This window comes from Vanessa cardui, chromosome 23 (genome assembly GCF_905220365.1).
Source record: "Vanessa cardui chromosome 23, ilVanCard2.1, whole genome shotgun sequence".
In the NCBI taxonomy this organism is placed as follows: Eukaryota; Metazoa; Arthropoda; class Insecta; order Lepidoptera; family Nymphalidae; genus Vanessa; species Vanessa cardui.
The window spans coordinates 5,371,293-5,515,471 of NC_061145.1; the positions used below are offsets into that span (position 1 = coordinate 5,371,293).

Consider the following 144,179-nt stretch of genomic DNA (forward strand, 5'->3'; position numbering starts at 1 on the left):
AGCGTAATTGTCTATGGGTAATGGTGACCACTGACCATCAGGGGGTATGGGCCCCGCCATATGATGGTAAGTGGTCCGCCATCCTATTCCATAAAATAAAAAATAAAATAAAAAAGGCTTCTTACCAGATTTTTTACAAGACGAATACTAACAAAGCATTATACAGCAAAGCTCACTTACCCGCTAACTTTGACATCCCAATGGGATGTTTATTCGAGTGTTTACGTGCTCTCCAAGATATGTATATGTCACAATTAGATTACAAAATTCGTTAGATTACAAACTGACGCGACAAATTGTAATCTGTCGAAATATTGATATATATTGATATTGTATATGTATGTATACTACACAAGTGATAACAAAAGAATCCAAATCAACCATTGAAGATCTAAAAGTACTAAATTGAATGCTATAAGTGTGCCATCAAGTATAAATTTCTTTATGACAAAGTCGAGGGAACAATTCATCGTTTTTATGAGCTGAATCTTCAAAGATAAATCCTAATAACAATAGTCTTTATCTCAATATTCTTTTAAAGTCAATGAACTGGACATCGACCAATAAACAATGGAAAAGACAATTTCAAAGGAATAATTAATTTGAGTGGAATGAAATATGAAATAGGCACAGATTATATTAACAACGACATTTACAGCAATTAAAAATATTGTCAATGAAAATTGAGCAAAAAATATAATCAATATTTACATATTTTATTTACTTATTTTGTCTGTGTGGTGTACAATAAAGTATATATTAAAGTAATTTTTCAAATTCAAATATATTGAGATATATATCAATAAAACAAATAGTATCGATTTTTAAAATAAAAAATGTTGTATACTGAGAAAATTGATAAATATTAATAGACAATAACGATTTATTTTCGAAGCGTAACTTCTTGCCAGTATGTATTTTATTGATCAGTTGAATTGCATAAAAGTTGACATACTGCAGCTTTATCTAGGTAGCGTAGCAATAATTATCTTTGAATAAATATAGGTGCCAATTATATGTACCAACATTCATCTTGGTTAATCTATTAATGTCAAAAAGTTCTAATATGTTTTAAGACGGATGTAAATGCATTTAATAAAATTTGTGATAATTTTTATGTATATTATTGCAAATTTACAATTAGAGCCCAAAGACTATCATCAGTTATATAATACTAGTTGTCGCCCGCGGTTTCGCCCGTTTTTAGGGGTTGGTTGTCATATGTTGGGCAAAAAAAGTAGGCAACGTACTTTCTTGAAGCTCAAGTTTGCTTGGTGGCCAAGCGATCCTGTGATGAACAAAGGGATCGCAATTTTTTGTGGACATTTCAACGCACTCATTTCTAGCAAGTTCTACATACCATAGTTACTTAGAGACATCCCTAAATTTGTTTTTCAATCGATATAAATAAGTGGGCTTAATGTCACTACGATTCATCTTTAGAAACAATTTAAATGTCATACATTCATGTTCACATAAAATGTCATATATAGTTAGTTATACGTTAGGATTCATTCAAGGCATCTAGAATGTTATATCATTTCGAATGAATGAATTTATTAAAGTTGACAATGAACAAAATCCATTTTATATCAGACATTATGTAATATCCACTTTATTCTTGCACACAATACAAATTCCCAATAAATTTCAAGTTTACGATTCTTTATTTGATATTCTCATACGTCAATGAAGATTGGAAACGCTTTTGACAATAAAACAAAAGAAGGATAGAAATTTAAAATAATAAGAGCATGTTTGTACGGTATTATTTATTATTACCCTCTATAATTACTGATTGGAATCTGAGGTCTTTTCTGTATCTTCTCAATTTCATCACGGCTAAAAATTGAACACACATTTTAGACGTACATAATAATATTGATCGCGAAAGTATCACCATCAAAGCCAAACATTTAAAATCAGAACTCATGGCTTTTAAAATTCAAAACTGAAAATGTAGAATTAAAATACAAACATATTAAGCACAAATTGAAGTGAAAAAGAATATCAATTGCTCTTTTTAAGTGCTTAGATTTCTAGTTTTCCAGGAACATTTTCGTTCCATGAAATATCAAGTATAACGAAAGGCCGCTTGACATAATCTATAGTAAAGGAAATATTTTAATATACAAATATACATATTTGTACGATTAAGGTCTGATCGGAAATCGGGCGTTATCAATAACTTCCTTTGACAGAATATTTCCTTTCCTTTCCTCAAAGGAAAACCGCTGTGATCGCGATTTTCGTTTATATACTTCTATGAATGCATTTAATCTATACATTTTTACTCTATTCGATGTCATGAAACTGTCACTCAAGAGCAGATTACATGCTTACCCGCCGTATTCGTCGATATGTACATGTCGCTCTATAATTTTGAAACCCCTCTCAATGGCAGGTTTATCACATATGGAACTTCTCCTTAAATAACTTCATGGAAAAAAAAGTAACGAGTTATAATAAATATTAAAATACTTTATGCAAACTTGTCAAAAAAAACTGACACTTTCTTCTTGATTTAAAGTAGTATAAGAACAATAAAGGATTTTTCTAAATCGGAACATAAATAACGGAATTCTAAGTAGACAAACATAAAAATACAGCCGAATTCATAACTTCCTTTTTTTAAGTAACGCAGTTTTATTAATGTACTCAAGAAAAATATTTTCGAATTGGAATCTTTGAAAAAAAGTCGGGTCGAATCCACTTTAGCGCCGTTTTTATTATGCTCAATTAGTATTTATAATTAATATTTTGAGATGATGTAGGAAATCATTATTTCAAAACCAGCATGTGTTGGAAGAAAGCCTTATTTTAATTTGTCATATATGGATGGATATCCCAGGCATTTTATCCAAGAATGGAATATTTACGGACCGATACATTTTTTTACTATTTACTTACTTAATTCCCTTACTTTTTCTCATTAAGAACGCAATTAATAAACATCTTGTTGCGAGCGGTGCTCGTGAAGAGATAAGGGCCTATGCACTCTGACTGGCTATTCACTCGGAACACTGAAGCCACGCCGATGACGTACTCCTCGCCTTCCACCCAACTTATGAGAGGACCGCCGTGGTCGTTCTAAAAATTTTTTTAATATTAATTAAAGAAAATAAATTAAATACACATAGACAATAATTTATCACGTGCAAAATGATATAGCCCAGTGGTTATAATGCTAAATTGAAACCAGATTAAAAAAATATTGGTTAACAAAGTTAAATGTTGAAAAAGAATAACTACTAGGTTTCTTGCCGGTTTTTCTCGGTAGAAACGGTAGTAGTTTCACTTAATATAGCTATTAAATAACGATTTAAAAGTGCTTGTAAAAGTATATTTTGATTTTGATTTTAGTCGTCTACTCCACTGATTTTTAATTTCATTAATTAATATCATCATTATGTTGACGGATAAGTTTAAATTACATATTGAGTATTATTTTCCTTAAAAGGATTGGAGGCTAGATCAACCATTATAAATATACAAACTTTTTTATATATTATAATGGAACAAAAAGGCTAACACCCGATAGCGTTGTATTAATTAACAATTAGTTAAATATATGTGGTGATTACACATTTTGTTTTATTGTTTGAAACAATATTGAGGTACTTCAAAATAAATTAACCTGGCATATTCCTTGTCTACGAGTTGCATTAAACACTCTGAACCGAGAAGTTATATTGTCTTGATCTTGAAGCATTTTTGTCTCGTCAGTTTCAACGGTTTTCTGAAAAAAGAAATAATTAGTTACCCACGACTAAATTCGAAACTCGTAATGTGGCCAAAAGATACATTTATTTTCTAAAGCAATGTCCTCAATTCTTCAATTATCACAAATGAATGATCCAATCTGTAGTCTGTTCATCATTCTTATATAATCTGTTTTCTGAGATTAATAAAACCTTATTCAATCTATTATTTATCATAATATATTTTATTTACCAGTTCAGTTATTTTTGTAATAACTATAATTTCCTTCTGACCGAAGATTGAGTATATCAGAAAATCCCAAGTATACCTAAGCCTTAAGATAAGGGGACTTTATACACTTGGCTTGTAAACATAGATTTTTATAAATAACATTTGTTAAAATTGAATACTTTTGTAAGTGATGATGTCTACCTGACTGTCTTTAGTTATTTCTCTCTCCTAATGATCAGAGTGCGTGATACATCTGACACGTTCGGAAAGATTATAAGTATAAAATCAAAGACTTTACGTGCTTTGCAAGATACGGGAATTGTATACAAAATCTAAATCAAAATAGTATCTTTACAAAAGATGGCCTCGTGGAATAGTAGCGAGAATTAATCAAATTGCATTACCGTATATTTATTTATGAAGCACGAAAACATAAAAACAGAAAAGGCCTGAAGTAAACAAAACGTCGGTGCATAGATTCTATGGTGAGCTTGTTACTGGTTTTCTGACCGTACATGCACGAAAAAGTTTATTTTATTGAACTAGCAACAATAAACTAGCGAACAAAATGTTCAACTTTTTTAAAATATTAGCTATAGGTTTAAATAAAGCAAGCAGTCGCAAAATTACATACTATGCTGTACTTATGTACCTATATGATATATGTTTTTTTTTAACATTAAATATCTTTATTAACATAAGAGTAGAAAGCATTAAATGCTTAAATATGTACAAATATGAATTAAAAATAGTTACTGTATAAATCTTAACCGCGTGGGATGGTGGCAAGAATGCTAGCAGCATTTCCACTTTCATTCCTCTGGGCAAAAAACGAACCAGCCCTACGATACGTATATATATATATATTTGCATGGTTATATTTATGTTCTAGGTGAAGGTACTCAGTGTCATAGGGATTTCTATTTAACTCAATGAACGCTCACACTTGATTAGGTCCGCACAGCGTTTGGAGATAATACCCCTACTAAGGTGAACCCAAAACGAAGGTTATAATTTCAGATTCTGTTTATGTATGTATATTTGTTCCCGTTTCTCTATGTAACCTACCTTTCATAATTTGAAAGAGGTTGACAATACGGTACATAAGTTGTCTGCTGAATAAATCATTACATAGTATAAAACAAAGTTAGTCCATATATATATATGCTTAGTTCTTTTAAATCACGCAATAGATTTTGGTGCGGTTTTTTTTCATATGTAGAGTGATTCGAGAGGAAGGTTTTTGTATATAATAAATGAACAATATAGTAAAGAAACAAGAAAAAAACTTTAGTATATTTAGTATCAGCATTGCACCTGTGCGAAGTCGGGGCTGATCGCTAGTAATAATTAATTGACTAAATTTACAACTCTATAGCTTTTTATTGTTCCGCCTTAGATTTGTCTTTGTAGTCTTATCAAATGGCAACTAAATCAACGCGTCAATTGAAATAATGTGCACTCATCTTTATAATTGGAAAATATATGAGATAATCTATCACATAAAACAATTTGTAGCTAAATCCCGTTCGAAAGAGAAAACAATAATCACAATGTGTAATCGTGAGCTTGGAGATAATTAAATGTCCTCCCAAATGAGGGTCTGAGGGTATATTTTAATTATCTAATGATAACGATTTTGTTGAACATTTGTAATCAAAAATGAAAACAATATAAAACCTCTTTATCTAAAACTTCTTGTTCATTAACCTTCTTGGAGGTCATGATAAAGTATAGTATAGCGAAGTAATTACTAAGTTTCATTACAGTGGAACGTCATTCAAAGTATAGTTAATTAAACAGTCTTGTGACAAGATTATTCAAAAGTTAGTTAAAATCTTTAATGAAGGATATTTTGATTTTCTCTTAATAATATATTGAAAAATTATCAAAATCCACAAAAGCAATATTTTGGTGAGTAGTAAGTTACAATTTATGTAAAACATATGAAGTTATGTCTTATTAAATCCATGGTGGACTGGAGAGGTAGTTAACCCAAAAGTTATTTGCCCAAAGAATCTAATTTTTCCGATAATACGATGAAATGCTGCTAGCTTCTGCCACTACTCCATGATCATAAAATTTTCAGTAGCTATTCTAAATTCTGATAAATACTTCCTTAGTATAAACAATCTATACGTATAATAAAATTGGAGTGTCTGTTTGTAATATTAAAATAGCCCTTTTTTACTCAATGCATCGTATACATATACCGAAATAACATTTTTATACAATTTGTCTCTATCTGTTTGTTCCCGCTAATCTATGAAACTACTGGTCCGATTCTAACGGGACTCTTACGGGTAGGTAACTGATATAATAAGGAGTAACTTAGGCTACAACAATATTTTTTTTGTTAAATTCAAACGCGTACAAGGTCGCGAGCTGTATAAGAAAAGATAATACTTGACACTTTAAGCAAAAAAACCACTTACATCTGTAATTTCAATTGTATCGTTTGAACTATTAATATTTTTTCTTCTGTTTTTCTTAACAAGACCTTTCTCATTGATATCGCTTGGCTTATAAGTACATATCATGTAATTATCTATAAGATCACTCAGGTTAGGATTATCGAAGTAACTCTTGCATTCCTCCTTCGAAAATATTTTAGTCGCAGCGTAACGAAGTGTATTCTGATTGTAGTCCGTTTTATCCTCGATCTGGAAATTCAATAAAAACTTATAACATATTTCTATCGAACCAAAATAGTCCCTGTGGACTCGATCACGGGCAAGCATCTGAGAAATTGTATGTACTTGATTTGTTACTTCTTTTCTTGATAGTTCATCTCGACCTCGTATGGAAATTTGCGAGTTTTGGACCAAATTCTGCCAAACATGTGAATACTACCACCAACCCGCTACCAGAGTGAAAATGATCTATAAATCACTTCGTCAAGGCGCCTTTGTCCAGTAAGTAAATTTACTTTATAATATATATGTATTTATTTGAGCCGAGATGGTCTAGTGGTTAGCGTGTATCTTATCCGATGATTGTTCAAACCCAGGCGCCATTGAATTTTCATGTGCATAATTTATGTTTATAATTCATCTCGTGGTCGGCGATGAAAACATCTTAAAGAAATCTGCATGTGGCTAATTGCTACGGAATTTTGTCACATGTGTATCCGCCGACCTGCATTGGATCAGCGCTGTGAAATATGTTCCAAGCCTTCTCCTCAAAGAGCAAAGATGGCCCAGTGGTTAGAACGCGTGCATCTTAACCGATGATTGCGGGTTCAAACCCAGGCAAGCACCGCTGATTCATGTGCTTAATTTGTCTTTATAATTCATCTCGTGCTCAGCGGTGAAGGAAAACATCGTGAGGAAACCTGCATGTGACAAATTTCATACAAATTCTGCCACATGTGTATTCCACCAACCCGCATTGGAACAGCGTGGTGGAATATGTTCCAAACCTTCTCCTTAAAGGGAGAGGAGGCCTTTAGCCTAGCAGTGGGAATTTACAGGCTGTTACTTTACTTTACTTCTCCTCAAAGGGATAAGAGGCCTTAGTCCATTTACAGACTGTTAATATAAAAATTTGATGTAATATATTTATAGGGAATTGATTTTGTGAGAACTCGATTTTCGGGATCAGACATTTGTATGCATTTATAGAGAGCAAACTTGTAGGTAGTTCCCTTAACACCAGCAAGCACGTTTCCAATCGAATCTTCTGGAACGAATCGAAATTCCAATCTGATGATAATGCTTGGTAAAATTTATTGGCAAATATTTTAAATTTGGAATTTTAAAAATCTTGAAAAGAAATACAGCTTATTTGCATTGTACTTCTCTTTATTACATATCTTCTAAGATAAGTTAATATTTTGATAAGTAAAGGTAAAATAATTTAAGTTTTCTTCATATACCTAATTGTATCGTTATATCATCAATACGCTAATTAGGGAATCCAAAACGGAACGTCCCTTTTGCCTAAAATAACAAAAACCTCTTTATTCTTGATATCAAATAAAATCCTTTTATAAAACCTATATAAGCTATTGAATACACTTTGAAAATAAAATAAATTATGTCTCAAACCATTCCAAAAGGGTACAATATTGTCTTGTGATTCAATATTCATCCCGTTTTTTGAATATTTTATATAAATATAGATTCTATTTTTATTTGTGACGTCACAATGCATTTTTCTAAAATGAAAACACTAATAAAAAGTTATTACATAGAACCGCTCGTTAAAAACATCCCTACTTAGTTCTGAAAGCAATTTATGTTGGAGCCTGATTTCATCGAAATTGATGATAATATAATACTTCGTCTAAAATGCTCGTTAAGCTACTTTCCCAGTAATATGATATTATGTCTATTTTAAAAAAAATCGTATAGTTTTAAAGAAATATATGAATGCTTAGATCCAAATTCCTCCGTGGTTGAGTGGTGTGTACACCGGTTTTGATGGGTACGCCACTCTGAGGTCCCGGGTTCGATTCCCAGCCGAGTCGATGTAGATTACCATTAGTTTTCTATGTTGTCTCGGGTCTGGGTGTTTGTGATACCGTCGTTACTTCTGATTTCCATAACACAAGTGCTTCAGCTACTTACATTGGGATCAGAGTGTAATGTATGTGATGTAGTCTCATATATATTTATTTATTTACCTTTAAGGACATCCAGCTAGTATCGTAGTGGAAGACGTAATGAAATATTTACCAACCAATGATATCTTCTATTAACAAATAATAATATAATAATTATGTTTTTTTATTGGTATACAGTAATTACAGTATGATACATACATCAAAGAGTCCCTCTACATTAAACTAGGAGACTCCATATCTTAAGGGCCAGTGACAACCCAATCAGTGCTTACATTTATTAGACTTCTTATTAAGTCTAAATTGTATGTCCAATATATTAAAATAAAGATATAATAAAAAAAATATCAAGCTTATGTGGTAAGAAACCTCTTGTACACATACGTATGTGTTTGTTTGTGTGTGTGTGCGGGCATGCGTGCTGAATTCAGCAATGAATCTTATGAAATGGCTATTCCAAAGTGCTCCTAAGAACTTATTCGAAAAACCTTTTAAATATGCATTTTAGGATTTCAACACACAATCATTATATTTTATAAAGTGATTACCTCTCGCCAATTAATTAAGTGACCCCAACCCAACACAATGGCTTTTTCTCCAGCTGCCTCGTACTTGATATCTAAGTTGACACTAACTCTCTTTGGCATGTACGCACAATACTGTATGTACGTTCTGTCCCTGAATTTGTACTTCTGGTCGACTTTAACCAGAGCTATGTCGAGTTTAGACCATTCTTCCAGTTGATCGTAAACTAGCCCATAAGCTGGAATTAAATGACAAATTAAGTACCAGTAAATTACAATGTCTAACAACTTTAATTATTTGTTTAATTAAATTTTCTTCTGAAGTTCATCTGTTACATCTTTAGTATCGAATATGATTAAGAGGTACACTAACCTCGCCTTATTTATAAAGTTATTTCAGAGTATAAAATATGGCTAGCATTCAATATAATTGGTCAATAATGACCTTGAATGTTTTGGGTTTTAATGGCATCTTTAGCTGAAAGGAAAAGTCAGGGCAGGTGTGCCATATATTATATGGAAAGACAAATATCATTAAGACAGAAAATGAGTGGAAGACCAAAAAACTAAAGATATAACTAGTGTTAGAGGTGGAGAAGAAAAAATACACAACGTCCCCAAAAATTGGCAAGCGTATAAAGTGATGAAATAATTATGATGTACCTTCAGGTAAGCAAGTATAAACAATTCTCCTCTTCATATTTTTTGTACATTCATTGATTTCTAGTTCGGAATCCTTTACATATTTGTCATAACCGGCTACCGCGTACATATTCTGTACATCTTCGACGCACGCCGCAGACGTTAGGATATACCAACTACTTACGATTGCCCCTCCACACAGCCAGGAATCGTAGTTTCGAGGAGAGGTTTTTTCTCGTGTTAAATATACCTGTAATTTTTTTACATCGATATTTAACAGGACATAGCTTTTGCTGTGGCCCGAAGGAGGTTATTTCTTACCAAAATACTACCTTCGATTATTATAATTTGGAATGTTAGATCTACACTGTTGGAATTCGAGAAAATTAAATAGATGTGTGCCTGTATAACTGTTCTCTTCTTTCGGTCTCTTTGGGAAAGTTTAAAACTTTCCCAAAGAGACCGACTTTATTGATGGATTTGTTCAGCAAAATTTACTTCATACGAGTCTTACAAAACCGAAGACGAAAACACAAAACTGTTTTCAGCGATGGAAGAGGTTATATCCTACTCTTATTCTTTATTAAATTCTGCCACATGTGAATTCCACCAACCCGCATTGGAACAGCGTGGTGGAATATGTTCCAAAAACCCTCTCCTTTATGGAAGAGGAGGCCTTATCTCAGCAGTGGGAAATTTACAGGCTGTTACTTTACTTTACTTTACTTTATACTTTATTAGAACCACCGGCTTTGTATATATTCTTATTGTCAAGCATCTTAAACTTTGGGATTTGATGTACTAATCTAGACGAGTACTAAAGAATTTTCAATTAGCTATCTCTAGGTCAGGCTAAAAGATATCGAGATGAAACCCCCCCTGTGACTGTGAATATGTGTTGAAAGAAATTTTTACTCACATTTGTCAACTCAGAAGAAAAATCTAAGAATTAGAATTTCTGAGCAATATGACACGATATTTTTGTTCCTCTATTCGACTGTCTTACTTTTTTCCCCCTATATTTCTTATGATTAGGGCACAATACTTAAAATAAAAAATAGTTATACAAATAACAGGTTCTATTCTCTGGAATTATATGAGTGAAACAAATAATTACACGTTTATAAACTCACCATATATCTTTTTTCTGAATTAAGTTGCCGACCTTCTATAATTCTACGTTCGCAAATGGAAACTGAAAATTACAAAAAACAAAACGTAAATAACCTAAAAAGACTATGGGCAAATTTTAAAACTTTCGAGTTAATTTACATTTATTTGTAACATTGATATGTGAACACGCAAAAAACACTAGCATAAATATTGGTACCATAAGAAACTATAAAAATCTTTATATAATCGTTACACCATCAAATACTCTACGTTCACCGACTCACAATAATACAATAATAGTAAGTACAATAAGTATTGCTTTTAAACTGGTTTGAGCATAGCTCTAACACGAAGTAAACGACTTATTTATATATCTTTAATATTCTTCATTCATTATATATATTGTTTAAATCATTTATTAAACACCGGCATGTAAAAGGTAACATTCACAAATAAGAAATACACAAAATCTCTAATCCACCACATATACCCAAGCAAAATACCGCATAAACCGTTTCGGCCAAATAGGAAAAGCTCACAAACACTTTCTCAATTATATAACTAAGGATGTTTAATAGAAAAGTAACTGAATCACAAAATTATACTAACGACGTAGAACGGTTAAAACAAAAACGTGACTCAATTCGAGATATAACATCACGCTCGTGTCGTTTCTGATGAAAAATTAGCATTACTGCAATCTCTGCTTTAGGCTTGACCGCATCTAAAAATTACATTTTTAATTTGATTACCTACTGCCTTTGCGCGTTATTTTGCTTGCTCGGTGCTTAAAACTTGGACTGAATAGCTGATGAGCAACTTTTAACATTCTAGAGACTCATTTTTAAATAATGCTAACGATTAATCTATATAATAATCGTTAATAACATTATACAATTACTCACTGGGATACAATACACGTAAGGCAGGAGTTCATTATAGAATTAAAATTTGCACTGAGAAAGGACAATCTTTAGCACTTCAACTGTATAATACAAAAATAATCGCACAATAAATCAGTGATGTAAAATACGATGAATATCCCTTTTTTTTGCAAATTGTCTCAAGCTGGAAATTTTATGGAAAATTCTTCGTCAAAAATATAAAATTGGTGATGCAAGTATGTATGGTGATCCGTTATTTTTAATCGTAAACATGGTAATGGATATTTATGCTTCTGTTTAGAAGCGACTAATTTTGTTGTTGTGGCTGTGAATTGGGGATGAAAAATTGTGTAGTTCACCTTACTACCACACATTTTTTTATCCCACATTGGTAATAATCTTCATAGATATTAAAAGTCTAAGTTTTAAAAATATACTTAGTTGTAATGAATCACCTAAAATGATAGTCAGCTTGGACATTTTTCGTTACACAGATAATGTGCGCTGATCGACGTAAAATATTGATGTGGGCTATTTAGGTACAATGCAAACATTATATGATTTTGAATACATATAAGAGATTTAATGGATTTTCTTCCTTCGTGTGTTCATCACTAAAATCATTTTGTTTTTTATTTCGTTAACCCTGCCCATTTTTTATTAATTGCCCAGTAAAGCGACTAAGAGCTAATATTAAACATTTTTAATGAATATTAATACAATATTTGTTTCATTCACTATAGGTTGAATAAACGTACTTTGAAACACCCTTTAAAAGGTCAATACGTTTCACGCTCTCTTCACAATACTGTGAATGAACTCGCCATGTGTATGCATAAATTATATATATACTTATATGTTAGTTTGTTGAAGATATTAGGTTATCGACATTAAGGTGGGATGAAGATTACATAGGATTTATTATTAAGTAATAGCTATTTCAAAGGCAGCAGTAGGTATGTACCTACCTTATTATGCGTTTCCCCCGCATGAAGTTGGGGGTGTGTGGGGTTTGCTGGTGCCCAGGAAGCCGAGTGTGACCCGGAACATCGAAATACCCACTAAGAACCCTCTCCGTCTTTTCAGTGGGCGTCACAGGATCGCTTTCGCATGCTAATGTAAATGGTATGTACTTAACTACGATAGTGACGTTTTTATAAATTTGAACTAGCAAATGGGCCACCTCACGATAAGTGATCACACCCCAATAGACAATAACGCTGTAAGAAACATTCCTGACATCGCCAATGTGCCACTAACCTTAGGAACTAAGATGTTTGTTCCTGATGCCTATAGTTACGCTGACTCACTCACCCTTCAAAGCACGAAAGCTATTGATTACACTGATTGACACTATTGCTGTGTGGCGGTAGAATATCTGATGGGTGAGTGGTGACTTACCCAGGCGGGGTAGCATAAAGCTACAAGTAAAATTACGTCTTTTTAAAATCAAAATCTGTGTTATTTTGAACCTTTGAACACGTTATAAATTTACAGAGACAATTATGAAATTTACATAATAAATGAATTAATTAAAGTAAGTAAGAGGTACTTACCGCCCTCACTCCTACTTTTTCATTTGTTAGGTACTTAAGACTACTTACAGATTTTAATTTGTGATTTTAAGTTCCCTCTCATCGTCGGTAATGATTCATTAGCGTCCATTAATGGAAATTATTTAAGTTAAGTACTTATAACAGCCGACATGGCGCAGCATTGAGAAACGTAAAATTGTAACCGATGATTGGGGGTTAGAATCCTAAAAGCACCACCGTATTTTCATGGACTTAATTCATCTGAACCGATATGGTCGAGTGATTAGAACGCGTAATCTTAACCGGTGAATAAAGAAAAAAAAAAAGAAATTCAAACCCATGTGAATCCACTAACCAACATTGGAGCAGCATGGTGGAATATGCCCAACAGTGGGAAATTTACAGGTTGTTTTTATTTATTTATTAATTTGACTTTCGTGTTGAATGAAGGAAAAACCAAAGAAAGTGATACATGTAGAAGCTTTTTCTTCGAGACTTTCTTGCGTACTTGTACGCAAGAAAGTCTCGAAGAAGACTTTAGACATTGACCTTGAGACATTTGGGTGGTGCTCCTGCATTAATCCTTTATCATATATATATATTCCATCGACCTTGATATCTCCCAGTACATAAAATCCTGATAATGATCCTGAAATCGTGCTCATTGTTTTATTAAGGTTTATAACGAGGCAGTTTTGCTTATACAAAATGCTTCATTAATCCTGATTTATTTTTCTCTAGGGACTAATGTTGGATTTATAACATTCTGTGTACCTATCGTTAAGGTTGTCCTTTAGGCCAATCTTTTTAAGCAAGTGGCCATGTTTCTATGTACAATCGGGGCAAGAAAAGATCACCTTAAGATCTATTTTCGTGTGCTCAATATGAGCGACAATCTGCTTTACCGATCGAGAATATTACACTGACAGACATATTTTGACAATTCAGTTGAAAATATCATATCTAATTTGATTTTGGAATGATTAATTACGCCATTAAAAATATTTGATGTCGATATAAAATTAGACGTAGTCCAAAGATGTTCCACTATTATTAACCAAGTTATCATACTATGTAAGTTTAATTTCATATGCAGTTGTCAATTTTGTGCCTTAGTTTCAAAAGGTACTAAGAGTTAGAGACTTAATAAAGGAATGAATTTGAAAACTGACGAAGGTTTTCTTACCCTGACTGTACTGGCCCATAGACAAACATCCTCTATCCTTTTCTACCCTTCCTTGTACCCCTGACGTAGTTGTTAAAGCAAATAAGCAGTATCATTTGTGTTTTTATAAAATTAATCTATACTAATACATATTATAAATGTGAAAGTAACTCTGTCTGTCTGTCTGTCGCTCTTTCACTACCAAACCGCTGAACCGAATTTGATGAAATTTGGTATGAAGCAAACTTGACCTCCAAGGAAGAACATGGGTTACTTTTTTGAATAACATATGACAACCAACCACTAAAACATGAACAAAGCCGAGGGTGACAACTACTTAAAAAAAGTAAATAAAACTTCAAATTATCTAATAATAAATCCGACATTTATTTTACACGATTAAAATATAATAACAGTATCATTATATCACTTACACATGTGGTCTCGAGAACACCGAATCAGCGTCTTATATAACATACAAAAGGCTTTGGGTTAGCCAGTGGAATCGGTATTCAACTATGGTTAGTTACAAATTTATTAACACACAAACCTTTACAAAATGTACATACAATTTTAATATTACGCTTATTTCCTATTTACTAACACCGTTGGATATAAAAAGTTATGGAATATTTTTTTTAATTTTAATTATTATTATCTTATCTATATTCAAAACAGATATCATAGACATCAGACTATTTAAGAACGATTGCAATAGATATCTCATTGTATTTTGCCTCGATTAGTCAATAGTTTTTATCTATGGCATATTTCAAAGTTAGAAAATATAAAGATCGTTTAAACATACTTTAAAAAAAAACAGACCATAGAGCACGCTGTTACATGCCTCATGATCTTATTTTAAATTCTTAAAAATATTTTATCTATTTGAACGCGTCTACTTAATAATATATTGATTTCAGTTTTGATATCTTTCTGTGTACACTAATAACTTAACAGGTATCATATAATATTTTTAATTTAAAATCCTGTATTTACCATAAGGCATATATAGCCTCATATAAAAAATGAAATTAACAAATCCAACAGAAAACATCAGTTTACTTAAAGAACTCTTTATTTAGTAATCATGCAAAAACAATTTTTTTTCTATAATATTTATTTCATAGACAAATAGTGTTTTTTACGATGAGTGTTAATTTTTCATTTAATAAGTCCTCGCAGTAAACTAATGAAATTGTCTATGGGTGGGTATTTATAATAAAGGATTGCCAGATTTTAACAAACTTTTATTTAATTAATTTATATTTGGGACAAATCTTGGAACCAACTTAATAATCAATTTAGCTGACTTTCAAATATTTTAGTGCTGGCAACAATACAGTTACAACAGAATCGTTTTGTGTGGATCAAATAAAAGCTTGCCATTATTATAATTATTTAATCAATCTTATAACATTTTTAGAAGCCAATTTTAAATTCAGAATTTAAATCATTACAATTGATTCTAACATAGCAATATCGATCGAAATTCTATCGATTTAAAAATAACATAAATAAAATATATGCTTTAGTATAAAAGGTATATATATTTTTAATTATTTTTTTTATTACATTCGCTGAAATATCTGACGTGCTATCGAAATACTAGAGAGCTCATCAAAACTGAAAACTTATTCAAAATTTGTTTAATTAAAACATCAGTCAATATGGAAAATATACTTTTAACAATACAACAGCTAGGTCAATACGGTTAGTAGAAGATTATGGAATAAATTTCCAATATCACAAATTAATTAACATTTGGAAAATATAGTTGATAATGGAAGATATATGAGCGCATTTTACTTATCAAATAAAACACAGTATGCGTTTGGTTTTATCAAATATCGTGTCTTTTGTTAACAAAATTATCATAAAATATGGCAAAATGATAACTATCGAACGAATATTAAAACATTTTTTTTCTTTGATTTTGGGTTTTTTATTTTTATTTTGTGTAAAAATATTGAAAATGCTTTGCGAAAACAAGCCTTGTCACAGTGAATTAAGACTAATTTTCCTATATTTTGTTTTTACAGCAACTTAACAGTATTTTATTTTATTAAGAAATGATTGCATTAAAAATAGCTTTATTTAATATTAATTTATTTAGTTTATAAAAATCTTTTTATTGATATATTTAACATAACGAAGTTTTCTTTTTAAAAAAATCGATACAACTTCGTACAAAAATAAGGAATAATCATTTTCACTTAAATTTATTAAGTAAACTTTTTATTTAATTGTCTTTTTAATTTTATTTCTAGCAAATATTTCTCTTATTAAGTTTAATAGTAATTTAGCTCACAAAAGATATTAAATCCATATTTTTTCAACTGTCAACAAAGCTCATCTTCATACAATAAACTTTTTCACCGATAGGTAGCCTGCCTCCGTCTGTCGTGGGCGGTGCTCTGGAAACATTCGTCGCAGACTCGTACCGGTTTCATTTGTCCGTACCGCGGTAGGGGTATAGAGTTCGAACTACAAGATGCGCAGAACACTTTACCTGAAATATTAGTAGTTGAAGTTTTATTTTATTAAAACAATAAAAAAAAAATTTCATACTCTGCATTTTAATGGGGAGTACATTGTAATTAAACATTCTTCAAACCAATTTTTATAAGTGATTTTATTTAAATTTAAAAACAAAATATAATTTTTCTTAAGCTGTGAAATATTAAATACAATCACAAATTTTATTTTGATCATACTTATAAAAAAAAAAACCATTACTCTTTACTAATTTAGAACAAGGGAGTCACTTTCAATGATGAGCTAACAACGCAGGATATATATAAAACAAACTGTCATATCCACTACCCGAACGTCCAGAGTAAGATAAAAAATTACAATTACTCATTAGATCTGGGATTCGAACCCAAAAGTTGAACTCCAACAGCAATATATGTCATTACACCGTTCAGAGTCGAGATGGCCCAGTGGTTAGAACGCGTGCATCTTAACCGATGATTGCGGGTTCAAGCCCAGGCAAGCACCGCTGATTCATGTGCTTAATTTTTCTTTATAATTCATCTCGTGCTCAGCGGTGAAGGAAAACATCGTGAGGAAACCTGCATGTGACAAATTTCATAGAAATTCTGCCACGCGTGCATTCCACCAACCCGCATTGGAACAGCGTGGTGGAATATGTTCCAAACCTTCTCCTCAAAGGGAGAGGCCTTTAGCCCAACAGTGTGAATTTACAGGCTGTTGCTTGCTTGCTTGCAGTACACCGATTCGGAGCTCTGCAGCCTTATAGGCTAGTGGTATGTGGTAAGTGGTCCTCACCGCAGTTCCGGCAGTGGTGGCGGCGGCGGAAGGCTGTGAAGTGCGCGAGGCAGCGCATGCAGGCGGGCGCCGCGATGTCGGGCACCCACTCCGGCGCGCGCTCCACGCCGCGCGCGCCCGCCGCGCGCCTGGGGGGGGGACATATATTATTACTAAACAAGCCGCGCGCCTGGGGGGGGGGGGAGCCAATCATTATTTGTAAAACAAACGAACCGACTCGAAGAATTATAGATAGATAAAGATAAAATATCTTTCAAGGAATCACTGCTAATTCATATTTTATTTTTATTTAACCCTTAAACTATTTTCACTTTTGTAATCTACCTAAATTCCTTCCTTCCTTTATTTTTTTAAATGGTTACATTTAAGTTGTATTATTTACACATAAATATATTACACTATATATTACTGGTAATAATAATTAATTTACTGGTTAAATTAAGAAACATGACCTAAGAATACTTAAGCCATGAAAAGCAGATTTTTTGGTTTCTGTACAATTAAGAGTTAATTTATCAGTCTGCATAGCCATAAGAAACAAGAATACGAATTTTACATATTTTTAAAATCGATTTAAATTAATTAATTAGCAAAGGTTAACGTATTCACTTATAACTAAGTTTCAGTTTTCACTTACGTGTAAGTGAGATCTCCTGTCGACACAGACGCCTGCAGGTTGCTGCTGTTATCGACAGACTTCCGTCTCGCCTCCGTCGTCGTCTGCGGTTGTTCATTGATCGTTGTCGCGTTCATCGTGTTCCTCCGGGCGAGTCGCGAATTCGATTCGGATGCAGTCGAATCGGAATTACTATCGGCGTACACTTCTTCAGCTGAATACACGCTGTCGAAGGAACTACCTGTAATAAACATACAATATATTACTAACATTCCAAAAAAAATGTACATACTAGCGCCCCACCCCGGCTTCGCACAGGTGCAATACTGATACTACATATACTACAAACTTCTAAAACTATCAGTGTTTCTTTACTAAATTGTCCATGTATTCTATATAAAAACCCTCTTGTCGAATCACTCTATCAATTAAAAAAAACGCAATAAAATCCGTTGCGTAGTTTTAAAGTTTAAAGCATACTTAGGGATATAGGGACAGAGAAAGCGACTTCGTCTTATACTATGTAGTGAAGAATCTTGTGACATGTACTATTGGAAATGGACGGTGGTGATCATTGAACATTTGATGTCCGCATTACCTTTGAAAGAAAATGTAATTTGTTTATAAATTGGAGAGAATACATAGAGAGAATAGAGCTGAAATAGCCCAGTGTTTAGAGCGCTTACTCTTTAAGCGATGATTGCGGGTTTAAACCCAGGCAAGCACCACTGAACTTTCATGCGCTTAATTTGTATTTAAAATTCATCTCTTACTCGGCGCTGAAGACATAGTGACGAAACCTGCATGTGTCTAATGTGTTCTGTCATATGTGAATCCACCAACCCGCAATAGATCCGTGTGTTGGAATACGCTCCTAATGTTCTCCTCAAAGGTAAAGGAGGTCTTAGCCCAACAGTGAGAAATTTACAGGCTACTACTATGTACTACTATTTATTTATTTATTTATTTATTTATTAGATCACCAACAAAATACACACTAAAAAAAATTCCAAATACATGAATAAAAAATAAGACTAGTGGTATCTTACTTATAGGTGATAACAGCATGCACAAAATTAAAGTTAAGCGACAACAAATAGAAGGTAAAAAAAGCTAATTAAAGACTATTTACATAACAACAATAAATTAAAATAAAGATAACATAAGTAAACTATCTAAACTTAATATTTTATTTTTAAATTTTTTTATATTACCGAAAATATCTAAATCTTTGTCTCCGCTTATTGAGTTATAGGCTCTCATAATTCTATTGAGAGGGGAGTAATGACCCAAATTAGATTTATTATTTACAAGATCTCACCGTTCTGTATGATTTGGTCCTCGGTGGGCTGATATTCTATCGTCTCCTCCGCCTTTGTCTCCGGCATTTCAATGGTCTGGTTCAATAGGAACACGGCCTTGAGTATGTTTCGGAGATCGGCTGCGAAGTTCGTCTGAAGCTGGTCCGCCACTCCCGCGATGCAGACGAACAAGCGGTGGATGAGATCTTGGCTCGATCTGGTGAAAATAGTAAACAATAGTATCCATTTAATAAAAAACTTATATTGAGTTATAGCAATGTCGAGGCAGACTATCTCACCTTCTTCAGTTATCTTAAATGATACAAATCATTAAGGCACACTAAAGATTTTTATTATTATATTATTTTTTTATATGGTTTAGGTAGGCTGGGCTAATGGGCCGTCTGATGGTTTATGGTAACCACGGGTCAAAGACATTAGCGCTAAAATAAATATGAACCATTTAACACATCATCAATACGCCACCAATCATGACAATTAAGATGTTACGTCCCAACTTGTAGTTATACTGGCTCACTCACCCTTCAAACCGGAACATAACAATACTAAACATGGCGGTACAATATATGATGAGTGAATGATACTCAGATGGGTTTGCACAAAATCCTGCCACCAAGAATGATGAATGATGACGTCACAAGAATACAAGTGAAACAGTAGGACCTACTTGAACTTCTGCCTTGCGTGCTGGCGAAATCCTACAACCAAGAACGATGACGTCACAAGAATACAAGTGAAACAGTAGGACCTACTTGAACTTCTGCCTTGCGTGCTGGCGAAATCCTACAACCAAGAATGATGACGTCAGAAGAATACAAGTAAGACAGTATAGGACCTACTTGAACTTCTGCCTTGCGTGCTGGCGAAATCCTACAACCAAGAATGATGACGTCAGAAGAATACAAGTAAGACAGTGGGACCTACTTGAACTTCTGCCTTGCGTGCTGGCGCGCTGCCAGCTCCTGCGCCTGAAGCGCCAGCGCGATTTGCTCGTCGTCCGCGCACTCGGTGGGGGCGCTGGAACAAACGGACAGACATATATTCAATTTATACCCCAATCATTGACTATTGTTATCGGTGATAGAGCTCGGCTATGTAGATGTCAGAAGCACAATGGTTTATAGCCTTGCGATGTTGAAACCTAGCTTTTGAGGGTTTAGAACATATTCCACGATATTAAAGTTATAAATTTCGGGATATTTACCATGTTTTTTTATTTTTATTCACGAGACTGTCTGAAGTCTCAAGACATTCGTAGACAATGTCGAAATATCGAGCTCCACCGAACAAAAAGAGTAATAAAAATAACCATGTTAATTTAAAATCTTATATATTCCACGATACTTCTTCAATGCGGGTTGGTGAATACAAATTAGTCACATGCAGGTTTCCTCACAATGTATTCGATTTTTGAAGACATTACATAAAAACCTTGGGATTATTTTATATTCTATATTAACTACGTATAAAATGTCGAATGTATTAATTATATAATTTAGTTTTCATATTTAAAAAGTTTGAAACTCACCTTTCATCGACAAAATGGTCTAAATTTAATCTCAGCGGAGTATTCTGACTTTGCGTCGAGCGATTATTCAGTATCACGTTCCGCGGCGACCACATTTTTTTCTTCTTTTTACTCTTAACATCCGATTTCCTACTTTTCCTCCGCGACGGAGCGCTCTGACTACAATTTGGAACGTCAGAAGTTTTATTGTCTTCAACTAGCGAACTAATTTTCTTATCCGACTCTCTATGTCTTCTTAACTCTGTAATAACATCCTCTATCGTCCTGAATTCCTCCTGGGGATCATTCGCGCCCCAATTTTGTAAGCTACTATTTACATTCGTCGCTTCATTCAAACCATCGTCGCTTAACCTATCAATATTTACACTTTCTATACGAGACGACCCGGCTTCGTTCTTCTGAGTATCATCTTCAACGTAATTAATATTTACAACGTCTTCTCTTACATCTGAAAAGGAACTTTCTAGAGTGTTGCTCTCTTTCTCCTCTATACTCTCTTCGACTGGACTCTTTAGTACCCTGTTCTGTTGCATGAAGTGGTTCTCTTTTATGTCCTTATTCTGGTCTGTGTCTGGCGATCTGTCTAGGCTAGTATTCTCTGTACTGACGCCGGAATCGACAGGCGATTCGTGATCGCTTTCGTATCCGAGCATGAACTTAACTCTCTCCTCATTATCGGTGGACATTTTCTCAGGATAACTCGTGTTTTCCGTTTCATTGTTTTCATTTTCATAATTAGGCTTATATTCCTGATTGTATTCTTCGTCTAGTAATATAACGCTGAGACTGACGCTAGCGATTGCCATGTCTATATTTACAAGGTCTGCGTCCATACTCGGCATTATCAGCGGAGCGTCTGAGCTTAATATTACACGATTTAAATTATTCTCTTCCTCTTGATTGAAAACTGCTGAATTATTATGTGATAGTGACGCTAGAACGACCGGTTCCTGGCTGATCGCGTTTGGTATCAAGTAACCATGACTAGTAGAGGGCAAACAGCTCATTTGGTCATTTCTTGGTCCCGAGTAGCTAAAATCTTCCGAACTATCCGTCGATATCAGTTTAGGCACATCATTGGTCGAGAACGAATGCGTTTGATGATCTAATATATCTACATCACTAACTATTGACGATAATCGATCCGCTATTTCTGTAACTTGTTCGTTTAGTGATGTGACGAGTTCCTGATCTGGTATTTGTCGATTCGATGATGACGATTCGCCTGACGTCGAAGCAGAGACCGCGTTTATTACTAGTGGGTCGAACATCATGAGGCCGTTTGTCGATAGATTTCTCAGTGACGACATATCTGTCTCAGCCCTACTTGTCTTTCTTGCTTTATCGAACTCCCTGCTTTCGTTTGTTTGGAATGTGTCTGTACTAGTGGTGTCTATCGACTGTCTCTCGATTTGTCCATCGGTATCGATCTCTGATTCTCTCTCGGACTCATCGTCTCCAGTTAGACGCTTGAGACCATCTATGATTGGTGTCATCACTTCGATATTGCCTGGGAGATAATCTGCGTCCGTTATCGTCGGTTCGCTTGAGCTGAAACAATGAATACCAAAATTAAGCAAAATAGACAAATCGTGAAATCAAAGAAGTTTAAATAATTCCATAGACAAGATTTTTGTATTCAATAGAGTGATATTTCGATCTACTTAATCAATTTCTTAACATATTATTTAATATATCATATTTGCCAACTGAGCCACATTTGCTTCATGCTCTAAACAGTTAAACAACAATACTTTCATCATAAGCACGTAATACCACAAAAAATTAATAACAAATGAACTTTAATAAAGCTAGTTTCTTTACTTTAAGTTGACAAATCAGTAATTCTTTGGATAAGAAAAATTACGATAAATTACTTTATATTTATAAGTATAATGTACTATTTTACCTTTGTCGTGAATATAAGTCTCTACACGACTCGTGGTCCTCGTAAAACTTCGATACAAACTCGCCTATGTCCGGGTAACAGGAATCTTCAGGTGACGCTTGCGCTATTTAAAAAAATATATTTTCATAAATACATAACTAAAATACTTGAAATTAATAAGTATTTATTTTAAGCATTAATAATGGACAACGAAAATACTAAACTTAACTGTGAAAGAATAAAATTAGTAAAATACTAAGAAATTATATTAAACTAACGAAACACCCCGGCTTCGCACGGGTACTTGATATGTATCATTATATTAAGTCCAAATGACACCTATATTACTGTTAAATTTCATCCTAATCCAGTGAGTAGTGTTTTAGTGAAAGAGTAACAAACATACATTCATCCATCCTCACAAACTTTCGCATTTATTATATTTGTAGAATTAAGTATAGTACGACACAACTAAGATTTAGCATCGGCAAATTCATTAAAACCGATTACTGTTGATTTATACAACCAATGGAAATAGCTCCCTATCGCGACATTCGACGCTTTTCGTCGCTATGGATTTTCAACTCAGTTTAATCCGAAAAAGTGAGTGTATCTAAATCGAACTGTCAAATTGACGAATATATTAACGTTGAATATATTAAGGACATTTTTAATTTTGCCGTCTCATAAATTTAAATCGTTTATAAAAAAAAATACATTGGTAAAAAAGGCGTATTATTCGATACAAGATTTTGTAGATGATAAAAAAGCGTCGAATTAATACCTGCTGACTTCCAGGCAGGATATATTAATTTAAATAATTGTATTGACTAACATGACTGTATTTTTTTTTAAATGTTGAAAAAGAGTAACTACTGAGTTTCTTGCCGGTTCTTCTCGGTAAAATCTACTTTCCGAACCGGTGGTAGCTTCACTTAATTGTTAAAAGACGATTCAAAAGCGCTTGTAAAAGCCCACTTGAATAAAGTATATTTTGATTTTTGATTTTGATTGATAGTATTTACATAAAAAATAAATATTTTTAATTTGGGATAGCGTACTTAATTCGAATGTGGTCGGTTTTACGAATTTTGCAAATGCTACATCTAAGTTGTGTCGTACTATAACTTTACATGGTATGAGACATACAAAGTACGTTAAGTTTTTCCAAATGATTCCAAATGTTTCCAACTTACCAGATGAAAATTCCAAATTCGCCAAATTCGATATGTCCTCGTTGGAACAGAGTAATTTCTCCAACGCCATCAATTCTCTCCTGTCCAACGTCCAGAGCAGAGATTTGATCTTGTGCAGAAGGTGACGAAACGGTCGGAACATGTCGGACATTTCTTCTGAAAATTAAACAACTTTATCATTAAAAAAAAAACACGGATTATATAATTTACGTATAATGGAACGCATTAATAATAAAGGAATATAGTAAAGAAAAAAAGCTAGTATAAAGTACTAAATGATGCACCTTTTTATTAATGCATCAATAAAAATTTAAATTTTGAAAAAGAGTAACTACTGAGTTTCTTTCCGATTCTTCCCAGTAGAATCCGTATTGTACATCTGTAATCTGTATGTAGCTTCACTTGATATAGTTTGGTAAAAGACGATTGTAAAAGCCTACTTGAATAAAGTATATACTGATTTTCATTTTGATACTGCTATCACAATAATTATTACTTATTCACGTATCAACAAAGTGTTAATTACTACTACCAACATCGATATCGGACATTGTATTCCCTTTACTTGGTTCACTATAATGTTCAGTTCGCTCCATCTGCTTTTTTTTATATAATTGAAGTTTTTACCAACAAATGTGCTGCGTTTCCTTCTTTCACATTACAATTCAATCATGATAGAAAGAGATAAAGTGTTTAAGCTTATATAGCAATAAAAATCACCTGGTTGTTTGTCTATACTCAAGGGTCCGGTAGAGTATATAAGCAGGCCGCTAACAATCGCTAGTCGAGGCACAGCGAACATAAGGGCTGGGTCGTACGAATCCACCTGGAAAATTCATATTAAACATTACACACGACATACCATTCATAGTTTTCGACTGATCGACTTAACTGAGAAGGCAATATAGTGCACGAAAGGGACAAAAAATACAATACTACCGAAATGTATGTATGTATGTAATGTATAGTAAAGTATCACGCACACACGCACGTTCTTTCTGAGAGTACTGTATCAGAAAACTTAAGGTGAGTAATTATGTATGTTTGCTAATATAATAAGTATGACTGCAGGCAAAAAGTCGATGACACTTTAAATTCCTTTATAAGAAGTAGTCCTTATTCCTTATAGTGTCACCATTTTTAAGGGAATTTTCATTCCCTAAAAGACGGCGCAACAGATAGCTTACTTCCTCAACTACTTACAACTAACTATTTATTTACATGAAATAATCCCTTTTGTACATGTTTGATGTCCATGATAACCATGTCTATGATGGCGAAAACACATTTATTTCATAAATTATAACTTTCACAGCAATATTATATGATCACATATCGATAGTAACAATCATTTCATTATAAGATTTTAAATTAACATGGTTATTTTTATTATTAAAGTTATTAATATCGTGATATTTACAATAGTAGTGGTGACCGGTGTTCACGTAGGAAACGTACAAGAAAGGAGGTAGTTCGATACGGACAACTCTAACATTATCAGCGTCTACCCACAAACTTCAGTCTCGTGAACAAGACATTCGTAGACAATGTCGAAATATCTAGCTCCACCGAACAAAGATAAAAAACATGGTAAATATCCCGAAATTTATAACTTTAATAATCATTCGACGACCTTCGTGGTCGAGTGGTGTGTACACCGGTTTTCATGGGAACGCCACTCCTGGGTCCTGGGTTCGATTCCCGGCTGAGTCGATGTAGATTATCATTAGTTTTCTATGTTGCCTTGGGTCTGGGTGTTTGTGGTACCGTCGTTACTTCTGATTTTCCATAACACAAGTGCTTTAGCTGCTTATATTGGGATCAGAGTAATGTATGTGATGTTGTCTCATATATATATTCCTTCGTATATAGGATTTAATTTATTCAGAACGTTTGATATTAATAGGCAGACCTGTTCTTGTGTGAGGAGATTGAGTTTCAACGCACGACGAAGACTTTCGGAGAAGAGAACGCATATCAGCTGCTGAGCTTCGAACTCGTGTGGCGTCTTCACGTTCACCATGGCACTGACGTAACACAGTTCGAACTCGGCGAACAGTCTGGAATTATAAAAGGCCAACCATTAATTGAATAGTCACAGGTATATTTATGAATAACGAAACAAACAATAACAATCTCCACTAGATTCAGGGTTTCTGGAAGAGATCTCTTGTTAGAGATAAGTTATCCCTTTGTACACATTTTTCATTTATATAATTTTCTGTATACTCTGTTGGTACATAAATAAATAAAAAGCAAAGTAAATTTCCCACTGCTGGACTGAGGCTTCCTCTCCCTTTCGAAGACAACATACGGAACATATTCAGTGGCAGAATTTCTATGAAATTGGACACATAATAGTTTCCTCACGATAAAATCAATCATCGGTTATGATGGACGCGTTCTAACCACTGGGCCATCTCGGCTCTTTACCCTGGTTTACCTACAAAACGTATAAATCTTTCGCCTTTTAAATGAAACATATTTTCAATGGTCGGAATCTAGGACTTTTTTTGCAAAGAGTATGAAACAAATGAGTTTTTTGTCGGTTCTTCTCGGCATTCCGAAACGGTGGTAGCTTCACTTAATGTAATTTTAATAAATGACGATTCAAAAATGCTTGTCAAATCCTATAATGAAATCTCGTCTGGGAACCCAAACTAGATAGGATTCCTGAACATGCTAACCACTTTACCAATAAGGTATTTACGTCAAACGAGATTATATTATCGAACTTATTATGTGATATGGTAATAGGCTGAAACCTTACTAATATAATATTAAGTCTGAAACTGAAATGGTATATTCATATTGATTTCAAAGCAATAAACCGTGCAATAAATTTCTTTTCATTCTTTCTTTGCTTAGATCTTTAAAATGACGAAACAGATTTTGACGCGGTTTTTTTTAATGGATAGAGAGATTCGAGAGGCAGTTTTTTCTATATAATACATACACGATATAGTAAAGAAACACTTATAAGTTTACAAGTTTCTAATGCGATGTCGTAAATAAACAATTTCTGTAGTATATTTAGTATCAGTATTGCACCTGTGCGAAGCTGGGGCGGGTCACCAGTATTTATATATGCTAAATTAACTATGTAAATTTAGTTAAAACAGCTCAACATTCCATATGTAACACCCTTATAACTTGGAAAAATATTAAACATTATTCAGGTTTTAGATAACATATGAACATGGTAATGATAAAAAAATCATTAAATTCAATCTGTATTCTGTACTTTTATTACTAATAAAAAACAAAACACTGTAATATCAGTCCATTTACTGAGAAAATATTCGCGATAAACTGTATTCATTAATATTAACAGTGTAACGAGTTAAAATTAGTGTAGTAAGTTACCAACAGATTATATGTCTTTTTATTGTTAGAATCTAAATAGAACACCGGTATTATGGTTAAACATAGTTATGTAACATCATAGATTTATAAAACAAAAGAAACACTGGAGCTTACTCGAAATGTTCTATTTTTAAAAGCCAAAAACTAATATATTTGGTCAAAGCAAACACAGTCAACCCCAGTTTATAACAAACGTATACAATTGCATATATATGCTTATATTTTTCCTCTGTGACCTATTCCGATCTATTGCGAATTGATTCGATGAAAAAATTTAGATCAATAAATCGGACATCATATATTTTTAATTATATATAGCAGGTTTAAGCATATTTCACCTTACTACCTTCAAATCATAGCTATATTACCGCCTGGCCACGGGAAATTCGCAGATTAGGCGGTTAGGGATATCTCATTCAATATATTCGTAAAGAAAAAAAAATGGGAGACGCGCGTTAGAAGGCTCTCATTGAAGTCTCTTGGTGATAGTCGTCTTGCACCATCTTTGAGACGTCCAAATTGTCTGAACCCTTGTTCTTACGAACTGTGACTTTGGATTGACTTGAACGTATTACTATTTCGTAATCGGTTTGCTATATTTGATTAAGGGGACTACATGAGCTAAATGCAAGTTTTAAAATGCCAAAAAGTATATAATCCAATGCAATAAACCAAATGAAAAAAATATATGTTAATCTTCAGGATAGATGCTAGTTATTAATTGTGTTGAAAACATGATGTAATTAATTTGGTACGATAGAAAAAAATCGCAAAGTTACCTCTAAAAAAGTCTTTTTTTGTTTTTTAACTACACTTATATACCTTTAATAATTTTGGTCTTTTGTCAGATTATTCTACAAACAATATACTAAAAATTTATTATCATAATTATTTAGTAAAATCAATAGATTTTTTTTAAATCAGATTTTCTTATTTTCGACCAAAATGCGTAAGCATGTGTGCGTGAGCGCCTCGTACAGACACTGCCGACCGAGGCCTGTTGCTATACAGACGTGTCGCTCTTTTCACCGCATCGTTGCGAATAAAATCTCGTAGATTTTATTTTTGTGTAATTTTAATTGTAAATTAATTGTTGAATATTATTCTTTTATGTAAATAAATATATTAAGTTAAAATAGTCTAGTTGTAGTTAGCCATTTATTTTTTTGTTAAGTTATTTTTATAAAGTTTAATTTTGTAAACATGGGAAATAAAGGACAATCTGTGAAGAAAACTAAAAAAAAGGTTCATATAAATTAAAAAGCCGAACATATGAAAGATAATATGAAAAGGTAAGAGTATTTAATTAGTAAACATATATATATATATATATATATATATATATATATATATATATATATATATATATATTATAAATAATGATTATTGGAAACATTTATTAAAAACAATGCAATTAGTTCGCATAGAATCAGATTTTTCGACAGATTTCTTACAGTCACCATGGAGTATTTGGTCAATGCAAGCAAGTCCATGAAGAATGTGCGGGTTCGATCCTCGCACTCTGAACTAACTAACTAATTTTATTATTTTTAAAGGACTATATTTAAAAGTATATATATTTTATAATTATTAAAATTTAATTCCTAACAACTATGCATTTATTTTTTCAGAATTAAGAAAATCGAAAAAAAATAACACGGAAGCTATTTCTATTACTTATTATGTTTAATTTTATCAATTTTGTTTATAATAGGAAATATAGTTATGTATGGATGAAATTTAATAATAAAAAAATAAATAAATACAAATTAGCACATCACATGAATATTTAGTGGTGCTTGCCTGGGTTTGAACCCGCAATAAGATGCGCGCGTTCTACCCACTGGGTCATCTTGAAATATGTAATTGTTGTGAACCAAAGAACTAAAATATTTAGAAGTGTCATATACGTAATTCAATATTTTTTAAAGATTGGAAATAGTATCAATTGAAAAATTTTAGCTCGTAGCTTCAGTGAAAGTGGGTGAAATATTGATTGCAAGTATCCAAGATATTTTAATAACGAACGACGACGAACGAATAATTAAAAAAAATATTTTAATAAAAAAATTGAAACGAAATTTATTTGCTTTTTTGTTAAACCAAAAATAAATAAAAATATTTGAATTTAATTGAATCAGTTTTATTTCAAATATCAGTCAAAAACAATACAAATAATTCTAATATCCAAACTATTTTTATGAGATTTATGACTAAACCCACTGTGATTGACCGAGTTAACCAATAATTCTACTAAACCGACTTGACGATATTATTTTTATAGTAACTTTTTGATGCTGACTTTTTTAAATAATTTTTTTTCTTTGTGTACCGATATTAGTAAAACGAACAAACTCTACGCTTTTTGTCAATGTACAAATTACGAACAGTTCTAATTTTATTTAATAAATCGCTTAACAAACTTACAAAATTTAAAAATAGGTACGATTTAATATTTAGTATTACAACTAATTGAATTGATACAGTAAAAATTAAAGAAAAAAATGTTTAAATTAACTATTTTTTGTACATAAAATAATAATAGTTTAAGTTTAATTAATTCAGTTTAATTTTATCATAATTTTTTAAATGACACAAAGAAACAATTCTGTTGTCCTGTCTATTTTTATGAAATCTATGATTGATAGAATTGATAGAATTGACTTCGCTTCGCTTTCGCTCGGCGCGGCGCGCGGCGGTTCGGCGCCATCTATTGGAATATTCAGGCGTAATCTCGCCGCCTCGCTAAGCGTAGTGCGCGCGGGGACATGCCGTTTTTGTCGTTAGTGTAAGTGTGTGCGCGTGATTCTCAAGGGCAATTAGCTCCTGTAGTCCCCTTAAAATCATTACGGTAACTATTACGCTACAGCCGGCAATCCGACAAACGTTTTGCAGGGCAGTGTCGGACGATCGAAATTGTCGGATTATAGAGTACCCTACTGCCAACGAGTAAGACCCTCATAGTCTGGATTTTTTCACAAAAGATTACCTTGTAATCCGACAAATTACTATCCAATCATAATATTCTATAATTTGTTATACTTTGAAGTATACATAAGTGGTAGTTATAACACATAGTCAAATTCAAACTAAGCTATCACAATCGAAACAATAAACGCACATCATGCGTTATCTTCATAATCGAAGATTGTCAAAATATTTAATATAAGATTTACTGTAATAATAAAATATTCAAAATCCGATTACAAGGGATGCCGGATTAGCCAGGAGCCCGAATACCGGTAGACCGCTGTAGTTTATAGAATGACGTCGACAAAATTGAGAGTTCGTGTTTTAAAACATATCCCATAAAAATGGTTCACCTGTCAAATATCCTCAGGCTTTCGTGCAGCATGTCGTCGTGGTCTTGAAGAGCGAGGCCCCGCGGTCGCAGGCACTGTTCACGAAGCAGGGATCTGACCGTCTCCAGGCTGCGTGTCAACGCTTTGGCCAGAGGTCTCATCGCCGCTGATTCTTCCTCGCGGCTCATTATGGAAGAACCGGCCGCTAGGCACTGGAAAATTAAGCCACTAGTTTTATTTTTCTTTATATATATATTAAACCTCCTTTGTATACCTGTAACGTATTTTATCATTGAACATAAGTAAGCCTATTATTATGTACTTTACCTTGTAGCAATATATTTTTTCTCTAAAACGATATGTCATCGTATTAAAGATTTTTTATTCTTACAACCTATATAATCGTATTTAACATTTTTAGAGTTAGTAACCATATATATAGACAACTTCTAGCTGCCTAGCCTGCTTTTCAAACGTTTCGGATAATTAATAATATTGTCAGTTTATTATAAAATTATCAATAACACCCTTACAATAGGGTCAAATACATAACAAAGTCTGCAATTTTAGAGTTAAGGTAGACAAAGATTTAAATGATTAACAGGCCATATATGTCCCACAACTGGAAAAATAGTGTCTGCTGCATTTATCCAAAATCTGTATGAATTTCTGCCACACGAAACTTGAACCAGAACCTTAATAAGTAATTACAAAAACACCAAACAAACTGCAGCAAACTCGGATCTCGTGATCCTCGGTTATCATTCTACAGTCAACGGCTACGGAACCATCCGGCTCTTAATAGCTTATAAAACTGACTTGTATATTGAATATAGAATAAACTAATGGTACAAATAACTACAAACCTCTGCACCGAACCACAATTGTCCAGCCAAATTATCTTGAAGCACGTCTTCCGGGAACTTGACTCGGAAACCCCTCGCGACCCTCTCGTCGCCCAGCACTTGGTCCATGATCTGACTTGTGATGTTGAGCACTCTGTCCTGGAGACAAATAGATAGAATTAGTAAACACTACGAAGGTTTATAAAACATATCATTTTTCATGGATCTTTCTTGATGAAGACAATGGAATAGTAAACAAAATAATTGATCCTGAACGTATAAATATTACATTCCATTTTCAAAGATCATGTTTATTTGTATAGTTTTACTTGTAATATATCATAATATTTGTTATTTCTTTGTCTGAAATTCCTTTACATCTATTTAGGACAATCTTATTCATTTAATTTAAAGAATATTTGTAATTTCTCAGATAAGCCACTTGTGAAATTTGTTCAGCTACCATAAATTTTGTGTAAATTGACATTCTGATGGAATAAAAGACGAGCGAATAAAAATAACATCAAACAGCAATAAACCTTGACTAATTATGCAAAGTTTATATCGTTCCGTCTATGCAAGTGATGATAATTACTTGTTGTGCTATTAGAGGCGGGGTTACATTTCACAATGGACATGGAAAATGTTACCCAGTTGCGCTATAGTTAGTCACTGATGCAGGACAGTTCAAAATTGCTCAAGCGTACTATTCTGATGACATAATCATTTGTTGGCGACAACATAACATAATCTAACATCATGGCTTAGAGACTGTTATATAAATTAAATATTGAATTAAGTGTTATAGTCATAATCAGAATTATAAGTTACTATGCCTTCGCTTGCTTGAGGATTATTTTATTCATCCACTTTCCGAACATCATGCTTTATTTAGTATCATATACCTCATTTTTATACCATTGGCTCCATGGGATGTCACCAACACATATCATTAAATCTATCATATATTTTTAAATGTATTAATTCGGTTTTTATATGTAGATTTTTTATTTATATAATCTATTGTGCATTGAATTGTTAAACCCTAGACTCAGTCAACAAGCAAAAAATTGTGTACATTGGATTCTTGGGTATGTAAAAAAATTATCAATACATAACAAATACACTTCCAAGGTTGTTAAAAAATACAAAAATATATATGAATATATACGTGTAATATATTGTATTTTTCAAAATATTAAACATTTCTCAATCTTAAACTAAACCCTCGTATTATAATACAATTTAAGGCCAACACAATGTTATATAACACCGAATCGTAAAATAAACTGTAAATTCGTTACTACGACGATAAGAAATGTACATACGTTGTTTGATGCATTACAAATTAAAATTACAATTTATTATTAAAAATATATTATTATTTCGAAAAAAATCAGTACGGTAAGTTAAAACGTGTTACAAAAAATAATAGGGAAGGTTTGGTTTTGGTATTGGGTAGGTTAAAATTTCTCAAGCGAACTATTCTGCTATACTCCCTCCATAATGAAGTTTGTATCTTATTTTTGCATCATTCTGAATATACATGTGTGGCTTAAAGAATGAGTATTGACTCCCAATACAACAATTTTTTAACATACCTTGTCTTTAACAAAAAAAAATCTCCACACACACTGACAAAAACTGTTTTGAATTAAAAAATCTATTAATATTGAAAATAATGTATCATTTATTTATATAATATCAAATCTGATTTTTATTAGCCATGCATTAAGGTCGAAAATCGCGCAACAGGAAACAACTAGGTAAACTTATAATACCTAGTTGAAAGTGTAATAAAAGGTTATCTTGTGTTACAAAATAATATATTCAGATACAATCACACTATATGATAGCGACATTGTAATGATATAATAATACCCACACCACACGTGTGGACAATGCACTCTCCGAGATAAACCTTATTTAACAACTGCATATTGTATGTCATTAGCTCATTTGTATGTTACGTAACGATATGCATGTCTGAACAATATCGGTTGTCTATTCGCAATTCTGTACATTCTAATTTCAAAATTTAATACACATTATATATATAACAAAAAGTATATACTATTAACTGGAGGAACTGCGGTCAGTCAGGTCGAGTCAGTTTGTGTTTATATTATAATCTCGACCTCGACGTTGTAGGAAATATTCGTGAATGAAACTAGCATTTTACTAGCAAGGATAAACATGTAGAAGGTAATTGTTTTCGAACAAGGAGGTGTAATAAGTTCTAAACCTCCTCAAAAAGCGAAATGCTTTGGTCCAGCACAGCCCATTATCAGAACGAAAACATAGAATGTCGGTTTTGAAAACAGAATACGTAGGTGATTATTTTTTTTAAGTATTCTATTTTCAAAATCGACATTTTATGCTTAATTTTTAATGCAATAAATTACTTTCAATGCAAAGAGGTTTTAGTACTGGTTAAAAAATTCAAGTGCGTTCAGCTTAGCACACGTGACGGAAATGAAACCTGCATCAGTACATAATTACTTTATTATATAACGTTAAACTCAAAGTGAACCTCGAAGTTTTATTCTATTCACGCATAAAGTTTCACTTAAAAAAAAACCGGCCAAGTGCGAGTCGGAACCGCGCACCGAGGGTTCCGTACCACCATACATTCATAACTATGGTATTTTTATTGCAAAATGAAATTCATAACATTACAATGGGGAAATATGACGTTTTTGCGTTGACTTAGAATTTTTTTTTTCACGGATTAAAGGCAATTAGATCTAAGTATTTGATATGAATTTCAACTTGATAGCTGTACGCGTTCATGAGGAAAAAAGTAATAAGTTTATATTTATTAAAAAATATATATTTTGTAATGTAACTAAAAATTTAAGGTTTTTGGAATTTTTCCTTTATGTGTGCTATAAAACGTTGCTTCATGCCAAATTTCAAGATTCTGGGTCGACTGGAAGTACCCTTTAGGTTTTGATTCCCTTGCGAGTACTTGCGAGTTTCAAAATATGCAGCTTAAATTGCTGTTTCTTTTGATTGCGTTGACATAGAAGTTTGATTTTGTTACAGCTTAAAGGTATTATAGACCTGAGTATTTGGTATGAATTTCAATTCAATACCTCTACGCGTTTATGAGGAAATGGGTAGTAAGTTTAAAATTATTAAAAAAATATATATTATGTGATGTAACTAAAAATTTATGGTTTTCGTAATTTTTCCTTTATCTATGCTATAAGACGTTGCTTCGTACCAAATTTCAAGATTCTGAGTTCACGGGAAGCACCCTGTAGGTTTTGATTCCCTTGCAAGTGTCGAAAATTTGCGGCATAAACGGCTGTATCTTTTGATTGCGTTGGCTTAGAAGCTTGATTTTTTTCACAGCTTCAAGGGACAGTAGACTTGAGTAATTGATATAAATTTCAGCTTCATACCTCCACGCGTTCCTGAGAAAAAGGGTCTTGACAGACGGACGGACGGACGGACAGACGGACAACAAAGTGATCCTATAAGGGTTCCGTTTTTTCCTTTTGAGGTACGGAACCCTAAAAATGGAGCAGTAAAGTTATTTCAGGTAATTAAAGCAGGGCCATCGAGCCGCACGGAATACGTAAATCTTACTAAGTAGGTTACATATGAAAATAATCACTGTATAATGAATATGTATGATCTTTATTGAAAAAGATAAAGAGATTTTATTTTGAGGTTTTATTTCCTGCAAAACCACCAAGTTGTTTGTTGTGATTGAACAACAATGTATTCAATTCTGACAACAAAATCAATTTAATGACTGTAATATATCAAGAATGTGTACCATATTTTTATAATATAATATACTTGGTGGTAGGGCTTTGTGCAAGCCCGTCTGGGTAGGTACCAACCACTCATCAGTTATACTACCGCCAAATAACAGTACTCAGTATTGTTGTGTTCCGGTTTGAAAGGTGAGTGAGCCAGTGTAATTACAGGCACAAGGGACATAACATCTTGGTTCCCAAGGTTGGTGGAACATTGACGATGTAAGGAAAAGTTAATATTTCTTACAGCGTTATTTTCTATGGGTGATGGTGGCCACTTACCTTCAGTGTCAGGTGGCCTATATGCTGGTCCGCCAACTTATACCATAAAAAAAAATTACTCGAAATTGAAAAGAAACCTCGAGCACAATTAATGTACAGGTTAAAGAGCTACTACTTTATAACGCGCCAACGTGGAAGGTGGTTAAAAGACGGTATTTCTAACGATGACTGCGGATTCAAACCCGAAAACGACTAAGCTTATGTGCATTTGTTTAATTTCTGTTCCTAATTCAACTGTATTTGGGGGGTAAAAAACTACGATATATGTAACCAAACCCTTATTGTAACAACGCGGGGTAATAGGCTCCAAAATTTCAAGTTTTAGCCTAAGAGTGTAAACAGCCTATTCTATGTTATATATTGGCAAATATTACTTTTAAGCAATAAGACCACCTATTTGTACAGCTCTTTAAAGATTGCATACTTTGTAAAATCGTTTTTTCTTTTAGTTAATGTACCAACAGTTAAGTATTTTATTATCACCATAATTCGCTTACCCTCGTCCTGTTTATTTAAGGTCGTCACATACTGGCAAGGGAAAGCCTTTGCCATATCTTTTTCGACCTTATTACCTTCTCAACATCCATACATAACACTCATAAAGATATGGTTTACGCTATAATATAAGTACAGTATGGCACTATATAAGTAAATCTTTTCTGTTCAAAATTTACATATGATGTAAAATATCGTAAGGATAGCGTTTCGAATGAACCAATCGATGAAATCAAAAAAAAAAAAAATTAGTATCCTAGGGAAGTTTATCTTATATAATAACTAGTAGTCGCCCGCAGCTTCGTTTGCGTTTTAGGGTGTTGGTTATCATGTGATAGATAAAAAAGCAGCCTATGTATTCTTGGATTTCAAGTTTGTTGCAGACCAAATTTCATCAAATTCGGTTTAGCTGTTTGTTCGCAAAAGAGCGACAAAGAGACAGAGTCGCTTTCACATTTATCATATTAATATAGATATATATAATCGTATATGTGTATTGAAGCCTGCGTAATAGATGCGTATACACGATATTTGAGCACGGATTAGCACAGAGTCAAACCAAATCCATTTAATCTAATTACATAAAAACCTTACCAATAAACAAACTTAGGTCATTTAATTTCCTTTAGAATAAAACAGTCTAGAAAATCATCAAGTATGTACTGTCAGATAAATTATATAACCCAAAACAAAGTAAGTGGTCATATATCAAATGAAAATGATAATAATTTAAAATAGGAACAGCAGTATTAAGTAGGTAATGTGATTGAGGATGTAAACGAGCAATTCGCTTTTAAAGTATTGTTTTCCAGTACATTGGTAAATTAAGCAGGTGTGCTTTCTTCTTTACTGTAACATAAAACAGTTCAATGTCTGTCTTTATTATGATTGACAGTAGAGGTCCTCGCACACGAGGGTGTTTTTTTTTATATAAATGAGACAGCTATGTGCAGTGTGCTTAATACTATAATCTGTCAATTCTATCGAGGTATATTCTGTGGAACTGAGTGTTAATTATTATACACACAAAAAATTGGAGTGTCTGTTTCTAATATTGAAATAACCGCTTTTTTACTAAATGCTATATACATTCGGTAACTAAGTTGCATGTTAAATATACCAAAATATCAATTTTTACATTTTTTGTCTATCTTTCTCTTTGAAACGGTTGGACCGATATTGAAGGGACTTTCACTGGCAGATAGATCATGCAAAAAGGAGTAACATAGGTTACTTTAATTAATTTTATTTTAAAATTAGAATTTATAGTAATCATATCCAAATAATGCCCAGTACACGCGCAGCTCTCGCTCTGTCGCTTAATATCACAAAAGTTGCCTAATACAGGATTAATAAGTTATAATAAAATCTGGCAACTGAAGTTTTTATTAAATTCAAACAGGACGAAGTCGCGGGTAGATCTAGTAAAAAATAAAAACATACGGTATGCCTTAGGCTTACCGTTGCGACATCAACAATAATCATATCAAGGAATGAAAGGGGAGAGCAAACCAAAAGTCATAGGGACGGTATTTCAATAAACTATTAATAATAAATAATTAAATGTCAAAAGTACACGTTAACACTATTGACATAGCAAATGAGTCAGCAACAAGTCAGCGGTGCATGTGTTGCAATTAATACAAGCGAGCGATTAAACATACATATACATACATACACTATGTGCACACCTGCGCGAAGAAGAGAAGCGAAAGCGATAACGATATGTATTCCCTTTACATAATCCAACAACAACAACAACAGCAGCCTGCAAATTTCCCACTGCATGGCTAAAGCCTCCTCTCCCCTTGAGGAGAAGGTTTGGAACATGTAACGCGCTATTCCAAAGCGGGTTGGTGGAATACACATGTGGCAGAATTTCTATGAAATTCGACACATGCAGGTTTCCTCACGATGTTTGTTATGTTTAATATATTTTCGTTTCATCGGTGTACTCGATACTTAAGATAGTAATAAATGATTATTACTACGAGTCGCTTTTAATTAAACTATTAATACGCATTAAAACAAATGTAAATCTACACTTATTTACTGCACGTCTTGACGTCTTACAGGTATCTTGAGAATTAATTGTTTGTCCTTTTACAAATCTAATGTAGCTCATATCGAAATTTCAATGAATTTTTACTCGGTGATAGGGCTTTGTGCAAGTCCGTTTGGGTAGGTACCACCCACTCATCAATTATTCTACCGCCAAACGACAGTACTCAGTATTGTTGTGTTCTGGTTTGAAGGGTTCGAAATTTCAATTTTCAATGAATTTTTACTTGGTGGTAGGGCTTTGTGCAAGCCCGTCTGGGTAGGTACCACCCACTCATCAATTATTCTACCGCCAAACGACAGTACTCAGTATTGTTGTGTTCTGGTTTGAAGGGTTCGAAATTTCAATTTTCAATGAATTTTTACTTGGTGGTAGGGCTTTGTGCAAGCCCGTCTGGGTAGGTACCACCCACTCATCAATTATTCTACCGCCAAACGACAGTACTCAGTATTGTTGTGTTCTGGTTTGAAGGGTTCGAAATTTCAATTTTCAATGAATTTTTACTTGGTGGTAGGGCTTTGTGCAAGCCCGTCTGGGTAGGTACCACCCACTCATCAATTATTCTACCGCCAAACAACAGTACTCAGTATTGTTGTGTTCCGGTTTGAAGGGTGATTGAGCCAGTGTAACTACAGGCACAAGGGACATAACATCTTAGTTCCCAAGGTTCGTGGCACATTGACGTTGTAAGGAATAGTTGATATTTCTTACAGCTCCATTGTCTATGGGTGATGGTGACCACTTACCATCTGGTGGCCCATATGCTCGTCCGCCAACCTATACCATAAAAAAAACTGAACAAGCTGCTTAGGGGTTCAGTGACAGCATGGAAAACCAAAAATAAAATTAGTATTTCAATTAATGACATACTTTGAAAATTTACGAACCCGAACGTTTACGACTCCATCCGATTTATTTTCGTAATCCGAAAAGGTTAAAAATATATATAACTTTTTATTTTTACGAAGATGGTCGCATGTTTTATTACAAAACAAATTTTAAAAATAAAATTTACATATAAGACAACATCTTTTGGCATAAAATATATTGCTTGCTTTCAACGTGTATCATTCATACGATTTAGTTGAAACCTTGGCAATAAAATTATACAGTAAATAACTTGAAATAAACACTTCGAAAGAAAGAGATAAAAATATTATTCACAATACGATTAAACAAAAGATACATACAAAAATATAAAACACCTTCATGTTTTATCTCTTTCTAAGCGTTCAATTTTATCATAGTACTAATTAATTAGCACGTCTAGACCATAACCTAATATATCGCCGATTCGTCCTTGCTCTAGTTACAAAATTAATAAACGTTTATAATCAATACCTATGAGTATATCTGGAATATTATATTTCAGTAGACATGAAATAAAATGCTTATTTCAATGACAAAAGGAGTTAATAATTCATATTTATTTTATGAAAGAAGTATATTTATCAGTAAGGAAATAACAATTAAATATCTAGACTAATCAAAAGCACTACACTTTTTCTCAGAGAAGCAGTACAGATAAAACTATAAAACAAAGGAACAAATATACTGAAACGGCTTTAAACGGCCTGTATTGTAAAAAATTTTACTCGACATAAATATAGGCTTCATAGCAGATCGCAATTCCTATACAAAAAAGCGTCTTAGAGTATATATTTTTATTTTTGTTTTCCTTTGAGCCTATCCATTACTATTAATAAAATAATAAGTTAATATATATACCGTAATTTAAATTGACCACGCTGCCTTATCGGAATTGTTAAGTGTATTTTGAAGTATTTAACTTATTTTTAATTATTATAATTATTAATTATTCTTAACAAAAATATTTATAACTAATAATACTAATATAATTGGCATTAGCTTAATCCCTCCATATGTAGATAATAATTACCATAGATCATTTCACGCGACCAATGACGTAACGTCATTTCAAGGTCAAAGTTGTTTATTTATCTTCACTCCTGCCGTTGGACTTTAGAATAAGTAGTCAGTAAGTACTCATTTAAGGAAGCCGACCGAGCAAATTGAGCACTTGATGATCAACTTAATAACATGTTGTCATAAGTAAAGTCAAATAAGTTTAAACAGAACTAAGTATGAAAGGCCTTCTTAAAGTGTTTAACAGGCTGGGCTATATAATATTAAACGACCTCCGTAGTCGAGTAGACTACACCGGTATGCCACTTCGAGATCTCGGGTACAATTCCCGGCCGAGTCCATGCAGAAAAAGTTCATTAGTTTTCTATGTCGTCTTGGGTCTGGGTGTTTGTGGTGCCGTCGTTACTTCTGTTTTTTTTTCCATAACACAAGTGCTTTACCTACTTACATTAGGATTAATGTATGTGATGTTATCCAATATTTATATGTATATTAATTATATTAACTATGTTCAAAAGAAAAAAAACCAATATACAACCTTTTTTTATTTAAGACTGTATTGAAGCCGGATCACCTTACCATTCAATTAAAACTGTACATTATATTAGTAACATCAACTCGGTACAGAAGCATATCGTCAATATAAACCTTTTGAAAAAACCTTACGTACCATCGGTATGCAATTGGCATAATTAAAACCACTTCCAGCTCTCCGAGAATTAATTAGTCTACAAGCCATATATTGCTAGGCATAATGACCACCTCTTAACTTTTACATCATAATACTGCAACATTTCAGTACGGATACTAGTTATATATTTATCCAGCGACATTTTGGTAACCATCATTGTATTGCATTTCATGGAACACACTCAAGTATATAGTATATTCACCGTCATAATCTGATGGGACGGGAAATCCTACACGACAGAAGGCTTTAGGAGCTTTCCAATGTATTGGAGTAAAAACATAACCAATTCCCAGATTTCGAGCCATTAACCGAAAATAGTTCTAAATTCGAATTTATCTTAAAAAGAAAAAATAATGGCGGTTTAATTCCTTATCGAACACTTTTGTTTTTTTTTTTTATTTTACTTTACTTATCTAACCAGTTATATGAATAAAGATATCTCCTATATATACAATATTGATTCAAAAAAATTCAAACTTAGGTAGGTAGGCACCTAGTTCTCGATATCACGCACTTGTATAAAAGAGAACTGATACAAAAACATTCCATATAGTAAGTAAACAGAGGGACAAATCCTGTTATTTAATTAATATCTAGAAAGGCGACGGTATTAGATATCAAAGCCAATATAACTGGACTTGGGTTGAAAGTAGAACGGTGAGAATTAAATGAATTCCATTGCCGACACAATATATTAATGCCTACTATATATTTATTTATACAATCATTATTATTTATCATATTTAGTAACGTTTAACTTTCCAATTGTTCGAATGCGGATTGATGAATAAACAATTTACACGTGACAGTTTCTCATCTAAGACGTAATCCAAGGTTTTTGTACGAGAATTTTTTTTTTATGGTATAGGTAGGCGGACGAGCATATAGGCCACCTGATGGTAAGTGGTCACCATGACCCATAGACAATGACGCTTTAAGAAATATTAACTATTCTTTACATCGTCAATGTGCCAACCAACCAACCTTGGGAACTAAGATGTTATGTCCCTTGTGCCTGTACCTGCACTGGCTCACTCACCCTTCAAACCGGAACACAAAAATACTGAGTACTGTTATTTGGCGGAAGAATAACTGATGAGTGTGTGGTACCTACCCAGTCGGGCTAGCACAAAGCCCTACCACCATGTATATAAAATTTCAAGAGTTTATCTAGATTAGAATCCCCAACCATTGCTCGGATTATACTAACTCAATGCAAGCAATAGTTAGCCTAAAGCGAAAATTAGCAAAATAACTAAGTATCATCGTAATGACTTGAAATAAAACTTTCAACAAAACAATCGCTTGAAAATTTGAAAGCGATCCTGATTGGTAAAGTAACGGAAACAATAAAACCGTTTACGGTTCATTAAATTTTTAGGTTATCCGTCAGCATCAAGTGTAAGAATTAGTACTATTCTAATCGAACAATTCATCGACTATTCTATTGACTAATAACTAATCGAGAATTTATCGACTGTGACTTCGTTAAAAAATCCTATTGATTCTGGAAATAACTTCAACTACTACTTATATAAAAAACCTTACATATAATTAAATTTCAATGTTGGCATTGAAATTTAATTATATGTAAGGTTTCGAATCCAATCTAATAAAAAAAACTTTTAAACTTGGAATGATGGAAACAAATAAAACGACTCCTCATGTACAATTACAAACAATTCCCTACGAACTTTCTTTGCAATATAAAAAGAATAACACCAATTGACCCCTCATCATCTCGGTGGACCTTTAACTGTCAGGTCAGCTTGGAATTGTCGACCACTTCTGACAATATAATCACATGTCTGCATCCTTCGCCAATTTAGAGATCGCCGCTGGAAATACATCGTTACACCCTCTACGTATTATATTAAGGAGGATACTCATCGAGAGAATTTTGCATGTAATGTGTAACTCTCTATACATGTACTAAGTGTATTACGTCATGATTACGTCACGTTAATACGTCAACGAACATTGCAGTGTGCAGTTGTAATGTTACAAATTCGAATATAGCCGTCATCAGTGAGCTGTGAGGCCAGTTCGTATCCCTAGCAATGTAACACATTACATGCTCCATAATAAGACATATTATTTATATAATAAAGTCTAATAAAATCTCTCATGACATTCGTATAAGCAAAACAAACTCTAAAAACTTTCCATAAAATGAGTATAATAACAAATCAGGTAAACTGTAGATGGGAACACTGATTTTCAATTGCCTCCGAGCTCAAATCAACGTAATAAACACTCGTAAGCATATCGTATTATGTAACGCTCGGAGTATTCCCCACCAGACGCGTACCACTGTTATGCTCATCGATACAGTCTAGTAGTACCTACTCTGATTAAGAAGTACTTTTAAAGTCAATAGACATCGCAAAAGGTTAGATTTTTTGTATATTCAAAGCATTTTCAACGACAATGTAATATTATCTCGTACTAACAAAAACTGTAGGCAAAGCAATTTGTTTAGTCAAAAGTACTTTCAACGAAATTTATAGGTCGTAACTAGTTTTGACCGGAATTCAGTACCGACTGTCACACTTACTTCGTCATAGAACATCTATTTGTTTACATTACACGCAAAGAGTAGGTGATTATCCTCCTTAAGTATGCGCATACAGCAACAGATGATAGTTGTATGCGTCCGATAAATCAGAAATCAATTAGTTTTATGGTCGTATGAAGCCAATTCAAGTTATCTATTCATATACCTAATAACATTTTAATAGGGTCATGTATTTCTATTAAATATCATTATATGAGATTAATGATAGTGATACTATCAATAGGACTGCTTCGTTGGTGGAATAGCTAGATATAAGGTCGTAGATACAAAGATCTGAGATTCTTAGTGTAAAACCATGGCGGGATTTTTTTTCGGGAGTCTTGAAATTATCAGATTATACAATCTTAAAACTTCAAATCAATCTCAAAACTTATTTTGACGACGTGTCCCATCGAATGACGAGTGTGGGACACACACAATTGTGCGAAGAGCTATGTCCCGAGAAGCTGGCTATTAACTCTTGAGTTCATTCTCTATCTGGTTATGAACAAAATAGATCCAGAGAACATCAATCACAACCACAAAATGTAAATTTTAGGCTAAAAACATTTTCTGTCAGTCTGTACACGAATGTCATTGGAGTTATGGGAACCATGTTGTGAGGAAGATCTTGAGCATGAACATGGATGGATATAGAGGAGAACGACCAAAAAAAAACGATTGAAGGATTTGTGTGAAAGACGATATAGCTGTAAAGAAATTTACTTGAGAGGTGAAATTAGACAAGAAGTATGGAAGAAGACATGCTGTACTGACCCCAAATAAAATTGAGAATAAGGGCAGCTTTGCTTCGTATAGACTTTTACCAATACTTTCGGGTCGTCATTCCACTTTATCTATATTAAATTGAGTGACTCTTCGAAATTCCAAGTAAGTGCTACCTGAATATTATTTTATTTTTAAATTATTTTCCTCATGACGTCATACCGACTATAGTATTTGTTGGTATAGGTAGACCTTAATCCGTCAATACTTCGCCTACTACGGAATTTAAGATCTTATTACGACGGTGATTTCTTATAATTCCAAAATACAGAGTACTATGAACGACTAAGCTATTCGGCAAATCGAATTATTGTATTTTGTATTTTCTGTTAAGAAATCATTTTGTTTCAGCAAGTTTATAATATTGTAAGTTCTTTCCAATGAAGCCAATCAACTGTGGTTCAAACCCGCTGAATTTTCATTTGCTTAATTTGTGTTCATTTCAACCTTGATAATGAAGAATACCAATAATGTGTCTAATTTCAATGAAATTTTGACATATCTATGTAATTATTCGTGGTGAATTAAACTTTTAACCTTCAACCTCAAAGGGAGTAGAGGATTTAGCCCAGCTGTGGGAAATATATAGTTTGCTACTTTTATAATCATCGTTTCGTCCTTCAAATCACCCATGGGGGTGACAACCATTATCTCTTTGTGAGTGTCCCATTGTCACTTTGTAAGAAGCATCCAAAATTATTTTAAAATCGTTGTTCATGTTACTGATTTAGTTAGGTAGTTTGATCACCTTCGCCAATAGTATAACGTAAGAAATATTTACCATTAACCAGCTGAAGCTGCGGCTTGAAACCCCTCGATTGTCGAATTAAGAATAGTATCTTATATTATTGCCGAGACTAAATTATATTCGCGTTTCTATTAGTAGTATACATTATATCACCAATGCGCCAAAAATCTCGGGAACTAAGATGTTAGTTAGTTGATGAGGTGGTAGTCACTCAGAACGAAAAAGCCCTCGTCCTCGTCAAATTTAAAAGACATTAAAATTTACCTAATTTCCTTCATTACTTTGCTCAGTTCTATATAGTTGTATCAAAAGTATAACACCTCGCCTCATTGCCTCCACTGGTGACAGGAGGGCTGGTTCGTTTTTTGCCCAGAGGATCGGAATTGCGATTCAACGGGGAAATGCTGCTAGCATTCTTGCCACCATTCCACGCGGTCAAGATTTATACAGTAACTAGTTTTAGTTCATATTTGTATATATATATTTAAGCATTTAATGTTGTTAATTCTTATGTCTCTGAATAAATATTCGTAGTTAGAATATAGTTGTATACACATTTCAAAGTTAATAAGACTTTACTGCAACTACGTTAAAGAGATGCCTTCTAAACAAAAAAAAAAGTATCAATGTCCCTTTATTTAAATAATTACTAATAATCCTATGTACAACTTCTTTTAAACTTTTCACGCGTGTTAGGACCATAATAGCCCGGAGGTCAGGGTCGATCAGGCGACTTTTTACATCGCTAGGCGACCCGTAAACCATGGCGCTATTGCCTTCGCCCTTCCACATACCAATATCTAAATACCCTCTCCACTCATTCAATACTATTTGTACATTGAACAATAAAAATAGGCGATGCTTTATACTTATCATATAGTTTATCTTAAGGTACGACGAATATAAGTCACGTTTATTTATATCTAAAAAAACATTTCTGTGAATAACTTATCCGAACGGTATTATTGTAATGACGTTTCTAAGCATTTATAATAATATGAAGCAATATTTATAAAACTATTTAGTTTATCCATCTTTATATATGTATTTAAATCATTCATACGTGTTTATATAACTGGACTCTTAAACGAATATTTTTTTCTGTGTATTTGATTAGGTCCCTGGGTGTTTTGTATTAGATACAGTAGAGGGCGCTGCAATCGAAAACTAAATGAAATTTTCACCCGGAAAAATTTAGCTAGTATTTGGGGAGTAAGTTGTACTGGTGTTTTTGGTAGCCTAGTTATACCTTAAATTATTCATTTAGGATATATATGTATTTGTATAAATCTATATTGATATTTTAAATGTGACAGTAACTCTGTCTGCCCGTCTGTCTCTCTTTCACGATTGCGCGAAACCTAAAACTCGAGTAAAGCTGACTAATAGTATAAAATAAATACCTATTTATTAGTCTCATTGGCACACAACCGAAAAATAACACATATATCAGCTTTTTAATATAGAACATAAAATGTGGCACAGACTGCTTCAATATCCATTGTCAAGAAGGCGACTGATAATAACAATACAAGTAAACACAAAAAAAAAATCGTGACGAATAATAATTTATTTACGACCTGTCAATATTTTTCTTTTTAATTTACTAATCTCTTTTGTATTTCTAGGTCAAGAGAATACACCGAAGCTAAAAGCGAGCACAAAAGGTTTCCATGAAAAATATTTACCTTCTACATATCAATTCAATATTTTGTAATATTGTAAATTTCAAAGTAACTCTGTTTATATGTCGCGCTTTCACGACTTAACCGATGAACCAAACTTGATGAAATTTAGTGTGAAGCAAGCTTGAACTTTAAGGAAGGACATAGCTACGTTTTTTGCCTAACCCTAAGTGGGTTGCTTGTCACGTGTCAACGCGAGCGAAAGCGCGGGCGACAACTAGTTTTCTATAAATGTCCTACTCTTGGGCTTTTAGCCTAATAGTGGGACATATTATTGGCATCGACGTGAGAAAAATTTCAAGTGTGGCCAACACGGCCTTTCATTTTTCTGTACATAGCATTTCAGGCCTTTGTTCAGAAATTTTAAAATCAAAATCATGAATGTTACTGAGGCGATAGAGACCTAGAAGGTAAAGTGCCCTAATGATGATATCCTTAAGTTACAAAACAAAAACTTTGGGATTCGTCATTGGTTCACGCTACACTACAGAGTTTGACACAAAACTTAACAAGTGCTCAAGACCGTACAAGGCTTCTAGCGTTATCATCTAAAGAGTCAAATCACTGGTTAAATTAATTACACTCTAAAAATCTTGGGACACTTTAAGATAATGAATGTTTTCGCATATCGATTGGTCTCCGACTGGGAACACCGCTATGTACTGAGCACAGAAGCCCGTGTGGAAAGGAGGTGGACTTTTTCGGTTTACATGGTCTCTATTGCCCAAGGAGTTCAGGCAGGCTTTCCCGCCACGGATCTCTTAATGACATAATAAAAAGGGCTCTTGCCACCATCGACGTTCCTGCTCTTACTGAGCCTCGTCGAATTAATCGTGATGATGGTAAGAGACCTGATGGATTAACATTGGTTCCCTGGGAACAAGGACGAGCCCTTGTGAGGGATGCTACATGCGTTGACACGTTGGCCCCATCTCATATATACAAATTGCAGCATTTAATGTTATTAATTCTTATGTTAAGACATGTGTAAATGTTTATTTGAAACGTGCTGTTATTCTCACTGTAATTAAATTCACCGATTAGCAATATGAAACAAACAGTAGCGCCAGCCTGGATTAAACACCAAAGTCTTCGGTTAGGATTTCACGTATGCTATAACCACTGGACCACATAAAATTCGATTATAAACAAGCATAAAATTGTCTGGTATAGTACCATAAATTTCAATTTATATTTTACATATCATTTAAAACAATTTAAAGAAACATTCTAACGCAAACCGAGAATTAACATCAAATTAATACAAAGTAGCGAATAGTCTGCAAATTTTAAAAGGCCACAAGTTATTTATTTCTTTATTCCATTACAATTCATATGTTTCCACTATTTACGTAAAGTATTTGCAAATTGATACGATCAGCAATACGATAATCGTCAGCCAATCAGATCAAGATTGCTGTCTTTCAAACAAATGATTCTTAATAGAACAACGATCATTTTGAATTATATACAGATAAAAATCTCAAGATTACTTTAACTCTAATTGTTAGTACCGGTCCAACCATTTTTAATACATTTTATTTAAATGCGTAATTCATTTTCAGACTCATTTAAACTCTAATAACGAACTGACTCATTTTAAACTCACATTATGTTTTAAGGTTTTATAGGATTATTATGCCAATACTAACACACTATTGCTCACACACAAAATCAAACACATGCTTACACACAAACTTATTAACGCTACATTTTTTATTCAAATAGAAACAAAAATATTCACATTTGTGACTAAGAACGTAGCACGATAGTACTTTTTGATACATCATTATTGTGAATAAGTAGCTAGCAGCCACCAAACCTGACCTGGTATCCGTAAAATATTGTATCACACATTGCTATTTTATATTATTAAGATGATTATTAATGATATTATTATGCAATCAATATCGATTCAAAAGGATCAATCATTCCGTATGTACATACTGCACTTAGGCCCAACAAGACGCACATGAGTCATTAAGAAAAAGTTTTAATTATTTTTTATATTTTAAAACAATACATAGGTGACAATCACAAATATCATACTAACAAGGCAAACAGAATATGAAACGCGTATCATACTATATTGTGTCATAAAAGCTCATTTCGAACAAGCTACTAGGGACCAAACTTGTGTATAAATATATCTATTGTCGTGAAACAGCTAACTCTAAGCTTAAACCACGAGTGGACGCACACATAGATAATTAAGACATAGATAGATAAGTCGCGAGTGGTGTACTCTGAAGAACCCAACAAGCCGTGAGGATAAATTTATTTGAAATTTTGTACGTTACCGTACCGTTGTATGTACCGTGTGCATACATATGTATACATATGCATTTAGTAAAAACAGACACCCCAATTTTATTATTTATGTATAGATATAATCATTAAGAACTGTTACTAATACATAATATAGTAGTGGGATTTGCAAATCGCATAAAATATAGAATATTAAGATTTACCTTTACTTCTTGATTGGAATAGGATTCAGGTGATGGTGATCTCACTGAGAGATGTTTCAAACTATTATTGAAAGTAGTAACCAATTGTTTATTGTTAACGATAATATCGAAGACCTATTGACCTACATTTATGAATTAATTTTTCCAGTCGGAATTTTCCCAATGGAGATTTTATAACTTATTTTATTTTTAATTATTGTGTATTTAGGTCAAATGTGTAGGTACTAAGTTTGTAAAATTATATCGCCTTATATGTAAACGAGAAAATTATGATAGCTGCCTATTCCAACTTCGTACGGGTAAAACTTATACAGAGCTACCAAATCATAAAACATTTGTTTGTGGATACTTCTAACTGATATTATGAACGATCTGAACTGAATATAATTGGGCACAGCGATAGATTTTAGTTTGGATAATCACAAAGGTTATTACTAGAGAGGTCTTGAGCATGGATGTGACCAAAGAAACGATGGATGGATTGTGAGAAAGACGATATGATTAGAAAGTTACTTTTGAGATGACGTTCGACGAATATGGAAGAAGACATGCTGCGCCGACCCCAAGTAAAATCAGGATAAGGGTGGATGACAGCACAAGGGTTACTCTTCATACACGCTGACTTATAGAAACGCGAAAACTAGTACGTTATAAAATAAACATGCGTCCTAAATTTCATCTTTCTTGACTCATTGGTTGTGTTTGTACAGTCGGAGTAAGAAAACCTTCATCAGTTTTCAAATAAATTCCTTTATCAAGTCTTAAACTCTTAGTACCTTTTGAATCGAAACATCGAATCATTGCGTTGCAATATGTCATTCTCGATCGGTAAAGCAGATTATCGCTCATACTGAGCACACGAAAATATATCTTAAAGTGACGAACCTTTCCTTACCCCAACTGTACTTTGATAGCCAGTCAAGACAGTCAATGTTTTTTCTGAGTTCCTAATTTGTATAATCGATAATAATAGTAATAATCGATCGTGTAAGTCGAAATCACATTTTCAATTATTTTGCTAATACTTCTTGTCATTCAAAAAAATCTAAGTTAAGTCAAAGTAGTAAAAAACTTCGAATTTGTTCAACAAAAACTATAAATATGACCTAATTACTTTAACAGTCAAAGTTTAAACAATGTTATCGGAACACCTACAATCTTAAATTACGTAACCATAAGAACATTATATAGGTTTATTGGGCTTTATACTTATTATTTATGGAACTAAACCACTCAGAATTTCGTTAATCATGAACACAATGAACAATTCACATGACGTGTGAATATTTAGGTATTTAATCGTAACACAGAGAGCTCGTTTACATTATTCCGACACCGACGATCGTATCGTATCAATAATAAAACGGTCGCACTAATTCTACCGATACAGCTGACATTTTATTTTTTTAATGGCTTTTTTTGGGCCAAGAGGGCACAGATTATTTCGCCAATGTCACGTGCGATGGAGAAGACACGATGGAGATTGAACGGTGCAGTCGAGATTAGAGGCACCATAGTAGTGGACTATCTGTTAACCCATAACGCTGACATTGTAATATTATATTTTGAGGTTGACAGGTGCACTTGTCAACGTCAAAATATAATATTACATTAAAAAAACACATATCCTGTAATCTTGACCGTACCGATCAATCTCTATCGTGTCTTCTCCGTCGCAGGTGACATTGGCGAATAATATAGTCTATCTTTGCCCTTTTGGGGCAAATAAAATCCAAAGAAATAGAAAACACAGAGTAACTACAGGCACAAGGGACATAACATCTTAGTTTCCCAGATTGGTGGCACATTAGAGAATGGTTAATAAATATTTCTTTTGGCAACCATTGTCTACGAGAGATGGCGACCATTTACCCTTTAAAACGGGGTAATATATATTAACTTGATTTATGTATGTAAACACAACATGTTTGAACATAGCCAACAGCCGGTAAGCGACAAAATAGTCGATCCGACTGAATGTAAACCGGCTTTTACAAAAATGTTTAACAAAACCGACACACGTTACATATGGGTCAATATGTTACCTTGACCGATTTCTTTTCGGCAAGTTAACCTTGTCTTACTCATCTGTGGTCGTTTACAAATATTATAACATGGCAGAATATATAAAATAATTTAAGGATTGTTCTAAATATAGTTGACAAGTACAAGTGAGAGAAGATAATTCTCATGAGCAGAGTTTAGGAGTGAGCTTCAAACCTTTTCCTTGACCAGCAATACTTGGGACGTTAATAGGCTGTTTTACTTTACTCTTTACTTTCATAAATGACGTAGAGTATATGATTTCACAAAATGACCATACGATTTATAAAAAGATTTTTTTTTCACCTTTCTACGTTCTAGCAGCAATAATAGGTATTTGAGTACTCCGATTGAAAGGGTAAGTAAGCCAGTGTAACTAATTGGTGGCGCATTGATGATGTCTATATATACCTTGATGGCTACTTAGCATTAGGTGGATCATTCGGCAGTACGCCTACCATAAAAAACGAAAAGTGTTTGCCGATTCGATGATTGTTTTTGTGTATACTATAGTGATATAGAAGGTATAGAATCCTTGGATGGTTTAGCTTGAACCTTGACGAATAAGGGATAGGCTAGTTTGTACATACGTCTAAGTTGTTGCGTTTTCATTATTATTATTTTTTTCTATTTACGGTCTCTTTTATTTGACTAAAGAACTCGAACCAAAGAGAAGACATTTAATCACAACTATTTCCTTCCAACATAACACTTAACGATCAGACATATAGAACATAAATATAATATACATTAAAATAATTTCAAAAGAGCCAAAGCCGCATCGACCACATGTTTTATATATTTCAATAAAACCACACATAGATATGATACGATATTACTATCATATGTCACGTGTGTACAGAGTTATCATATCACATAGTCGATGACCAACTTATCGCATCGACACCAAACGACACTATATCTTAATTGATTTCATAGTTCTGTTTCGATAATCATGTATATTGTTGTAAGAGGCGGTAATTATACAGGTCGTTATTACAAGAGATACAGGCAAGCTATGGTTTTCTGGTGACATGTTCAGTATTTGATTGGATTTAAATTACAATGACTTTTATATACCTACATGGTGTATATAAAAGCCGTTATAACTTCAACAGACACAAAATTTGGCTTTCGTTTTTTTTTCTGTCATTAGATAGATTATATAGGATATTTCATTTCTTATAAACCAGTTTGCAAACGCTCCCTGCGCCCGACTGAAATTAGGACGTTCAGTCTCGCACTGAAAACGCGTATTCAGAATTTGCGAAACACACCCAATGTGGCATTTATTAACTATTGTAAACCGTTCTACAGTAGTTGCAAAACTATTATTTACTTATATTCCAAATAATATTCTTTAACGTCACAATTCTGAATCACGCTATCAACATTTTCTACGACAATTGCTATATATATAAAATCTCCTGCTACATTCAAACCCCCTTATATCCGAGGCGAGCAAGTATAGTCCCTTGGAGTTACCCTTTCCGATCCGTAGGCGTCTTAAGCACGTCCTACACGATCCCGTCGACAGACTCACTGCCGACAACACTACCCAGATAGGTACAGACAACACACACCGACCCCGCCGGCGGGGTCGAGGTCCCTATTTACCGACACGTCGGCGCCTAGGCGTACGACGTTGAATGCACACGTCATTCCTCCCTGGAGTCGACGACGGCGTCCTAAGCCGAGGTCCGGCCTCATAGGAGGCACCCTTAGGGTGCGCGTATTCTGAGCCCTTCAGTGGGCTCCCATCACTAGGCCTGAAGCATATAGCTCGCCTACCCCACCCGGTGACTCTGTAGAGGCCAATAGGGCCAAAAGCAATACACATTTCGAAAAAAAAAAAAAAATCTTATAAGTACACTTGTCCTCTGACAAGTTTTGCCGCACATACATTATATGTTTACACAAACAATTAGTGATCATAATTATTATCTATTCCGGAACATAATATCGTCAAGTATGTTTGGTTTTATTTGCATGACTACAGATAGCTGCTATCTGCGAACGACTCTTCCTCATGATTTAGGAAGGTTAAATACTCATAGATGATGCATTGTGATAACCACACTTGGATTTACTCAAGTACTACTTAATCCTGCGGTTTTTCCGCGTTAAGTATTAGAATATTCATAAAACTTAGAAAAACTGAGTTACTATCGCATTGATACAAACATGCTTATGTGTTAAATAAGAATGGAAACAGGTTAGTGAATAAATTCAATGCGAAATAATTTTATAAAATTACAGAAAAAAACAAAACTAAAACTTAAAGTGGAACTTAAAATTTTTACGTGGAATTAATTCCTTAAATTAAGATAACTGCATAATAAGAGTGCATCATAAAAATTATATTCAATTAATTACAATAACTAGAAAGTTGGGTATTATGTATAAACTTGAAATCTCGCTTAAAAAACTAAAACTACCCGCCATGTTGGATATAAAATGACGACACACAGTTAACCATGTTAACCACCGTTTATACAAAATTTCAGCTCTCGATAGGATTTCACACGTACCTACATACTCACTAGTATGTAATGTATATTTATATCATGTCGCTTAAAAAATACAATAACAAACCTGCGCGTGCCGTAACTGATTGACGAGAGTGGAACATCTCTCGGGGTCTTTGCGACCGTCGAAAGAATCCAACTCGGCAGCTATCATGTTGAGCGCGTCATCGGCGAAGAAAAACTGCGCTAGAAGTGAACGGTCGTCCCTCTGTAACAAGTGAAAATAAAATAAATTAACTTTAAAAGAAATCATAAAAACTTAATAGAATTTAAACTGAATTTTTTTTAATAGTATTTTTCTATGGGAAATAATTTCAGGCCTTTTATCGTTTGTAATAGGTAGCGAATAGGATTTCAGGACCACAGCCAAAGTGTCACTAGTCCAATTGTCCCGACTTTACTAGATAGCTTACACATAATACTTTTCCGTTGTAACGACTGACTTCGCTTGACGGACATGTTCTGAAAGCACCATAATTTCAGTCTAGAGGAAATAAAGAAAACGGTGTATGCGGAACAGATAACAAGATCCTTATGGTTCTACGCTACCCATATAGCGTATATTTATTTATCAGTAAGCCCAAACAATACCGTAACTATAAACAATAGCACATCATAAATTAATTCCAAACCAAATAAGTTATAATTCATATTTTTATCCTACATTTTTATGGGTGATTGAGTATAACTTATGGCACAAACTTTATTTCTAAGTTGCCAATAATTATGAATGAATGATTGAAAAAGATGTATGATTAATGTCACTTGGAAAGACCTGAGTAACCCCTTAGCTTTTGTTCTATATTAAAAAAAAAAGAAACAAGAAGTAGCTAAATCGAACAATGGATAAATAAAACAATCATTCATTTGCTATAATTTCAATAAACGGAAATTTTCCAATCGTAAAAAAGAACAAGCGAATAAGAAACAATATTTAGTTCATAATATTTCCTACACAATTTACTGAACTTTATTAACAACATATTGAATGTTAACAATATAATGTTCGTCTACAAAAGAAAAAAATATAATTCACACACGTCGCACTGCCTAAGCCGGAGGATCTGACTAGACGAAATTTTACAGGAATTCCTTATAAAAAGAACACTAAGTGTTCCTTCCACTTCCACTTCTAAGAAAGGATTTTCCAAAATGCATGCCCTAAGGGTGTTAAATGGGATATGATACTGATGGGATACCTGTCGGGAGCGATTTAGATGTCTCAAATATTGAATTTTATCCAAAAATAACAATTTTACATACTGACTGTATGTAAAATTTGTTATTCTCTCGACCGGATATCGCATCGGTTACATGACTATCAATTTTAAATAAAATATTACTATTGCAAAAGGACACAAAATACTAAAACTTCACGAACAATCACCAAATATGGTAAAAGTAAAAGGTATATTTGTATCAGCGCACACAAAAGAAAACTGGTTTGAAACGTGAAGTAATATGAAAGTATTTCATATTATAGTTTTTGTAAACAACACCAGCTTTGTAATTAGCCTTGCTTTTGACAAATAGAGCGGAGTGCCGGTTCGATTTTAAGTTCACGGCCTTTGAAATAAAAACTGACTAAATCAACAAAAAGGTTCTATAATTGATATGTAAAATAAATTGAAAAAAGGTAATCGCGTAAAAAGTTTTTATGGTATTAAAAAAAAAACACTAAAAGTAAATATTAGCCCAATAGCATTCGATTCGATACGATCATTAACACAGTTAAATAAGTTTTCCAAGTATCTCGTTTATTTTATCATCTTTGACATTGTGTATAACGGCTTTACTTATTTCAATGACTATGTTTTTAAACTGATAAGCCTTCCTTGTGATGATAATATTCTGATTAGCATTATTACGTTAATTATATTGTTGTATGTAATACATACATAATACTGATGTATGAATTTTATATTAATTAAGTGTGATCATATTATTTCAACATCGCCCGATACAATTTATTTATAGACTGATTGGTGTGACATATTGGTATCGCAGATACTATAACGGCTAAAAACCAAAGCCGCAGTTGCAGCTAGTCTTTAAAGATCTTATCTTTACATAGTATAAAACAAAGTCGCTCACCGCTGTCTGTTTATATGTATGCTTAGATTTTTAAAATTACGCAACGGATTTTGATGCGTTTTTTATAAATATTGTAAAGAAACTCTTTTAATTTTAGAAGTTTCTTACGTGATGTTATAAATAAACAAATTCTGTAGTAAGTATATTTTATATTATTATTGCACCTCTGCGAAGCCAGGGCGGGTCACTAGTATTAGTATAGATTTTACCCCAGTCTCCTACACGACAACACTGTGACCAAATATTATTCAACTTGTTCTATGTTAGCTTTAGCGAAGCGAGAACGATTAGCTGGAATTTAATATCAAAGTCCCAGCGAGATAATACACATAGATCGGTCCCCGATACATTGGCAGCGAGCCAACTCATCTCGAAGCCTGAATCGTATCGGAAAATGTGTTCAAGCCTCGAAAATATACATCAGATAAAAAACCGCTACATACTTTACTTACATATAAATCAAAACTATAGAAAAAATAAATCGATTATAGTTTATTTACCAAGATTAATTATTATTAAACACATATACGTATTAGTCACTAAAAGTATTTAATTGCAAACAAATTATAGATTTCATTTAAAAGCCTATCATCGAATTCAACTTATTAACACGATCCCCAAAAACCAGTTCCCAAAAAGAAAAAAAAATAATCATGTTATACAACAACTAAAAGTAAATATTTTAATATTACGTCCAGCACAAAAACATGACATATTTAATACGCGAATAACATGACGTCATTAGAGAATGTTTTTTTATAAAAAAGGGATTTAAAATCCTTTTAAAGAAATCGTAAAAACGTAAACAGACAAAGTTGAAAGGTATTTATTTCACTGTCGCCGATAACGTGACTCGTATAGCTGGAGAAAGTTGCATGAAAACACGAGTTGAAAGATTTAAAGAGAACTTAAAACCGAAAATATATTACGCAGTTTTATTAATGTTCTCTTTAAGATAATGAAACTAAACTACAAAAAATATATTATTTTGAACCTAATATATTAAATAAATAAATATTGAACAACATCACTTCCATTACTCTCATCCCAATGTAAATAGCTAAAGCACTTATGTTATGAAAAGTCAGAAGTAACGGCGGTACCACAACCCAAGACAACGTAGTAAACTAATATCTTTTTCTACATCGACTCGGCCGGGAATCGACCCCGGGACCTCGGAGTGGCGTACCAATGAAAACCGGCGTACACACACACTACTCGACCACGGAGGGCCCAATATATTGAATGAAATGTTTTAATAGCAAATATAAATAAATAGAAATAATAGTTTATATTGGGTTACCGTCAAATATTTTTTGCAGTTTAAAAATATTTTAAAATAAAAAATGTACTATTGATTAAATAAAGAACAGATAACATTAGACAAAATGTGCTTCACATCTTACGAGGAAAATATTCTGGGATTCCCCGAGAACAATATGAGATACATTGAATATTTTAAAGCTAATATTTTAATATATATATTTCAATAGTTGTCGAACGCGGCTTCGCTCGCATTTTAGAAATTCGATGTCAGTTATTTAAAAAAGGAACCCATGTAATTTCTTAGTTGACTAAAGATTTTGCTTCATACAAAATTTGAACGAGTTCATTCAGACAAACAGACAAACAGCCAAAAAAATTTCTCTCATTTATAACATGAATATAATTAGTTTATTTAAATTTTATTACATTATAGTCTTATTAGTTTTAAAAGTCCATAATATCATAAAAAATATAAACAATAGAGCCTTATTTGAAAACTTTAAATAAATAATATGTTTCCTAGTCTCAGCTGACAATATCAAATATTAAGTGAGAAGAAGTTTCAGTGTCTGTCATTATAGAGGACAAATATCTGAACAATACGAAGGTCAATTCCCTCAATGTCTTCAAAAATGGCATAATAATCCGATTCGATCAACATATTTTTTTTTTTAAAATACTAATAGAGCTGAGATGGCCCAGTGAGCTGAGATGGCCCAGTGGTTAGAAAGCGTGCATCTTAACCGATGATTGCGGGTTCAAACCTGACTAGGTTACCACTATATAGGCACCACTATATATATGTGCTTTATTTGTGTTTATAATTAATCTCGTGCTCGGCGGTGAAGGAAAACATCGTGAGGTAACCTGCACGAAATTCTGCCACATGTGCATTCCACCAAACCGCGTTGGAACAGCGTCGTGGAATATGTTCCAAACCCTATCCTTAATGGAAGAGGAAGCCTTATCTTAGTTATTGGAAATGTACAGGCTGTTACTTTACTTTAGTTTACTTTAATACTAATAATATCCGAATATTTTACATCATGATCCATTTCACAGATGATGATATTACCCGTAAACCATTGCGCTATAAACTCTTCTATATGACACATTTTGTTATGTTGATACAAATCATGGGATCGCAGAAATATTAACCAACCGGGCCGTTACCGAGATTACCCTGTTAGAAAAACCCAGTAGAGCAACGACTTCCAATATTAAACCAATGTTTATATTATATTCAAGTAGCTTATATATGTATATAAACCTAAAAATATTTTGCTTATGATAGCCCCGTATACGAATCGTAATTCCTAAGTTATGTTTTTGTTATTGTTACAAGGTCTGTTACGAGTTAATGCGTCAGCTTACTTGATTACGTCATATTTAAGTTTATACTCTAAAGTGGAATGACTTTTATATCAACGTAATATGAGAGAATATAAACGGTCCAAGCGTTTATAATATTAAGTATACAATAAAACCGACTCTTATGGATACAATCTAAATGAATATAAAAGTTCTAAATTCTATTATCCTGTTCAAAATCCATATACCAGAAAGAGCAAAATTCAAAGCATAATATATTTCTAGTAAGATACAAATTAGATGTAGCATCGGAAAATGCAATGGAATGAAAATAAAACCGATTGGTGCCGATTTACACAACCAATAGAAATAGCTCCCTATCGCGCCATTCGACGCTATTCGTCGCTATAGATTCACACGTCAGAGAAAGCAAGTGCATGTACATCGATGCGTCAAATTGACGATTATATTAGGTCATATGATATTACAAGTTATTACGTTTGTGCAAAAATCATATTCGCGTGAGAAATAAACATTGATAATTTGGGATAGCGTACTTAATTCGGATGTGATCGGTTTTACGAATTTTGCCGATGCAACATCTAAGTTGTGTCGTACTATACATAATTCGTTATGTAAAATATACTTAGCACTTGAATTGTTAATATGCAAAACGGAATCAAAATATATATCATATCGATTGCGATTAAGAAGATGTGAGTTTGGATGTTTTAGAATTGGGCAAGCTGAAAAGCGGCGATGAACATTGTTTTATATGTATTTGTATGCAATAGGTATACGAGAACAGACCTTCCGTCAAACTTAAGTAGCGAAGTTCAAAGGGAAGGTTCCAATCGAGCACGTAAGCGTCTTAACTAACCGGGCGTTGAAGCACCTATTCACCAGAAAAAAACAAATGAAGAACAGTTGGCAACAAGTCGATCTATCTCCCTACTCATTTTCTTAATAATTTGTCGTTTTTCCGCTGAGTGATTTTCAACAGATGGAACTAAAACATGAAAGACAGTGAGTGCTTCAACATTTTATCCTGATACTAGATGTACGTGTTAATATAATTACTATACAATAATTATACATTGTAAACATTATAATAACAATTCAAAAACAGAGCAGTCATACCCGTATTAGTTGGCGTTATTAGTCATCAAACAATTGCCGGGCGTAATTATCTCTTATTACAAATACGATAAAGGTGATTTTAATTATATACCATTAGAAGTAACGCCTCAAATTGACCTCGACATTGCGTACTCAGATAGAATCCAATACTTCTAAATCAGATGTTATCACGAAACATGAATCATATCATTAACAGAGTTTATATTCGGGCATTGCTAGCAGCTAGACAATAGTGCAAAATAGAACCAAAATCTAAAGCTTAACGATATCGCTATCTCTTTCTTACCCCACACAAAAGAACATTGAGGAAAGAGTCTTAATTTAGTAGTACCAAAAAGTTTTTAATGACATAAACAGTAAAAGTACTTTGTCTAATTAAAAAACGTAAATATCAACGTGCTTTGTAGAGTGCCGAAATGAAGCATAAACTTTCATGACAATAATTTATTATTTCGTTTTCATCTAGCGAAGTTTGCAAGAAACAAATAGTATTGACAATTTTTTAATTGCGTCAATATTTCAAACGAAATAATTTACCGGTGGTTAATTTGATCACATTTCATTCATAGGTTATGTTATTACAACTAAATGACCAAAAAAGCAACTACTAACTTTCTCGCCTATTTTTCTCGATGTAATCTACTAAAGGGAATTTATACTAACCATCGATAAAATCAGCATATTTTGATAGGATTAACAATATAATTATTACATTCCGGACTTAACCTGTAAATAATAATTAAAATAGTAGCTGCACAAATCAAAGCTCCTAGTAACGGTAGCTGGAATACCAGCTCCATTTAATTTTAATTCCAACTTGCTACTATAAAAATGAACCAGCTCTCCTCTCAGTAGAGGCAATAATACGAGATGTTAAACAACTTAATTCTATACCACTGCATTTTACTATGTATCTACCGTTAAACGACAATTTATCATTACACATGTGTACTATTTAAACAAGAGTAAACAAGAACGCTGCAAAGTACTTTTATAATTACTAGCTTTACGCAAAAGTAACGCCAATTTTGTGATAAGTTTTAAAATTACACATACAGCTATAAATAATGTTATACATGTACAGTCACAGTAAGAAAGCCTTCGCCAGTTTTCAAATTCATTCATTTATCATGTCTTAAATTCTTAGTACCTTTTGAATCTAAACATCCAATCATTGCGACGCAACATGTCATTCTCGATCGGTAAAGCAGGTTATCGCTCAAACTGAGCACACGAAAATAGATCTTAAGGTGACGAACCTTTTCTTACCCCGACTGTACATAATATAACGTTTTCAATGTAGAGGTTTGCCATTTTAATGAAAGTAATTGTTGACATAGAATTCAAATAAGCTCTCTATAAATAAGAGGAGAAATTATATTCACATCGAAAAATAATTCAAGTTAATAATTCACTACGTTTATTACGTTCATAGCTCTTATGATCCTGAAACTAAAATATAATAGATATCAAAAGGTATTCAATTTGAAACGTATACGAAAATTAAAAGGTATTAAGAACACTTTACAATATAAGCATTACTACATTATTGACCTCTCGTAATCGATTAAACAACTATACATAAATTAATGTTTCCAGTAAAGGATATCTTCATTTATGTATTTATACGAGGCTAGAAAAGTCGTAAGTACCAAATATACAGACTAAACATTTATATTATAATAAAAAATTAGTATGGTTAACATGATCGCTCCATACCTATATCATATTTCGCTAACTTTCGTAAAAAAAACAGTCCATGCTATGGCTTCAGCGTACAATGACCTCATAATTAAGGGCTACGTCTCCATGACGGTTCAAGGTGCTCCAGGCACGAACATAATGATGTAAATAAGGTCAAAACACTCGTTTTGTTATACAAAAAAAAGAAAAAAATATTCGTTGCTTTATAGCCATATTTAATTCCATCTAGCGAAACGCTCACTCCCTATAAATTGTATTATTTTGTTTTAATTTCAGAGAAGGTGGTTCTATCTTGATCATTTACCAATTACCTTCTTTTATCATTTACCTATTACCTCATTTATATGTGAAACCGAAGAAATTTAGAAGACCTGATATATAAAGTTCTATTTTAGTTTGAGTTAAATAATTTGATCGTGATAGAATATATTTTAACTACAAATTATTATATAAAAATATTTTCAAATAATGTATGCTAATATTATAAATGCAAAAGTATCTCGGTCTGTTTCTTTTTTATGGGCAAACCACTGAACCGATTTTGATGAAATTTCATATTAAAGGTGCTTGAACTTCACGCTGGCACAGCCTACTGCCTAACACCTGATGACAAATGCCTACAAAGCGAACGAAACCGCGGGCGAAAGCTAGGCCTTAATAATATCCTGTCTCACTACACGACTCTCATAGCGGTTTATAATAATATATAACCGTCATTAATTGTTCGGAAAATTATTAACATAACGTAAACCAAAGACCGTAAAAGCGGCAAACATTCTTACTAAAATACCAAGCGCGCATGACTTTATAAAATAACTCTAAAATGTTGATTTTGTTGTACACTAATAATATACAGAGTATGCTTTTGAACAAAATATTTTCTCTGTACAAACTAGATTAGTTAGAAAGAGAATAGTTGTTACTCATTGTACAGTATATTCTACCGCCAAATAGCAATTTCTTGTGTTATTTGTAAGCAAGTATAGGTATAGACACAAGGAGTATGAGATTTATTTTCTCACGGTTTATGGCGAATTGACGACTTAAAAGTAAGGTATTATTATTATTACTCAGTGGTACCAACCCATGAGATGGCCCAGTGGTTAGAAAGCGTTCATCTTAACCGATGATTGCGGGTTCAAACCCAGGCAAGCACCACGATATATATGTGCTTAATTTGTGTTTATAATTCATCTCGTGCTTGGCGGTGAAGGAAAACATTATGAGGAAAACTGCATGTGTCTAATTTCATTGAAATTCTGCCACATGTGCATTTCACCAACCCGCATTGGAACAGCGTGGTGGAATATGTTCCAAACCCTCTCCGTAATCTGAGAGGAGGCCATTACCCCAGGAGTGGGAAATTTACAGGCTGTTACTATACTTTTACTTTACTACCAACCCATGAAATGGCTAGCTCATTTGCCCGCGTGCCAACATATATCATAACAATGATATATATGGAAAGGTTGTTGATAACAACATAGATTATTTTCAAATAACAATCATGTACTGTATCTTCTGATAACAGAGGATATAAATAGGATTTTCATTGTATCTACGTACATTGTAATTTAGATTTTATATTTGATTTATTAATTATTATTAGATTTTAAGATATTCCTTTAAATTTTTTGCAATTTATTCGCTATTGATTTCATTTGCATTTTTCATACATATCTGTTTCTAGTACTAAAGAAGTACGATTGTTTTGTCAACGTTTTACTAAGTTTAATTGATACTGTCAGCAATTTGCGTCAATACATATTATTTGTGAAGGGAAACAAGGAGAGCTGTTTTTGGTACTTATTTGTATAAAAGGGTTACACAAAATAAATAATTATTATATTTTATATACAAAGATACATAACCGCGTTCTCCTATTACTTATAATACCTAAATATGTTCTCGTGTGTTCGATTGAGACAGTTTATAGTTCACATTTCATCATGTTATCTAACACGACAACGAGAATCAAATAATTTAACGTCAGTGATTGATTGCTCAAACAAATGCTACTTATGTAAACTGTATGTTAGTAACATTCAAAGCAATATGTTGCAGTTGTTTAAGCTTATTTATTTGGCATTAAATGCCGTTAAAATACAAGCATACTATTTGTAGTTAGCAAATAAACAACATTGATAGAGAATTCACATATCGTTTGAACGAGTTCATGAATAAAAAATATGACATTCATTTCGGATTCATGAAATATTCGGCGAAATTTAAACGTCGAATAACAGTGGACAAGTATTTACACATAATCATCTATTATTAGAAAAAATATTTACATATCTATATATGACAAGAAGTACATATTACGTACAGTCGGAGTAGGAAAACTTTTGTCACTTTTCAAATTCATTCCTTTATCAAGTCTTAAACTTTTAATACTTTTTGAAAGTAAACTGATAACTGTATATAAAATTAAACTTACACAGTATGATAACTCGGTTCAAAATAGTGTAACATATTTGACTCCTTCAATTTTTAAATCACATGAAATCTTTTTAATTGCGTAATTAGTCATTCCGTATTGAAATTAGATGTGATATCTTCTACTGAATTGTCAAAAAATGTCTGTCAGTGTCATATATGCTTGATCGGTAAAGCAGATTATCGTTCATACTGAGCACACGAACATAGATCTTAAGGTGACGAACCTTTTCTTACCACGACTGTACATTCAATTAATTAAACAACAAGTATCAAAATAATAAAATAGCATTTCAAATGACTGTAAGAACTAAATACACCAGCTGTACACACAAACTAAATAACATCGAGTTTTTATAGATCTCGGTCACCCTCTGCTATTAGACTAATGGACCAACTCAATCAGCGATACACAGTGCGACACAAACGTTTTGTGTACATGTGGTCAATTCACAAAGAGCACACGGGAGCGTCACGTGCACAGATGGAATACACTTTATAAACACACAATGCATAATAATCGTGTGACAATTTATTCGACGACATTCAAGGCGCGATGCACAACGCTATCTCCACAGACTACGAAATGCTTGGAATATTTATTAGCACTGAGATACCATTGTTAACTAAAAACAAAATAAAATAATTTATCGTACGAAACCTTAAAAATAATCTTTTATTCAATTCATGCTATAAAGTTAAAGATTTAAAATGTCCCACAGTTGAGGTAAAAATTAAGAATTCTTCTTCCTTTGCAGTAGAAGGTATGGACCTAAATCCACCACGTTGGCAAAAAACACGTGGCAGAATTTCACTGAAACAATACACAAACCGGTTTCCTCACGATATTTTCCTTCACTATCAAGTATGAGATGAATTATTAACACAAATAAAGCACATGAAAGTTCATTCTTGCTTGCTTGGTAACCCAAGGAATCAGCGGTTAAGATCGTGCATCTCTTAAAAATATTAAAGTCAAAAATAAACAATCTAACATATAATGTCAATGTTTCATTGGTTCAATTTCAATACTCGTAACATCCAAAAATACCAACTTCTTTACAAACTCTCATCCCAAATTTGATGTCCTCAGATATCTGTCACTAAACACATGAAACATAGTAGTACATTCTTCGTATATACATACATATGTATACAGACAAGTAACACCTTTAGTAAGTACCTGTACTAGCACAGTAACTACTGGCAGATAGATATTATATTTCTTAATAATAAACTTAAAACGTACTCTTGTAGGTAATACAGACTTACAGAAAATAAAATTAACTAATGAGCCAATTTTAATTACTATAATAATACTGCACATTGATTATAATTACTGGTAAAACTGGTTTCTTAGCCTGCACTACTACACGTTTTTACGTATATACTGAAATGTTATACTTAATTATTTAAAAAGAATTAAATAGAACATTTTATATACCAAAGCCGCAATCGTGTCCAAACCTTTGTAGAATTGTAAGCATTCCTATGCATTAAAACTACTCTACTACTAACAAGCTAAAATCATTATTATTCAATAGTATGATTACTAAGTACTTGAGTATGATTATATATTCCGATATAAATAAATTACGTTATATATTGCTCAGTGAAACATAGTATTACATTCTTAGGTATTGGCACGGACTTAAGACATTTTTATAGTACATATACCTGCGTAAAATCACAAGATTGGACACCGAATTGAGTTTTTTATCAGTGAATTTTGAGTGCATTTATATCATATCTATTATTTTCGTATTCAGATTTTTATATGTCACAGGTACACGGCAATGATTTGATATACGTATAGATCGTTTAATCAAAACATGTATAATGTTAATTTAATTTAACTGATATTACTTTGTATTTATAAATGCTGAAAAAGAGTCACTGCTGATTTTCTTGCCGGTTTTTCTCAGTAGATTCTGGCATTCCGAACCGGTGGTAGTTTCAATTAATATAGTTAATTAAATGTCGATTTTAAAGTGCTTGTAAAAGCCTACTTAAATAAAGTATATTTTGATTTTGCCTCCACGACTTCATACCGTCGGGTAGTATAGGTGCTAATTTTCAAATTATTTGTTTTGAACAAATATAAATAAAAGTATAATCGTAAATATTTTTACGTAATTATTACTATTATTCAATAATCATTACAAGCATTTTTTTAATCGTGTTCGTATTATTATCTTTATATAAGATCTATTTACAATTTTTACACAATACTCAATTTTCCAATGCTTCTGGAAAGAATACAGCTCATCTATTCATCACCGTTAAGGCTTGTCACGATGTCGTTGGCCTTTGCGGCAGATTCATTTGTTTGAAGTTTTCGATCACAAACCATCTGACATGCAACACATCTATCTAGCCCAGTTCCACGTTAACAGTACTATTTTCAGCGTAAATTATAATATTAATACAATATTACTTATATCCTACCTACTAATCAATCTAATATAATTGTACAATAAATAATTTTAAAAAAAATTTATGACAAAGGTAAAAAATACTATTCCAAAAATTCATGAGTATTCCTTTGTGTTTGTGGTCACGCGTTAACTAATAATTGTATTCCAAGAAAACATTGTAAGGTACTGGTGTGTATTCACACTTTATTCAATATTTAGGAACATTTTCAACTAGAGCAATAGAATAATTTAACTCTCGTGATAAGATAATAACATGGTATTTTAAGTATAATGATACATTGAGTCATCGCTATATATAAATAAAAAAGCGACATTTGCGCAGTTGTAAAAAGTAATACCAACGTTAAAAAAACGTATGGTTACTTAATATTTTTTACTCTGTCCACACCATTAACTTTGACCTTTAGAGACAATTTAAATCTACCTTTAAGGATTTCTTTTCGATTCGAATTTGATGAAATCGTAAGTGTTTACGTATTATGTTATTACGCGTTGGAGAAACTCGTTCAGTGTCGACATCATTATTTGTTCTCAAGATAAAGCGAAATAAACATTTACACACACATGTACACATTACACACACTGGAACTCCAAATTTAAGAATTATAAAGTTTATGCTACTTAATTAAAAAGCTACTACAAATTTGATTAATGCACATATTTATATGTGTCAGACATGTCTATTTTTATTAAATAGCATTATATCGAACTAATCAACAGACGAGACTGATATTTGGCAGTGTAATACAATCAACAATGAGTAATTGATTCTATTGTTATTCAGCAGCACTATACTATGTTTTTAACTGTTGTTCGTAGGTCTAGTGGCTAGCTTATAACACTGCAGAGCCTTAGGTCCCGAGTTCAAACCTCGAGTCGAGCCATTCAAAAGTTAATTGATATTACTTATACATAGTATAGTGGTGTCGTTTTGATTTTTACTATTAAGTATCTTTTACAGAATACAGGCATGGTTTTGATAGATAAATCAAAATAAATATTAAGGATATAGGTTTTTTATACCTTAAAGCGTCTATCTACCTAAAACAATGTACAAGTCACAGACAAAAATGAGTCTAATTTTTTATAAATTCCTTATAAACTCTATATTTAAAACTCAAATTTAAGTAAAACGCTTACATTACACTTGACCTTGTGATAATAGTTTCACAAGTATATTCAATAGTATAGTTTCATTATACTTGAATGGATATTTGTCCGTTTCGATTTTATATTAAATTCACGACTTTGGTCACGGAAGTCAGAAACTAGCCAACTGCGTAAGATATACAATATATACATATATATAGTTCTGTAGTTATATACATATAGTGCAAACGCAGGTGAACTCTCCAAAGTCATAATCCATATGACGACAATCCAACACGGCCGCAGATATAATTTTAATTGGTAGTACCACCCACTCAAAACACATTCTACCGCATACAGCACCATTTATGAATGAGTGTTTGGAAGGGTGAATGAGCCATACAGACATAACATCTTAGTTCCCAATGCTGGTGGCGTATTGGCGATATTAGAAATTATTAATATTCTTTACTGCTGTCAAAGTTACGAGCGGTGGTAACCAATTACTATCAAGTTGTCAATTTTGTTCGTCAGCCTGTCCATACAATATAAACGTATTAACATGCTTCCTGAATCACGAGATTGTAAACAAAACCGAATTCCAAACTTTTATGAATATTTAAATGACTTAATAATTTTACATATAATGTTTGAAGTCGTATATCATTGAGACGATTACTAATACATACAATTGTATTAGTGAAATTGTAATACATATGACTTTTGCAACACCCCTGCGACAGCTATACAGTCCAAATACGTGACGATATGATCTTCAATCTGTGCTAATTATTATGTAAGTCTAATCCAATAGTCTTTTGTTTACGAACCAATATTTAATATAAAATTTATACGCTATCTATATTTAATACGATACAAATAAAATACTGTGAATATACTTATCGTAATATACAGTGAGGAGAAAGATCGACACTGTAAGTACAGATCAAATTTCCAACTAATTGGAGAACCTTCTAATTGATTCTGTTATCCAGGCGATATAAGCTTATAAAACTTTTATTGACTAGTCAACAAAAATATATGTCTTTTTTTTGTCAATACCATCTTTACACATTTTGGTTTTAATTTTCAGTTCGAAGCTCTCTCTTTCTCTCGTGTATGTCTGTAGCTCGTGTGACGTAACACACCAACATTAAAATGACTCCAATAAGCCAAAGCTACACTTGTACTAACTCCAATTACAACAAGCATCGCAATAATTTCATTCACCAACGCATATGTAGGGCCGTAGCTTTCTAGTACTACGTCAGAGTTACGTTTCCTTGAATGCAGCACAATCGTGACCATATCGCTTTCAATTCAACATTGATTACGAGACTCGAACACAATACAACTACAGTAATCATAAACATTAACTTTAAATGTCAGAAATAAGACAACTGTTGAGATTGTTGACAGTGCTAAGAACACTTGAATCGTAACCAAAGGTTGTGGGTTCGAACTGGGTAATCACCACAGAAAACAACTGCATCAACAAGCGCCGGATAAATGAAATATTCTACAACACGTATATCTACGAAAGCATATTGGAGAAGCGTGTTTTATATTTATAACCTTATCCACAAAATACAAGAAAACCTTAGCCCAGCAATTATTTCAAGTTAATAATTTATCATTCAATGATAATTCCAATGTAAGAACATCCGACCATGTTCTTAATTATTTAAAAGTTGTATTTAATCATCAACGAATATATAATTACTATTATCTTACGTCGCTTGGCGAAGGAAGTAATAACCCTAAGTACTTCATTCATCCGGATTTGCACACGCGTAATTACGACATTCTGCTTCCCGCAAGATTATCGCCAATTCAAATTTTATTAATTGAATTATGAACAAATGATGGGCTGAGATGGCCCAGTGGTTAGAACGCGTGCATCTTAACCGATGATTTCGGGTTTAAACCCAGACAAGCATCACTATACACAGTGCAACCTCGATGTAACAAATCGGATGGGAACAAGTAAATATACGTTATATCAAGTAATTCGCAGAACTGAGGTTTGTGATGTTGAGTTATAGAGAAAAAAATAGTTTTATTCACCAATAACCAATAGTTTTATTACCAATAGTTTTATTACGTACTCATCTTGATATAACGAACATATATGCATTTTCTATTTAAAAAAAACAATCAGATAGGTGACAAAATATTTTTCTTTCTTAATCAAAATTAAATGCAGTAAAATCCGTAAAAGGAACATATCTTGGTAATAACTTTATATTAAGGTTATGGATTGACAATATTCGTTAATTAGAGGCCTTTTCTTCATAGTTGAAAATTCGTTATAAAGAGATTATTCGCAGAAAATGTTCGTAATGTAAAGGTATATTTTAGATTAACTCTTATGGACAACTCAAGGGGATTATGAAAAATTTGATAAATCGAGGAAGTCGTTACATTGAGGTATGTTATATTAAGGTTGCACTGTATATGAGCTTGATTTGTGTTTATAATTCATCTCGTGTTTGACGGTGAAGGAAAACATCGTGAGGAAACCTGCATGTGTCTAATATCATAGAAATTATGCCACATTCGCCGCATTCCACCAACACGCGTTGGAACAGCGTTGTGAATATGTTTCAAACCCTGTCTTTAATAGGAATGGAGGCCTTCACCCAGCAGTAGGAAATTTACGGGCTGTTACTTTACTTTACTTTTTTACTTTAACAAATAAATCTTAAATGGGCAACAAATATATTAGCCTTAAGCAGTTACTAAAGAAAAGAAACGCTAGCTAGCTGCGTTTTCTACGTCTTAATAAGTAATTATTAGTTAAATAGTAGTAGTTTGTCAAGATTAATCGCTTGTAAATTATAAGTAAGTAGTAGGTAGTAACTAAGTAGTCTGAGATCAATTACAAAAATTATTTAACGAGATTGCTGAAACAAAAAAAACACTCCTATATACAAATGTAATAACGCTACTACTTTATTCGTATTTACCTAAAAATAGAATAGTTTCAACCCACACGAAATTATATTAGACAAGGTCTTTATACCAAGTATGACGTAATGAATACATCACAGACAGACATAATATTATCTAATACATGCTATAAAACTGTAATGCGACCTTGTCTGTACTTTATTCATACTTTCATATCAATCTATAGGGCATTTTCAGTACAAAAATCATTCAATCGTGTTTGTATATTTGATTGTCAAAATAACTTTTTTAAAAAACGAACATGTAATAATTTGAAACGTTTGTTTTATGGCCAACGATAAACATGCACACGATTTGAGTCGGACTCACGCACTTCAGAGATTTCATTAAAGGTTAAAAAAATATAATTAATTATTTACAGATTATACATATTTGTTTATGATAAAGCTTAATGGACGAGCAAATAGGCCAACTCGTGGTAAGTAGCCGCCACGAACATGGACAATGGCGCAGTAAGAAATAATAACTATTTCTTACATGGCCAACGCACAACCAACCTTGGAAACTCAGATGTTATGTACCTTGTGCCTGTACTGGCAGTGATATTGAAGATTTTTTTAAAATAAATATATAAATAAATATTGGACAACATCACCTACATTACTCTAGTACCCAATGTAAGAAGATTAAGCACTTGTGTTGTGGAAAATCAGAACAAACGACGGTACCACAAACACCCAGACCCAAGACAACATAAGAAAACTAATGAATTTTCTACATCGACTCGGCCTAAAATCGAACCCGGGACCTCAGAGTAGCGTTCCTGTGATAACCGGTGTACACACTACTCGACCACGGAGATCGTCTTATGAATTTCTTACGAGTTAGGCTACATTTTAAACGTCATAACAATCAACGTATTCAAACCAACATATCTATTTACAAACCAATTAATCAAAGACATAAATAACATCGATTTATAATTGTCAATAACGACAATAAAGTATTTGCGTAATTTTAATCGCAGACGTATTTGTATCTTAAGCCCGTCCGCACTTATTTCACTTTTGATCCTAAAAACTGCTTCTGCTTGTTACTAACTTCACTTCAGCCAACTGCCATTGCTACTATACTAACATGTTCCATTAGAAATGTACACAACCAGTGCCGTATAAAGAACGACCTTACCATGTTCATATCACTGACAGACAACATAAATACGTAATACATACAACGTAGTGCCTAAACCGGTGTGTATAACGAGTTGAAATTTTGCACAAGAATTCCTTATAGAACATTTGTAAACATTTTTTTATTATTATTAATATTAGTTAATCAGCTAAGAACGTAGATTTCGGTTCAAAGTATTTATAGAAAGTCGTCATTTATGAAAGTAAGGATAAATACAAATTCAAACTCAAAATGCTTTATTCAATATAGAAGTATTACACTTTCTTATTGATGGTCAATTGAAACAGTACCACCGGTTCGGAAAAGAGAATACCCTGACCTGAGAAGAACAGGCGAAAGAAACTCAGCGTTTTTTTTTGCCTCATGTATTATATAAACAATACAGATGTCTAAAGCATTTTTGAAAATTCATTAAGAGGATGAAAATTAGGACGAAAATCTTAATGGAGGTTCGTATTTTTTATAGATTCATTGAGATTCCGAATAACGTTTCCGTATGCATAGTAACCAATAAGTAAGCTAACCGCAGTGAGACAATCTGTTTAGCAATTATTATACTTGATTTATAAATAACAAGACTTGTATTCGCATTACTCATAAATAACAATTTTGATACGGTTATTATATCTTCCATTACATAGAGATAAGAACGCGAAAACAATGAAATATATTTTATATGCACCATATTTACCTTACCGGAATTAGAATAGATGTTATCTTGGTACAGTGGAAATTATAATCAAAGTTGTTTCTATTTATAAACTAACTAGCGACCCGACCCGGCTTCACACGGGTGCAATGCTGATACTTAATATAGTAGAGAATGTTTGACTAACTAACAGTGTTTCTTTACTATGTTATCTACGAATTATATAAAATAAACCTTCTTCTCGAATCACTCTATGTGTTAAAAAAAAACCTTATCTATTAAGCATAATACGTAGGGACAGATAGCGGTAAGCGACTTTGTTTTATACTGTGTAATTCATTAATTGTAGAAGCAATACATTGAAGGAAACAAATGATTTTTATTAACTTACCCTCCAGTTAAAGATATTTAGAAACATATATACTAAAATGTTATTAAATAATTTCACCTTTTATAACCTATGAGAGAAACTTTTTAAAACCTAAAAAGTACAGTACTGTAAGTAAACTCAGAACGTCATCGCATTTAATTAATACATTATTACCGTGACATAAACTGAGAGTATCGTTGGTTTATACGTGGTTTGCGGCACTGTACTTAGGCAGGAGTCCTACACACAACCAAACAACAACATACAGAAATACCTCTTTACTGCTAATCTGGAGAATTGGAGGAAACAAACGATTTTTATTAACCTACCCTCCAGTTAAAGATATTTAGAAACATATATACTAAAATGTTATTAAATAATTTCACCTTTTATAACCTATGAGAGAAACTTTTTAAAACCTAAAAAGTACAGTACTGTAAGTAAACTCAGAACGTCATCGCATTTAATTAATATATTATTACCGTGACATAAACTGAGAGTATCGTTGGTTTATACGTGGTTTGCGGCACTGTACTTAGGCAGGAGTCCTAGACACAACCAACCAACAACATACAGAAATACCTCTTTACTGCTAATCTGGAGAATTTGAATGTTGGAATAGAGATATATAATGTATAACTATTCTGTCCTTTTATATATCTTAAAAACGAATTCACCTCGATTATATTCTAGATAGGTTACGGAAATTAAATTGACGTTGTATTTACGACTATCAGCTGTCTCAAACGACATTTGCTAAATAATTAGCTCATTTGGCACAACTATGAAATAATTCAAATTAAGGAATAATATGATTTCTATTTATATATGTATAGAAAGTCAAAGACAACAGCCAGACAGACGATAAGGATTGCAGAGAAATCACTTTTATATTACCGATTGCAAATTATTGTTTTATGTACCTAATCGATATCTATGTTCGATTATCGATTTTTCTGTTAACGAATAAACAATTCGATGACTTGTAAGTCTACCTTTATTATTATAGAATACAATGCACTATTCAATATATATTTTCGATACGTTAATATTCGAGCAATTATATTATTATAATTAAATGGAAATCCTACAGATAAGAATCTTCAAAAAAATACAATTAATCTTGATAATTTCCAGCAGATATATTAAGAAACCGACCCAACAAACCAAGGGCACATGCTTAAATTAACGCAAGCAGCACTGATTGTTCAATATACATATGTTTCCAATTCATCTCGTGCTTGAAACGATCGTGACAAATGTATATGTGTCAAAATTTACACAAGAGGAGATAAGCGTATTATGTTAATACATAATTGTGTTATTTTAACTTTATTTACTTGAGTAAGTAAAACATAACTAAAATTTTATTGATAAGTTGGGTTGCGACGGGCTTCCCCGCATAAAATACCATAACAAAGTTTTCGTTCATTTGTTTTTTCCTTACTTTATATTGAATGAATTGTTTTACATATTATTTACAAAAAACGGGTTCGATGTACTCGGTGACATTGTGACGTCAGAGAATGTCAACGGATTTTATGGTGTTAATATTTGACAACGATCTAAAGCGGAATGACTTTATGTGGTGTTTAATTAAACGCTGATTTCCTCCGAATATGAATCAACAAAAGGCAGATTAAGCCCAAGGAACGTTATAGTAAAATAACAAAAGCGAATACATAATTTAAAGCGTGATTTAAAGATTGATAATAACGGGGTGTATGTATAATATTACAGTTTTCTGTTACTTTTCTTTTTTTTTATGGTATAGGTTGGCGGACGAGCTTACGGCCACCTGATGGTAACCATCACCCATAGACAATAAAGCTGTAAGAAATATTAACTATTCCTTACATCGTCAATGTGCCACCACCCATGGGAACTAAGATGATATGTCCCTTGTGCCTGTAGTTACACTGGCTCACTCACCCTTCAAACCGGAACACAACAATACTGAGTACTGTTATTTGGCGGTAGAATATCTGGTGAGTGGGTGGTAACTACCCAGACGGGCTTGCACAAAACCCTACCACCAAGTAAAAATGTATTACGATATAAATGTTTTACGTACCCACACACATAGTAGATCAGATCAGAAAAAAATAATGAAAAGTTATGAGTAGTAAAAACAAAAAAAAAACGTAACTTGAAACAGTTCTATGTACTCACCTAAGTTCAAAGGCTTTTATTTCAGCGATGAAATCATAGCATTGTTATATGACACAAAGTATATTATTAATAAAACGTCATGACCTCTAAGTATAATATGTTATCGTACGTAATATCGGTCCTTTAACGTCGTTACTGATAAATCACGATTTAAAACAACAAACACGTACTACGAATACGTGTTCGCGATTGAACTTTTATAATCGACGAATTCAATCTACATTTTCTTATCTATTGTACAAAGAATTAAATAAAATAAGTAAACAATCATAGTAATTTACACACAACTGGTGATATTGCATCCGAAAGGGCTTAAGATGCAAGTGAGCCACGGGATGTTATGTTGTAACTCTATGCCTTAGGAACTATTATTGCTAAAAGAACAAGTACCATATAATACCTTACAGTCGTCGTAATACGTTTTCAACCAAGAGAATAAGATATCATGTCCCTTTTGCCTGTAATTACTGGCTCATTTGCCCTTCACAAATATCTACACATGTAAATATAATAACCCTTTGCGTTGTATACGCAAAGGTTACGTACTAGAAGAAATATTTTTTTAAAGACCTCTATCGCGTGTTCGTTCATAATTTAAATTGTATTTTATTTCTCTTTATGAGGACATGCAAACACGATTCACATTATACTTCAATTTATATGAACTTATATTTAGATTTATGTACGGCAACCGATCCATAATCACTAATAAATTCTCATTTATTAGACAATTTTTTTTATCAATAAAAAATGACAACAACATTTACTAAATTAATACCAGGAGATGCGGCGGCATTTCGAAATGTCATGTACATAAACGTATAATACAAACCATACTATTCTTAATGCGTAAGTATGACTCTCTTTTACACCCAGTAAGTAATCGAACCGAATTTAATAAAATGTAGCATGTTTGAACTCCAAGAAAGCAAATGAGCGAATATTTTTATAACTAACACTTGACAACCAATCCCTAAAATGTAAGCGAAGCCGCGAGCGACACCTTATATTTTATATTTGTTATTGTGCCCTTGTTGTTCGTATTATTTATAAATTATTAATAAAAAATAGTTCACAATTCTTTAGCGCAAATATGTTGTCATCGATATTTAATCGTATTCATACATATTAAATATTTAAATATTATGTTAAATTAAAATATTTGCAAAACACCTAAATAGTTTTAATGAATGGCAATAATTCGCGAAACATTTGGCAGTACGACCGAGTTTCACCCGCTATTGGGAAAGCGGTAAAAAAAGTGAAAGTGTGCGAGCGAGATGGGATGAGGCTCACGACATCTGCCAAACAAGGACAGTCTGACCTCAAGCAACAGCGTCACATAAACGTTATTTTTAGATAAACATTTGATGTTTATTCAGTTTATAATAATCAAAACAATGATATAAAAGTTTAAGAAAGTAATTAAATAATAATTAAGAAATGTTTAAACAAAAATCGAATAAGGGTTACATGTAAGTACATCTTCCGACGAACGGGAATAAAGTTTAATGGGGTATAACCTACTTTTGATGATGACAACACCAGCTTATGCCTACTGACCAACATGTGTCATGGACGCCAAACTCAACATAGACTAGTCAATAATGCAATGTCATCAAGGTGCATCAGGCACCTATAATACTCAAATAGCATGACACCTAGAACCAGTAGCAAGATTGAAGCTTTTTCTTTGACATAGAAGTGTGCCACTAATTTTATAACACATGTTCTAAGCTTTAGGAATCTCATATAAAAAAAAATACTAATCAATTTTATACACACACCAAAACAATCTGTCATGAATTATAATAATAATTGCAATAATTATTGAGAATATTATCTGTCTATTTGTGTTTCAATTAAAACCACAGATGCACAGATGATTGCTAGTCAATAGGATCATTGATTATTCATTATACTGAACATAAATATCTTCTTTTAAAGCTTCGATTTTTATAGTCATTCATATCAAATGTTATCCATTTATTTTCATTTGGACAAATCACATGTCAAACCCGTTCATAATAATACTGTATATAAATAAATACTATAAAATTTTAAGTGTTCAAAGCATTCTAATTTAATTAAATATAAGACGTAAAATATTTTTTCAAGCATTCCGCTTAAGGCTCATAGCACATATCTACTGAACTACACATACCAAAAACTTTTTAAGAAAATTATAAATAAAACAATCCTCCATTATGAAAATATCAATTAGTTTATATATTAACTACATTTCATTAAGGTTTTTTATTATAATTAAAATCACTTTGTAATTAGTAGATAAGCAATGTGATAAAAATTCCGTATCAGTTTGAGTCTAATATCATCAACATTATTATCATTTAAAACCCAACAACTAATTAAACAATCATACAAAAAATATTTGTTGGTACATTAAATGTTTTGAATAATTGTTTGAATAAAAATGTGTCAAATGATTCCTTAAACTAGTAATTTATTAAACAGTTATCTAACGACAACTTAAAATTGAAACTACGCATTCATGACTAATAAATCTGTACACATAATAAAGTTTACTGTATAAAAATAATAGTATATAATTATGCATCTACTAGAAGTGAGAACTGGGTGCAAAACTGTACTTTCAATACAATACTGATTGATACAATAGTACTATCTCTTTCTAATCTATAGGATCGAAAAGGATAGCAAGACTTTTAGTTCTATAGAGTAGTTCTCTAGTTTATTGTTATGTATCATAATGTCATACATCTAGAGAATTTGTTGTTAAATTCAAGTTGAAGCACTAAATTAACCTTAAGTCAAATGACAGCTTATACTCTATTCCAACTGTAAGATAAAGAAATACAAAATAAACAAGATTTGACAGGAATTTGAAGCAATATAATTGGTGGAGAGCCTAATAAATCTATGATATTCACTATGGATTTCGTTTTGGTTGATGGAACTGTGTTTTGAACATCAACAAAACTATATCAGTAATAAAATTAAAATGGATATCATTACTTAAGTGTCATAGTATTGAATTATAAATAAAGATATATTATACAAAACTATTAGTAACGCATGAGTTATAAGAAGATTGCATGAAATATGTAAACTAAAAGTTATCATCTATTCCTTTTTCCATTGGTTAAGGCATCCTTACTTTACGAATTACATTTAAAGATATTATTTCACTTCCAATGTTCAACAGTAATATGTACTAATAAAATGATATATTAAAAACACCAGCAGCTGTTTAATTATAACAAGTAAACATAAAACCAGTTTCAACATGTTATGGTATGTTAAAATTATTATATACATAATATGTTAATGTGTTACTAAATATAAACACAGACATAAGCGGACATGGCAATTCATGTTATAATGAAATTAGTAACAAAACACAACACTTGGTAAGTAAGTGTTTCTTTAGTATTTTAAATGTAGCACAACATTTATAGTTATTGTATGTAAGTAATAAGAGTAATATGGTACTTATTAACTGTGTTACATTGCACCTAAGTGTTAAAATAGCTGATATATATGTATGTATTAAATTTGTATAAAAATGATTTCAAAATTATATGAAATTATATCTTTATCTATTAAGTAGTTGTTTCAGACATGCGACTCTATGTTTATATTAAAAAATAAATATTTCTTCTAATTTTATTTAAGTTTATTTAATTCACTAATAACACACCCCGGCTTGCATTGGTTTACATTGGTACTTATAACAAATAGCTTCCATGATATAGCCCTCGGGAATTGCTTTCTAACCATAAGAATTTATTTAGAAATGTATGAAATTTTACCGGTTTATATTAATAGTATAGATAATTATTAATTATTTTTAATTATCAATCTGAGACTTCACTGACTATATTATTTCAGAGGCTGCCGAATTAAGTAGAGTTAATAACAAAATCACAAAAAACTGGCCATAAAAGACTATATTTGAAAAAAAATAATATGAAGAACAGGTAATTAAAATAAATGTTAAGTCAATTGTTTACAGATTAAATAAATTTAAATTTTCCACAACAACACAATAATCAGAATTGATAATCAGATCTAATGACTAAGTAAACACAGATACAAAATCGATTGACTTTATTGTTGCAATTAATTTCTTTTTAATTTATAACATGTCTAATCTTAAATTGCAAAGAAAAAGGTGAATTACTTATATGACCTACTTAATAAATAATTATTTATTCTATATATTATTTTTTTATCAAACTTTGTTTCTTATATATATTCTATTCACCTAATTATGACAGAGAGAGCATCAAGACTTCATTGTATGATTAAGATTTTATCTAACAAAAAAAAATATTTATTTTGTTTATGATTTTTAAACCTGTACATGCCATTATAGATGAAGTTAAACTTAATCTATAATGGCTAACTCAATGAGTTTTTAAATAATTAAGTAATAAAAAAAATACTTTTTGTGAAATTACAAACTTTATGTAAGTAAGTAAGCAAGCATTCACAATAATATGTTGTATTTAATGACGTAAGTTTAATAAACGTTTCGTATTATTTAACCCTTTCTCTAATGAATATCGAAGATAAGCAATTTAAATTGCCTTGCAAAGTATGGTCGATTAAACAGTAGGTAAAAGGAAAAGAAACAATTAATGAATCACTCATAACAAAGACTTGCAATCGTAAAAATACCAACTCATCGTGTCCAGTTATTATTACTAAAAAAAAAAAAACAAATATTCCTTTAACGACTACGATTTAAAGGCCAAGCTATACAACAAATGGGTATAAGGATATTAAAACAGAACAATTGTTTTGACAGTACCTTTGGTTTGTAGAACCATTTTCTGAGAGACTCCATTGGACCAGTTTTGTATAACAGCCTCATATGAACTATTCACAACACGATCACACACATTATAAAACAGATTTAGCACCGAAAATCACCACGCAGATGCAAACACAAAAGGAATTTTGCCAATATTTACGTCAAAAAACACAAAAGACGGACATGTTTCACAAATCGCGTTCACGTTTGAGAGTGGTGAATGGAATGAACGAGCAACAGTTCCTCGACGCACGTCACGCAACTTTTCCATTCATACGTCAAACGAATGGTGAGCAATAAAATCGGATACTCGTACGACTATAACTATATCATAAAGAATGAACAAATAAGATTAAGATAGAATAACTAAATTGCACGAGGATAATTACTGATATTTTCTGCTTATTGTAAATAATATATTTGCAATTGTGTTCACTATGCTTGAAAGTAATATTTTAACTTATATTCTACCGAATTAGGTTACAAAAATATTGAAAAACAAAATCAACTTTATAGCTTAAAATAGGATCAGTAAATATTTGCTATATTAATGGAGAAGGGTAATCATTTTAATAATAATTATTTTTTTCTAATTTTATATGTTGTGAAAAGTATATTGATATATTTTATTATTAAAAAGGAAAATGTAATAAATTATTTTAATTAAAGTATGTGTCCAGGGTTATACAATACAATACGAATAAAATTGTTGCATTTCTTTACATACATTAATTTACATTAAAATCTTACCATTCTTACCATTTCAGATGCCGATGTTCTAATTATCATATTATATACCATAATGGCCGTAGGCAGACTGGGGTTTTGGTGGTTCAAACCCGGCCCGAATTTTTTTTTCTAAGTCAAGAAAAGTCGCTGTTATCGTACTATCAAAAAAATATTTTGCGCTAATCAAACAAACATAACGTGAGTATTTATTGGTTTCTTCAAAAAATTTGGCCGTCTAGCTTTTAGTCTAGATACGACAATAAATCTAAACAAAATAAATTATTTTACGCAACGACTGGAGGCAATAACAAGCACACAGTTTACATTTTATTAAGATATTTTTTTTTTAAGTCAGCATATCATGTTAGTAATTTTAGATACTAAAGAGGATAAACCTTTTACAGTATGTAAAATTTCTCGTACATTCTGTATATATTTTATTGAGAATATATATGAAGCTAGAAACCGATAGTAGGCGCTCTTTATCGAATAGTCGCCGACAACGAGAGCAGCCGAACTCCTGGAAGAATGCTTTTGTGCATCCGTTCCCTAAATGGGGCAATCGCTCAGACCCCTCTATATAGCCATCCGCCTATAGCCATCACTTCCTTGTTCTTCAAGTGGAGTCAATTATAAACTGCCAGCTTCTGCGGTACCGTCGGGGTCGTTCAGCCGGTGATCTTCTAGCTTACATTACTCACAGATGGGCGGAAGCAGTTGTGAGCAAGGGGGAGGCATTGGCGGCCAGTTTGGACATAGCGAAGGCTTTCGATTGCGTATGACACGAAGAACATATTTCGAAGTTCCCTTCCTACGGACTTCCCGGGACATTATGCAATTGGATCATTAGCTTTTTGGCAGATCAGAGCATTAGAGTCGTAAAATATGGTGCATGCTCTGATTTAAAGTTCGTCAATGCTGGTGTTCCACAAGCCTGCGTTCTATCATCCACTCTGTTTTTTGCATTTCAATGACTTGTTGCAAATCTGTAATATTCACTGCTATACAGACGAGAGCACCGTAGATACCTCATACATAGAAATACGGAACAAATTGTGTCTGAAATCGTGGCTATCGTTACCCCAATAAAGACGCAAATTGCGCGTTAACCGCTAAAAAATTACGTTTTATCGTATCTCCACGATTTTAGAACATTCCGATAACCGCCACCGCTAGTATTGGAATACTTGGCGTGGATATTTCGAGCCTCGTTCAGTTCCGCAGTCATTTGAAACGCAAAGCCAATTTGGCATAAAAAAAACCTCGATGTACTCAGCAAGGCAAGACAGTATTTCACGTCGGACCATCGCCTTAGATTATACAAGGCGCAAAGTCTGCCCCACATGTAATACTGCTCTCACTCTTGTATGGGCGCTCCTCAGTACCAGCTGCTTCCATTAGACCCTTCCGATCAAGCCCTTTCCGACCTGCTTCTACCGATTCTACCGATTTTTTCAGGGGGAAAATTAATCCCAGCTGTTGAATTTCACCTTCGGACATCTCTTCAAAAATCAAAGTGTCACCTGCACCACCTTGATGTCCGAAAATCCACAACAGTGCGTTTTTTAAGACATTTTGCGCGATTTTAAGACATTTTCTGACTCGCACAACCATTCTGTGGAACCAGCTTTCGCCGGCAGTTTCTCTGGACCGATACGACTTCGGAACCTTAAAAAATTAGCGTACTCCTGCCTTAGAGGTCAGCAACGCACCTGGAAGCCCGGTGTTGAAGACGTCTATACGCGGTAGTAATCACTTTCCATCAGGTGAGCCTCCTGCTCGTCTGCCCCCCTATAAAATAAAAGAAGTCGTCGGTTGTCTTTTAAAAAAAATTCTATATATTATGTAAAATTTTTGATGTATTTATGCTCAAGTTAAAATAAACTTGGTACTTTTTATTTCTGGAGCTCGACCCGGTGATAGGGGTGACTATTTGCAATAATTTTAACCCCCATATGCATAATCCAATATTGAAATAAATTCGTTTTCCGTCTCGCATTTTTAAATTTGGACCGATAATTATTATCTGGGGGCACGGCAGTGTCCCAGCCAAGTCTTGAGCAAAACGGGCACGGCCGTACAATCTTTTCTCGAAGCGATTCGCGGCTGTTTCGCCCCCCCCCCCCATATCTTCGAAGTGGACAAAGCTAGGAGTTTGAGTTTTCGGTGACTAATAGCAGGCATTAGAACAAGTAACATTTGCACATAATTCCAGGACGTAAGCAGCTTTTAATTTGTGCTCATTGCCAAGTCACTATAATTATAATATAAAGAAAACAGAGGCCAACCAGTGGCGGGAACAGGGTCCAAGCCACCGGTGGTCAGGGCTCCAGAGAGAGGAACTTCCTCACAATACGAGCCGTGCCGAGGAGGACTTCTGCGTCAGGCCCTTGACCCAGCTACCTCACGAGAGCCTCTTAAGGTGTTGGTCGAGGCTCTTGGCCATTAGGTCATTTGCTGAAACAACTATCGGCACAATAACTGCTGTATCCACAAAAAAAAAAACTGGCAACCAACTAATACGTCAACATGAAAAAAATGGGCTGTCATAAAATTATATAAATAAATTAATTTAAAAATATCTATAATAATCTAAAAGAGTGTAAACATATATTTATAGACCATTAATAATAAAATACAACAACAAAATCCTACAAAAATGAACAAATATACATATAATAACAATTCCACCGAAAATGAAAGTGACACTGTCAAACTAAAATAAATAATGTATAAAACCCAAGAAAAATGTTGACAAGAGCCAGATAACGAGCGCACAATTATCCATCCCCGGACCCGCCGCTCAGCTCCGCCTCGCAAACACAGGATCCCGCACAAGGAAGTAGTCTGGTCTCTGCAGCTGCGTCGAGCTCGAGCGACGAGTACTTCTCCCCGCCGACGTCGCCAACACCTGTAAGTCGAGCAGGGAGACGCCGGCCACCGACGGGCTTGGGAGCCAGAGGCCAACCGGTCTCGAACAGGGTCCCCGCTTCCGGTGGTGGTGTGCAGCGCATGCGATGGACACAATCCATTAATGAAAATGTCATGCGCGCATACTATGGGGCTACAGAGGGGGGAACTAACCTCACAGGGTACCGTGTTAGGATGCTCTCTCTGTTTCAGGCGCTTGAACCAGCTATCAACGTCTCGGCTCAACGACTGTCGGATCAGGTGCGAGTCATTCTGCGTAACAACAGGCTGAGTGACACCGTGCTTGATCGGATTCGCTCAGAAACGTGTAATAGCGGTGTAACTTCTGGCCCGTCAAAGCCCGTGGTTGAGGAACCACTTCCTGCAATACCACAGGGCCCAGAACATGATGATGAGGACGGTGGTGACATGGCTATTACAACAAGTAAGTACAGTGATCAATTGAGGAGCGCACTGGGGGATGCGATTCGGGAGTATCGTAACACTCCCGCCGAGCTTAGGCCACGGTTGCCACGTTTGCCCATGTCTAAACGGAATAGGGAAAAAATAACCTAGTGTGCACTTTGGATTCACTGCTCGCAGATTATTTTGAGAGCAGTGAAAATCTCGAGGATACGCACTCAATTCTGTTTTGTGCGGCTGTTGCAGCATGTCGTGTAGCCGGTGTTACATTTGAAGACACCGAATGAGCTACACGATCAAAGGCTGCTGCATAGGCCTGGCAGAGCAGGATTGAGGAGCGAATTAGTGAGACCAGAGTGCTCATTGGAAAACTATATTGTTTTAAGGAAGGGAATACGCGTCCACATGTAATGCGTTTCGTGGGGCGGGCGTTCTTGGGGACTGGTATCGGTCCGCAAGAGTATCCATTCCATGTGGTGGAGAGTATTGACTTCCTTAAACAAAAAGTTTATGCATGGGCAAGCCGCATTCGTCGGTACAGGCGGCGAGTGGACCGTTATTACTTGAATCGCAAATTCCAGAGCTATCAAAGGTGGGTGTACAGAACATGGGAGCGACTCGACCAGGGTGTGAGCGATGGGTGTCGCCCAGATGATGATGCCACGAATACATTTTGGCGCAACATCTGGTCGGTGCCCGTCGACCACATTGAAGGTGATTGGATGCTGGAGGTCAGGCAAGCGTGCGAGCCTTTGGAAGTGATGGGAAAATTTTCCATTACTTCTGAAGATGTAGCCGCCGCAGTTCGATCTGTTCCCAACTGGAAGCCTCCGGGACCGGACGGACTGCATAGCTTCTGGCTAAAATGGCTGCGCAGCTCGCATGAATGCTTGGCATTTCAGTTCCAGTCAGCTCTAGAGTTTGGGTCGCTTCCACAGTTCCTTACCACCGGAGTCACCCACCTGCTCCATAAGTCAGGTAGTGCAACGGATCCTAAAAATTATAGACCGATTACTTGTTTACCGACGGTCTATAAGCTCCTTACCTCCATTCTGAGAGATAAGATTAATAGTCACATACAGAATAATAGTATTTTGTTTGTCTCTCAGAATGGATGTAGGGGTGGATCACGAGGCACTAAGGAGCTACTCCTCATTGATATGACCATTAGCCAACAGGTTCGTCGTTTTCGAAAGAGTCTGTCGACATGCTGGATAGATTACAAGAAGGCCTATGATTCCGTGCCGCATACATGGCTCTTGAGGGTGCTGGAGTTGTATAAATTAGATACAACTCTATGCAGTTTCTTGAGATCATGTATGAGGCAATGGCGGACAGTTCTTCGCTATCCAAGATGCCGAACGATTCATGGTGATGACGAACCAATAAGGATTGAGCGGGGAATATTCCAGGGCGATAGTTTGAGTCCACTGTGGTTTTGTTTAGCCTTGAACCCTCTAAGTACTCTGTTGGAGGGTTCAAGGCTAGGCTATCGTTTGCGGAGAGGAGGTAAAGTAATATCCCACCTACTTTACATGGATGACTTAAAGCTCTTTGCACCTTCAGGTTCACAACTAGTGGAGTTACTAAAGGTAACAGAAACTTTTAGTAATTCTATTAGAATGGAATTTGGAGTTGACAAATGCGCGGTTATGCATGTAAAGCAAGGAGAGATTATGGAATCTGACGGATTACAACTTTCAGATTCCATAAACTTTAAATCACTGTCCGCAAACGAATCATACAAATACTTGGGTATGTCGGAAGCGTTAGGCATCAATGTGACCGACATGAAACAATCATTGCAGGAGCGTTTCTTTGGTCGCCTGAAAAAAAGTACTCCAAAGTCTTTTATCAGGTGGCAATAAGGTTCGCGCCTTCAATGGTTGGGTCATGCCGGTCTTGATGTACTCTTTCGGCATACTCAAGTGGACTCAAAAAGAACTAGACGCCTTGGATAGGAGAGTCCGTGTCCTGCTGACTGCATATCGAATGCATCATCCTCGGTCTTCGGTGATGAGATTGTATATCCCACGGAGATATGGTGGCCGTGGCTTTTTAAATGCCAAGACCCTACATAACCGTGAGGTATACAAACTCAGGGAGTATTTCTTCCACACTGACTTGGATATGCACCGAGATGTAGTTATAATGGACAAGGGGCTAACTCCGCTCTCCTTAGGCAAAGAGAACTGGCGCAAGCCTGTAGTACTAAGTACTGAGAACCGCAAGGAGGTATGGAAGAGCAAGGAGTTACACGGACGCTTCTATCGGGCCCTTCATGGCCCCGATGTGGACTTTATGGCGTCCGTATCTTGGCTACGGTTCGGTAACCTATTTGGTGAAACCGAAGGTTTTGTCTGTGCGATTATGGACGAAGTTATCATGACGAACAATTACCGGAAGTATATTGTGAGGGATGGCACGGTGGACATATGTCGGGCGTGTCACACTCCGGGCTAATCCCTTAGACATATTATTTCCGGTTGTTCTCGTCTTGCTAACGGAGAGTATTTGTACAGACATAATCAAGTGGCCAAGATTATACATTAACAACTTGCACTTCGATACGGTCTTGTGGTATCAGAGGTACCATACTACAGGTATGTGCCCGACCCAGTTCTCGAGAATGGTCATATCACACTGTACTGGGACCGATCTATAATCACTGACAAGACTGTTGTCGCCAACAAGCCTGATATAGTGGTGATAGATCGGTCAGAGCGCCGCACGATAATTGTTGACATCACCATCCCTCATGACGAGAATCTCGTGAAGGCTGAGAAAGATAAACAAATAAAATATCTTGACTTAGCTCACGAGGTTGTCGACATGTGGGATGTGGATACAGCAGTTATTGTGCCGATAGTTGTTTCAGCGAATGGCCTAATGGCCAAGAGGCTCGACCAACACCTTAAGAGGCTCTCGTTAGGTAGCTGGGTCAAGGGCCTGATGCAGAAGGCAGTACTCCTCGGCACGGCTCGTATTGTGAGGAAGTTCCTCTCTCTGGAGCCCTGACCACCGGTGGCTTGGACCGTGTTCCCGCCACTGGTTGGCCTCTGTATTTTATATTTAAAAATGTAATATTATATGAGTGAAAATAAATAATATAAAGAAAACTATTGATACAATTACTAAATGTGTATTTATAACTACAAAATAATTTGAATAGGATTTGGCTTCTATGAGATCTCAAAACTTTTTACGATGGAAAGACAGCAGAAAGCAGCGAGAGGCTTGGCATTTTTTTACATTTAATGTTTTTGGTGGGATTTAAATATTGACAAATATCCAGTGTTTAATCGTTTTTATAAAACAAAAGAAAAAAATAGATTTTAATTGAAACTTTATTTTAAATAAATTTTTAACTTGCATTATTGACAAATTTTGAAGAAAACTAAAAAACGTGATAACTCAAAAATGGTTCACTGTTGGATTATGCATGTGGGGGTTAAAATTATTGCAAATAGTCACCCCTATCACCTCCTAACGGATATACGTCGAGTTACCAATAACCCTGTATATATGGTTATAATACCAAGTTTATTAGCATAAAGAAGTATTTTTAACAAATACAAAAGTCGAAAATCTGAATTTTCTTTAAAAAAAATGAATAATTTTGACTGCGCTAATAAACGTATCTGATTATATCAAGTCAAAAATAATAAATTAAACCTACTTGTTCAATATCTTATTAAATACCCTGCAATTAAATCAGTGAAGATTTAAAAAGTATGTCGACATGAAAATTAATTTGTTTTTATTTCGTATATATATCAAAATCAAAATAAACTTTATTCAAGTAGGCTTTTATAAGCACTTTTGAATCGTCATTTTACAATTAAGTGAAGTTACCACCGGTTCGGAAAGTAGATTCTACCGAGAAGAACCGACAAGAAACTCAGTAGTTACTCTTTTTTAACATTTAAAAAATACAACGTCATGTTAATTAAATACAATTATTTAAATTAATATATCCTGCTTGGAAGTCAACAGGTATTAACTCCACGCTTTTTTATCATCTATAAAATCTTGTATCGAATAATATGCTTTACACAAATATGTCAATATGAAATGAGTTGCAACAATTTTGGGAAAAAGATTAAGTTTTTTTATTTGATTTTATTTTATTGTGCTTGAATTACGATTGTTTTAATTGTTATATTTGAAAGAAGGCACTCTCATATTACATATAATTTAATTTATAATATTTAATATCGTTATAATATCCTTTACAGAAAATCAGGGGAATAAAATATTTATCAGAAGTAAGCTGCTAATCATATGGACATTTTATTTTGACATATATAATGTAGTTCAACTATTATAATTGTAGGCGATTTACTTTTTCAAATGTTCTCTAAATACATACTTACTTACCTAGCTGTATAAAACTTATTACTAAAATTAAATTCATTCATTAAACATTTGACAGCCTTATAATCTCAAAGTCAAATGCAAAACCTTAATTCAATATAGAATCGTTAAACTTGTTCATTGATTGTTAACAATCTACCTACCCCCAGGTGATAGATTGTGGATATTTATTTATTTTATTTATTTATTTATTCATGTACCAAAAACAATTAAAACAGAAAAAAAAAGAATAACAAAGAAACAAAGTGATACATAGGAAAGCTTATCTCTATGAGAGATCTCTTCCAGCCACCCTGGAGTGTGAGTAATATTATGTCAAATTACAGAAAAGGTAGGTACATCTTTAATTTTGGTGACAAAGATACATATATTACATACTAGTAGTCGCCCGCATTGGTTGTCATGTTAGGCCAAACAAGTAGCCTTAGTTTTTTCTTGGAGTTCAAGTTTGCTTCATACAGACAGACAGATCGAGTTACTTTCATTATATGTATAATTAATGTTATTTTTGTCTATTTTAATTGTCTCGAACGTCGTTTCATTCCTTCTTTGCCTCTTTTATTTGAAATCATAAGTAAACTATCTAAAATAAATATTTATACATAAATATATCGATTCAAAACAATGTAAGGTGTAAAGTTTCAAGAATAGACCTTTTACTTAGCTGTTGTAGGCGCTACAAAAAATATTATTTGTTTGTATTATATTACACGGGAAAACAGCGCAATAACGATGTCGTTACTCAAAGGTTTTTTGTTACAATATCAAAGAAGTGATACCCGAAAATACTTAACAAATTTTGCATTGATTTTAATAGTTCTCGATATTTCAAATAACATTTTATATAACACCTTACTAAGATCTATAACTACATTTTTTTCTCTATATGTATTTACCTAAATCAAATTAATAATCATATCTTATTAAATAACTTTAACGCCCCATTTGGTAAAGGTAAATCCTAGTGTACCTTTATATAAATACTTGGATATATACATATATACAATATTTGTGTTGGACTGGCCATATTGCCGAAGCCAATCGGGTCTTATCGGGCCCAACCGCCACCCTCTCTGTAAAATGATTCATACCTTATTGGAATTCAAAAGTCACGTTGTGAAATATCAAGATACAAAATTAACCACTGAGAGAAATGAAAAGGACACTTTTGAAAAATGTTCATCTCTGAAGCTACTTACTTGGTGGTAGGGCTTTGTGCAAACCGTCTGGGTAGGTACCACCCACTCATCAGTTATTCTACCGCCAAATAACAGTACTCAGTATCAGTTGTGTTCCGGTTTGAAGGGTAAGTGAGTCAGTGTAACTACAGGCACAAGATACATAACATCTTAGTTCTCAAGGTTGGTGGCACATTGACGATGTAAGGAATAGTTAATATTTCTTACAGCTTTATTGTCTATGGGTGATGATGACTACTTACATCAGGTGGCTCATATGCTCGTTCGCAAACCTATACCATAAAAAAAAACTTCTTGCTACTTTCGAACTCAAAGCACTTAAAAAATTTCTCTTAGTAAATGTAATAGTAGTACTATAACACCCAGGCTCATCCGGATCAGAGCGATAGAGGCTGTTATGACTGCATATTATTGTATAATGTTTTACCCATTTCTTATATCGATAGGGAAGCGTCGATGTAACATTATTCAATTTCAACCTCTTTCGAAGCCCTCCGTGTTTCGGGAGGAAACGTCGAAACTTTTATGATTCATTCATTTTAAACTAAAAAATCGTTTCGATATACGTGTTCATATATAGACATATGATAACAATATACTAATAAATGAACGTATTCTAATCAGTCTATGTAGTTTTTAGGTGTTTCAACCGATAATCGTATAATCGTATAACCAAGACACCGATTTATAACAAAATGCTATTTGTGGGTAGGTGATAAATAATTGACCGGTGTACACCATAGTAGTTGCTACGTAAGCAGTTCTTTCACGTTCTTTAAGTGTCTTATACTTAGTATTTTTTATAATTCTCGGTAGTAGTAGAATTTTGATTTAGTTTTCTATAAATTAAATAATAATAATAAGCGTGCAAAATTATGGACTTCATTAGCACTAGTTTTATAGTTTAGTACTTTTTAAATAAGGATATCTATAATTACGCTTTTCGGTAAAATTTCCATAAGTATCTTTGCAGATAATGGTTTAATTGGATACAATATTTTAAAAAAATAATTGATAAGATCCTATGTTAATCAGTAGGAAAAAAATCAGAACTAGAGGTGAATGACAATCTCTTAACTTCAGTTGACTTAGCACTTAGAATAATATATTCTATGCTATTTTATTACTAATACAAAAAATCAAATTAATTGTAGTACCTTGTTTTACGAAAGCAAACGTCTTAAAAATCAATTGGTTAGTTTTCTACGCACACATTTTTGAAAGTTGATTTTAACAAAAAAAAATATTTATTTTATTTTTTATTATTCCATTGATACAAAAGTTTTTAACCCTTCAGAAATTATATTGATTGTTGAAAATTAGTATTCTCTTGATTAAGTTCTTAATCCTTTGTCTCTAGGGATCAATTAAATAAACAATAACAAGTTTCTTTATAATTCGGTAAAAGTATTCGGGCGTAATAACCGGCAATTAAAAATTTAAAAAATCTTCATAGAGATGGAATCCTCCATCGTTCATAGTAGGTGTAGACCTAATTATTGTAGTAAAATGATTAATTTTTAGTGTCTTCCGTACATTAGCAATGGAGATTTGGTCAAAAGACTGTATATTATGATTCATAATTAATAAAAATAGAATAGATTTTGTTTATGAAAATTTTGTAGTTTGTAGGTGAAATAGTTTATGGGGATTTTGGTTCAGTAAATATACAATTATATTTTAAAATAAATTAAAATAACTTCATTTTATGGACTGTGGCAAATAAGAAAGGCACATCTGAAAGTAAGTGGTCACCACATTGACATAAAAAATAATATAAATACTACTGTAGGTACAATAGCATTATTTCAATTAACACTGCTGTTATAGTTCGAACATAAACAGACAAACCGTTTCAACCAAACGTGTCGTATAGTTTTTGCTAATGATTTTCATTACCATTATCATTGAATAGTTCATTAATACAATTTGTGTATAATTTGATCGTTGATTACAAGCCTCATTTATGCTGTATTGAGACATTATAAATTACACTACAATTATTAGAAGCTGCCTACAAACAATCTCAAGGCATCAAGGATATAAACATTATAGAAACGACTTAAAAACGGCTATGAAATATTTGTATATTATTAAATAGTAGCGAACCATCCCGGTTTTGCATGGGTGCAATACTGATACTAAATATTCTACACGACCTCACATTAGAAACTTCTAAAATTATAAGCGTTTCTTCACTATATTATCTATGTCAAATATATTTTTATTTTAAAAACGTGAGGTACTCACAAATAAAAAAGCAATTTTTATTAAATTAAATATCTGATATGATAATTAGTTACAAGGAGAATATATTTATTAATTTTTATTATGATCTCTATTATTTTGTATTATATTGTAATGTAATTGAATATTTATTTGAAAAAGTAATGGAAAGTTACTACAACAAAAAAAGGTCATGGTAAAATAACTTTTATTGTTGCTAAATTGGAAGCAAAATTAATATTTTTGATCCCGGTGAGCCGAGATAGCCCATTGGTTAGAACACGTGCATCTTAAACGATGATCGCAGGTTCAAACTCAGGCACCTCTGTATATTCATGTACTTAATTTGTGTTTATAATTCATCTCGGCGGTGAAGGTAAACGTTTGTGAAGAAACCTGCATGTGTCAAATTTCAAAGAATTTCTGCCAGCAGTGGGAAATTTACAGGCTGTTGTAGTTGTTGTTGTTGTTTATGTTGATCTCTGTGTATCTATTTCGATAATTAAATTTTAAATACCTATACTTTAATAAATAAGATTATCCATTCTGAGAAACTTGTTATATTTACGTTTGATTATTATTACATTTTATATTTTTATTTTAAAACGTAACAAAAACAGTATTTTCTATAATAGTAGTTGGATAAATGACGCATCTAGTATTATCACTTCTAGGAAACCTGAATTATTGATTTACTTCAATAATGACTGATGTCATCGTGTCTGATTATATTTCTCTTAATTATATGGCTAAGGTTTATTAGACCTTTAATTAGAAACTGCTTATACCCACAGCCCACGCCCAAATAAATAAATTAAAAAATATATATATTTTTCTGTTTATAACAGAAAAATATATATATTTTTTAATTGTGTTGTACCTCCAAATTTCGACGTTCGAAATTTAAATAATAAATTCTGTGAGTTTATTTTTTTAACTCACAATATTTATTATTACATTACCGACTATACTATATATATATTCTTTCACACGTTTGTGCTCACATTGACAGCTTCGAAATCGTCTTATTTGTAACAAATATGTAATATAATAATTTATCAAAAGGCTAGTGACGATAGTCGATATTAAAACAAGACCGTGATATAAACGTGCTCTTCATGATAGAAGTAAACACTATAGCCATAAGATTTTACAACCAATCAGAATTACAAGAATTTGCAAAAGCCAGCGCACTGTTTATTTGCAACCATGCGTAAGGCCTTGGCTACAATAATTTATTTGTATATGGTATAAATATCTATCAAAAGGAACTTAAATTGATGGATGCCCTCTTGGGCATCGTATCGTATGCTCTTGCATAGTTTGAGTTTTTTTTACTCGGAATAGATACTTATTACCAGTTATTATTATTTGATATAAGTTATTAGTTATAAGCTATTAGTGAAGAAGTTGAAGATAAATTTATGAGTAAATAACTTATAACGATACGTCCTCCATTGTATTCCGATCCAACTAAATTTCTCACAGCACTCTCAGCGTAATGACAACTGAGCACCATTTCTTCTTATTTACTTATATGGATTGTTTTGTTAGTAGTATTAGGATGGTGAACTTCAAGGACTAAGATTCGATTCGATTACGATGAAGTGTCAATTTGTTAGTAGAATTACCCAGCCTGAAAACAAGGATTGGAAGATTGGAGAAAGCGTTATTATGACTATATTAAGAAAGAAAAATATAAAACGTAAACAAAATTAAATTAAATTGCTATGCACAAACTCCAATTCTAACTGAACTTATGTACACTATTTGGCATTAAAAAATCATTTAAATAAGGTTTGTGTTTAATTTTAGCAACTCACAGCTTACAATGAAATGAAATCGAAACAAAACCTGTCATAGGCATCGAAGTTTTCTGTTGAATAAATACGAAATTTCGTGGACGAATCACTAGTATTAATACCTATATACATAATACATACTACTACATAGTATAAAACAAAGTCGCTTACCACTGTCTGTCCCTATGTATGCTATGCACGGATTTTAATGTGGTGTTTTTAATTGATATAATGATTTGATAAATATTCTATACTAGCGACCCGCCCCGGCTTCGCACGGGTGCAATACCGATACTAAATATACTATACAATTTATTTATTTGCGACATCAAGGTACAAACTTCTGAAATTATCAGTGTTTCTTTACTATATTGTCTATGTATTATAAAAATAAAATCCGTTGCTTAGTTTTAAAGAGATAAGCATACAAAGGGACATAGGGACATAGAAAGCGACTTTATTTTTTACTGTGTCGTGATTTCATTTTAATTTGCGATATCCACTCACTGTTTTTAAATTTGCGAAACCACTTCCGCTCCACAGTGTATGTGGACTCCATGTACAATTCGAGTCAGGGATAGGACCTGAGCTGACACTGAGCGGGTATTTAATTTTAGTTCACGATCTACTCTCATAAGCATACGAAACGACACCCCACACACATCGAATTAGGGATAGAACCTGCAAGGAGTGAAAGTAAACAATTATCAATTAATTAACTTACTGAATTAATTGATTACTTTTTGTTATTGACCAAACGACCCAATATTTATCACAAACGCATCGACATCTAAACACTTTTTCAACAGGGACAGAACTGCAGGTTCTATCAAAGGGGATTATCATTATTTTCACAAAAATCGTAACACTGCGTTTTTGAAACTGTGGCAGACGGTACAGAGCCATCTAGGTAAATTAAACGGAAACTTAGAAGAAATTTAAACCGTTGCGCTTTGGGTTTAATATATTTTGAATGGAATGTCCGATTTAAGTGATTCAAAAATATATTAATAGGTATTGAAACAAACTTGAATATAATATTACTTATTACCGTAAGGATAAATACCATATTGTGGCATTTTATTTTTAATTTTGTTTGATTGATTGATGTGGTGATGCGATTCTTTAGATTGACATAACTTTTTTATTTATTAACCGATTGAAACAAAACAAAGACTAAATGTTAACTCCAGCATACCGCAAGGCAAAAGTGACAACGTCATTCAATTAGGTTAAGCCGTTTTTGAGATTAGCACGAACAAACGTACAGACAAACAGACATACAGACATACAGACAAACAGACAAAAATTCTAAAAATCATTGTTTTGGGTTCTATTGTATATATAAAATTCCCCTAATAAAGTTTTTCATATTTATCTTCCATGTACAGACACCGACCTCTTACAATTATATTATATGTATTGATAATACATGGACATTAAAGTAAAAAAATCCTGATAACTTGTTAGAAGTTTCTACTATGACGTCATAGTATTGCACCCGTCCGAAGCCGGGGCGGGTCGCTAGTTACACATAACTACATCTACATCAAAAAATAAATTGGAATGTACGTTATAAATATCTAAGTAATATATGTGCGCCTTTATTAGATTTCGTTGCACAAACAATGCATACAGATTCATAGCTAGAGTTAATTGATAGTTCGAAAATTTAAAATGTAAGGTTTCTATCGAGTTCGGAAATGTCAGAACGTACAATTTAATATTTTCATGTGTGAAATGCACCGGAACGATCGATCATCGACATCGTTTACTAAATGGCAGTTTAATTACGACTTTTTTTTAATTTTAAATTTGGGACAGATATAAAAACATTCCTCTCGAATCACTCTATCTAAGATTACATAGGGACAAACAGAGGTAAGTGACTTTGTTTTATACTTTGTAATGATGACGAAGAAAATATATATATTTTTTCTTTTAGCATCGATTAAGTTACTTGGTAGTACGAATTAAAATGCAACCTGGATAGGTCCCACTCACTCATGGCATAGTAAGTGAGCCAGTTAACAACAGGGCATAATTTTTCATAAATGATGACTCCAAAGGTTGGTAGCGCATTGGCGCATTTTTTTATTTTGGCGCCAATGTCTATGGTTGGTTGTTAATACTTACCTACGCCGAGAAGGCCCATTTGTGTATCTGCCTATATAGTAGTGTTAAGTACTTGGTGAAGACGATGTCGTCCGGCTGGTTTCATGAAAAACCAGCCAAATTTGCAAGACACTCAAGAGTACAAGTGCATGTGCAAACAGGTGCACTTTTCATCCCGACACTCTCTTGATCAACTACCAAACTTCGGGTTTTTACAGAGATTTAATCGACAGAAACTCTTGCCGATTCTTCTCGCTAGAAGTTGCTTTCCAGAACGGTGGCAGTTTTTAATTATTGACGATTCAAAAACGCTTCATTGTGAAGTTTACTGGCATAAGATTTATTTTATTTGATTTGAAAAACCCTAGAACTTTTATCAGGCAGAGCTGTGACTTGAGCCCAGTACCTACTGATTTATACCACTAGCCTAACGGGGTAGCCAAGTCTTACTGAAGGTTACCGTTAGAGGAAATCACTAGTTCGCTAATGTTATTCGTGTATAGCTATGTGTGCAGCATTTAAATTATTTGGCTATTTTATAGTTTGTAAAGTATAGTTACTACTGTAAGCGTGTTTATGTTATTTAGTTTTGTAAGCGGTAAAGTGAAATATTGTAGTGGGCTATACGAGTCTACAATATTTGTTGTAGAATCTGGTTTGGACTAATATGATATCACCTTTACCCTGTTTTGGTTCGCAGTGATATTTTTAATATCTTCAGTAACTCATTATCATTATCGTCAATAGTATATAATTTTCCCAATGCTGAGCTAACCCTTCTCTCCCTTTGAGGATAAAGTTTGGAGCATATTCCATCACGCTGCTCCAATGCGGTTTAGTGGATATACTTGTGGTGGAATTTGGATTTCAGGTAAAAGTAACTCTGTTCGTCTGTCGCTCTGTCACGACCAAAATAATTAACCGAATTTGATGAAATTTGTTATGAAACAAACTTGAACTTCAAGGCAGGACGTACGCTATGTTTTTTGCCCAACACATCCAACCCCCTAAAATACTACGGAAACCTCGGCCAACAACTAGTTAGACATATAGTACAAGGGATCTTTTGTACCTTTTTACCTACCAAATAACAAATCAGTTACCCATTTCTTCCCGACTAACCAATCAAAAGAAACTTTAAAAACAAAATCTTACGTATTCAATATAATGCTCCGGCAAAGATTTCTATGATGGCTGGTCTTGCAACCTATATCAAACTTCACGCCAATACCACACATAATATTTATAAGTTAATAAAGTAATTCATTAGTTTATGTAATTAGTCGGTGCAACTGGGCTAAATTATACCAAACCACGCTTACACGCGGGGCGCAAATCTGCGTTTGTTCATGGCTGTTCTACAATGACCTGACGAAACATACAAGTTAATTATAGATACATAAATATAAGAAAAGTGATCATAATATGCTTTACTTGACTGATTAATTAGGAAATCTAGTGAAAGTTAATGACATAATATTAATTATTGAAATGTTTTCTTATGTGTATAAGTAAAGGCCGTGTTCATTGGCGTACATATCTTATAAGGAGCAATGAATTAGTAAAATTAATTCAAGGCCACGTATAATGAAAAAAACATCTAAGGGTTACACTTTAATTGTTAAACGTAGCTGGGGATAAAATACCTTTACATATAAAATCTTAAATTAAGACACAATAAATATAAGAAATAACGCTTCATAGACAATAGTGTTTCAGTTTCAGCTTTATTTATTTACGTGGGTGTCCTTTAATTTCTTCCAATATTCCGGGACCATTGTAGCACGCCCCGTTCCGTATAAAAGGGGTAAGTTGACTGTACGAAGTGTAGTCAACCGTCAACTGAAGAAGGATCAAGATCCAATTGATAATTCGAAATTTAAAAAAGTATATTTTTAATTAATTTTATTTTGATCCGAGTGTTAAAATTTCCTTTGTGGACTTCTAAGCGAAAAGGTAAAGTTATTTTGATGACTTAAAATGTTTATTTTTAATCTTCTCTAAGTAATTTTTCAATTTATTTTTATTGTTATAAGTTGAATCATAATGAATTAAATACGATTTTGAAAAATAAATATTTCGTAACATTCGAAAGTAAGATTATTCAATGTCAGTTAGAAAAGTGTAATTGTTTTTTTTTTTTATTTACTTTGAAAAATTGGCGTGGTGAATACCGCCCTTAAAATGCTCAAAATCCTGGGCATAAAGATCCCTTGAGATTATTTCCCTTTTAAAAAAATTTGAATCTCTCATAATTCAAAAAGGAATACAAAAATACTGAGTATTGTTAATTGGCAGCACGCTTGTGATGAGTAGGTAATACCTAGCCAGGCTTTAGAAAGCATTACCAGGTAAAAGTAAGTGGAAGTAATGATTTAATCAAACACATTTAACCACTTTCATTTGTTTATTAAAATAGAAGGAAGGAATAGAAGTTTTGATCTTCGGAATAAAAGGTATAAAACTAATCAAAATCAAAGTTTGGTGTTTACAATTTACCATCACGTGGCTCATTTGCTCAACCTACCTATATCATAAAAAAATAATCTCAAGAATCTAGTCCACCAAAAGCATCAGAGTTATATCTAGCTAGACCGACTGTAAAAATCGGAGGAATCAAATCATAAATACCAGATTTTTTTAAATTACAGTGCCCAAAAATATGTTAACAGGATTAAAACAATAAGTTCATGACGAAGACTGTTAAATCGACTGACATTAACTATGATATCTATATATCTATATGATATCATAGTAAATGTAGGCAGAGAATTCGATTATTTTGTATAATAGAATCAAAATAAACTTTATTCAAGTAGGCTTTTACAAGTACTATTGAATCCTGATTTTACAATTGAAGCTACCTACGGTTCGAAAAGTAGATTCTACCGGAAGAACCGGCGAGAAACTCAGTAGTTACTCTTTTTCAACATTTAAAAAATACAAAGTTAAGTTAGTTAAATACAATTATTTAAATTAATATATCCTGCTTGGAAGTCAACAGGTATTAACTCCACGCTTTTTTATCATCTATAAAATCTTGTATCGAATAAGAAGTAAGTATTCATGTGCAAACATCAGCGCTATTCTGTATAGACTCAAATTTTATCTCATCTTAAATCGAATTTTGAAGACCGACCCGGTGATTAGCTATTTTAGAATGATGGTACCGTAATGTATTACTGGTAGGGCTTTGTTTAAGCCCGTCTGGGTAGGTACCACTCACTCATCAGTTATTCTTCCGCCAAACAGTATACAGTATTGCTACAGTACCGACTCAATACTGTTGTGTTCCGGTTTTGAAGGTTGAGTGAGCCAGTGTAACTACAGGCGCAAGGGACATAACACCTTAGTTTCCAAGGTTGGTGGCACATTGACGATATAATGAATGAATGGAATAGTTAATATTTCATACAGCGTCTTTGTCTATGGGTGATAGTGATCACTCACTATAAGGTGGAATATATGCGTTTGTGTTTTTTTCATTTTTTTATGGATTTTTTTCTCACATATTTACTTATACTTAAGTTTCATAAAAAATATTATTGTAATTATTTATTTTCGATTCGTATACCATATTGGCCCATATATAAACCCAATGTACCCTAATACCGTAAAAAACGGTACGTAAAAAACATTCCAATATGAATATAATAATACTATAACACGGTGTTAGTTGAGAAATGAAACCTATTACGTGCGTGTGAATGAAAATTCAATTTACCCAAATGGTTATAGTATGTTATAGTTGGAAACAAATTGTCCATATAGAAATACTAACAACGGATCACAAGATCTTTCGCTTCAGATATCATATACACAGATTTAGAGAAGCCTAGATACCGCATGATCGTTATATAGTATGGAAACCCAGCGTCACTTTTTTAGGGTTCCTTACCCAAAAGTTAAAGTTGGACTATATTTATAAAGACTTCGCTGTAATTCCGTCTGCCTGTCCATCTGTCACCAGGCTATATCTCATGAAACTTGATGGTTAGACTGTTAAAACGTATGTATTATCACGTCATAGATGATTAATTTTTATTTATTTATTTGATTTATTGAATACGAGTATACATGCTTTGTTTATACTGACAACGATGTAACAAAAACCCCAATGGATTTATCCGTACATCGGTATTCGTTGTTAACACTTATACAATAATAATAATAAAAATATAAAAAAAACCAAAGGCTAAAAACTTAAAATAAACAAAACAGCGTATACATGTTTTCCATGTATTGTGTTAATTATTTTATATTTGCAAAATATAAAATATAGAATATATTTATTTCCTGTTTGGTGGACCGTTCAATAATGTTGGTGTAAGGCATTCTAAGGTCTAGATGAATTTCTGTTGGTTCGATATCAATATAAATAAAAATAATTGTAGGAAATAAATATTTAAAGGGCTCCTATACGACAGACAACTTTATTACCGTTTTTGTAGATTGTACGGAACACTTCGTGCTTGTACCCGACTCGCACTTTTTATTTAAACGGTCATGTCACTTTCGCTATACTTGAATATTAAAATAAATACATATGTATTTTAAAATTCGAACAGCTATTTGTGTTTGAAATTAATCACCAATCATAAATCATCTTCATCGATTCACTATTCTAGGAGAGTTTTTACATTTTACAACGGCACAGTTACATGGACCCAAACTAAAGTAAGTGCATCGAGCATTTCGTTCACGATTGGTCGAACATCTTGCGGTATCCAGCGTACTACAAATCTGTGATCGCATCCAATACATTATTGAGAATCAAAGAATATGAGCTAAACTATCTCTCAAATGGTGCGATATAAAAAGATTTTCATAACTCGTCAAGACTACAATTCATTTTAAAACAATTTAGGCAAAGATTATAAGCTGTTAATATTTATATTCTTAGCGATATTTTGTCACCGCGTTTAAAGGAATTACTATAGAAAGTGATCGCTTTTTTACATATGTAATTAATATAGACATATGCAAAAAAACGGGACATAATAATATACCAAATGTTTTATTTCTTATATAAAATCTTTTAGATCAAAAAGAAGGTTTTAAAAAGAAGCTGTAACAATCTAAAACTACATCTATAAATATGATGAATGAATGAATGAATGGATTATTGAGCGTGAATATAATATGATATGTTGCGCGATATATCTGTGGTGATTGCGGGTTCAAGTTCGACCAAAACCTTATATGACATATGCTTAAATTGTTTTGATAATTCATTTATAGTAGTTCTCGAATATATGTATTTTACGATATGTTAAACTAGCGATCCTCCTCGATTTGCACTGGTGGAATTTTAATGAAGAAAATGATGCAATATCAATACAATTTTTACCCGAAATCACTCAGAAATAATGTAGCTTTCTGCTTGTAAAATAATTTTAGACTTAGTTTATACTCCCGGAATTTTTTCCCTACATACGAACATACAAACTGTCCCTCCCTCAAATATTAGGAAGGGACATATACACGATATCTATAAGTGTCAATTTCATCTTTACTAATAATTAAAGATGAAATTCTGGCACTTGTACAGTCGGGATAAGAATAGGTCCGTCACCTTAAGGTCTATTTTCGTGTGCTCAGTATGAGCGATAATCTGCTTTACCGATCGAGAATGACAAATTGCGTCGCAATGATTTGATGTTTAGATTCAAAAGGTACTAAGAGTTTAAGACATGATAAAGGAATGAATTTGAAAACTGACGAAGGTTTTCTTACTCTGACTGAACCGCTACTGTGAAGCGCGGTGAATTTAACTGCAAACGTTTCGTTGCTACGAAGAGAGGACCTACATTTATACCAGTAACGAGACTATTAAAGGCGTCTCTATTGATTACTAAAGTACTGCTAATGAAAATAGTAGTGGACTGTGATTGGTATGAAATTATCGGATAAAGACGTATTAAAGCGACAGGAAAATGCGTCCCCCATCTATAAAGTCAATGGAGTCTAGTTGTAATAATTATAGAAGAGGTGAGAAGAGGAAACAAGAGGCGCCTTTGTTAACATTGAACACCGGTAATTACAGTTTGTTAGTTTTTCTTTTAAAAGAAAATGTTTCACTCGATACTTCGTAATACGCTTTATAAAAGTCTGGGGTGGAAATTAGCGGAGGCGTTTCTTAATTCGATATTTTTTATCGATTGAATTATAATACAAGTTTATTTATTTAAAGAAGCGATAATCTGTTATGATATAATATTTATTGCTAGTAGTCGCCCGCGTCATTGCTCAGTTTCGTTTAAGGCTGTTGGTGGTCATATGTCAGGCAAATAAAGACTATGTCCTTTCCTGGAGTTAAAGTTTGCTTCATACCAAATTTCATCAAATTCGATTCAGTGATTGGATCGTGAAAGAACGTGAGACAGATGGACAGAGCTACTTTCACATTTATAATATTAATATAAATGAAATCTCAATACTTACAAGGATCTTGCACAGTGGATTGTAGGTGAAGAATGTTAATATAAGGCAAGGGGTCCAATTCGGGCAAGCGAACATTAATGACACGAATTTTTTGCTACTTGTGCATAATAAAATCTAAGCCTTTGTCTTTAGAAAAGAGGCCTTTTATTAGTTATAGAACACCAACAGTCCACAATCAATTTATGTCAGATTCGTTCGTATTCGTCGTGAAATATTTTTCATATGCGTTCTTACTTACTTACTACTTCAATATACTAACTCGCTTCTGTATTAAAAGCGACAAGCAGTGTTAACCAAACCAAATGTGTTCCAAAACTTATAATTAGAAATTATTTTAACTTCACCAATTAATATATAAATATAAATAGTGCATATTAGTTTCACTTTTTGAGTTTTTGACGGTCTACTAAATAAATTTCATTGTATTTAACATAACATATCTACTAAGTTTCTTGCTAATTCTTCTAAATAGAATCAAATTATGCGTCGCAATGATTTGATGTTTAGATTCAAAAGGTATACTAAAAGTTTAATACTCGATAAAGGAATTAATTTGAAAACTGACGAAGGTTTTCTTACTCTTACTGTACATACTTGTGTTCTGTGAAAAAAACTAAAATGTTTAATTAATACAATGAGCAGTATTTAAGTCAATTGATCGTCTCATTGACTTGATTTGAGATGATCGCCTCCAGGTTGCTTCAAATAACAAAAGTATGTTTGTAATATCATAAAAATATATATTGTATATGTAACATGACATGAAACAAAATGAACCCGCTGAGTTTCTTTCGCCGGTTCTTCTCAGGTCTGAGGTTTTAAATTCCGAAGATTTCGGTGGTAGATTTTTAGACCTAGGCTTTTACAACAACTTTTGAATCGTCATTTTATAATTAAGTGAAGCTACCACCGGTTCGGAATATAGATTCTACCCAGAAGAACCGGCAAGGAATTCAGTAGTTACTCTTTAACATTTAAAAAATACAAAGTCATGTTAGTTAAATACAATTATTTAAATTAATATATCCTGCTTGGAAGTCAACGGGTTTTAACTCTACGTTTTTTTTTTATCATCTATAAAATCTTGTATCGAATTATAAGAAAGTGACATCACTTCTATTTTGAATAAACATTTTTGACTTTGACATTTTCTAATTACGTAATATGCACTTGGTTTGTCTATCTCTAAGAACCGAAAGATGATAATCGGATCCATTGTGCCTTAGAGTCTAAAGCAATTTATAAAAATATTGTAGTATCGTTTATGCTACGACAATGCTTAGTATTGGCTCAACATTTATTGTTTTATATTGAACAAAGGACGGTCGGTTTAAAATCAAATTATTTAATTATTTACAACCAACTTCGTACCACAACGTTTACCAATGTTTATGTCGTCATAATTGTTTTTCTTTTTTGTCAAATTATCAGCAGCAATATCATAAATATCGTTAATATAATAAATTTAAAACAGAACCTAGAATTGACCCTTGTGGAATGCATTTTTTTTATAACAAACCTAGAAGACTATTGTAGTATCAAACTTATTGATTTCTTTTATTTAAGGATGAAGTATTAAAACAAAAAATATCCTAGAACTCCTTAATGTTTAAGCTATAATTTATGAAATATTGATTTCGTGTACCGTGCAATCGAATGCTTTAGAAAGATCACAGAACTCACTTCTGTGATTTTTATAATGCATAAAGCGTAAATTCTGAAAATATTGCAAAATGATATATCTCTCACATTAGTAGAAAGAATAGTGGTGTTATTTTTATTGTAATAAAGGCTACTTATAAGTGTTCAGTAAAATTTAAAGCTCAAGAAGTAAATGTGTAAGATCGAGGTACGTCTATTGATACACTTACTACGCCAATTCACATATAAAATAAGATTTCGATGTTTCTAGCTTTTTCAGTTACCATGGTTACGAACACAACCATCCTTCTCATCGTCGTCACGATGACGTCAGTGGCATCACAGACCTTCCAGTACTCGAGAGGCTGGACGAACGGCAAGCGAAATGGGCAGAAGAATGAGTTTAGCTTAGAGAGGATTTTGAACCCTTGTCAAATGCACAAGCTTAAATACTTGCTGGAAGGAAAACCACTCACGGAAAAGGTACGTTTTGTTGAATATAATGGGAAATAATGTCAGCTTATTATTATTTCCACTCACTACAAAACATATATTGTCCATATAAATATTGCGTATAATTTTCTGTGCAGATAGTTTTGTCAAAACACAGCACTGGTTATCCGCAAGAGCCGAGATAGTTCAGTGGTAAGAATGCGTGCATCTTAACCGATGATTACGGATTCAAATCCAGAAAAGCACCACTTTGCTTAATTTGTGTTTATAATACATCTCGTACTCGGGGGTAAAGGAAAACATCGTGAGGAAACCTGCATGTGTATAATTTCATAGAAATTCTGCCACATGTATATTCCACCAACCCGCATTGGAACAGCATAGTGGAATATGTTCCAAACCTTCTCTTCAAAGAGAGAGGAGGCCTTGGCCCAGCAGTGGGAAAATTACAGGCTGTTGTTGTTGTTGATTGTTGTTGTAGTTGTTTCAGCTGGTCTTCCTTTACGTGTAATTTCCGACGTTTTTTTACCTGTTATAATAATGAACAATTGATAAATCAATGCAATAAATAAAACATCTGTATTTAATTAAATAACAATTAAAACTATCCATTACATTAAGGACATCTTAGCAAGATTTCAGTTACTAGTTCCAACCAACGGATTACTTGTATACTTTAATTTACAGATTCTAACTCCTTGTGATTATCTTGAAGAGGACAGCGATCTACCGAAGCGATACAAATCGGATCCCGGACAGGACTCATTATACGATGCTTTTCAGTAAATTCTACCTTCTACAACGTTGCCATAACATGAGATTTTGTATTAATATTATGATCTTTACTCTATAGGACGAAATAATAAATTAATAAAATTATGTAGTATAAGATAAATATTTTGTATGTCACAAAAAAGGTCTTAGTTCTTTATTTAACAAATGAATTCTTTATATTTAAAAAAAAAACTAAATCACGTCAAAACATAAAATGGCTGGTTTTATGTATTTGACTGGTCTCTAATTTATTGTTATTGTTAATATATATAAGAAAATAAAACAGAATTCATTGATTTTTTTTTAATTTAAATAAATACATTGTACCGAATTATGTACAAAAATATATAACTTAAATATGTCCTTATTTACAAATCGAACATTGATATATGTATGATAGTATTTGTTTAGAAATACAAATATTTTTATTCTATATTAAGCTGATTGTATGTGTTTAATATGTATTAGGTAAATGTTTGAAAAATGTTGACAACAGTCCATATTATGCATATTAGTTATAATAAAATATATAAAGGTTGCTAAAATTGTTTTTTTATTTTTAAGTTTTTAAATAAACCTCATGGGGTAAAATTTCAATATGATTTCCTCAAGTAATCAATTCAGTAAAATTTATATATGGCAATACAATTCCATATAAAACATTATAGTGACGTTTGTTGTAAATAATTGAATCGAATTCGTTAAAAAAGTTGGAATTATAGTAAGATTTCATGTTCAGAATTGAAAGAGATATCAGTTTATAAAAGGTGGTAGTCACTTTCCATCAGGTGAGCCTACTGCTCGTTTCCCACCTATGTCTTTTTTTTAATTTAATTTACAAAATCCACAGGCTCGCAGATGCCCGTGCCTTTTTTTACATTTTATATTAAACATTTTGGCGTTTTATATGTTATACTAAACATCAGCAGATCTTCGCTGGAAATTATTCATGTTGTCTTCTTGGGAGACGTGGCCCACACTGACATTTTTTTTTTTTAATATTTTAAAATAATATATGCATAATCTATAATAAATAATGCCACCCATGTCATAAAAAAAAGTTTACATTTAATATTATTCCTTGAGCCAAGGTGACTTAGTGGATAGGAAACGTGGATTATAACAGATGATCTAATTTGAATATTATTTGGACATCATCACCATTATCATCAACAGCCTTTTTTCGTCCACTGCTGGACATAGGCCTCTCCAATAGCACGCCACTGTGATCGATCTTTGTATTTGGACAAGCACCGCAAAAATTGGCGATATATTCCACTTATCTCCAGTTCTTATTTTAAACTAAAAAACAATCAAAATGCACTCCTACCGTTAAGAAATCATCTAACTATAACCACCCGAGCTGGTTTAAAAAATCACTCATAAAGTGTTTAGCTGAAAAAAACAAATACCATCGTCGCTTTAAACTGTACAACAATCCTCGTGATTATGATACTTTTTCGATGTTACGCGCTAGATGCAATAAATTAACAAAACTATCTTTTGACAACTACCTATCCTTTACAGAAAAATCAGTAAAACATAATATTAAAGCATTTTATAGATATGTGAATAATAAAAAGATTACATACGATTTACCGCAAAACATGTATTATAAAGATTCGGATACAACAGATGCCCAGGAGTGCTGTGAACTGTTCTCTAGGTACTTTAGTTCTGTATTTGATGAGTCTCCAGATATTTATTCTAATTTAGAAACAAATTTTGAACCTAACTACAATTCGACTCTAAGTTCAATTCACGTCACACAAAAAGAGATTTTTTTGGCTTTAAAAAATTTAGACCCTAACAAAAGCTCGGGTCCCGATGGAATTCCTCCATATTTTCTAAAAAAATGTGCTGTTGAATTGTCCTTGCCGTTGTATTTAATTTGTAACAAATCTCTTGATTCCGGTAAATTTCCTTCAGTTTGGAAAACGGCACATTTAGTCCCAATCCATAAATCTGGCGATAAATCAGACTGTGCAAATTATAGACCAATAAGCATTCTATCAGGTATGGCTAAAGTATTTGAAGCTTCGGTTTACAAGTATTTGTACAGTCACATTAGTCCTTCCTTATCCCAAAACCAGCATGGCTTTATTAAGGGCAAATCTACGGTCACCAATCTATTGGAATATAAAAATTTCTTATGTAATGCTTTTGCGAAAAAAGGTCAAGTAGATTCAATTTACACAGATTTTAGCAAGGCTTTCGATAAAGTTAATCACAAAATTTTGCTTGAAAAACTAAAACTGTATGGTATTCATGGTTGCTTGTTTAGATGGGTAAAATCGTATCTATTAAATAGAAATCAATTAGTACGACTAAAAGGTATATTATCGTCACCGGTTATTATTAAATCAGGTGTGCCCCAAGGTTCACATTTGGGGCCTCTTTTCTTTAACGTATTTATAAATGATCTCATTAATGAGTTAACTTCACCCTCTTTACTATATGCGGACGATTTAAAAATATTTAACGTCATTACTAATTATCTTGACTGTGTAAATCTACAAAATGACGTTACTACCCTGTCCAAATGGTGTCAAGTAAATAAAATGAATTTAAATATTAAAAAATGCTTTGTTATTTCTTTTACAAAAAAACGTCATAAAATATCTTTTGAGAACAAATTGCAGGGCAAGGCAATTGCTCGACAATCAGTAGCTAAAGATCTTGGAATACTTTTTGATGATCAATTAACTTTTCGCGATCATTATAATAATATTACAACCAAAGCTTTAAAAAATTTGGGTTTCATAATACGTACAACAAAATCCTTCAAAGAATCTTATGCTATTATTTCATTGTATAACACCTTAGTTCGGAGCATCCTTGAGTACTGTGCCGTGGTTTGGTCTCCCTCTTACTATGTGCATTCAGATAGAATTGAAAAAATACAACGAAAGTTTCTAAAAGTATTAACTTATCGAAACAATCTTCATAGACAAATCAAAAGCTACAAAGATCGTCTAATAAAATTCAAAATGACCCCATTAAGTACTCGCCGACAGCAGCAGGACTTGATTACACTTCACAAAATCATACATGCAAATTTAGATTCTTCTGATTTGCTCGCGAACATAAACATTAATACGAGGTACAACTGCCGCAAGCCAAAAACATTCTCATTACAAGTTTTTAAAAACAATACCTCTTTTTATAATCCAGTTATCAGAATGTGCCGCCTTTATAATGAAAATACCTATTAATAATAATCATGAAATTGATATTTTTAATACAAATCAAGCGACCTTTGTAAAAATTGTAAAAAAATGTCTATTTTAAAAATGCAATTTGTAAATTTAAAAAAATTGTAATTATTAACGAATATACTTCTTTTGTCTTTTTTGTAAATTCAAACCAAAATTGTTTATTATACCAATTATTTATTTTCTTCTTGTAAATTTAATTCGTGTAACTTCATTGAATATGAATTTTAATATTTTATTTTTGTCTTTTTTTGTTTAGTCCATGTAATTAAATTTTATGATGTTCTTGATATACCTACTGTTGTAATGTTATTGTTTAGTACTAGTACATAGTTATCCCCTGTATTGGAATTTGTTAACTATAACAATTGGCAATCCCGTCATGTTGTGCATGCACCCTCAGGGTTATAATCTGTTCGACACTATTAATGATTATGAAATATTCTCTATGTGATTGTAACCTGTTGTGTTTGCCTTAATAAATAAATAAATAAATAAATCCTGCATTCAATAAATAAAAATTTTAACAAAAAGAAAAACCGACTTCAAACAAGACACTATTTTAAAACAAATTAACGTGCACTAAAAAGTAATAAAAATAATTGCATATTTAACATATTTTTTAAAGACCTCCTAGGTAAAATGAAATGAAAAATATTAGACTACTTAAAAGTCGATTTACGAATATATAACGTAGTTATAGTTATATTAGGTTGGGGAAAAAGTCTTTTCGCATATAGTATGTATGAACTTGTCATAAAATCTCTTTGGCTATACCATTTGTATCTGGCTGGTTTTGGTATCATTAAAAAGTTTTAATTTTAAAGAAGGCACTTCCAAATTCAAATTAGGAATTTGTGTGATTTTCATTTGTTTTTGTTGTTGTTAAAATGAGTGAATCTAAAGAAGAAATTCGATACATTTTAAAATTTTACTATAAAAAAGGTAAAAATGCAACTCAAGCCGCGAAAAAATTTGTGATGTTTATGGACCTAATGCAGTATCTGTGAGAGTAACGCAAGTTTGGTTTAAGCGTTTTCAAGCCGGAAATTTTAATATCAAAGATGCATCTCGCTCTGTTCGCCCTGTTACGGACAAAATTGATGCCATTTTTGAAAAAGTGGAGCAAGATCGGCATATTAATAGTTACGTTGTAGCTGAAGAACTGGCAATTGACCACAAAACGGTTTTGACTCATTTGAATAAAGCTGGGTACACAAAAAAGCTCGATATATGGGTGCCTCATGAACTCACTGAAAGAAACCTAATGAACCGTGTACTCATTTGTGATTCTTTGTATTGCGAACAATTGATGAGATTGAAGCAAGAAATTGAGAGAAAGCGGCCAGAATTGATCAACAGAAGGGGTGTGGTTTTTCACCATGACAACGCTAGACCTCACACATCTTTAGGCACTCAACAAAAATTACGAGAGTTTGGCTGGGAGGTATTAATGCATCCGCCGTATTCCTGACCTTGCACCTTCAGATTTTCATCTGTTTCGGTCTCTGCAGAATTCCTTAGGCAGTGTCAGGTCAACATCACGAGAGGACTGCCAAAACCACTTGTTGCAGTTTTTCGATCAGAAGCCCCAAAATGTTTACAGCAATGGGATCATGTCACTACCAACAAGATGGCAAAAAGTTATGGAACAAAATGGCACCTACATACTTTAGTCAAATGTAAATAAACTATAAAAAAACTATTTGAATTTTCATATAAAATACGAAGAAACTTTTTCCCCGACCTATTATTTGGAGCCGGTGTCAGCCACGGGCACACGCCTCAACAATCAATAGCGATACGAGCCCCTTGATTGACTCAGTATAAAAGATAATTTGTAAAAAACATATTTCTTAAAGCATTTTCTTATTGATTTTTGATAGATACATACACCTATAATATTATAGGGTTTTCTTGGCTGACACCGACTCCAAATATAGCAATAACTATATAACTATTAATAAAAGTACTATGGGTATATTAATTGATTTTTTACTAAATTGACAAACAGTTCTTTCCCTGCATTATTATAATAATTATTATAATAATCAATTTATATTACATTAAACGAATAACAATAATATTTTGAGTAGGTTCGCTAAAAAATAGTTTTTATTTATAAGTTAAAGTAACACGTATGAATTACGCCTCTTTAACAATTATACTGAGAAAACGAATTGCTATTGAGTATATCAATGTCATGTCTCTTTAGTCGCTATATAGAACAATCGAAAGATCTTGATCATTGCAGTTCCTGTCACATAGCTCAAAAGATGTTTGCAAATTTTATTTTTTTACTGATATTGCCAAAAGCATTTTGACGTGCCGCACAACCTGCCTAAAAGCGACAGTTCTACGCATTTAACCCCATGGCCAGCAGTAAAATAATTTAACATTTTTATAAACTTTGATTTTAAGTGAATATATTAATACATTGCAACGATCTCTGTCAAAATATGTTATATATACTTTGTTGTGAAACACACCCTAAAGTGTATAAAAAATACATTATTTATTACATTATTATAAATTGTATGTTTAGTTAGCGCCATCTCGCGTTTTTATCACAAACTGAAAGGCAGGTTATGCATTTTACAATTTATTAGTAGCGCCATCTAACGTGGAGTAGTTAGACTAAATTATACAAATATTGGACACTAGATGGACACCTGACATCGGCCTTTTTAAGCCAATAACTTATGATAGTATATTTAATTAAGGATTGTTTTTATAAATAACATTGCACTGAACGACTAAAATAAGAAAAATAAAACATATATTATGTTTCTTTATTCTTCATAAGCTTGGCTGTTTTCAGTAAAAAAAATAAATATTATTTTTGATACTTATGGCTTGACTTACTTATTGATTTAAAATTAATATGATAAGATTTCTAAAATTTCTTCCATCTATACGAATAAACTAGTGCCTTGGTTTTGTATCTCCTCAGAATGTGGAAAATAAATTCGAACATAATTACGAAAAATATTATCAATATGTGGAGTTTATTTTGATGTTAAGTCGTACGATATCCTATGTACCTACAAATTGACCCAGATGACGTTTGAATTAATATGCTTTTTTTCTTTAATAAATAATTATTGGACAACATCACATACATTACTCTGATCCCAATGTAAGTAGCTGAAGCACTTGTGTTATGGATGATCAGAAGTAACGAAGGTACCACAAACACCCAGACCCAAGACGACATAGAAACTAATAAACCTTCCACATCGACTCGGCCGGGAATCGAACCCGGAACCTCAGAGTGGCGTACCCATAAAAACCGGTGTACACACCACTCGACCACGGAGCTCGTTGTTGCAACAACATTATAGAACACAAGAGTGCTGAAATTCATGTAGTTACAGCTATGAATCATCTGTATCAAAATGGTTTACGAAGGTAGTGACCACTTACCAACAAATGGGCTATATGCTCGTCCTATATGACAAAATATACTATATTTATTTTTATAATTATATGTAACAACGAAAGGACGAACCATGATTAATGAAAAAACTTATATAAGTACTTGGAACTAAAATGTCTACAAAAGCTATGTATCAATATAATTATATAACAATTTCAGTCAAATATACACTCGTATTAAAAAGCATTCATACATATTTCATAACACATAACACATCGAAATACAACCTTATTACAATGATATAGAGTTTAAAATAGTAAATTGTATTTGAATTCCAGAAAAAGTTAATAGCTTTTGTATTATAGCCCCAATGGTTATGGAAATAGGGATGTGTGTGTTTTAATGTATTTGGTAGTAATTGTTGTTCATCTATCATTTGAAACAAGCGCCATTACGAGCGTATTAAGGTGGTAGTTATTGGTGCATTTATGTTAGTATTAACTTTGAAAGTAGGTTAGTTTGGAGGGCTATTAGGGGTTTAACGGTTTTTCGATCAAACGACATACGTTTTATAATAAATGCTCAAATGTAACATTTAGAAATTCACGCAAGTAGTGTGACTTTTTTTAAACATTTTTGTTTCAAATGTAAACTTAAGAAATTCTTGATTAGCAAACAATAAATAACTAAAGGAATTATAGCAAAGTATGTATTGATATGTGCAGTAACACTACTATCTACCTACCTATCCTACTGACTATCATACTAACGCAAAACAGACCTTATTATTGCAACTTTTTTCCTAAAATACTTCTATATTATAGTTGAAGGATACATACTTGCATATATACGTAGATCTATAGGCTATTACGAAGTAGGAATTGATATATTGATTGGCTAATATCTAAACTATATTTTGCTAAGCTAAGAGTTTGCGATTAATATATATATGTATAGTTAACCTTAGCAACATTGTAAACAGTTATAAACTCAAGTCACTTGCTGGTAGGGCTTTGTGCAAGCCCGCCTGGGTAGCTACCACCCACACATCAGATATTCTACAGCTAAACTACAGTACGCAGTATTGTTGTGTTCCGGTTTGAAGGGTGAGTGAACTAGTGTAACTACAGGTACAAGGGACATAGCATCACATTTCTTACAGCGTCATTGTCGATGGGTGATTTTGACCACTTGCCATCAGGTGACCTATATGCTCGTCCTCCAACCTATGTCATAAAAAAACGATGAAATGAATTAAATTGTATATGAATCAAATGTAAAGCTGGTTCGAAATGTTACGACAAGGACTCCGTTATATATTTACTTTTTTAATTATTACATATTCTTACACATGAAAGCATGCAAGTGCAAGCAGTCTTAGCAAGCAAAAAACATTTTAAAAGATATTCTAATAAACTCAACAATTGTCTAAGAGAACTATCATTGGCGAATATTAGACAGAGCCCGGATTTCTTGCACATCCCTGTAATCTTGTTTGAGACAAGTCTGCATGAAAATTGATAAATGTGGAATTATCATTCATATAATTATTGATAGAAAATCAAAATAAAAAACAATGTTTTTTATTCAAGTAGGTACCCATTTTACATGATTAAATTGTGGTACTGTTTCGGAATGTAGATTCTACCGACAAGAACATCAGTAACTTTTTTCCGACAATTAATCGCATATATTATTAAATATAATAGTAAAAAAGTAAATAGCCTGTAAATTTCCCACTGCTGGGATAAGGCCTCCTCTCCCATTAAGGATAGGGTTTGGAACATATTAATATAACCACCACGCTGTTCCAATGCGGGTTGGTGGAATTCTCATGTGGCAGAATTTCGAAGAAATTAGACACATGTAGGTTTCCTCGCGATGTTTTCCTTCACCGCCGAGCACGAGATGAATTATAAACTCAAATTAAGCACATATATATAGTGGTGCTTGCATGGGTTTGAACCCGTAATCATAATTAAATAATAATAATAGTTCAATTTAATTAAAATATACTGAAACTGTAATAATTAACTCGTAATAATCATTACTAATATTATGAATGTAAAAGTGTGATTATTTGTCACACTGTAACTATAACACTTTTCACAGATGTAAGGGGTACAAAGAAAAACGTACAGTACCCACAACTCCAGAGCAAGACGCGGTAATCCCTAGTATATAATATAATAGCTATATTTACAATATACTTCAAAATAATCCCGTTAAAATTTTATATATCTATAGCTCGTTTATATATATAGATTAAAAATATCTTTATTAGATTAAAATAACTTAATTAAATTGTCATTAAACTCAACAGGGTCTGGTGTAAACGCGCCCTCGGTCTAACTACTGGTAAGACTCAATAACGCTCAGCGAATTTAACGCGGTCTGTCTCAATTAGATCGTAATAGTGATGGGGTTGAGTCGATAGAATTTTATTTGAATTTATCGATGATTAGATTTTTTTAATTTTTGATCTTTATTGTTTTGAAGTCATAGTATCGTTGATTTTGAACATAGTTATGCGCAATTAAGCATGTCTCTAATTTATTTTAAGATAATTTAATAAGCATAAACAGTGTACCTATACAAGAAAAACACATTTTTAAACACAATTAACTTACATTTGCTAATCCATAGACTTTTTTGGAAAACAAAACAAATATTTTACATGAAAAAGTAACCCACGATAGTACCTTCTAGTAGTAAGTTTATTCCTACTACTCGTATTGGTTAATTGGAATAAACACAATAAATATTTCAGTTTAATTATTATTGAATAATATTATGCGTTTTTTATCTATAAATTAGGCAACAATTAGGTCAATAAATTATTTAATTACTTACTATTACTTTTATAATAAATATATTCTTGAACTCAGTAGTTTTCTTTGTTATTAATAAAATAATCTAAAATAATTCGAAATGTCTGGCAATTTCATGTATAAAGCCTGTATCTGAATAAAGAAATAATAAAATTATAATCTATCATAATTTCAATAAAATAAAAATAAATCTTACAAACATCACCATAAAATTAATGCAGTTTTCGAGCGATTAAAATCGACATCAAAATTCCCATCCCTATCATCGCAAGAATGAGATGCCCTAAACTTAAATCCGTTTCCCGCCATCGCACAATCTGTTCCGCAGAACCGACCAATCAGAGGGCAGGAGGGCGTCAGCGGTCGACAAACTCGATCGCTGATTGGACGAAATTATTAAAACGAGTTGCCCGTAACAAAAAACGTCAGCAACATAAAGCTTACAATTGAGTGCCACTTTTTTCGTTCGCATTCATAGATATTACATGGTCTAGGCGAGGTGTAGCGCTGTTACTAAAAATATCTCAGCATTATGTATAGCTTTGTAATAAAATGTTATAAAATATAAACATACACTATTTAGTTTTATCAATTATTTGTCACAATTTTATTTAAATTGCTTTTATTAGTAAAATAGTTTTTTTAATAATATTTAGGCAAAAGGAAATAGATATTTAAACTGTAAGAAACATCCTATCATGCCACGCCGGTGTGACTCAACTTAGGAAATTCGATATTACATCAATTGAAACATAAAAAAATAAACAGTAATGTTAAATTTATTTAGTAAGCACATTTGATATCAGTATTTTCATAAAACAACAAATCTGTACCTATTTTCTATCTCTTTCTATGATTTAGTCAGCGTTCACAATAACGCGTGATCCATTCTACGCATTCGTGTTATATTAATGAAAAAGACAAAAAAAATTCGCGCCGAGATGAAATTTAAAATGATTTATAATATACGTCGCTTAACTTTTTAAATTATTGGACATTAATGACTTTTGATTCTACGTTTTAAAGATCCCTTAGCTTCGTATTTTTTTTTTTACTTTACGTTGTTTTTACAATTTTATAAATAGGCAACGGCCGGCGGGTATAGTACTACACAACTTAGATGTAGCATCGGCAAAATTCGTAAAACCGATCACATCCGAATTAAGTATGAGACAACAACATCAACATCACATACCTACATTACTCTGATCCCAATGTAAGTAGCTATATCACTTGTGTTATGGAAATCAGAAGTACGACGGTACCACAAACACCCAGACCCAAGACAATATAGAAAACTAATGATAATCTGCATTGACTCGGCTGGGAATCGAACCCGGGACCTCGGAGTGGCGTACCCATGAAAACCGGTGTACACCACTCGACCATGGAGGTCGTCGTATCCCCAATTATCAATATTTATTTCTTATGTGAATATGATCTTTACACAAACGTAATAACTTGTAATATTACATGACCTAATATATTCGTCAATTTGACACGTCGATTTACATGCACTTGCTTTCTCTGACGCGAGAATCTATAGCGACGAATAGCGTCGAATGGCGCGATAGGGGGCTATTTCTATTGGTTGTATAAATCGGCAGTAATCGGTTTTATTGAATTTGCCGATGCTACATTTAAGTTGTGTCGTACTATACGTATTTATAATCGAATTTTGTTATTCATTATTTTTTATTATCTGTGAATTTTGTCTGGATTTCTTGTTGAGAGGTGTTTAGAGTATATTCTACCAATCTGCTCTATTGTGGGTTGACGGACTCATTTGATTAATGCAGTTCCTTAGTTCACTAGTCAGATTTTTTCAGGGAGGGAGGGGTTTGGAAATTATTCTTGCAAGACATTTATGACTTAAACTCAAAATCGAATTACGACTGTCAAATTAAACACTACCACCAAAATCAAAAACAAAATAAAAATTAAAATAAACTTTATTCAAGTAGGCTTTTAAAAGCACTTTGGAATCGTAATTTAACAATTAAGTGAAGCTACCACCGGTTCGGAAAGTAGATTCTACCGTGAAGAAAAGGCAAGAAACTCAGTAGTTATTCTTTTAAAATATCGGTAGAATACCCTGACTTGAGAAGAACCGGCGAAGAAAACTCAGCGAATCCTGAGGATACTCAAGCGGGATACTTGAGACTTATACCTTAGTAGCAATAGCTTACGCCATTTTTTTCGGGACAATTGTGATGTAACCTATGACAACCCTCGATCTTACATACTCCGTACATGTAACAACAGTATCCCTTATCATAACATACTAAAAAACAAGATGGCCCAGTGGTAAGAACTTGTTCATATTAACCGATGACTTCGGGTTCAAACCCAAGCACCACTATATATATGTGCTTAATTGTGTTTATAATTCATCTCGTGCTCGGCGGTGAAGGAAAACATCGTGAGGAAACCTGCATGTGTCTAATTTCATCGAAATTATGCCACATGTGCATTCCACCAACCCACATTGGAACAGCGTGGTGGAATATGTTCCAAACCCTCTCTTTAATGGGAGAGGAGGCCTTAGCCCAGCAGTGGAAAATTAACAGGCTGTTACTTTACTTTACTATAAAACAAACTCTCTTACCGCTGACTGTCCCCATGTACGCTTAGATATTTAAAATTACGCAACAAATTTTGTTACGTTTTTTTTTATTAGATAGAGTGATTCGAGAACAATGTTTTTGTATATACATGGACAATATAATAAAGAAACACTGATAACGACTAAAAACTGTAAACGTTTTAAGACATTCTGTACCTCATCATCAACAGCCTGTATTCCCACTGCTAGGCTAAAGGCCTCCTCTCCCTTTGAGGAGAAGGTTTGGAACATATTCCACCACGCTGTTCCAATGCGGGTTGGTGGAATGCATATGTGGCAGAATTTTGTCACATGCAGGTTTCCTCACGATGTTTTCCTTCACCGCTGAGTACAAAATGAATTATAAAGACAAATTAAGCACATGAATCAGCGGTGCTTGCCTGGGTTTGAACCCGCAATCATTGGTTAAGATGCACGCGTTCTAACCACTGGGCTATCTCGACTCTCTGTACTTAGTAAGTATATTTACTGTGAGTATTGCACTCGTGTCAAGCCGGGACGTGTTGCTAGTTTTATTATAAATGTACTTTTTGATGTAAAGCATAATAGCAATGCCCCAAATAATTAAGGAATTACTAATTTACTTGGTGGTAGGGCTTCGTGCAAGCGTTCGTCTGGGTAGAAACCATCTCGTCAGCCAACTCATCAGTTATTCTACCGCCAAATAACAGTACTCAGTATTGTTGTGTTCCGGTTTGAGGGGTGAGTGAGCCAGTGTAACTACAGTCACAAAGGACGTAACATCTTAGTTCCCAAGGTTGGTGGCACATTGACGATGTAAGGAATAGTTAATATTTCTTACAGCGTCATTGTCTATGGGTGATGGTGACCACTTGCCATCATGCCCATATGCTCGTCCGCCAAACTATTCCATAAAAAAAATATTCCTATCCTATTTACCTCGTTTCTTAAGCTTATCACATGTGTTAGGAGTGCGGACGATAACAGGGTGAGGGATTGTACGTGCGACTTCTTACATCGCTGCGCGGCCTTTAAACCACTGCGCTGTTGAGTGCACTGATCAGAAAAAATGATAAAAGTACTAGGACTTTTGTAACTATAATTGGTATTCATTTAGTTAGAAAATTTTGTTTAAGAAAACTCAATACGATGGAACCTTCCGACATTTCACGAGATAACTACCACCTGATGGTAAGTTGTCACTACTGTTCATAGATCACTAACATCACCATGCGTCACCAACCATGAAAATAATGTTGTGGTCCCTTCACAATCTTCAGACCGGAAAACGAATGTACTTAGCTTGAAAAAAAAAAAACATCAAATTATATCTATTGTATTATAAATTTGAAAATTATATTGGAAAACTTTTCTTTTCATATAGGTACATTAAAGATGCTAATTTTTAATGCTTATTTTAATACATTCAATTCCTTTGATAAAACGAATATATATAATAATAAGTAGATACTAATCGAAATTGATGTTTTATTAAGTTAAAATTCGTATCTTATTATAATACTATTAGCCCGTTCTTAATGATAATGTTATAAAAATAAAATAAGATTTAATCTATATTATTCAATATTTTTATTTATGAGTCGAGATGGCCCAGTGGTTAGAACGCGTGTACTTAACCGATGATTTCAGGTTCAAACCCAGGCAAGCACCGCTGATTCATGTGCTTAATTTGTCTTTATAATTCATCTCGTGCTCAGCGGTGAAGGAAAACCTTGCGAGGAAACCTGCATGTGACATATTTCATAGAAATTCTGCCACATGTGTATTCCACCAACCCGCATTGGAACAGGGTGGTGGAATAAGTTCCACACCTTCTCCTCAAAGGGAGAGGAGGCCTTTAGCCCAGCAGTGGGAATTTACAGGCTGCTGTTGTTGTTGTTGTTATTCAATATTAGTCCGAAAATACTCTATAATTTTCATCTTTGACAAAATATTCTTTCGAAAATTAAAAAAAAAAACAACAACATTCAACGTCAATAATTTTTTTATCAATACAAGTAAATTTAACTAAGTAATCATTTCCAATTCAAATAAAGAATAAATAAGAACGTACAAGCAACAGCTCCTAAAGTCGTATACAAGTATCGGTCGTGGGCCGTACTTTATCGTGACGACTTTATTCCGCGAACCTCGGATTTATAGAGCTGATAGTGATGCACCAATAGTTTTACATTCTTAAGACTTTATAAAATAAACGCAGAGATATCGGGAATAAGATTGCCATTGAAACATTAAACAGAGCATGTGTTACTATTATGGAGTTATTATGAGAAACTTATAAGACGCGATTTGAACAAATTTCGAATTTTAAAACGATTATAAATAGAACATTTCTTATCCAAAAAGGTTTTAATTTGACTCGATTTTTTATTTGAATCTCGAAACATAGTTCATATATTCTTTGTCAAATAAATTCATTTTATTTTGTTCTTATATCCAATAATTACTATTATTATTATTAATTATAATAAGTTAATTCATTTGATATAGAAAAAAAGATATCATTATAATAATAAAAATATTATATGCATGTAATCAAAAAATGATTGTGATATCTCTCTTACATCAATCAAATATATTAATAAAGTATTACTTATAAAGCACCACAATTAAAAATAAGGTGTTGTCTTTGTTAAAAAGTGACAGCAGTGAACCATCATAAATATACGTGTTATATATTCTAAGATTACCTAATAAAGTCTTTCTTAACGAATTTCGATCACAGCAGACAATCTCAAAAGCAACTGGAGATATTACAGTCCACAAGTTTATGACTAAGAACAGGTGTGTTCTCTATAATTGTCAATGTATTTTAGTCTCAAAGTTTAATCGAAATTAAGACACGATCATTTGATATATATAACTATAGATAAACAATAAATATCTTCGGTTTTATTCGAAAGTAAAGCACGAATTCGTTTTCAATTCTCTAGCAGTTGCTGAGAGTTTGACAATGAAAAGGAATCATTTCTTTTCATTTGACCTCAGATGACATTATAATCTGCTACGCCCGTGGGGAAGATTATATACCAAAGGCATATAAAAGACAAGACATATCAAATCAATTGAAACGCTACGCATACGGATTTGATATAAACAAAAAGGAAACCTTTTTTTTAATTTAATTACCGAAATACTTATACCTAGATATCATTTGAATTTGGCACAATCATTAAAAAAAAAACTTTATTTGAAATTGTTTGTTAATCGAGCTAAGGAATAAGTCTATGAAGAGAATATTTTTGGTGTATTCTCCACGTATAAAAATGTGTAACGATGTTTTCCGTAACCGCCGAGCACGAGATGAATTATAAACACAAATAAAGCACATGAAAATTACTTAATTTGTCTGGGTTTGATCCTGCATCATCGGTTAAGATGCACGTAATATAACCACGGAGCCATCTCGGGTTATTCGCGTTAGCATAATAAACATATACATAATGTAATCGCAAACCGAAACCTACAAGTTTGTGTTTTATTCAACTTACAATGTCCACATCCCAGCACGATTTATTGTAACGAGATAACCTTTCAACAGTCAGTGGTATTGTTACAACTCTTTCTTAGATTGCGTCGTCTGGTTTAAGATGCACTTTTATACTTGAAGTTATTTTATTTACTAGTTCTAGATTAGATTGGTGTAGCTGTGCGAATGTGATAATACCGTGATAATTATATTGTATGTGTCGCACGACTCTATTGGAATGGTATCTATGTAAGTGGTCATCATTATCCATAGACAATGACGCTTTAAGAAATATGAACTATTCCTTAAATCATCAATGCGCCACTAACCTTGGGAACTATGATGTTATGCCCCGTGTGTCTGTAGTTACACTGGCTCATTCACACTTCAAACCGAAACATAACAATACTAAGTACTGTTGCTTGGCGGTAGAATATCTGATGAGTGGGTGGTACCTACCCAGACGGGCTTGCACATAGCCCTACCACCAAATAAAATATAATATAAATATAATAATATAATAAAATAGAGTTTAACTAATGTACATTGTTCATTACATAGTATAAAACAAAGTCGCTTACTGTCTTTCACTAAGTATGCTTAGATCTTTAAAATTACGCAATGGATTTTGATGCAATTTTTATTTTTAATAATAAATAAAAGTGTAAATAGTTATACATGGACAATATAGTAAAGAAACACTGATAATTTTAGAAGTTTCTACGACATAACAAAATCTATTTTTTTTATTAAAGTACGTTTAAATTCTTTTGAAACGTATGTGTCGGTTTATGTAAAGCAACCGGTTCGGAATGTAGATTATACATAGAAGAATCGGCAAAGAAGTATTTACTCTATTCCGCAATCTTGATGACAGATTTTAGAAATAAGCAAGATTGTCCTTGTCCAAGATTTCTAATAAATATAATCTTTTATTGAGTAATACGTCACATTTGCCAATAGATTTTGGTCATGTGATTTAAATTTATAAAAAAAAAAAAACAATCTAATTTATTGGAAATATAATGAATACGTAATTTTTTTGCGTTCATTTGAGTTGAGTTGTTTTGTGTATAGGTATGTATATATGTGTTTGAAATCTTACACTTTTATTTAACGTATTTTAACTAAAAATAATAATAAGTAACGATACAGCGAGAACTATTTGTTGAGTTATCTTTTTGACGAGCGCATTTGTAATGAAATTATTTACAAAAATAACGAATTTACTTTTATTTTAATAGCAATATAAATTTAATACATAGTGTTGTAAAGTTGTAGATAGTAAAATTCTAAACACGCCATAAATTCACAAGGGAAAGCTGTATAAGAGAGGCTCATAGCGATTGGCATCAAGGTATACTAGAGAAGTGCGTAAGAAATCGTCGTAACAGATAAGCTAAAAAACAATAACAAACAACAACAACAGCCTGTAAATTCCCACTGCTGGACTAAAGGCCTCCTCTCCCTTTGAGGAGAAGGTTTGGAACATATTCCACCATGTTGTTCCAATGCGGGTTGGTGCAATACACATGTGGCAGAATTTCGATGAAATTTGTCACATGCAGGTTTGCTCACGACGTTTTCCTTCGCCGCTGAGCACGAGATGAATTATAAAGACAAATTAAGCACATGAATCAGCGGTGCTTGCATGGGTTTAAACCCGCAATCATCGGTTAAGACGCACGCGTTCTAACCACTGGGCCATCTCGACTCTAGCTAACAAATATCGACTGTCAAATCGAATGATTAGTAGTCTACATGTATGTACATATTTATTTATTTATAGTTTTTGCTCTTCAATTAACAAAATAGTTACATATATATGATCAAATGAATTTGAAGTGAAATTCGATCATTATATGAGTCGCTGCATTCGAAGATACAATGTCAAGACCCACCCGCGGCCAGACTGAAAACTAGAGGCAAATAATTCTGTAGCTTTCCTTGACATCCTTATTATCAAGAATCCTGACAACACATTAAGTCACACAGTTTATAGGAAACCCACACACACCAACAAATACCTCAATGGTGACTCGCACCACTACCCTAGCCAGTTAGCTACCGTTAGCAAATCTTTGTTTCAGAGAGCCCACCATCTCTGCGATGCTGAACACCTAGAGGACGAGCTACGTCAGGTCAAGCTTGCACTCCACCAGAACAAGCTGCCCGTGCCTCGCCAGCATCGCAGAAGCCGTATCAAGCCACCCACAGTTGAGCGACAACCTGCATTTCTACCATATGTGAAGGGAGTTACAGACAGGATTGGCAACATCTTGAAGCGAGCTTCAATTAAAACCGTTTACAAGCCTCATAAGAAAGTGAGCCAGTTCTTGAGACCTATCAAGAGTAATATTCCTTTAAAAACTGCAGGAATATATAATTCGAATGTGAGTGTGGTTTATCTTACATAGGCCAAACAAAGAGAAGTATCGGTACCAGGGTCAAGGAACATATAGGATATATCAAAAATAGGCGTTCTTCAAAGTCTGCAGTCTGTGAACATGCTCTGGATCTGGATAAACCTAACCATTTTATTCGATTCGATAAACCACAGATCCTCGCTAAAGAACACAGATTCATTCCTGGAATGATACGCGAGGCTATTGAAATTCAAAAACATCCGAACTTCAATAGAGACGATGGTTGGAGACTTTCTAACACCTGGGATCCACTTATTAAAAATTTAAAATCCCAAATCCAACAGACTGCAAGACCTAAAGATACAGTCAGTGCCTTCTGCGTGCAACCGGAACGTTACTCAAGATACCAATTGAGAAATCGTTGGCGGTAGTTGCAAATAATATTTTCTTTTGTTCTTCAAATAGACAAATGCCACCTTAGTCTACCCGTGACTACGAACGCTGTAAAGTGCTCGAAACGTCGGGATGTCCAAAATAATTAATATACGCGATTAAAATCCGTTATAACTAGTTTTATTTAGACTGAAAACTTTTTATGGTAAATCACTAAACACGAATGAAATGACAAGTGACAGTACGAAATAATAAAGGGAAAATATCAACAATAGGGGAAAAGTTTGGTATAAAAAAGATGGGAAATTTTGTTCTCTACAAAAAGATTTCTTCGGTTTTTAACGTAAAACTTACCGTTTCCGAGATATATGCAAAAACACGTTTTCCAAGATGGCGGCTAACGCTCGCAGTTTCGGGCGACAGAAACTCGGTTGTATACTTGGGGGGCAACCTCCGACATAATCCAATCGAAAAATCACGTAGAAGGATTTTTTGCAGAACGGGTATCTAAAAATCTTGGACTATATATAAAAAATTAAAACAGTAAAATGAGGTCGAATATGAATCGATTCTCTAAACGTGCGGACAATGCCTGTAAGTTAAAAGGACTAATACATTAACATTAAATAACGGAGTATATGATGCTATAGTGCAACAAGCATTATTGCATAATAAGCGATGTATACATATCGAATTCGATTCGATTTAATTAACTTCCTTTAACTTCTTAAACACACAATTTACTTGATAGTTAGTGACGTCATGTGGTAGGAAAGACTCGTTCATCACTAAACACCAAATGGCAATAATTTAGTAGGTATTGTTGTGTTTTATAACTTTGCCGTTTCGTAAATTCTCATCGTTTATAAAAAATACTTTGGTAAAAAAGGCACATTATTCGATAAAAGATTTTGTAGATGATAAAAAAGCTTGGAATTAATACCTGTTGACTTCCAGACAGGATACATTACATACATATATTGTATTTAACAATTATGATTGTATATGTTAAATGTTGAAAAAGAGTAGCTTCTTGTCGGTTCTTCTCGGTAGAATCTACTTTCCGAACCGGTGGTAGCTTAACTTAATTGTTATATGACGATTCAAAAGTGCTTGTAAAAGCCCACTTGAATAAAGTTTATTTTGATTTCGATTTTTGGTTTCAAATTTAGCCAGCGTCAATAAAGGCATAAGATCTCTTAGTAGCAAGGGTCGGGCGCATTAGCGGCATAAAAAATGATTAATAATTCTTGCAACGCAAAGGTATATAGTTAGTGATCATTTACCATTGCTTATTCGCCCATCCGACAAATTGCATAATAAAAAAAAACATCAAATTGGTTATTTTGATTAATTTTAAATTTTAATCAAGCTCAATTTAATTGTATCCTTGTATCTAAAGAAAAAGTTCCAATACAAATATTTTGTCTATATTTCATTTGAAAAAAAAGAACACTACATTTATGTAAAACATAAAACGCATACGCATTTGAGTTAGTTAGGGCTGTCTCAAGCTACAAAATGAAATATCATTATTACGATGTTATTTTAAAAAGTCTGAAGAAACAGGAACGACCATTGCCTGACTACCGTACTGTAAAATTTAAAAATGGAGCAATCAAAATTTAAAAAGGATTAGTAAATAATTTTACATTTTTAATCTGTATTTCCAAATGCCATAATGCCAATTGCCAGCCCTAGTTTAAGGACGTGTAATGTGTTGTCGTCAGCGAACACGTTCATTAATACCTGGCTCATGTTATCACTTTTTTTATTTAAATACCGTCTTGTGGGATAGATGTGGAGCAGCATGAAAGTAATACTAAAGTTACACTACCAAATTAGGTGGACCGGTATCTGAATATTGGATTATATAAAATTCAACTCATTAAATGATGCTTTTAAATTTGTATACATTTTAATACTATTAGGACGAATTATTTGATCATTTTTGTATCATATTGTCAAATAGTGTTTCGCTTTTATAGATGAAAATGAGCGATACCCAAAGAAAAAATCAACTGTATATTAATAAAATATTTGTATTTATTTTGTTATGTATGTATATGTTTCTACATTACTTGAAAAAAATGTGTGTTTATTTAACGAGCCAGACATATTCTTGGGAAATCGACATATCAAAAAAAAAATAAATAATTAAGTAATAACTGTGTCACCATTACTCGAAATATATTCAATATTCAGTATTCATTTAGGATTCTTTTGTGGGCCTCAGACAGGATATAAAAATAGAGCCAAATTATAATATTCTAGTATGAGACGCCTAACAGTCTTACCGTTTTAATCTTGAGTAGATTTAATCATGGACACTTAGTACACTAAAACAACTTAATACATAGCGACTTAAAAATGTTTCGTAGTTCATATAAAAAGTAACAGCCTGTAAATTTCCCACTACTGGGCTAAGGCTCTTCCACTATAATGCGGGTCGGTGGAATGCACATGTGGCAGAATTTCGATGAAATTAGACACATGCAGGTTTCCTCACGATGTTTTCCTTCACCGCCGAGCACTAGATGAATTATAAACAGAAATTAAGCACATATATATATATATATAGTGGTGCTTGCCTGGGTTTGAACTCAAACTCAAACTCAGGAATGTGAGAAACGCGAGGAATTAGTAATTGCAGAAATTTTGGGCCATAAACTCATGTGCACCTGCGTCTTCAACATTTGGCTAGTACATGAAATTTTTTCTTGGTGGTAGGGCTTTGTGCCAGCCCGTCTGTGTAGGTACCACCCTCTCATTATTCAGATATTCTACCGCCCAACAACAGGAAGCAGGAAGAAATGGTTAACAATTCTCACAGCGCCAGCGTCTATAGGCTTACCATGAAGTGGCATTCCAGGTAAGTTAAGCGACTTATTAAAAACTTAATGCTCAAATTATAAGAATATTTATATTGAGCGAGCCAGTGCAATAACTACAGGCACAAGGGACATAACATCTTATTTCCCAAAGTTGGTGGCACATTGACTGTGTAAGGAATAGTTAATATTTCTTACAGCTTCATTGTCTATGGGTGATGGTGATCACTTACCATCAGGTGGCCTGTATGCTCGTCCGCCAACCTATACCATAAAAAAAATATTTATGTAAATCATAGTGTACTATTAAGTTAAATAAGTATACAGCTAACAAAAAAATCTAATTATGCACGTATTACTTTATGAAGTTAGGTATGAGTTTTTTGACAGTTGGTGAAATCTCTAAGCTGCGCCAATTTGACAGAACTTTCTATCCTTTTTAACTCTACATATCAGAAAGAGACGGCTATATTTTCCATATATGATTATTAACACTGAGGACTTTGTTCAGCAAATCATGTACCGAGAACGTCATATCGTGTTCTATTTTTAAATATATTTTTTTCAATTTTACATAACTTTCCATACACCTCGCTTATTTCATAATAAAGTTTGAACAGAACATAATATTAAATAGCTTTTAACATTCCTGTAGTTATCTTAATGTCGCCCAGAGACATTTATATTTAGCCCAATACGTGTCCGATGTTTGCCTCTTTGCCTCTTTATCTCGCTCTCGGTTTATGTTTTCTGGTTTTAGGGTTCACTCAATAATGGTCTTTATTAACTTCGCTATTATCATTAATGTGATTGTATTCATTGGATACATAAAACTGCGCGGATTTGAGTCAATTTTTTGTTTGGAGTTTTTTTTGTACTTATTACGTTTTGTTTTTTATTTGTTAAATATTAGTAAGACTAGATTCAATACTAAATTCAAAACTATTTTTGATTAAGCTCACTTGTTTCAATAAGCGACACTGTCTTTTCTGAGCTGCACGTTTTAGACGTAGAGGCCATTGATATAGATGGACTGATGACTAGAAAATGGCAGAACTCGATTGTGGCTCAAAGCAGGAGAAAAAGGACCTATGACACACACTTTGAGAAGCCTAGAAGTAAGCTGTTAATAAATTTTAGCAAAATGATTATGTTTGTTATCAATTAAAGGCATGTATATAATTTATTGATACATAAATCACAAGTCTTTGTATTAAAATCTCGGAAAGCAATAATTTCAAAATTTGAATTATAAAATGTTAAATAAATGAATATATATTTGTATATACAGAACCCTCCTTCACCCTTTTACACTCTCAGCTAATCAAACACGTCGTAGTGATTTGTGAGTATTTGGTCCAAGTATTGAATGCTTTAAAACCTTTTAAGTTCGAACTGTGTGTTGATAGCGGCATATAAAATTGTAATTAATTGAACCTATTAAAATATGCCTTTTAGCATTTATTTTGAACCTTTTTATTGTCAAAATTGATCTACACGTGTCGTTTTTATATTGGCATTTAAAACATCTTTAATTGAAATGTAGACATAGATAACGTTTAACATTTTTAATTAATTTGATTGTGTATTATTTACAGCTAGCGACCCGGCTCGGCTTCCAGTGGCGGATTTACCAATAGGCTAAGTAGGCTGGAGCCTAGGGCGGCAGATTTAGAGGGGCGGCAAATTTCGCCCGAATATTGATTGATTATCTTAGAGAAATTAAAAAAAATATCTTATAACTACTATATGAATACAAGCTTAGATGACCCAGTGGTTAGAACGCGTGCATCTTAACTGATAATTGCGGTTTCAAACCCAGACAAGCACCACTATATACATATATACATATATATATATATGTGCTTAATTGTGTTTATAATTCATCTCGTGCACGGCGGTGTAGGAAAACATCGTGAGGAAACCTGCATATGTCTAATTTTATCGAAATTCTACCACATGTGCATTCCACCGACCCGCATTGGAACAGCGAGGTGGAAAACGTTCCAAACCCTCTCCTTAATGGAAGAGGAGGCCTTATCTCAGCAGTGGGAAATCTACAGGCTGTTACTTTACTATGAATACACATTACGTCCGTAATCCGCATGCTCGTCACTACATAACAGGTTGGAAACATAATCTAGTACCTAACTGACAGAAATGTCTAGTTTATACCTAATTATACTAATAACGGGACAGAACATAATAAGAACGGGAAAAACCGATGTAATGAGGACGATAGAACACAAATCATAAATGTTGCAAAAAAAGTAGGGGCGGCAAAAACTGAATAGCCTTCTAGCCTACTAGAGGCAGATTTGTAAATCTGCCACTGCCCGCTTCGGACGGGTGCAATGATATGACATCACAGTGGAAACTCCTAAAATTGTCAGTGTTTCTTTACTAAATTGTCCATATACAAAAACCTTCTTCTCGAACCACTCTATCTATTAAAAAAACTAAGCATAAATCAGGATATAGCATGAGAAAAAGCGACTTTGTTTTATACTATGTAATTTACTTGATATGTATTACGTTGGTGGATATTCAGATGCCGTCGCCAAAGGGACAAATACACTTACATACCTGTGTTTTTATAGCATTGCTACCAACATACGCGAATCGGCAAATGAGTTACTTCGGAATGGCATCGTAAGAAATTTTAACTATTTCTTACATCATCCATATTTATTATTTATGCATTAGGTTGGCGGATGAGCATATGGGCCACCTGATGGTAAGTGGTAACCATCACCCATAGACAATGACGCTCTAAGAAATATTAACTATTCCTTACATCGTCAATGAGCCACCAACCTTGGGAACTAAGATGCTATGTCCCTTGTGTATAGTTACACTGGCTCACTCACCCTTCAAACCGGAACACAACAATACTACGTACTGTTGTTTAGTGGTAGAATATCTGATGAGTGGGTAATACCTAGGTACCAAGGCGGGCTTGCACAAAGCCCTACCTCTTAAAACCTGGTGTCTCTTAAAACTGGCTCACTCACCCTCAAAGCCGAAACTGGCGGTAGAATATATGAAGTTGATACCTACCCTGACCGTCTTTACAAAGATGTTTTTTTTTTTATGGTATAGTAAAGTCACTAAGTTATTAGTCACCTGTCATAGGTTTCAAAATTTATAAATGCGTACTTTCGCGTATGACCTACTAGTAGATATAAGCGTAATATATAATATATGATCAATTTCTGTTATAATTTATTTATAAGGAAGAATAATACACACATGACCTTAATTTTAAGTGAGCGAAGTCGGGGTGGTAGCTAGTGTACAATAAAATGATAACTGTAGGGTACCTAAGTACATTACTGAGTTGCTTATTATTTTTATGACATTTACCATTTCTATAGTTAGGCTAGTTAGGATAGATGGCTTTGGTACTTGTAATATTTAACAAAATATTTATATTAAATACATATATGTGTTTATAGAGCTTTATTAAAGTCCTTAAATATATACAAATCAGCATTCGATCCTCTAATCAAAAAAATCAACCCTCCTTTCAGCAGTGGAGGCAATAAGGCGAACATTTTAGTTCATTATATATATACTACTACTATTGTATATACGTTTAAGAAAGTAATACATTTATCGCAATAATTAAAGTTTAAGGATTATGTATTATATATTTTGTTCATCATAGTATGAGGCAAGTGATTGGTGACCCACCATTAATTTGGTGTTCGTATAGTGTATTTCCCTTTTCTATCTCACATATACCTAGATATGAATAGAAAACAAACATTGAATTAATTAATTTATTAAGCTTTATTAGAATTATTATTTGACACATTTGAAATGATTTCGGTGTCGAATTGATTACTCCGGTTGTGCCAACAGATACAACACAATTGTGTTTCCGCTGTGTACTGTCTATATTATTTTGGCACTATTGCCTAGTATTATTGGTAATCTGCTAAGGTCAAATTCCATTGGTTGCATGACCCACAGGCGTTTATCTATAAAAAAATCTTCAGTATAAAGCTAATATATAAAAAGTATCATAATGCTTAGATCACACTACACACATTCAACCAAAAACGTGCTCAGCTTGCAAACAGCTATCATTGTTGTAGGGACATTTATGATAGTAAGGGCACATTGCTTACTCCACGCGATTATACAGGTAGTCACATATTGTGTTACTTATTGTTATTTATATAATGTACTAAGAGCGAATGAGTGAGGACGTATTTATCATTCGATCTATTAAAAAAGAACAATATTAAATACCATTGAATATTTAATCGCCATAAATTTGTATCGATAAATAAAAATAGCATTTTAGGTATGTGCCAAGAGATAAATTAAACTTATTCAAAGTTACTGAAATATAAGCAAAAATCACAAACATTATTTTTATATACATTAATCATTGCCATGAGGTTTTATACTGGTTGGTTGATTATCATCTTAGGATAGTATATATATAGTTATTATCCTTGGAAATTAAATAGAATAGATGGAATAGTCAAAACTTTCAGTGATTATACTTAATTGTTAAATTTAATTGATATTTTAGTAAATGTTACAGTATCAAGATTATATTATTGAAGTTTACATTTTTAAGAACCAATAATAATATCAGACTACACTCAGTAAAATCAGCTGTAATAGTTTGGTAAATTTAACGTTTACGCATCTCACATTAAGGGTACGGTTTTCAACATTTAAAGCAATTAAATGCTGCAAGTGTTTAATTGTTTCATTGTTCCGCTATTACGTCTTAACCAATCACCAAGAAATAATTAGCATACGTCCTCTCTCAAATGTGGTTGCGGGCGCTGAACTAGTTCATTATAACAAACAGACATAACATAAGATATAAATTTAACATATACACAAATCTGGAACATACTAAAGCCTCATACATGATACGAACTACATCGTACCGCAGTGAATATTGGAGATATTCGCAGGCGTTGGTATTCCGAACGAACGTTTATGAAATTTTGATGTGAACCAATGCAGTGATTCGTTGTGGTTCCGTACGTGGGCCTGCATTTATTGATACAGTGATTTTTATAGTGCGGATCTCTGATTGTTGCTATTACAATAATGTAGCTACGGCTTCGACTCAAACTGATCTCTTATTGAATAGAGCACTGGTTTATATTCATTATTAAATTAAGTAACATAACAAAAGTATAAACTGCGGTTTATGTAAGTAACAAACACTTATTTATTTATATTTTACAATGTTATTATTCATAACATTATTTTTTTTTATAAGTATTGGACAACATCACATTCATTACTCTGATCTGTAAGTAGCTAAAGCACTTGTGTTATGGAAAATCAGAAGTAACGACGACGGTACTACAAACACTTAATTAACTTTTTCTACATCGACTCGGCCGGGAATCAACCCGCAACCTCGGAGTGGCGCACCCATGAAAACCGAAGTACACGCTACTCGGGGTCGTCGAATTATTCAATATATAAAATTTGAATATTTTACTTTTCATGTCCAAAGATTGTAATATAAATATTAATTATATTTGACCACTGTCGTAATTACACAAATACAACGAACGAAAGAAACGCGTTTGTAAATATTTTGGCTTTCTTTACATACATATATAAAAAAATACTATTACAATATTACTATTTAAAGTATGCAGATACAAAAAGACCTTTTGATTATCATAACCATCCATATTGGCTCTGTAACAATCTCTTAAATTAATCAATTCGTCCACTTTAGGAACTAAGACGTTACGTTTCTTAAACCTCTAGTTACACCAACTCACCCATCCTTCATTTAATTACACTAATACACCCACACTTCAAGCCGGGACATAACTATACGAAGCAATGGTCAGTAGAATATTTGATAAGTGGTGGTACCATCCAGAGAAGCACCAGACTAAGTAAGAACTAGCGCGCACGGACACGTCACGGACTTGACAAGAGTGACGAAACAGTCACCGTGACAAAAGTTACCAGTGCGCACTGGTAACTTTTGTGCTAGTTGCTAGTTGTAAGAATCTACTTGATTCCAATTCAAATAGACTCATAGCTATATAATAATAACATGATCATCCCTTATCTTCGTCGGCGTTAAACAAATGCAATTATTTTGTAATTCGGTCGCGTGCCGCAAAATTTGATGGTTAATTTCATTACTTCTATTGGTTTATTTTAAGTACTTAGTTCATTGTACGAATAGAGTTGTAAGGCATCGTTCATTGGGTATAATTTTTCATTGCTTGTAGAGGATGCCTAAAAAAGATTCAGTGTAGATTGTTTTTATCAATAGTTAACTCCTGTAATGATTTCAAATGTCTGTATACTGGTTTTATAATGAAGTATGATAACTAATATAGTATAATTAAATTTTTTGTAAATGCCACGCTGTAGTTTTTGAAAATGTTTGTTCAGAAACCTACAAAGCATAAAGGTACATTTCTTTTTTACATTTGTGTGGACTGATTTATATGGATAATTGTAGTGTATTACATTAAATAAGACTTTCTTAGGTCTCAAGTATGATTCATATCATTACTTTTCTCATATATTTTTGCTTCAATACATTCAAACAGAGATCATAATAGTATTTATACATCATAATAATATAGGTACGTATATCAAATCTAAACATGTATAAAAATAACTCACAAACAGGCGAATTGGGTCATAATTAAGTTAATATAGGGGAGAAGTTTATCACAATGACTGACTCACGCTTGACAAATTAAAAAGGGGTGCTGCGATAGACACAACTGTGATAGTCTTTTTCTCTTTCATCTGAAATTCGAAAATGAATATTCTTTTTTTAAAATCCATTTAATTGTTTTCATAGAAAATAACTACTACATAATAACCATTCAGCAATTATATTAGAGTTATTATTTATGTGTGAGTAAATATACATGATTAGTTGCATGTGTATTTATGCGTGTGTGTGAGAGAGAGAGGAAGGGAGAGAGAGAGAGAGAAAGGGAGAGAGAGAGAGGCTGTGTTAAAATAATGTTACTAATTATAATTACATTTTTATAAGAAGATTACTACTACTACTAGACTAGTCGTGATTATTATTATATTATTATATTAGAATAGTAAACAATTCGTATTAAAAAATGAATGCCTCAATGATTGATAGTCAGATTATTAATTTTATCAATTTTAAATAATTCATCAATCATCGATATCGGATTTATCGATTACTCGACATTTACATTCGTTTAATAGTTTTTGTATTGACTTAAATATGAATGAAAATATTAACCTCATAAAGAATGATTAATGGAAATGTACGTTCAATTATTCACGCTCATCTCATTATGAAGTTAATTGTAATAATAAATGTTCATGAGTGCAAATGAGACTAATTAATTTACGAATAATTAAATCTTTGATCAATATAGAGTTGATGAAGTTTTGATTACATATGAAATATTTATAATAAAGCACGGGTTGTGCCGCGCGGTTTCACTCGCTTTGCAATATTTGGGATTCCACACGAAAAGATTTTTTCAAATCCAACTACTAATAGATTTTCTGATTAGCCCGTTGAAACACATAAACCATTCAACATTATAGAAGAGTATATCTTGGACACGTTTATTGAATGTAAAGTTGCATAAATATGTTGGTGTTTAATTCGACATTAAATTGTAATCGAAAAGAATATCGAATAGATAGATTTGTTGGTAGAGCTTTGGTTGAAATAATCTGAATACTCGTCATATACTCTTCAAGTTAGCAATACCTTGTATTGTTGTGTTCCGGCTCAAAGGGACGTGAGTGAGCCAGTGTAACAAATAACGGACATCAACAGCAGCGCCAATGTCTATGGCAATCCACTTATTTTACCCGGCTATTTCATATTTAAAAAAAGGATTGAAAGGAATAAATAAGGTCGTCTTGAAAGTCTCTTTAAGGACGTTCAAAGCACATAAAGTAAATTTAATATATATCTGGATCTATACTAATAGCTATGTCTGTCTGTCTGTCACGCTTTTCCGGTCAATTCGCTAAATCGAATTTAATGATAGTTGAAAAAAGGAATTAAGCCCAAATTAATACTTTTTGTCTGAAAGCCAGCGAATCCGCGGGTAACAAGTAGGTTTTATAAAGGCTAATATTTTACACTTAGCACACAACTACACAAGTAATTATCTACTAATGCAATAAATAGCATTGTTAGTCATTTGAAACTAATTTGACACTTATATAAACCACAAATACTGCTATCTTTTTCTTACGCATGTGTTTAATAGAGACAGCGAATTTCTAGTATAGTTTCTTTCCCTGAATCGTTTCCTTGAATAAATGCTCCAAAAGATCTTGCGGTTGTAACGATAATAAGAGCTGATAAAATTATAACAAGGCGTGCTTAGAAACATCAATAACGGTAAGGACTATGAGCCGTAACGTCCCTTCTGCAACCAATTAACTTATTGCATACGCGGGGTTACGCAAAGAATAGCCAACGATCAGACGCGGTGTTCTTTATTTAAATGTTTTTTTTTTTCATAAAAACTTTTTTTCCAATAACATCATTTATCTTAGTGCAACATATAAATATCTATTTTAATCAGATCAGTAGCTATATGAATCGGAAACCAAGCATACGAAACCTCAAAGTTCCGAATTTAGAGAGGGCAATTAGGCACCTGCCTTGATAATGAGTATGGTATAAGAGAGGTACCCTCGAGATTTTGACGAGTTAATACTTTTTACATGATACCTATATGTATAGATATCTATATTGACAAATTGTAATAATATTACTGAGGTTACTGTTATAAAGATTAAACATATTATTGTCATATCTGACACTTCACACTGTGTTAGAATTTTTTTTAATATTCACTTAACTATTTCGAGTATGAATCATACTGTATGAAGAAATACTTCATTTGAAAGTGTCTCTCTGTTTCTTATTATTTATATTGAACGATATAGACATTCAAATTTATAGGAATAATACTAATGCCACATCTACACCGTTATTCGAACATTATAAAAGCAATTGGTCCCCATCCTATTGAGTTTTAACGCGCTTTTGTGGGTTAAGAAATTGGTCCAGTTTTATAAGACCCTTCCATCCTCAACAGTCCTTTGATTTTACAAAAGCGATAGAGATCGTATTGAATTGGTTGTCCGATAAAATTTATTTGTTTGTGATTGAATTATAATCGATCTTGCTTTCGTGATAAGAATCTTTATAACACTGTAACTCTCATTAATAAATGTATTGGGGTTGATGGAATATATGTTTTATTAACAATTAATTCTAGTTGAAATGTCATTATAATATATAACCTACGAAGTCGTTCATCATTGTCTATTGTGTGATTTACAACGGCAATTAAATCATTGTTTTATGTTAAAACTACTATTAATTTAATTAGTTGATTTATATACAGATAAATTATAATATATAGATAATGAAACCAGTGCCTAAAATAATGTATATATATATTTATGACATAATAATTATTATTGAAATTTAAGCCTTAATTATTGACAAATAAAAATTTATAAGTAGGTAGGTAGTTACTGAACAAATCTTGACAGCGTGGATTGGTGGCAAGAATGCTAGTTTTTCCCTAAAAGTAAATAGTATGATATATCATTTTACACATATTTTTTTCGTTTATCAATATAATAATAATATCTTAATTTAATCTCATAACATTTCAAAGTTTTGTTATTTCTAATTCCGCCAATTCCAATAATCTGTAAATTATTTATATTTTTTTATAAAGTTAATAAGATCGTTTCCGTTCTTAGCATATAAATATTTTATCAAAAATTTTAAGAAAAATGTACTCACAACAATTCTACAAAAACTGAAAATAAAATCACTAAAAATATTCATTGAAGTATTACAATTCATTTAGAGAATATTATAAAATTATTTTACATGATAAACAACGCTGTACTATTATAAAATAGACACATATTTTTATCTACTTTAACCAAAATAAATTTGATTTTTGAACTCAGCATTAACAAGCTTTTAACACTTGAATTTAAAAAATAAACTTGTCATACTTATGAAGGCAGATAAAAAAAATACAATTGTCAAAAATTGTATCGAATAAACAATAAACAGCAATTGTATAACAATCTGTTGTCAAAACAAACAAAACACTTTAGCTGTCTGTCACAGAGCCGTGACAACGAATTAAAAAAAAAAAATCTGCTAGGGCTGTCGCAAGAATAACATTCAACATTTTGTTATGACCTTGTAATAAAAAGATATAAAAAATACACGAGCTGTATTCATATTCCAAATTAATAATAATCTTATGTCTGTGGTTAAGTCTGAGTGGCTCTGATGATAAAAGGTCTTAAAAGACATTGCCTTGATCAAAATATACACAGATGTAATTCATGAAAATTTGGAACTAATAATTCATGTTACAATCAATAATTAGCTATTTAAAGGCTTCTCATATAGTCGAGTTATAAGCATGTCTTGTAAACTATGTGTCCATTGGGCATGGTAAAGTATATATATATTTTTAAATTTGGAATGCGACAAGAACGGATTCTAGTAAATTGTTTAATAAGACGAATATATGGACTAGTTCTATATAGGTTTCTTTTGTATTAATTGAAAGTATATGATATTAATTTAGACAAACCGCTGGAGGATTTTAAGGTTAAGCTTTGTCTGATTTTTAATATAGGTGACAACCCTACTATTTCAATTCAAATATGGAGTGAGCTACAATAAAACTGTGGGGTGTGATCGAATTATACCATAACTGCGCATCTGATATAATCGTTTGATGGCGCATTGATATACTGATGTGGGGTGCGCGAATTTAATTATTTATCTATTTGTCTTCTAACCTACATGTACTTTCTCTCTGGATAATTGATTTTGCTTTTATTAACTCGCTAGATATGAGCTGACTGAATTACCAAAGTGTCCTATTATTATTTTATTGCTTTATTTATATAAACTGTGTATTATGTAATTATTATTTTTGGTAACGTTAAATGATTCAAGATTTATTATTACATATTAATCACTTATTGGCGAGGCTTTTTGCTAGCCCGTCTGGGTGGGTACCATCCACGTTTCAGGTACTCTACCGCCAAACAGTAGTAACCAGTATTGTTCTGTTGCGGTTTGAAGGGTGAGTGAGCCATATTGGCGTTTTAAGGAATGGTTAATATTTCTTAAGACGCTTGTAAGAATATCAACATGCAATAGTAGATTATTTGACAACTAGCGACCGGCCCCTTCAATGATTGAAGAATATCATAGGTGTCGTAGTTATTACCCTGAGCTGACAACTTTCGTTGTACGGTTTACGTTCAAAAATTTGACATTAGATTGGCTACATTAAGTTGAAGGTGAAATAGTATCATGTTTTTAAACTTTTGAGATAGTTCAGTGGTAAGAAGAACCAAGCTAAACGAAGGTTGTCAGTCGTTTTTAGTGATAAAGGGAAAATTGCAGGTATTTCCACGACCCCAAAAATACACAGGTTTGCGCGATAAGCGCTAAGAAATCACCATTTATCGTATTTCCTCTATTTGAGAACATTCTGATAGGCGCAGCTGTATCGGAATACTTGGCGTCGATGTTTCGAACCTCGTTCAGTTCCGCGATCAATTGGAAGGCAAAGCCAAATTGGCATTAAAAAAGGCTCGGTGTGCTCAGCAAGGCAAAACGTCACGTTGGCCCATCGTCTAAAACTGTACAAGGCACAAATTCGGCCCCAAATGGAATACTGCTCTCACCTCTGCTCCCCAGTACCAGCTCCTTCCGTTTGACCGTATCCAACACAGAGCGGCTCAAAATATCGACGATCAAGCCCTTTCCGATCAGCTTGATCCCTTGGCTTTGCGTAGAGATGTTGGATCACTTTGCATCTTCTACCGAATTTTTCACAGTGAATGTTTCGAACAATTCCTCGGATAATTCCGGCTGCTGAATTTCATCTTCGGACATCTCGTCAAAATTCGAAATTTACCAACCCCACCAACTTCCGAAAATCCTCAACAGCGGGATTTTCAAGACATTTTCTACCTCGCACAACCACTCTGTGGAAGCAACTTTCGCCCGTGGTTTTTCCGAACCGATACGATTTGGGATCCTTCAAAAAATAGAGCATACTCCTTCCTTAAAGGCCGGTAACGCACCTGCAAGCCCCCCGGTGTAGCAGATGTCCATGGACGGTGGTAATCGCTTTCCATCAGGTGAGCCTCCTGCTCGTTTGCCCCTTATAACAAAAAAAAAGACCTACAATAGATGCGTCGTGAAAAAAACTCTAAATCTCCTCCTCAAAAAAAATGCGTGTCAGCAATGGATCATATACAGCGTGTTACTATTTTACTTTACTTTAGCACACACATGGAGGATTGTAATTAATTCGAGTGTATGTACACTTAATGCCAATTCATCATCTCCACTTCATAATAAATCATATCCCAATTAAAGTTAAATCAAATAACTATTTTTTGAACAAATGCAAAAACCATCAGCAAATTTCACGACAATGCGATCAAACCGACCGTGAGAAAGCAACAATAAAGTTCATCGCATCGGGACACCATTCACCCCTTCTAATTTATATCTCTTTTGAACAAGATGTTATCCATTCATTGAGCGGACAGTCAAGTGCAGAATTCACTACTGCACCAACGCTTTGCAGATTATGGGAATCACGCCCGGTTGTCAATACCACAAGATCATATGTAGTAACAACATTTTCATATAAAATTGAACTTTATTTCACACGATATAAGGTTTCATTTGGTTCGGAGTTCGAATGGAATATTGCCATTTTTGAATTTATTTGCGCAATAGCATAAGTGTTTGGTAAAATGTGTACTATTTTAAACTGTATTGTTTAGTTGATATGGTTCAATTTAGGTTGTTCTAAAGAATCAATATCAAGTCGGTTAACGCGCGTAATCTCTCGGGGTTACCGTGGCCCCAAGCTTTGTAGGGTTGGATTGTTAGTTTATGAAGGCGCACTTGTTTCTGGGGAATTACAAAAACAGTTATTGTATGGGAGGGGACTTTATGAGTTAATAAAACGTGAAAATTGGCAGTGTGTAATGTGGCACGCTTGAGATTCAATTGTCTAATGATATTTTTATTAATGGGATTGGCTTATGTTTGAAAAATTATCTATTGTGTCGCTTGAATTCTAAATTAAAATTTTAAAATTATTCGAAATATACCGATTGTTGTTCTTATATATCAACATTCATTCAATCGGAATAATTTGCTGATAAGTCGATAATTAAGGAAAAATATAAAGTACCTTTTCTCTCAAACTCTTTATTATTTACTGTACTGGGAAATACCATATGTGTAGGTATATATTTAACGAAAGGTACATAATTACAAGCGAAATCTCTCATCACAAAATTAAGTAATTTTTAAGGTTATATTTTGATACACATAAAGATCCATCAATAAAGAAGAAAGAAGTAGCTTATTAAGCAATGAAGGAAAATGTTGCCTTATGTCTAATGTACGTATTATATTTGCAATTGTAATTCCGAAAACTACAATGATTAAATCATAATCACCTATCAAAATCGATTTAGTATAATCATGGGAGTATTCCTCACTCATAGTTCCGTGTGACGATTCCCAAACTATAATTTGTCTCTCGGGACTAAAGTTATGATGGGGCATATCAGCAAACCAGAGACGCTGATCTCCCTCTCTACGCTTCGTATTTATTTTTATAACACAAAACTGTTGTAGTACGAACATCCAAGGGTCATAATACAGCGGTCTATCTATGTATATTCTCACGAATATTGTATGTTATTTGAGACACAAGGATTATCTAGCGATAGCTGAGCTGGGGTCAAAAGCAAACATTTTTAAAATATTATATTACTGATTTTGTAAGATTACTTTATGTTACATACAGTTGCTTGTTACTTTATGTTACCCCGTCTCAGTAGAGAGCACTCATCACATACCAACAACAACAACAGCTTGTAAATTTCCCACTGCTGGGCTAAGGCGTTTGCCTGGGTCTGAACCCGCAATTATCGATTAAGACGGACGTGTACTAACCATTGAGCCATCTCGGCATCACATAACATCAAGCAGCAAAACTTATTATGGTTGTATTTCAGTTTGAAGATTAAGAGAACCAATTTAATTAAAGGCACATATTATTCCCAAAATTGGTGGCATTGGTGATAACAATGATGGTATAAATTATGTATAAGTGTCAAGGTATTTGTACGCTGTTGACCATTTCCATCATATCGCCACTCGTTAACATATTACAAAAAAATACTTGTATATTGCTAATACTACTCTTGTTGGTGGTGGGGCCTTGTACAAACCCGTCTGGGTAGGTACCACACACTCATCAGTTATTCTACCGCCAAATAACAGTACTCATTATTGTTTTGTTCCGGTTTGAAGGGTGAGTGAGCCAGTGTAACTACAGGTACAAGGGACGTAGCATCTTAGTTGCCAAGGTTGGTGGCGCATTGACGATGTTAGAAATAGTTAATATTTCTTACAGCGGCATTGTCTATGGGTGATGGTGACCATTTACCATCAGGTAGCCCATATATGCTCGTCCGCCAACCTATACCATTGAAAAAAACTAATTTGTCATACGAACTTAATATATAATATTTCTGAATATCAAAATTGATACGGACATGTTAATACACAAATGGGGCAATATGTAGTTACTATAGAAGCTGGTTGACCTTGAATTTATCTATATGTATCTATAAATATAATAAAATCAAAGAATTCATAATATTAAAATAATTTTTAATACACGCTTTTAATACACGTATAAGTAAGTATACACGGTACATGTACAAAAATAACATTTCAAATGACTCTCGTCTGTTTGTTTGATCGTTCCTTATATATGTAAGGGCTGGACCGATTTAGACGGAAATTGCACTAGCAGATAGCTTATGTAAGGAGTAACGTAAGATACGTTAATTTTAGAATTTTATATTAAATAATAATAAAACCACGTTGCAATGTCCAAATACTGTCCAGCACTGCATAGCCCTCGCGCATACCACCACTCCGAGTGACTGCCACCAACGACTTAATATCACAAAAGCTGCCTAATCCAGCATTAATAACTTATAGTAAAAACTACAAACTGAAAAATTACAACAAACTTTTTTAAATTTATATATGAGCGAAGTCGCTGGTAATATTTGTAAAAAAATAATAGAAGTCGTAACTAAAAATTTAAAAATCTAATAAACTATAAAATAATACTGATTGAATGAATATGAATATAATAAAATAATTCTCGTCATTTGTAATTTCGTACTTAGATAATAATTTAAAACTGTAATCTACAAGGCATATACTTATACAGAAAGTATTATTAGAACTGACGAAAGAACATTAGACAGTATATACAATATATAAACATATATATGTGTGTACAGTATGTGTTAGGTTCAAACGACATGAGCAGACCCGTCTCCCGCAGGTGTTGACGTCCTGAATATTTGAGCACAAGACGGTCAAGGGTCAGATCTAGCTGTCATCTGTCAAAGTCAATTTTAACTTAAAATTTACTCTTTATTTTCATTTTTTTTTTCATTCAAGCAGGGAACATAAAAGCATTATCGAGTAGGGGCGAAAATAATAGGGGAAGTGAATTTTTAACATTGAAAAGTTGACTCATTATATATTAACGCTTTAGTTTTTTTCTTTTTTATAGAGACGGGTGAAGGCGTTTCGTTTGGCATTTTAATTGTTACTGTCTGTTAAAAAGAAAAAAAAATGGTTAAATTTTTATTTATAATTTTGTAATTGTTATCGTCTTAAAAGAAAACAATATTTATTCCCCTTTTATAAACTTAAAGTAGTCACATATTGTCTTTGGTTTAAAATTTACATTCAAAATTTTCGAAAATAAGGCGCTACACCAAGGAACTGAACTTCCACAGCATATTGACTAAAATTGTGAGTTACTAAAAACAGAAACCTAATAGGCCGGTCAATCTAAATATTCAGTGATATATAAATTTACAATAACAAGATAATTGTTCACAACGACCTTAAATATTAGTAATGGTAGACTTTATTGATTAAACGACCTTCAATTTTATTAATAATTTTACTTTGAACAAATTGTAAGGTTGTATTCATTCATTATTGTATTCATTCATTCATCTTAACCCTTGTCTTCTGGTCTAATTTGACCAAATTCAAAAAACTGTTCTGTCAATAATTCATTTATACCGCAGAAGCTATTAACCAAAGAAAGAAAAACCACTAATTAGGTACCACCCACGTATATGAGGACTGATTAAAATGTCTTACAGCGCGAACGCCTATAGGCAGTAGTGACCACTTACCAAGTGGTCAGCTGGCAAATTTGCCGTCCGCCTACATATGTAATAAAAATGTAATGACGATAAAATATTTATGGAGAGGTACAATTTTTTTTTCAATTTAATGGATGAAGTTGGTTATAAATTTAGTTTATTTACCGTAACTAGTTGTAGCCCGCTGCTTCGTTCGCGATATAGTTTTTTTTTCATTGGGGTTTAAGTTTGTTTCATATCTTCCACCAATTCAGTTCAGTGGAAGAGTAACAGACTCACAGACAGACAAGTAACTTTCGCCTTTATAATATAAGTAATAAATGTAGATCGATTTAAAAGCTCTTGTTATAGTCGTAAAATCCAATAGTTTTACATGACTAATACGTATATAGGCTATAGGTATATACAGTTGGTGCAAATCCTTTAAGGCTGTTATTATTAAAATTGTGCATTGATGCCTGGCCGCAAAATAACTCAGTGGATTTTGTGATCGCCGGAATATAATTACAAGTTTCATAATACGATCTCCATGAACTATTTAAGTAGAAACGGCTACTTTTAAGAGAGTATGCAAACGCAATTATGCTGTTAATTTTTTTACACTAATAACTCGTTGCAATATAAGTATATACAGACCGGGAAGCGTTTAATCGACACTTTACGTGTTATCCGAAGCACAGAAGTGTAATCTCAGCCAACTTGTCGACGGAAAAATTGACATTTTTTAATGTCTCGTCTGAATTTTGAACACAGTGCCTCACATTCTCCTTTCTTATAAAACTACTAGTTGGCTACGCTCCTTTTAGGGGTTTGGTTGTCATTTGTTAGACCAAAAAATATGCCAATGTCTTTTCCTGGAGATCAAATTTGCTCTATACCAAATTACATCAAATTCGGTTCAGCGGTTTGCTCGTGAAAGAGCGACAGACAAACAGACAGACAGTGTTACTTTCACATTTATAATATTAGTATACAATTATAGATTCACAACACATGCGAGCCTCTGCTATTATAAGCGTTGGAATATTAATACTATTATTATTGAGATTTTCAAGAAACATACATTTAAGTATGTTGTAAATATAACTCAGATGCAGTGTTAGATGTTATTATATGTTCGCAATTCCTATTTGATACGACTGCGGTCCCGTAATGAGTCGGATGAACGCCGAGCTTCGTTTCAGGTACCATAGACTTAGATAGTTTTAGAGATGACCATATTATATTATTCATAAAAATTAATAGTATTCTAAGTGTTCTTCACTCTGTTTATGAGCCAAAATTTCTATGAAGTAACTACGAATCTTCAATCTTACATTAACCACTACAATAAAGACTATCTAACTGTTATACAAACAACCTGATGCAATCAAAGCCGCATGATACTATGATGTTACCTTGGGTTATTGTAACAACGACTTCTATGGAAAATTAAAAGTGACACTTTGAAAAGAAACAGAAAAGAAATAAGATGATTTCATTAGGATATTTCTATTTTCCTGGTATTTAAGAGCTCTCTATACATTAAGAAGTCTACGTGAACCTCAAATTGCTCGCCAGCCGGGATTATATTTGATGCGGCGCTAATCAGTCTCACTTACTCGCTAATTGCTTTCCGCACCCTCTAATAAATAATACTTAAGTGTTTACTACGTAATGTTACGCGTTATAAGATCATTCTGTTTTTAATACTTATATGGTGTTATTGACCTTTTAAAGACCAAGAAGAGATAGATATATGTTTTTATAAAATCAATCATTTGTTACATATTTTCCGATAATATATCTATTTCGGTATTTGAAAGTCGTATCTACAAAATAACGTTGGTACAAAGTTCTTTTAATTCAGTTATTTCGTTAATAAAAGTGAAACACTGTTAGTAAAAGTATTCTTGGTGAAATAAGTTCATAAGGTAGATAAGAACACACTTATTCCCACCATTTGTACCATTTCATAGCCTTTATACTATTAGTCTTTTAATTGTATCGGTAAGTTTATTTTTATTTACTTTATAATATGTATGTACTTACATAATCTATCTCTTTTCAATCGACTTCAAAAAGGAGGAGGTTATAAATTCGTCTGTATATTTTTTTTACCTCATAACTTTTTACTGGGTGGACCGATTTTGATAATTTTTTTATTGTTTGAAAGCTAGTGCTTCCCGTGTAGTCCCATTTCTGTTTAGTCCAGTTCTGATGATGGTATCCATATGAATACGATATAATTCTACATATATAATGTAGTTATAATTATTGCTATATTTGGAGTCGGTATCTGCCACGGACACGCTCCTCAACAATCAAAAGAAAAAAGCGATACGAGCCCGTGATATATGACATTCTGTCTCATTTTCTTAATTTCACAAATATAATTGTGAAATTCG

General features: G+C 33.0%; 3 protein-coding genes across 4 annotated transcripts; 1 reads left to right on the forward strand and 2 right to left on the reverse strand.

Annotated features, from left to right (window-relative positions):
- Window positions 1-2,339: 2,339 nt before the first annotated feature.
- Window positions 2,340-11,447, reverse strand: LOC124539625. The gene is made up of 8 exons (XM_047116923.1): window positions 11,386-11,447; window positions 10,797-10,858; window positions 9,685-9,913; window positions 9,046-9,260; window positions 6,369-6,596; window positions 3,638-3,739; window positions 2,924-3,090; window positions 2,340-2,436 (listed from the first exon to the last, which is right to left on the reverse strand). The coding sequence occupies exons 1-8, from the start codon at window positions 11,432-11,434 to the stop codon at window positions 2,340-2,342; spliced, it is 1,149 nt and encodes a 382-aa protein (XP_046972879.1). The 5' UTR covers window positions 11,435-11,447.
- Window positions 11,448-14,723: 3,276 nt separating this feature from the next.
- Window positions 14,724-79,538, reverse strand: LOC124539659 (lateral signaling target protein 2 homolog). 2 transcript variants are annotated; one of them, XM_047116965.1, is made up of 14 exons: window positions 79,300-79,538; window positions 53,793-53,933; window positions 31,739-31,876; window positions 30,894-31,084; window positions 26,117-26,264; window positions 24,925-25,030; window positions 24,205-24,357; window positions 23,030-23,132; window positions 21,121-22,671; window positions 20,517-20,609; window positions 19,592-19,788; window positions 18,292-18,511; window positions 17,655-17,782; window positions 14,724-16,872 (listed from the first exon to the last, which is right to left on the reverse strand). In XM_047116965.1, the coding sequence occupies exons 1-14, from the start codon at window positions 79,360-79,362 to the stop codon at window positions 16,736-16,738; spliced, it is 3,369 nt and encodes a 1,122-aa protein (XP_046972921.1). In that variant the 5' UTR covers window positions 79,363-79,538; the 3' UTR covers window positions 14,724-16,735. The 2 variants fall into 2 exon arrangements, with proteins under 2 accessions (XP_046972921.1, XP_046972920.1); XM_047116964.1 differs by having other exon boundaries at window positions 24,205-24,360.
- A 17,395-nt stretch (window positions 79,539-96,933) lies between these two features.
- LOC124539872 (pro-corazonin-like) lies at window positions 96,934-104,558 on the forward strand. The gene is made up of 3 exons (XM_047117231.1): window positions 96,934-97,039; window positions 103,449-103,651; window positions 104,309-104,558. Exons 2-3 carry the CDS (start codon window positions 103,454-103,456, stop codon window positions 104,405-104,407), a joined length of 297 nt encoding a protein of 98 aa, XP_046973187.1. The 5' UTR covers window positions 96,934-97,039; window positions 103,449-103,453; the 3' UTR covers window positions 104,408-104,558.
- The last annotated feature ends 39,621 nt before the right edge of the window (window positions 104,559-144,179 follow it).

Coding starts and splice junctions, on each gene's coding strand:
- LOC124539625 (XM_047116923.1), bottom strand. CDS start 11,434: ATGTTATATCTCGAATTGAGTCACGTTTTTGTTTTAACCGTTCTACGT. Junction 9,261..9,684: donor TTATACTTGCTTACCTGAAG/GTACATCATAAT, acceptor ATTTAATTCCAG/CTTATGGGCTAGTTTACGAT. Junction 3,091..3,637: donor GTAGACAAGGAATATGCCAG/GTTAATTTATTT, acceptor AAAAATTTTTAG/AACGACCACGGCGGTCCTCT.
- LOC124539659 (XM_047116964.1), bottom strand. CDS start 79,362: ATGAGGCTGTTATACAAAACTGGTCCAATGGAGTCTCTCAGAAAATGG. Junction 20,610..21,120: donor GACCATTTTGTCGATGAAAG/GTGAGTTTCAAA, acceptor CGTTTGTTCCAG/CGCCCCCACCGAGTGCGCGG. Junction 19,789..20,516: donor CACGCAAGGCAGAAGTTCAA/GTAGGTCCCACT, acceptor TATTTTCACCAG/ATCGAGCCAAGATCTCATCC.
- LOC124539872 (XM_047117231.1), top strand. CDS start 103,454: ATGGTTACGAACACAACCATCCTTCTCATCGTCGTCACGATGACGTCA. Junction 103,652..104,308: donor GAAAACCACTCACGGAAAAG/GTACGTTTTGTT, acceptor TTTAATTTACAG/ATTCTAACTCCTTGTGATTA.